Raw genomic sequence first — 142,845 nt, 5'->3', positions numbered from 1 at the left:
TAAAAGCTCTCGCTGTGCAGAGAAAGCTGGGATAATTTGAGAGTCCTTCTGTGTTTCGGTGGGGTCTCCTGAAACATCCATAGACAGCGAGGCCTGTGCAAAGAAACAGGGAGCGATTCTTGAGAGAAGTTGCAGAGCTCTTTCTTCTCCAGCCACATGGGCGGGGCACTGCCAAAGAACTGAGCAATCACAGCACAACCAGGGCCCTCCTGGCACAGGGCAACACAAAATAAGCAGTGCTGAACAGGATTAGGGCACATGTGAGCAGGGAGCAGGGAGACCCCGTGCCCAGGCCATGCCTCTACCCCAGGGTCCCCTCTCCCATGACCTCATGGCAGGGGGGAGGAACCCCAACACTTCCGTAGGTGCAGTCTCTCTCCTCCTCCTTGCAGCTGGCTCATGGGCCCACATTCAGGGCCCCCACCTCGGGAGAAAATTCTCCCAATGTGCTCTGATGTTGAAAGAGTCAAGAAGAGAAGAAGGGAAAAAAAACCCCCGAAGTCCCAGGAAAACAAAGTTCAACTCTCCATCTCCCCCCAGAGAAAAGGAGCTGAAAACTGGCTAAAAAGAAACAAAGTTGCTTCCCTCTGCTCTTGCTGCAAGCAGGATGCAGAGGAGTGTGTATGTGTGTCCTTGAACAAACGCTCTGAGAAGTTTGTCTGGCTTTTTTTTCCTCTCCCCCCTCTCAGGCTCAGTTGAAAGGCACAGAAATGCACAAAGTTCACTTCTGGGCATAGAGCAGCAATAGGGGATACACACAATAAAGTCACCCCAAGACACAGGGACAGAGAATTCAGTGGAAAGACTCCGAGAATTCTGCTCCCAGAGATCATTCCTGCTCACACTGACCCTTGTAGAAAGGGGACATCGTTCCAGGCAGCCTGTACTGAGCATGTGGCTCCTGAGTGGGGTTTGTTGTTTAGGAAACCTGCTCCGGCTTTTCCATTCTTTCCTTGCAAACAGGAAAACTTCTCCTGGGGCTGTGTGCAGGCAGAGCCCTGAGGAGAGCAGGTGGCACATGGTGCGCTGGGCTGGGACAGCCAGCTGCAGAGCTCAAGGGAAGAAGCCCAAAGTGTCACAATGGCTCCTTGCCTTCCCATGCAACACCTGGGTCACAATGGTCTCCTTGATTCCATGAGGCCCCACTGTGTCACAATGGCTCCTTGGTTCCATCAGGTTCCGCAGTGTCACCATGGTCTCCTTTGATCCGCACTGTCATCATGGACAATTGGTTCCATGAGGCCCCGCAGTGTCACAATGGTCCCTTGGTTGCATAGCTTTTACGTTGTAACAATGGACTCCTTGCTTCTATGAGCTAGCCTGCTTTTTGCAGAGGTGTCTTTGGTTCCAACAAGGCCCCACTGTGTCTCAGTGCACCCTGGCTTCCATGTGGATGTGGAGTATCACAAAGGCTCCTTGGTTCCACCAGGTCCTGCTGTGTCACAATGGGTCCTGTGGTCCCTGAGGCCCTCCAAAGTCATCATGGATGCTTGCTTCCATGAGGTTCCATTATGTGCCAGTGGTCATCTTGGTTCCAGGAGTTTCCTTAGTGTCACAATGCTCTCCATGTTTCCATGATTCCCCACAATGTCACAATGCTCTCCAGGCTTCCATTAGGCCCTGCTTTGCCACAATGGTCCCCTTGTTTCCATGCGGCCTTGCTGTGTCACAATGGACGTACGGTTCCATGATGTTGCGTGGTGTCACCGTGCTCTTCTTGAATCCGCCGTGTAACCATGGACCATTGGTTCCATGCAGCCGTGTCACAATGGGCTCCTTGATTCCATGATTCCCCACGGTGTCACAATGGAGCCTTGTTTCTAGGAGGTTCTGTACTGTCACAATTGCCTCCTTGATGCCATCAGCCCCTGCAGTGTCACAATGGCTCCTTGGTTCCATGAGGAACACAATAGCTTGGCATAAGCATTGAGCAACAGCTGCTGAACACACCTGGCAACATCTGCTTGCATCAAAAGAGGGCTTCAAGCTGACAATGGCACCAGCAGCTTCCATCTGCAACAGAGACCCAGGAAAGGACAGGCTGTGCCGGTTTGGACAAATGTGGAGGAAAATATCCTCTGATAGAAGGCAGGTTACACCCAGCCCTCCCCCACCAGCTTCGGGAAAAAAGAATTTTCCTGGGAAGAAAGTGAAAGAGATAAAAACTACTTTTTTAACAAACACACAGGAAAAGGATAACAATGCTAAATATTAAAACCTCTCGCTGTGCAGAGAAAGCTGGGATAATTTGAGAGTCCTTCCGTGTTTCGGTGGGGTCTCCTGAAACATCCATAGACAGCGAGGCCCGTGCAAAGAAACAGGGAGCGATTCTTGAGAGAAGTTTCAGAGCTCTTTCTTCTCCAGCCACATGGGCGGGGCACTGCCAAAGAACTGAGCAATCACGGCACAACCAGGGCCCTCCTGGCACAGGGCAACACAAAATAAGCAGTGCTGAACAGGATTAGGGCACATGTGAGCAGGGAGCAGGGAGACCCCGTGCCCAGGCCATGCCTCTACCCCAGGGTCCCCTCTCCCATGACCTCATGGCAGGGGGGAGGAACCCCAACACTTCCGGAGGTGTAGTCTCTCTCCTCCTCCTTGCAGCTGGCTCATGGGCCCACATTCAGGGCCCCCACCTCGGGAGAAAATTCTCCCAATGTGCTCTGATGTTGAAAGAGTCAAGAAGAGAAGAAGGGAAAAAAAACCCCCGAAGTCCCAGGAAAACAAAGTTCAACTCTCCATCTCCCTCCAGAGAAAAGGAGCTGAAAACTGGCTAAAAAGAAACAAAGTTGCTTCCTCTGCTCTTGCTGCAAGCAGGATGCAGAGGAGTGTGTATGTGTGTCCTTGAACAAACGCTCTGAGAAGTTTGTCCGGTTTTTTTTCCTCTCCCCCCTCTCAGGCTCAGTTGAAAGGCACAGAAATGCACAAAGTTCACTTCTGGGCATAGAGCAGCAATAGGGGATACACATGATAAAGTCACCCCAAGACACAGGGAGAGAGAATTCAGTGGAAAGACTCCGAGAATTCTGCTCCCAGAGATCATTCCTGCTCACACTGACCCTTGTAGAAAGGGGACATCGTTCCAGGCAGCCTGTACTGAGCATGTGGCTCCTGAGTGGGGTTTGTTGTTTAGGAAACCTGCTCCGGCTTTTCCATTCTTTCCTTGCAAACAGGAAAACTTCTCCTGGGGCTGTGTGCAGGCAGAGCCCTGAGGAGAGCAGGTGGCACATGGTGCGCTGGGCTGGGACAGCCAGCTGCAGAGCTCAAGGGAAGAAGCCCAAAGTGTCACAATGGCTCCTTGCCTTCCCATGCAACACCTGGGTCACAATGGTCTCCTTGATTCCATGAGGCCCCACTGTGTCACAATGGCTCCTTGGTTCCATCAGGTTCCGCAGTGTCACCATGGTCTCCTTTGATCCGCACTGTCATCATGGACAATTGGTTCCATGAGGCCCCGCAGTGTCACAATGGTCCCTTGGTTGCATAGCTTTTACGTTGTAACAATGGACTCCTTGCTTCTATGAGCTAGCCTGCTTTTTGCAGAGGTGTCTTTGGTTCCAACAAGGCCCCACTGTGTCTCAGTGCACCCTGGCTTCCATGTGGATCTGGAGTATCACAAAGGCTCCTTGGTTCCACCAGGTCCTGCTGTGTCACAATGGGTCCTGTGGTCCCTGAGGCCCTCCAAAGTCATCATGGATGCTTGCTTCCATGAGGTTCCATTATGTGCCAGTGGTCATCTTGGTTCCAGGAGTTTCCTTAGTGTCACAATGCTCTCCATGTTTCCATGATTCCCCACAATGTCACAATGCTCTCCAGGCTTCCATTAGGCCCTGCTTTGCCACAATGGTCCCCTTGTTTCCATGCGGCCTTGCTGTGTCACAATGGACGTACGGTTCCATGATGTTGCGTGGTGTCACCGTGCTCTTCTTGAATCCGCCGTGTAACCATGGACCATTGGTTCCATGCAGCCGTGTCACAATGGGCTCCTTGATTCCATGATTCCCCACGGTGTCACAATGGAGCCTTGTTTCTAGGAGGTTCTGTACTGTCACAATTGCCTCCTTGATGCCATCAGCCCCTGCAGTGTCACAATGGCTCCTTGGTTCCATGAGGAACACAATAGCTTGGCATAAGCATTGAGCAACAGCTGCTGAACACACCTGGCAACATCTGCTTGCATCAAAAGAGGGCTTCAAGCTGACAATGGCACCAGCAGCTTCCATCTGCAACAGACACCCAGGGAAAGGACAGGCTGTGCCGGTTTGGACAAATGTGGAGGAAAATATCCTCTGATAGAAGGCAGGTTACACCCAGCCCTCCCCCACCAGCTTCGGGAAAAAAGAATTTTCCTGGGAAGAAAGTGAAAGAGATAAAAACTACTTTTTTAACAAACACACAGGAAAAGGATAACAATGCTAAATATTAAAAGCTCTCGCTGTGCAGAGAAAGCTGGGATAATTTGAGAGTCCTTCCGTGTTTCGGTGGGGTCTCCTGAAACATCCATAGACAGCGAGGCCCGTGCAAAGAAACAGGGAGCGATTCTTGAGAGAAGTTGCAGAGCTCTTTCTTCTCCAGCCACATGGGCGGGGCACTGCCAAAGAACTGAGCAATCACGGCACAACCAGGGCCCTCCTGGCACAGGGCAACACAAAATAAGCAGTGCTGAACAGGGTTAGGGCACATGTGAGCAGGGAGCAGGGAGACCCCGTGCCCAGGCCATGCCTCTACCCCAGGGTACCCTCTCCCATGACCTCATGGCAGGGGGGAGGAACCCCAACACTTCCGTAGGTGTAGTCTCTCTCCTCCTCCTTGCAGCTGGCTCATGGGCCCACATTCAGGGCCCCCACCTCGGGAGAAAATTCTCCCAATGTGCTCTGATGTTGAAAGAGTCAAGAAGAGAAGAAGGGAAAAAAAACCCCCGAAGTCCCAGGAAAACAAAGTTCAACTCTCCATCTCCCTCCAGAGAAAAGGAGCTGAAAACTGGCTAAAAAGAAACAAAGTTGCTTCCTCTGCTCTTGCTGCAAGCAGGATGCAGAGGAGTGTGTATGTGTGTCCTTGAACAAACGCTCTGAGAAGTTTGTCTGGCTTTTTTTTCCTCTCCCCCCTCTCAGGCTCAGTTGAAAGGCACAGAAATGCACAAAGTTCACTTCTGGGCATAGAGCAGCAATAGGGGGATACACATGATAAAGTCACCCCAAGACACAGGGACAGAGAATTCAGTGGAAAGACTCCGAGAATTCTGCTCCCAGAGATCATTCATTCCTGCTCACACTGACCCTTGTAGAAAGGGGACATCGTTCCCGGCAGCCTGTACTGAGCATGTGGCTCCTGAGTGGGGTTTGTTGTTTAGGAAACCTGCTCCGGCTTTTCCATTCTTTCCTTGCAAACAGGAAAACTTCTCCTGGGGCTGTGTGCAGGCAGAGCCCTGAGGAGAGCAGGTGGCACATGGTGCGCTGGGCTGGGACAGCCAGCTGCAGAGCTCAAGGGAAGAAGCCCAAAGTGTCACAATGGCTCCTTGCCTTCCCATGCAACACCTGGGTCACAATGGTCTCCTTGATTCCATGAGGCCCCACTGTGTCACAATGGCTCCTTGGTTCCATCAGGTTCCGCAGTGTCACCATGGTCTCCTTTGATCCGCACTGTCATCATGGACAATTGGTTCCATGAGGCCCCGCAGTGTCACAATGGTCCCTTGGTTGCATAGCTTTTACGTTGTAACAATGGACTCCTTGCTTCTATGAGCTAGCCTGCTTTTTGCAGAGGTGTCTTTGGTTCCAACAAGGCCCCACTGTGTCTCAGTGCACCCTGGCTTCCATGTGGATCTGGAGTATCACAAAGGCTCCTTGGTTCCACCAGGTCCTGCTGTGTCACAATGGGTCCTGTGGTCCCTGAGGCCCTCCAAAGTCATCATGGATGCTTGCTTCCATGAGGTTCCATTATGTGCCAGTGGTCATCTTGGTTCCAGGAGTTTCCTTAGTGTCACAATGCTCTCCATGTTTCCATGATTCCCCACAATGTCACAATGCTCTCCAGGCTTCCATTAGGCCCTGCTTTGCCACAATGGTCCCCTTGTTTCCATGCGGCCTTGCTGTGTCACAATGGACGTACGGTTCCATGATGTTGCGTGGTGTCACCGTGCTCTTCTTGAATCCGCCGTGTAACCATGGACCATTGGTTCCATGCAGCCGTGTCACAATGGGCTCCTTGATTCCATGATTCCCCACGGTGTCACAATGGAGCCTTGTTTCTAGGAGGTTCTGTACTGTCACAATTGCCTCCTTGATGCCATCAGCCCCTGCAGTGTCACAATGGCTCCTTGGTTCCATGAGGAACACAAGAGCTTGGCATAAGCATTGAGCAACAGCTGCTGAACACACCTGGCAACATCTGCTTGCATCAAAAGAGGGCTTCAAGCTGACAATGGCACCAGCAGCTTCCATCTGCAACAGACACCCAGGGAAAGGACAGGCTGTGCCGGTTTGGACAAATGTGGAGGAAAATATCCTCTGATAGAAGGCAGGTTACACCCAGCCCTCCCCCACCAGCTTCGGGAAAAAAGAATTTTCCTGGGAAGAAAGTGAAAGAGATAAAAACTACTTTTTTAACAAACACACAGGAAAAGGATAACAATGCTAAATATTAAAAGCTCTCGCTGTGCAGAGAAAGCTGGGATAATTTGAGAGTCCTTCCGTGTTTCGGTGGGGTCTCCTGAAACATCCATAGACAGCGAGGCCCGTGCAAAGAAACAGGGAGCGATTCTTGAGAGAAGTTGCAGAGCTCTTTCTTCTCCAGCCACATGGGCGGGGCACTGCCAAAGAACTGAGCAATCACGGCACAACCAGGGCCCTCCTGGCACAGGGCAACACAAAATAAGCAGTGCTGAACAGGGTTAGGGCACATGTGAGCAGGGAGCAGGGAGACCCCGTGCCCAGGCCATGCCTCTACCCCAGGGTACCCTCTCCCATGACCTCATGGCAGGGGGGAGGAACCCCAACACTTCCGTAGGTGTAGTCTCTCTCCTCCTCCTTGCAGCTGGCTCATGGGCCCACATTCAGGGCCCCCACCTCGGGAGAAAATTCTCCCAATGTGCTCTGATGTTGAAAGAGTCAAGAAGAGAAGAAGGGAAAAAAAACCCCCGAAGTCCCAGGAAAACAAAGTTCAACTCTCCATCTCCCTCCAGAGAAAAGGAGCTGAAAACTGGCTAAAAAGAAACAAAGTTGCTTCCTCTGCTCTTGCTGCAAGCAGGATGCAGAGGAGTGTGTATGTGTGTCCTTGAACAAACGCTCTGAGAAGTTTGTCTGGCTTTTTTTTCCTCTCCCCCCTCTCAGGCTCAGTTGAAAGGCACAGAAATGCACAAAGTTCACTTCTGGGCATAGAGCAGCAATAGGGGGATACACATGATAAAGTCACCCCAAGACACAGGGACAGAGAATTCAGTGGAAAGACTCCGAGAATTCTGCTCCCAGAGATCATTCCTGCTCACACTGACCCTTGTAGAAAGGGGACATCGTTCCCGGCAGCCTGTACTGAGCATGTGGCTCCTGAGTGGGGTTTGTTGTTTAGGAAACCTGCTCCGGCTTTTCCATTCTTTCCTTGCAAACAGGAAAACTTCTCCTGGGGCTGTGTGCAGGCAGAGCCCTGAGGAGAGCAGGTGGCACATGGTGCGCTGGGCTGGGACAGCCAGCTGCAGAGCTCAAGGGAAGAAGCCCAAAGTGTCACAATGGCTCCTTGCCTTCCCATGCAACACCTGGGTCACAATGGTCTCCTTGATTCCATGAGGCCCCACTGTGTCACAATGGCTCCTTGGTTCCATCAGGTTCCGCAGTGTCACCATGGTCTCCTTTGATCCGCACTGTCATCATGGACAATTGGTTCCATGAGGCCCCGCAGTGTCACAATGGTCCCTTGGTTGCATAGCTTTTACGTTGTAACAATGGACTCCTTGCTTCTATGAGCTAGCCTGCTTTTTGCAGAGGTGTCTTTGGTTCCAACAAGGCCCCACTGTGTCTCAGTGCACCCTGGCTTCCATGTGGATCTGGAGTATCACAAAGGCTCCTTGGTTCCACCAGGTCCTGCTGTGTCACAATGGGTCCTGTGGTCCCTGAGGCCCTCCAAAGTCATCATGGATGCTTGCTTCCATGAGGTTCCATTATGTGCCAGTGGTCATCTTGGTTCCAGGAGTTTCCTTAGTGTCACAATGCTCTCCATGTTTCCATGATTCCCCACAATGTCACAATGCTCTCCAGGCTTCCATTAGGCCCTGCTTTGCCACAATGGTCCCCTTGTTTCCATGCGGCCTTGCTGTGTCACAATGGACGTACGGTTCCATGATGTTGCGTGGTGTCACCGTGCTCTTCTTGAATCCGCCGTGTAACCATGGACCATTGGTTCCATGCAGCCGTGTCACAATGGGCTCCTTGATTCCATGATTCCCCACGGTGTCACAATGGAGCCTTGTTTCTAGGAGGTTCTGTACTGTCACAATTGCCTCCTTGATGCCATCAGCCCCTGCAGTGTCACAATGGCTCCTTGGTTCCATGAGGAACACAATAGCTTGGCATAAGCATTGAGCAACAGCTGCTGAACACACCTGGCAACATCTGCTTGCATCAAAAGAGTGCTTCAAGCTGACAATGGCACCAGCAGCTTCCATCTGCAACAGAGACCCAGGAAAGGACAGGCTGTGCCGGTTTGGACAAATGTGGAGGAAAATATCCTCTTATAGAAGGCAGGTTACACCCAGCCCTCCCCCACCAGGTTTTTGGAAAAAAGAACTTTCCTGGGAAGAAAGTGAAAGAGATAAAACCTATTTTTTTAACAAACACACAGGAAAAGGATAACAATGCTAAATATTAAAACCTCTTGCTGTGCAGAGAAAGCTGGGATAATTTGAGAGTCCTTCTGTGTTTCGGTGGGGTCTCCTGAAACATCCATAGACAGCGAGGCCCGTGCAAAGAAACAGGGAGCAATTCTTGAGAGAAGTTTCAGAGCTCTTTCTTCTCCAGCCACATGGGCGGGGCACTGCCAAAGAACTGAGCAATCACAGCACAACCAGGGCCCTCCTCGCACAGGGCAACACAAAATAAGCAGTGCTGAACAGGATTAGGGCACATGTCAGCAGGGAGCAGGGAGACCCCGTGCCCAGGCCATGCCTCTACCCCAGGGTCCCCTCTCCCATGACCTCATGGCAGGGGGGAGGAACCCCAACACTTCCGTAGGTGCAGTCTCTCTCCTCCTCCTTGCAGCTGGCTCATGGGCCCACATTCAGGGCCCCCACCTCGGGAGAAAATTCTCCCAATGTGCTCTGATGTTGAAAGAGTCAAGAAGAGAAGAAGGGAAAAAAAACCCCCGAAGTCCCAGGAAAACAAAGTTCAACTCTCCATCTCCCCCCAGAGAAAAGGAGCTGAAAACTGGCTAAAAAGAAACAAAGTTGCTTCCCTCTGCTCTTGCTGCAAGCAGGATGCAGAGGAGTGTGTATGTGTGTCATTGAACAAACGCTCTGAGAAGTTTGTCCGGTTTTTTTTCCTCTCCCCCCTCTCAGGCTCAGTTGAAAGGCACAGAAATGCACAAAGTTCACTTCTGGGCATAGAGCAGCAATAGGGGATACACATGATAAAGTCACCCCAAGACACAGGGAGAGAGAATTCAGTGGAAAGACTCCGAGAATTCTGCTCCCAGAGATCATTCCTGCTCACACTGACCCTTGTAGAAAGGGGACATCGTTCCAGGCAGCCTGTACTGAGCATGTGGCTCCTGAGTGGGGTTTGTTGTTTAGGAAACCTGCTCCGGCTTTTCCATTCTTTCCTTGCAAACAGGAAAACTTCTCCTGGGGCTGTGTGCAGGCAGAGCCCTGAGGAGAGCAGGTGGCACATGGTGCGCTGGGCTGGGACAGCCAGCTGCAGAGCTCAAGGGAAGAAGCCCAAAGTGTCACAATGGCTCCTTGCCTTCCCATGCAACACCTGGGTCACAATGGTCTCCTTGATTCCATGAGGCCCCACTGTGTCACAATGGCTCCTTGGTTCCATCAGGTTCCGCAGTGTCACCATGGTCTCCTTTGATCCGCACTGTCATCATGGACAATTGGTTCCATGAGGCCCCGCAGTGTCACAATGGTCCCTTGGTTGCATAGCTTTTACGTTGTAACAATGGACTCCTTGCTTCTATGAGCTAGCCTGCTTTTTGCAGAGGTGTCTTTGGTTCCAACAAGGCCCCACTGTGTCTCAGTGCACCCTGGCTTCCATGTGGATCTGGAGTATCACAAAGGCTCCTTGGTTCCACCAGGTCCTGCTGTGTCACAATGGGTCCTGTGGTCCCTGAGGCCCTCCAAAGTCATCATGGATGCTTGCTTCCATGAGGTTCCATTATGTGCCAGTGGTCATCTTGGTTCCAGGAGTTTCCTTAGTGTCACAATGCTCTCCATGTTTCCATGATTCCCCACAATGTCACAATGCTCTCCAGGCTTCCATTAGGCCCTGCTTTGCCACAATGGTCCCCTTGTTTCCATGCGGCCTTGCTGTGTCACAATGGACGTACGGTTCCATGATGTTGCGTGGTGTCACCGTGCTCTTCTTGAATCCGCCGTGTAACCATGGACCATTGGTTCCATGCAGCCGTGTCACAATGGGCTCCTTGATTCCATAATTCCCCACGGTGTCACAATGGAGCCTTGTTTCTAGGAGGTTCTGTACTGTCACAATTGCCTCCTTGATGCCATCAGCCCCTGCAGTGTCACAATGGCTCCTTGGTTCCATGAGGAACACAATAGCTTGGCATAAGCATTGAGCAACAGCTGCTGAACACACCTGGCAACATCTGCTTGCATCAAAAGAGGGCTTCAAGCTGACAATGGCACCAGCAGCTTCCATCTGCAACAGACACCCAGGGAAAGGACAGGCTGTGCCGGTTTGGACAAATGTGGAGGAAAATATCCTCTGATAGAAGGCAGGTTACACCCAGCCCTCCCCCACCAGCTTCGGGAAAAAAGAATTTTCCTGGGAAGAAAGTGAAAGAGATAAAAACTACTTTTTTAACAAACACACAGGAAAAGGATAACAATGCTAAATATTAAAAGCTCTCGCTGTGCAGAGAAAGCTGGGATAATTTGAGAGTCCTTCCGTGTTTCGGTGGGGTCTCCTGAAACATCCATAGACAGCGAGGCCCGTGCAAAGAAACAGGGAGCGATTCTTGAGAGAAGTTTCAGAGCTCTTTCTTCTCCAGCCACATGGGCGGGGCACTGCCAAAGAACTGAGCAATCACGGCACAACCAGGGCCCTCCTGGCACAGGGCAACACAAAATAAGCAGTGCTGAACAGGGTTAGGGCACATGTGAGCAGGGAGCAGGGAGACCCCGTGCCCAGGCCATGCCTCTACCCCAGGGTACCCTCTCCCATGACCTCATGGCAGGGGGGAGGAACCCCAACACTTCCGTAGGTGTAGTCTCTCTCCTCCTCCTTGCAGCTGGCTCATGGGCCCACATTCAGGGCCCCCACCTCGGGAGAAAATTCTCCCAATGTGCTCTGATGTTGAAAGAGTCAAGAAGAGAAGAAGGGAAAAAAAACCCCCGAAGTCCCAGGAAAACAAAGTTCAACTCTCCATCTCCCTCCAGAGAAAAGGAGCTGAAAACTGGCTAAAAAGAAACAAAGTTGCTTCCTCTGCTCTTGCTGCAAGCAGGATGCAGAGGAGTGTGTATGTGTGTCCTTGAACAAACGCTCTGAGAAGTTTGTCTGGCTTTTTTTTCCTCTCCCCCCTCTCAGGCTCAGTTGAAAGGCACAGAAATGCACAAAGTTCACTTCTGGGCATAGAGCAGCAATAGGGGGATACACATGATAAAGTCACCCCAAGACACAGGGAGAGAGAATTCAGTGGAAAGACTCCGAGAATTCTGCTCCCAGAGATCATTCCTGCTCACACTGACCCTTGTAGAAAGGGGACATCGTTCCCGGCAGCCTGTACTGAGCATGTGGCTCCTGAGTGGGGTTTGTTGTTTAGGAAACCTGCTCCGGCTTTTCCATTCTTTCCTTGCAAACAGGAAAACTTCTCCTGGGGCTGTGTGCAGGCAGAGCCCTGAGGAGAGCAGGTGGCACATGGTGCGCTGGGCTGGGACAGCCAGCTGCAGAGCTCAAGGGAAGAAGCCCAAAGTGTCACAATGGCTCCTTGCCTTCCCATGCAACACCTGGGTCACAATGGTCTCCTTGATTCCATGAGGCCCCACTGTGTCACAATGGCTCCTTGGTTCCATCAGGTTCCGCAGTGTCACCATGGTCTCCTTTGATCCGCACTGTCATCATGGACAATTGGTTCCATGAGGCCCCGCAGTGTCACAATGGTCCCTTGCTTCCATAGGTTTGATGTTGTAACAATGGACTCCTTGCTTCTATGAGCTAGCCTGCTTTTTGCAGAGGTGTCTTTGGTTCCAACAAGGCCCCGCTGTGTCTCAGTGCACCCTGGCTTCCATGTGGATCTGGAGTATCACAAAGGCTCCTTGGTTCCACCAGGTCCTGCTGTGTCACAATGGGTCCTGTGGTCCCTGAGGCCCTCCAAAACCATCGTGGAGGCTTGCTTCCATGAGGTTCCATTATGTGCCAGTGGTCATCTTGGTTCCAGGAGTTTCCTTAGTGTCACAATGCTCTCCATGCTTCCATTAGGCCCTGCTTTGCCACAATGGTCCCCTTGTTTCCATGAGGCCCCGCTGTGTCACAATGGACCTATGGTTCCGTGATGTTGCGTGGTGTCACCGTGCTCTTCTTGAATCCGCCGTGTAACCATGGACCATTGGTTCCATGCAGCCGTGTCACAATGGGCTCCTTGATTCCATGATTCCCCACGGTGTCACAATGGAGCCTTGTTTCTAGGAGGTTCTGTACTGTCACAATTGCCTCCTTGATGCCATCAGCCCCTGCAGTGTCACAATGGCTCCTTGGTTCCATGAGGAACACAATAGCTTGGCATAAGCATTGAGCAACAGCTGCTGAACACACCTGGCAACATCTGCTTGCATCAAAAGAGGGCTTCAAGCTGACAATGGCACCAGCAGCTTCCATCTGCAACAGACACCCAGGGAAAGGACAGGCTGTGCCGGTTTGGACAAATGTGGAGGAAAATATCCTCTGATAGAAGGCAGGTTACACCCAGCCCTCCCCCACCAGCTTCGGGAAAAAAGAATTTTCCTGGGAAGAAAGTGAAAGAGATAAAAACTACTTTTTTAACAAACACACAGGAAAAGGATAACAATGCTAAATATTAAAACCTCTCGCTGTGCAGAGAAAGCTGGGATAATTTGAGAGTCCTTCTGTGTTTCGGTGGGGTCTCCTGAAACATCCATAGACAGCGAGGCCTGTGCAAAGAAACAGGGAGCGATTCTTGAGAGAAGTTGCAGAGCTCTTTCTTCTCCAGCCACATGGGCGGGGCACTGCCAAAGAACTGAGCAATCACAGCACAACCAGGGCCCTCCTCGCACAGGGCAACACAAAATAAGCAGTGCTGAACAGGATTAGGGCACATGTGAGCAGGGAGCAGGGAGACCCCGTGCCCAGGCCATGCCTCTACCCCAGGGTCCCCTCTCCCATGACCTCATGGCAGGGGGGAGGAACCCCAACACTTCCGTAGGTGCAGTCTCTCTCCTCCTCCTTGCAGCTGGCTCATGGGCCCACATTCAGGGCCCCCACCTCGGGAGAAAATTCTCCCAATGTGCTCTGATGTTGAAAGAGTCAAGAAGAGAAGAAGGGAAAAAAAACCCCCGAAGTCCCAGGAAAACAAAGTTCAACTCTCCATCTCCCTCCAGAGAAAAGGAGCTGAAAACTGGCTAAAAAGAAACAAAGTTGCTTCCTCTGCTCTTGCTGCAAGCAGGATGCAGAGGAGTGTGTATGTGTGTCCTTGAACAAACGCTCTGAGAAGTTTGTCCGGTTTTTTTTCCTCTCCCCCCTCTCAGGCTCAGTTGAAAGGCACAGAAATGCACAAAGTTCACTTCTGGGCATAGAGCAGCAATAGGGGATACACATGATAAAGTCACCCCAAGACACAGGGAGAGAGAATTCAGTGGAAAGACTCCGAGAATTCTGCTCCCAGAGATCATTCCTGCTCACACTGACCCTTGTAGAAAGGGGACATCGTTCCAGGCAGCCTGTACTGAGCATGTGGCTCCTGAGTGGGGTTTGTTGTTTAGGAAACCTGCTCCGGCTTTTCCATTCTTTCCTTGCAAACAGGAAAACTTCTCCTGGGGCTGTGTGCAGGCAGAGCCCTGAGGAGAGCAGGTGGCACATGGTGCGCTGGGCTGGGACAGCCAGCTGCAGAGCTCAAGGGAAGAAGCCCAAAGTGTCACAATGGCTCCTTGCCTTCCCATGCAACACCTGGGTCACAATGGTCTCCTTGATTCCATGAGGCCCCACTGTGTCACAATGGCTCCTTGGTTCCATCAGGTTCCGCAGTGTCACCATGGTCTCCTTTGATCCGCACTGTCATCATGGACAATTGGTTCCATGAGGCCCCGCAGTGTCACAATGGTCCCTTGGTTGCATAGCTTTTACGTTGTAACAATGGACTCCTTGCTTCTATGAGCTAGCCTGCTTTTTGCAGAGGTGTCTTTGGTTCCAACAAGGCCCCACTGTGTCTCAGTGCACCCTGGCTTCCATGTGGATCTGGAGTATCACAAAGGCTCCTTGGTTCCACCAGGTCCTGCTGTGTCACAATGGGTCCTGTGGTCCCTGAGGCCCTCCAAAGTCATCATGGATGCTTGCTTCCATGAGGTTCCATTATGTGCCAGTGGTCATCTTGGTTCCAGGAGTTTCCTTAGTGTCACAATGCTCTCCATGTTTCCATGATTCCCCACAATGTCACAATGCTCTCCAGGCTTCCATTAGGCCCTGCTTTGCCACAATGGTCCCCTTGTTTCCATGCGGCCTTGCTGTGTCACAATGGACGTACGGTTCCATGATGTTGCGTGGTGTCACCGTGCTCTTCTTGAATCCGCCGTGTAACCATGGACCATTGGTTCCATGCAGCCGTGTCACAATGGGCTCCTTGATTCCATGATTCCCCACGGTGTCACAATGGAGCCTTGTTTCTAGGAGGTTCTGTACTGTCACAATTGCCTCCTTGATGCCATCAGCCCCTGCAGTGTCACAATGGCTCCTTGGTTCCATGAGGAACACAATAGCTTGGCATAAGCATTGAGCAACAGCTGCTGAACACACCTGGCAACATCTGCTTGCATCAAAAGAGGGCTTCAAGCTGACAATGGCACCAGCAGCTTCCATCTGCAACAGACACCCAGGGAAAGGACAGGCTGTGCCGGTTTGGACAAATGTGGAGGAAAATATCCTCTGATAGAAGGCAGGTTACACCCAGCCCTCCCCCACCAGCTTCGGGAAAAAAGAATTTTCCTGGGAAGAAAGTGAAAGAGATAAAAACTACTTTTTTAACAAACACACAGGAAAAGGATAACAATGCTAAATATTAAAAGCTCTCGCTGTGCAGAGAAAGCTGGGATAATTTGAGAGTCCTTCCGTGTTTCGGTGGGGTCTCCTGAAACATCCATAGACAGCGAGGCCCGTGCAAAGAAACAGGGAGCGATTCTTGAGAGAAGTTGCAGAGCTCTTTCTTCTCCAGCCACATGGGCGGGGCACTGCCAAAGAACTGAGCAATCACGGCACAACCAGGGCCCTCCTGGCACAGGGCAACACAAAATAAGCAGTGCTGAACAGGATTAGGGCACATGTCAGCAGGGAGCAGGGAGACCCCGTGCCCAGGCCATGCCTCTACCCCAGGGTCCCCTCTCCCATGACCTCATGGCAGGGGGGAGGAACCCCAACACTTCCGTAGGTGCAGTCTCTCTCCTCCTCCTTGCAGCTGGCTCATGGGCCCACATTCAGGGCCCCCACCTCGGGAGAAAATTCTCCCAATGTGCTCTGATGTTGAAAGAGTCAAGAAGAGAAGAAGGGAAAAAAAACCCCCGAAGTACCAGGAAAACAAAGTTCAACTCTCCATCTCCCCCCAGAGAAAAGGAGCTGAAAACTGGCTAAAAAGAAACAAAGTTGCTTCCCTCTGCTCTTGCTGCAAGCAGGATGCAGAGGAGTGTGTATGTGTGTCATTGAACAAACGCTCTGAGAAGTTTGTCTGGCTTTTTTTTCCTCTCCCCCCTCTCAGGCTCAGTTGAAAGGCACAGAAATGCACAAAGTTCACTTCTGGGCATAGAGCAGCAATAGGGGGATACACATGATAAAGTCACCCCAAGACACAGGGACAGAGAATTCAGTGGAAAGACTCCGAGAATTCTGCTCCCAGAGATCATTCATTCCTGCTCACACTGACCCTTGTAGAAAGGGGACATCGTTCCCGGCAGCCTGTACTGAGCATGTGGCTCCTGAGTGGGGTTTGTTGTTTAGGAAACCTGCTCCGGCTTTTCCATTCTTTCCTTGCAAACAGGAAAACTTCTCCTGGGGCTGTGTGCAGGCAGAGCCCTGAGGAGAGCAGGTGGCACATGGTGCGCTGGGCTGGGACAGCCAGCTGCAGAGCTCAAGGGAAGAAGCCCAAAGTGTCACAATGGCTCCTTGCCTTCCCATGCAACACCTGGGTCACAATGGTCTCCTTGATTCCATGAGGCCCCACTGTGTCACAATGGCTCCTTGGTTCCATCAGGTTCCGCAGTGTCACCATGGTCTCCTTTGATCCGCACTGTCATCATGGACAATTGGTTCCATGAGGCCCCGCAGTGTCACAATGGTCCCTTGCTTCCATAGGTTTGATGTTGTAACAATGGACTCCTTGCTTCTATGAGCTAGCCTGCTTTTTGCAGAGGTGTCTTTGGTTCCAACAAGGCCCCGCTGTGTCTCAGTGCACCCTGGCTTCCATGTGGATCTGGAGTATCACAAAGGCTCCTTGGTTCCACCAGGTCCTGCTGTGTCACAATGGGTCCTGTGGTCCCTGAGGCCCTCCAAAACCATCGTGGAGGCTTGCTTCCATGAGGTTCCATTATGTGCCAGTGGTCATCTTGGTTCCAGGAGTTTCCTTAGTGTCACAATGCTCTCCATGCTTCCATTAGGCCCTGCTTTGCCACAATGGTCCCCTTGTTTCCATGAGGCCCCGCTGTGTCACAATGGACCTATGGTTCCGTGATGTTGCGTGGTGTCACCGTGCTCTTCTTGAATCCGCCGTGTAACCATGGACCATTGGTTCCATGCAGCCGTGTCACAATGGGCTCCTTGATTCCATGATTCCCCACGGTGTCACAATGGAGCCTTGTTTCTAGGAGGTTCTGTACTGTCACAATTGCCTCCTTGATGCCATCAGCCCCTGCAGTGTCACAATGGCTCCTTGGTTCCATGAGGAACACAATAGCTTGGCATAAGCATTGAGCAACAGCTGCTGAACACACCTGGCAACATCTGCTTGCATCAAAAGAGGGCTTCAAGCTGACAATGGCACCAGCAGCTTCCATCTGCAACAGACACCCAGGGAAAGGACAGGCTGTGCCGGTTTGGACAAATGTGGAGGAAAATATCCTCTGATAGAAGGCAGGTTACACCCAGCCCTCCCCCACCAGCTTCGGGAAAAAAGAATTTTCCTGGGAAGAAAGTGAAAGAGATAAAAACTACTTTTTTAACAAACACACAGGAAAAGGATAACAATGCTAAATATTAAAACCTCTCGCTGTGCAGAGAAAGCTGGGATAATTTGAGAGTCCTTCTGTGTTTCGGTGGGGTCTCCTGAAACATCCATAGACAGCGAGGCCTGTGCAAAGAAACAGGGAGCGATTCTTGAGAGAAGTTGCAGAGCTCTTTCTTCTCCAGCCACATGGGCGGGGCACTGCCAAAGAACTGAGCAATCACAGCACAACCAGGGCCCTCCTCGCACAGGGCAACACAAAATAAGCAGTGCTGAACAGGATTAGGGCACATGTGAGCAGGGAGCAGGGAGACCCCGTGCCCAGGCCATGCCTCTACCCCAGGGTCCCCTCTCCCATGACCTCATGGCAGGGGGGAGGAACCCCAACACTTCCGTAGGTGCAGTCTCTCTCCTCCTCCTTGCAGCTGGCTCATGGGCCCACATTCAGGGCCCCCACCTCGGGAGAAAATTCTCCCAATGTGCTCTGATGTTGAAAGAGTCAAGAAGAGAAGAAGGGAAAAAAAACCCCCGAAGTCCCAGGAAAACAAAGTTCAACTCTCCATCTCCCTCCAGAGAAAAGGAGCTGAAAACTGGCTAAAAAGAAACAAAGTTGCTTCCTCTGCTCTTGCTGCAAGCAGGATGCAGAGGAGTGTGTATGTGTGTCCTTGAACAAACGCTCTGAGAAGTTTGTCCGGTTTTTTTTCCTCTCCCCCCTCTCAGGCTCAGTTGAAAGGCACAGAAATGCACAAAGTTCACTTCTGGGCATAGAGCAGCAATAGGGGATACACATGATAAAGTCACCCCAAGACACAGGGAGAGAGAATTCAGTGGAAAGACTCCGAGAATTCTGCTCCCAGAGATCATTCCTGCTCACACTGACCCTTGTAGAAAGGGGACATCGTTCCAGGCAGCCTGTACTGAGCATGTGGCTCCTGAGTGGGGTTTGTTGTTTAGGAAACCTGCTCCGGCTTTTCCATTCTTTCCTTGCAAACAGGAAAACTTCTCCTGGGGCTGTGTGCAGGCAGAGCCCTGAGGAGAGCAGGTGGCACATGGTGCGCTGGGCTGGGACAGCCAGCTGCAGAGCTCAAGGGAAGAAGCCCAAAGTGTCACAATGGCTCCTTGCCTTCCCATGCAACACCTGGGTCACAATGGTCTCCTTGATTCCATGAGGCCCCACTGTGTCACAATGGCTCCTTGGTTCCATCAGGTTCCGCAGTGTCACCATGGTCTCCTTTGATCCGCACTGTCATCATGGACAATTGGTTCCATGAGGCCCCGCAGTGTCACAATGGTCCCTTGGTTGCATAGCTTTTACGTTGTAACAATGGACTCCTTGCTTCTATGAGCTAGCCTGCTTTTTGCAGAGGTGTCTTTGGTTCCAACAAGGCCCCACTGTGTCTCAGTGCACCCTGGCTTCCATGTGGATCTGGAGTATCACAAAGGCTCCTTGGTTCCACCAGGTCCTGCTGTGTCACAATGGGTCCTGTGGTCCCTGAGGCCCTCCAAAGTCATCATGGATGCTTGCTTCCATGAGGTTCCATTATGTGCCAGTGGTCATCTTGGTTCCAGGAGTTTCCTTAGTGTCACAATGCTCTCCATGTTTCCATGATTCCCCACAATGTCACAATGCTCTCCAGGCTTCCATTAGGCCCTGCTTTGCCACAATGGTCCCCTTGTTTCCATGCGGCCTTGCTGTGTCACAATGGACGTACGGTTCCATGATGTTGCGTGGTGTCACCGTGCTCTTCTTGAATCCGCCGTGTAACCATGGACCATTGGTTCCATGCAGCCGTGTCACAATGGGCTCCTTGATTCCATGATTCCCCACGGTGTCACAATGGAGCCTTGTTTCTAGGAGGTTCTGTACTGTCACAATTGCCTCCTTGATGCCATCAGCCCCTGCAGTGTCACAATGGCTCCTTGGTTCCATGAGGAACACAATAGCTTGGCATAAGCATTGAGCAACAGCTGCTGAACACACCTGGCAACATCTGCTTGCATCAAAAGAGGGCTTCAAGCTGACAATGGCACCAGCAGCTTCCATCTGCAACAGACACCCAGGGAAAGGACAGGCTGTGCCGGTTTGGACAAATGTGGAGGAAAATATCCTCTGATAGAAGGCAGGTTACACCCAGCCCTCCCCCACCAGCTTCGGGAAAAAAGAATTTTCCTGGGAAGAAAGTGAAAGAGATAAAAACTACTTTTTTAACAAACACACAGGAAAAGGATAACAATGCTAAATATTAAAACCTCTCGCTGTGCAGAGAAAGCTGGGATAATTTGAGAGTCCTTCCGTGTTTCGGTGGGGTCTCCTGAAACATCCATAGACAGCGAGGCCCGTGCAAAGAAACAGGGAGCGATTCTTGAGAGAAGTTGCAGAGCTCTTTCTTCTCCAGCCACATGGGCGGGGCACTGCCAAAGAACTGAGCAATCACGGCACAACCAGGGCCCTCCTGGCACAGGGCAACACAAAATAAGCAGTGCTGAACAGGATTAGGGCACATGTGAGCAGGGAGCAGGGAGACCCCGTGCCCAGGCCATGCCTCTACCCCAGGGTCCCCTCTCCCATGACCTCATGGCAGGGGGGAGGAACCCCAACACTTCCGTAGGTGTAGTCTCTCTCCTCCTCCTTGCAGCTGGCTCATGGGCCCACATTCAGGGCCCCCACCTCGGGAGAAAATTCTCCCAATGTGCTCTGATGTTGAAAGAGTCAAGAAGAGAAGAAGGGAAAAAAACCCCCCGAAGTCCCAGGAAAACAAAGTTCAACTCTCCATCTCCCTCCAGAGAAAAGGAGCTGAAAACTGGCTAAAAAGAAACAAAGTTGCTTCCTCTGCTCTTGCTGCAAGCAGGATGCAGAGGAGTGTGTATGTGTGTCCTTGAACAAACGCTCTGAGAAGTTTGTCTGGCTTTTTTTTCCTCTCCCCCCTCTCAGGCTCAGTTGAAAGGCACAGAAATGCACAAAGTTCACTTCTGGGCATAGAGCAGCAATAGGGGGATACACATGATAAAGTCACCCCAAGACACAGGGACAGAGAATTCAGTGGAAAGACTCCGAGAATTCTGCTCCCAGAGATCATTCATTCCTGCTCACACTGACCCTTGTAGAAAGGGGACATCGTTCCAGGCAGCCTGTACTGAGCATGTGGCTCCTGAGTGGGGTTTGTTGTTTAGGAAACCTGCTCCGGCTTTTCCATTCTTTCCTTGCAAACAGGAAAACTTCTCCTGGGGCTGTGTGCAGGCAGAGCCCTGAGGAGAGCAGGTGGCACATGGTGCGCTGGGCTGGGACAGCCAGCTGCAGAGCTCAAGGGAAGAAGCCCAAAGTGTCACAATGGCTCCTTGCCTTCCCATGCAACACCTGGGTCACAATGGTCTCCTTGATTCCATGAGGCCCCACTGTGTCACAATGGCTCCTTGGTTCCATCAGGTTCCGCAGTGTCACCATGGTCTCCTTTGATCCGCACTGTCATCATGGACAATTGGTTCCATGAGGCCCCGCAGTGTCACAATGGTCCCTTGGTTGCATAGCTTTTACGTTGTAACAATGGACTCCTTGCTTCTATGAGCTAGCCTGCTTTTTGCAGAGGTGTCTTTGGTTCCAACAAGGCCCCACTGTGTCTCAGTGCACCCTGGCTTCCATGTGGATCTGGAGTATCACAAAGGCTCCTTGGTTCCACCAGGTCCTGCTGTGTCACAATGGGTCCTGTGGTCCCTGAGGCCCTCCAAAGTCATCATGGATGCTTGCTTCCATGAGGTTCCATTATGTGCCAGTGGTCATCTTGGTTCCAGGAGTTTCCTTAGTGTCACAATGCTCTCCATGTTTCCATGATTCCCCACAATGTCACAATGCTCTCCAGGCTTCCATTAGGCCCTGCTTTGCCACAATGGTCCCCTTGTTTCCATGAGGCCCCGCTGTGTCACAATGGACCTATGGTTCCGTGATGTTGCGTGGTGTCACCGTGCTCTTCTTGAATCCGCCGTGTAACCATGGACCATTGGTTCCATGCAGCCGTGTCACAATGGGCTCCTTGATTCCATGATTCCCCACGGTGTCACAATGGAGCCTTGTTTCTAGGAGGTTCTGTACTGTCACAATTGCCTCCTTGATGCCATCAGCCCCTGCAGTGTCACAATGGCTCCTTGGTTCCATGAGGAACACAATAGCTTGGCATAAGCATTGAGCAACAGCTGCTGAACACACCTGGCAACATCTGCTTGCATCAAAAGAGGGCTTCAAGCTGACAATGGCACCAGCAGCTTCCATCTGCAACAGAGACCCAGGAAAGGACAGGCTGTGCCGGTTTGGACAAATGTGGAGGAAAATATCCTCTTATAGAAGGCAGGTTACACCCAGCCCTCCCCCACCAGGTTTTTGGAAAAAAGAACTTTCCTGGGAAGAAAGTGAAAGAGATAAAACCTATTTTTTTAACAAACACACAGGAAAAGGATAACAATGCTAAATATTAAAACCTCTCGCTGTGCAGAGAAAGCTGGGATAATTTGAGAGTCCTTCTGTGTTTCGGTGGGGTCTCCTGAAACATCCATAGACAGCGAGGCCCGTGCAAAGAAACAGGGAGCAATTCTTGAGAGAAGTTTCAGAGCTCTTTCTTCTCCAGCCACATGGGCGGGGCACTGCCAAAGAACTGAGCAATCACAGCACAACCAGGGCCCTCCTGGCACAGGGCAACACAAAATAAGCAGTGCTGAACAGGATTAGGGCACATGTCAGCAGGGAGCAGGGAGACCCCGTGCCCAGGCCATGCCTCTACCCCAGGGTCCCCTCTCCCATGACCTCATGGCAGGGGGGAGGAACCCCAACACTTCCGTAGGTGCAGTCTCTCTCCTCCTCCTTGCAGCTGGCTCATGGGCCCACATTCAGGGCCCCCACCTCGGGAGAAAATTCTCCCAATGTGCTCTGATGTTGAAAGAGTCAAGAAGAGAAGAAGGGAAAAAAAACCCCCGAAGTACCAGGAAAACAAAGTTCAACTCTCCATCTCCCCCCAGAGAAAAGGAGCTGAAAACTGGCTAAAAAGAAACAAAGTTGCTTCCCTCTGCTCTTGCTGCAAGCAGGATGCAGAGGAGTGTGTATGTGTGTCATTGAACAAACGCTCTGAGAAGTTTGTCCGGTTTTTTTTCCTCTCCCCCCTCTCAGGCTCAGTTGAAAGGCACAGAAATGCACAAAGTTCACTTCTGGGCATAGAGCAGCAATAGGGGATACACATGATAAAGTCACCCCAAGACACAGGGAGAGAGAATTCAGTGGAAAGACTCCGAGAATTCTGCTCCCAGAGATCATTCCTGCTCACACTGACCCTTGTAGAAAGGGGACATCGTTCCAGGCAGCCTGTACTGAGCATGTGGCTCCTGAGTGGGGTTTGTTGTTTAGGAAACCTGCTCCGGCTTTTCCATTCTTTCCTTGCAAACAGGAAAACTTCTCCTGGGGCTGTGTGCAGGCAGAGCCCTGAGGAGAGCAGGTGGCACATGGTGCGCTGGGCTGGGACAGCCAGCTGCAGAGCTCAAGGGAAGAAGCCCAAAGTGTCACAATGGCTCCTTGCCTTCCCATGCAACACCTGGGTCACAATGGTCTCCTTGATTCCATGAGGCCCCACTGTGTCACAATGGCTCCTTGGTTCCATCAGGTTCCGCAGTGTCACCATGGTCTCCTTTGATCCGCACTGTCATCATGGACAATTGGTTCCATGAGGCCCCGCAGTGTCACAATGGTCCCTTGGTTGCATAGCTTTTACGTTGTAACAATGGACTCCTTGCTTCTATGAGCTAGCCTGCTTTTTGCAGAGGTGTCTTTGGTTCCAACAAGGCCCCACTGTGTCTCAGTGCACCCTGGCTTCCATGTGGATCTGGAGTATCACAAAGGCTCCTTGGTTCCACCAGGTCCTGCTGTGTCACAATGGGTCCTGTGGTCCCTGAGGCCCTCCAAAGTCATCATGGATGCTTGCTTCCATGAGGTTCCATTATGTGCCAGTGGTCATCTTGGTTCCAGGAGTTTCCTTAGTGTCACAATGCTCTCCATGTTTCCATGATTCCCCACAATGTCACAATGCTCTCCAGGCTTCCATTAGGCCCTGCTTTGCCACAATGGTCCCCTTGTTTCCATGCGGCCTTGCTGTGTCACAATGGACGTACGGTTCCATGATGTTGCGTGGTGTCACCGTGCTCTTCTTGAATCCGCCGTGTAACCATGGACCATTGGTTCCATGCAGCCGTGTCACAATGGGCTCCTTGATTCCATGATTCCCCACGGTGTCACAATGGAGCCTTGTTCCTAGGAGGTTCTGTACTGTCACAATTGCCTCCTTGATGCCATCAGCCCCTGCAGTGTCACAATGGCTCCTTGGTTCCATGAGGAACACAAGAGCTTGGCATAAGCATTGAGCAACAGCTGCTGAACACACCTGGCAACATCTGCTTGCATCAAAAGAGGGCTTCAAGCTGACAATGGCACCAGCAGCTTCCATCTGCAACAGAGACCCAGGGAAAGGACAGGCTGTGCCGGTTTGGACAAATGTGGAGGAAAATATCCTCTGATAGAAGGCAGGTTACACCCAGCCCTCCCCCACCAGCTTCGGGAAAAAAGAATTTTCCTGGGAAGAAAGTGAAAGAGATAAAAACTACTTTTTTAACAAACACACAGGAAAAGGATAACAATGCTAAATATTAAAAGCTCTCGCTGTGCAGAGAAAGCTGGGATAATTTGAGAGTCCTTCCGTGTTTCGGTGGGGTCTCCTGAAACATCCATAGACAGCGAGGCCCGTGCAAAGAAACAGGGAGCGATTCTTGAGAGAAGTTGCAGAGCTCTTTCTTCTCCAGCCACATGGGCGGGGCACTGCCAAAGAACTGAGCAATCACGGCACAACCAGGGCCCTCCTGGCACAGGGCAACACAAAATAAGCAGTGCTGAACAGGATTAGGGCACATGTGAGCAGGGAGCAGGGAGACCCCGTGCCCAGGCCATGCCTCTACCCCAGGGTACCCTCTCCCATGACCTCATGGCAGGGGGGAGGAACCCCAACACTTCCGTAGGTGTAGTCTCTCTCCTCCTCCTTGCAGCTGGCTCATGGGCCCACATTCAGGGCCCCCACCTCGGGAGAAAATTCTCCCAATGTGCTCTGATGTTGAAAGAGTCAAGAAGAGAAGAAGGGAAAAAAAACCCCCGAAGTCCCAGGAAAACAAAGTTCAACTCTCCATCTCCCTCCAGAGAAAAGGAGCTGAAAACTGGCTAAAAAGAAACAAAGTTGCTTCCTCTGCTCTTGCTGCAAGCAGGATGCAGAGGAGTGTGTATGTGTGTCCTTGAACAAACGCTCTGAGAAGTTTGTCTGGCTTTTTTTTCCTCTCCCCCCTCTCAGGCTCAGTTGAAAGGCACAGAAATGCACAAAGTTCACTTCTGGGCATAGAGCAGCAATAGGGGGATACACATGATAAAGTCACCCCAAGACACAGGGACAGAGAATTCAGTGGAAAGACTCCGAGAATTCTGCTCCCAGAGATCATTCCTGCTCACACTGACCCTTGTAGAAAGGGGACATCGTTCCCGGCAGCCTGTACTGAGCATGTGGCTCCTGAGTGGGGTTTGTTGTTTAGGAAACCTGCTCCGGCTTTTCCATTCTTTCCTTGCAAACAGGAAAACTTCTCCTGGGGCTGTGTGCAGGCAGAGCCCTGAGGAGAGCAGGTGGCACATGGTGCGCTGGGCTGGGACAGCCAGCTGCAGAGCTCAAGGGAAGAAGCCCAAAGTGTCACAATGGCTCCTTGCCTTCCCATGCAACACCTGGGTCACAATGGTCTCCTTGATTCCATGAGGCCCCACTGTGTCACAATGGCTCCTTGGTTCCATCAGGTTCCGCAGTGTCACCATGGTCTCCTTTGATCCGCACTGTCATCATGGACAATTGGTTCCATGAGGCCCCGCAGTGTCACAATGGTCCCTTGGTTGCATAGCTTTTACGTTGTAACAATGGACTCCTTGCTTCTATGAGCTAGCCTGCTTTTTGCAGAGGTGTCTTTGGTTCCAACAAGGCCCCACTGTGTCTCAGTGCACCCTGGCTTCCATGTGGATCTGGAGTATCACAAAGGCTCCTTGGTTCCACCAGGTCCTGCTGTGTCACAATGGGTCCTGTGGTCCCTGAGGCCCTCCAAAGTCATCATGGATGCTTGCTTCCATGAGGTTCCATTATGTGCCAGTGGTCATCTTGGTTCCAGGAGTTTCCTTAGTGTCACAATGCTCTCCATGTTTCCATGATTCCCCACAATGTCACAATGCTCTCCAGGCTTCCATTAGGCCCTGCTTTGCCACAATGGTCCCCTTGTTTCCATGCGGCCTTGCTGTGTCACAATGGACGTACGGTTCCATGATGTTGCGTGGTGTCACCGTGCTCTTCTTGAATCCGCCGTGTAACCATGGACCATTGGTTCCATGCAGCCGTGTCACAATGGGCTCCTTGATTCCATGATTCCCCACGGTGTCACAATGGAGCCTTGTTTCTAGGAGGTTCTGTACTGTCACAATTGCCTCCTTGATGCCATCAGCCCCTGCAGTGTCACAATGGCTCCTTGGTTCCATGAGGAACACAATAGCTTGGCATAAGCATTGAGCAACAGCTGCTGAACACACCTGGCAACATCTGCTTGCATCAAAAGAGTGCTTCAAGCTGACAATGGCACCAGCAGCTTCCATCTGCAACAGAGACCCAGGAAAGGACAGGCTGTGCCGGTTTGGACAAATGTGGAGGAAAATATCCTCTTATAGAAGGCAGGTTACACCCAGCCCTCCCCCACCAGGTTTTTGGAAAAAAGAACTTTCCTGGGAAGAAAGTGAAAGAGATAAAACCTATTTTTTTAACAAACACACAGGAAAAGGATAACAATGCTAAATATTAAAACCTCTTGCTGTGCAGAGAAAGCTGGGATAATTTGAGAGTCCTTCTGTGTTTCGGTGGGGTCTCCTGAAACATCCATAGACAGCGAGGCCCGTGCAAAGAAACAGGGAGCAATTCTTGAGAGAAGTTTCAGAGCTCTTTCTTCTCCAGCCACATGGGCGGGGCACTGCCAAAGAACTGAGCAATCACAGCACAACCAGGGCCCTCCTCGCACAGGGCAACACAAAATAAGCAGTGCTGAACAGGATTAGGGCACATGTCAGCAGGGAGCAGGGAGACCCCGTGCCCAGGCCATGCCTCTACCCCAGGGTCCCCTCTCCCATGACCTCATGGCAGGGGGGAGGAACCCCAACACTTCCGTAGGTGCAGTCTCTCTCCTCCTCCTTGCAGCTGGCTCATGGGCCCACATTCAGGGCCCCCACCTCGGGAGAAAATTCTCCCAATGTGCTCTGATGTTGAAAGAGTCAAGAAGAGAAGAAGGGAAAAAAAACCCCCGAAGTCCCAGGAAAACAAAGTTCAACTCTCCATCTCCCCCCAGAGAAAAGGAGCTGAAAACTGGCTAAAAAGAAACAAAGTTGCTTCCCTCTGCTCTTGCTGCAAGCAGGATGCAGAGGAGTGTGTATGTGTGTCATTGAACAAACGCTCTGAGAAGTTTGTCCGGTTTTTTTTCCTCTCCCCCCTCTCAGGCTCAGTTGAAAGGCACAGAAATGCACAAAGTTCACTTCTGGGCATAGAGCAGCAATAGGGGATACACATGATAAAGTCACCCCAAGACACAGGGAGAGAGAATTCAGTGGAAAGACTCCGAGAATTCTGCTCCCAGAGATCATTCCTGCTCACACTGACCCTTGTAGAAAGGGGACATCGTTCCAGGCAGCCTGTACTGAGCATGTGGCTCCTGAGTGGGGTTTGTTGTTTAGGAAACCTGCTCCGGCTTTTCCATTCTTTCCTTGCAAACAGGAAAACTTCTCCTGGGGCTGTGTGCAGGCAGAGCCCTGAGGAGAGCAGGTGGCACATGGTGCGCTGGGCTGGGACAGCCAGCTGCAGAGCTCAAGGGAAGAAGCCCAAAGTGTCACAATGGCTCCTTGCCTTCCCATGCAACACCTGGGTCACAATGGTCTCCTTGATTCCATGAGGCCCCACTGTGTCACAATGGCTCCTTGGTTCCATCAGGTTCCGCAGTGTCACCATGGTCTCCTTTGATCCGCACTGTCATCATGGACAATTGGTTCCATGAGGCCCCGCAGTGTCACAATGGTCCCTTGGTTCCATAGCTTTTACGTTGTAACAATGGACTCCTTGCTTCTATGAGCTAGCCTGCTTTTTGCAGAGGTGTCTTTGGTTCCAACAAGGCCCCACTGTGTCTCAGTGCACCCTGGCTTCCATGTGGATCTGGAGTATCACAAAGGCTCCTTGGTTCCACCAGGTCCTGCTGTGTCACAATGGGTCCTGTGGTCCCTGAGGCCCTCCAAAGTCATCATGGATGCTTGCTTCCATGAGGTTCCATTATGTGCCAGTGGTCATCTTGGTTCCAGGAGTTTCCTTAGTGTCACAATGCTCTCCATGTTTCCATGATTCCCCACAATGTCACAATGCTCTCCAGGCTTCCATTAGGCCCTGCTTTGCCACAATGGTCCCCTTGTTTCCATGCGGCCTTGCTGTGTCACAATGGACGTACGGTTCCATGATGTTGCGTGGTGTCACCGTGCTCTTCTTGAATCCGCCGTGTAACCATGGACCATTGGTTCCATGCAGCCGTGTCACAATGGGCTCCTTGATTCCATAATTCCCCACGGTGTCACAATGGAGCCTTGTTTCTAGGAGGTTCTGTACTGTCACAATTGCCTCCTTGATGCCATCAGCCCCTGCAGTGTCACAATGGCTCCTTGGTTCCATGAGGAACACAATAGCTTGGCATAAGCATTGAGCAACAGCTGCTGAACACACCTGGCAACATCTGCTTGCATCAAAAGAGGGCTTCAAGCTGACAATGGCACCAGCAGCTTCCATCTGCAACAGACACCCAGGGAAAGGACAGGCTGTGCCGGTTTGGACAAATGTGGAGGAAAATATCCTCTGATAGAAGGCAGGTTACACCCAGCCCTCCCCCACCAGCTTCGGGAAAAAAGAATTTTCCTGGGAAGAAAGTGAAAGAGATAAAAACTACTTTTTTAACAAACACACAGGAAAAGGATAACAATGCTAAATATTAAAAGCTCTCGCTGTGCAGAGAAAGCTGGGATAATTTGAGAGTCCTTCCGTGTTTCGGTGGGGTCTCCTGAAACATCCATAGACAGCGAGGCCCGTGCAAAGAAACAGGGAGCGATTCTTGAGAGAAGTTGCAGAGCTCTTTCTTCTCCAGCCACATGGGCGGGGCACTGCCAAAGAACTGAGCAATCACGGCACAACCAGGGCCCTCCTGGCACAGGGCAACACAAAATAAGCAGTGCTGAACAGGGTTAGGGCACATGTGAGCAGGGAGCAGGGAGACCCCGTGCCCAGGCCATGCCTCTACCCCAGGGTACCCTCTCCCATGACCTCATGGCAGGGGGGAGGAACCCCAACACTTCCGTAGGTGTAGTCTCTCTCCTCCTCCTTGCAGCTGGCTCATGGGCCCACATTCAGGGCCCCCACCTCGGGAGAAAATTCTCCCAATGTGCTCTGATGTTGAAAGAGTCAAGAAGAGAAGAAGGGAAAAAAAACCCCCGAAGTCCCAGGAAAACAAAGTTCAACTCTCCATCTCCCTCCAGAGAAAAGGAGCTGAAAACTGGCTAAAAAGAAACAAAGTTGCTTCCTCTGCTCTTGCTGCAAGCAGGATGCAGAGGAGTGTGTATGTGTGTCCTTGAACAAACGCTCTGAGAAGTTTGTCTGGCTTTTTTTTCCTCTCCCCCCTCTCAGGCTCAGTTGAAAGGCACAGAAATGCACAAAGTTCACTTCTGGGCATAGAGCAGCAATAGGGGGATACACATGATAAAGTCACCCCAAGACACAGGGACAGAGAATTCAGTGGAAAGACTCCGAGAATTCTGCTCCCAGAGATCATTCCTGCTCACACTGACCCTTGTAGAAAGGGGACATCGTTCCCGGCAGCCTGTACTGAGCATGTGGCTCCTGAGTGGGGTTTGTTGTTTAGGAAACCTGCTCCGGCTTTTCCATTCTTTCCTTGCAAACAGGAAAACTTCTCCTGGGGCTGTGTGCAGGCAGAGCCCTGAGGAGAGCAGGTGGCACATGGTGCGCTGGGCTGGGACAGCCAGCTGCAGAGCTCAAGGGAAGAAGCCCAAAGTGTCACAATGGCTCCTTGCCTTCCCATGCAACACCTGGGTCACAATGGTCTCCTTGATTCCATGAGGCCCCACTGTGTCACAATGGCTCCTTGGTTCCATCAGGTTCCGCAGTGTCACCATGGTCTCCTTTGATCCGCACTGTCATCATGGACAATTGGTTCCATGAGGCCCCGCAGTGTCACAATGGTCCCTTGCTTCCATAGGTTTGATGTTGTAACAATGGACTCCTTGCTTCTATGAGCTAGCCTGCTTTTTGCAGAGGTGTCTTTGGTTCCAACAAGGCCCCGCTGTGTCTCAGTGCACCCTGGCTTCCATGTGGATCTGGAGTATCACAAAGGCTCCTTGGTTCCACCAGGTCCTGCTGTGTCACAATGGGTCCTGTGGTCCCTGAGGCCCTCCAAAACCATCGTGGAGGCTTGCTTCCATGAGGTTCCATTATGTGCCAGTGGTCATCTTGGTTCCAGGAGTTTCCTTAGTGTCACAATGCTCTCCATGCTTCCATTAGGCCCTGCTTTGCCACAATGGTCCCCTTGTTTCCATGAGGCCCCGCTGTGTCACAATGGACCTATGGTTCCGTGATGTTGCGTGGTGTCACCGTGCTCTTCTTGAATCCGCCGTGTAACCATGGACCATTGGTTCCATGCAGCCGTGTCACAATGGGCTCCTTGATTCCATGATTCCCCACGGTGTCACAATGGAGCCTTGTTTCTAGGAGGTTCTGTACTGTCACAATTGCCTCCTTGATGCCATCAGCCCCTGCAGTGTCACAATGGCTCCTTGGTTCCATGAGGAACACAATAGCTTGGCATAAGCATTGAGCAACAGCTGCTGAACACACCTGGCAACATCTGCTTGCATCAAAAGAGGGTTTCAAGCTGACAATGGCACCAGCAGCTTCCATCTGCAACAGAGACCCAGGAAAGGACAGGCTGTGCCGGTTTGGACAAATGTGGAGGAAAATATCCTCTGATAGAAGGCAGGTTACACCCAGCCCTCCCCCACCAGGTTTTTGGAAAAAAGAACTTTCCTGGGAAGAAAGTGAAAGAGATAAAAACTATTTTTTTAACAAACACACAGGAAAAGGATAACAATGCTAAATATTAAAAGCTCTCGCTGTGCAGAGAAAGCTGGGATAATTTGAGAGTCCTTCTGTGTTTCGGTGGGGTCTCCTGAAACATCCATAGACAGCGAGGCCTGTGCAAAGAAACAGGGAGCGATTCTTGAGAGAAGTTGCAGAGCTCTTTCTTCTCCAGCCACATGGGCGGGGCACTGCCAAAGAACTGAGCAATCACAGCACAACCAGGGCCCTCCTCGCACAGGGCAACACAAAATAAGCAGTGCTGAACAGGATTAGGGCACATGTGAGCAGGGAGCAGGGAGACCCCGTGCCCAGGCCATGCCTCTACCCCAGGGTCCCCTCTCCCATGACCTCATGGCAGGGGGGAGGAACCCCAACACTTCCGTAGGTGCAGTCTCTCTCCTCCTCCTTGCAGCTGGCTCATGGGCCCACATTCAGGGCCCCCACCTCGGGAGAAAATTCTCCCAATGTGCTCTGATGTTGAAAGAGTCAAGAAGAGAAGAAGGGAAAAAAAACCCCCGAAGTACCAGGAAAACAAAGTTCAACTCTCCATCTCCCTCCAGAGAAAAGGAGCTGAAAACTGGCTAAAAAGAAACAAAGTTGCTTCCTCTGCTCTTGCTGCAAGCAGGATGCAGAGGAGTGTGTATGTGTGTCCTTGAACAAACGCTCTGAGAAGTTTGTCCGGTTTTTTTTCCTCTCCCCCCTCTCAGGCTCAGTTGAAAGGCACAGAAATGCACAAAGTTCACTTCTGGGCATAGAGCAGCAATAGGGGATACACATGATAAAGTCACCCCAAGACACAGGGAGAGAGAATTCAGTGGAAAGACTCCGAGAATTCTGCTCCCAGAGATCATTCCTGCTCACACTGACCCTTGTAGAAAGGGGACATCGTTCCAGGCAGCCTGTACTGAGCATGTGGCTCCTGAGTGGGGTTTGTTGTTTAGGAAACCTGCTCCGGCTTTTCCATTCTTTCCTTGCAAACAGGAAAACTTCTCCTGGGGCTGTGTGCAGGCAGAGCCCTGAGGAGAGCAGGTGGCACATGGTGCGCTGGGCTGGGACAGCCAGCTGCAGAGCTCAAGGGAAGAAGCCCAAAGTGTCACAATGGCTCCTTGCCTTCCCATGCAACACCTGGGTCACAATGGTCTCCTTGATTCCATGAGGCCCCACTGTGTCACAATGGCTCCTTGGTTCCATCAGGTTCCGCAGTGTCACCATGGTCTCCTTTGATCCGCACTGTCATCATGGACAATTGGTTCCATGAGGCCCCGCAGTGTCACAATGGTCCCTTGGTTGCATAGCTTTTACGTTGTAACAATGGACTCCTTGCTTCTATGAGCTAGCCTGCTTTTTGCAGAGGTGTCTTTGGTTCCAACAAGGCCCCACTGTGTCTCAGTGCACCCTGGCTTCCATGTGGATCTGGAGTATCACAAAGGCTCCTTGGTTCCACCAGGTCCTGCTGTGTCACAATGGGTCCTGTGGTCCCTGAGGCCCTCCAAAGTCATCATGGATGCTTGCTTCCATGAGGTTCCATTATGTGCCAGTGGTCATCTTGGTTCCAGGAGTTTCCTTAGTGTCACAATGCTCTCCATGTTTCCATGATTCCCCACAATGTCACAATGCTCTCCAGGCTTCCATTAGGCCCTGCTTTGCCACAATGGTCCCCTTGTTTCCATGCGGCCTTGCTGTGTCACAATGGACGTACGGTTCCATGATGTTGCGTGGTGTCACCGTGCTCTTCTTGAATCCGCCGTGTAACCATGGACCATTGGTTCCATGCAGCCGTGTCACAATGGGCTCCTTGATTCCATGATTCCCCACGGTGTCACAATGGAGCCTTGTTTCTAGGAGGTTCTGTACTGTCACAATTGCCTCCTTGATGCCATCAGCCCCTGCAGTGTCACAATGGCTCCTTGGTTCCATGAGGAACACAAGAGCTTGGCATAAGCATTGAGCAACAGCTGCTGAACACACCTGGCAACATCTGCTTGCATCAAAAGAGGGCTTCAAGCTGACAATGGCACCAGCAGCTTCCATCTGCAACAGACACCCAGGGAAAGGACAGGCTGTGCCGGTTTGGACAAATGTGGAGGAAAATATCCTCTGATAGAAGGCAGGTTACACCCAGCCCTCCCCCACCAGCTTCGGGAAAAAAGAATTTTCCTGGGAAGAAAGTGAAAGAGATAAAAACTACTTTTTTAACAAACACACAGGAAAAGGATAACAATGCTAAATATTAAAACCTCTCGCTGTGCAGAGAAAGCTGGGATAATTTGAGAGTCCTTCCGTGTTTCGGTGGGGTCTCCTGAAACATCCATAGACAGCGAGGCCCGTGCAAAGAAACAGGGAGCGATTCTTGAGAGAAGTTGCAGAGCTCTTTCTTCTCCAGCCACATGGGCGGGGCACTGCCAAAGAACTGAGCAATCACGGCACAACCAGGGCCCTCCTGGCACAGGGCAACACAAAATAAGCAGTGCTGAACAGGATTAGGGCACATGTGAGCAGGGAGCAGGGAGACCCCGTGCCCAGGCCATGCCTCTACCCCAGGGTCCCCTCTCCCATGACCTCATGGCAGGGGGGAGGAACCCCAACACTTCCGTAGGTGTAGTCTCTCTCCTCCTCCTTGCAGCTGGCTCATGGGCCCACATTCAGGGCCCCCACCTCGGGAGAAAATTCTCCCAATGTGCTCTGATGTTGAAAGAGTCAAGAAGAGAAGAAGGGAAAAAAACCCCCCGAAGTCCCAGGAAAACAAAGTTCAACTCTCCATCTCCCTCCAGAGAAAAGGAGCTGAAAACTGGCTAAAAAGAAACAAAGTTGCTTCCTCTGCTCTTGCTGCAAGCAGGATGCAGAGGAGTGTGTATGTGTGTCCTTGAACAAACGCTCTGAGAAGTTTGTCTGGCTTTTTTTTCCTCTCCCCCCTCTCAGGCTCAGTTGAAAGGCACAGAAATGCACAAAGTTCACTTCTGGGCATAGAGCAGCAATAGGGGGATACACATGATAAAGTCACCCCAAGACACAGGGACAGAGAATTCAGTGGAAAGACTCCGAGAATTCTGCTCCCAGAGATCATTCATTCCTGCTCACACTGACCCTTGTAGAAAGGGGACATCGTTCCAGGCAGCCTGTACTGAGCATGTGGCTCCTGAGTGGGGTTTGTTGTTTAGGAAACCTGCTCCGGCTTTTCCATTCTTTCCTTGCAAACAGGAAAACTTCTCCTGGGGCTGTGTGCAGGCAGAGCCCTGAGGAGAGCAGGTGGCACATGGTGCGCTGGGCTGGGACAGCCAGCTGCAGAGCTCAAGGGAAGAAGCCCAAAGTGTCACAATGGCTCCTTGCCTTCCCATGCAACACCTGGGTCACAATGGTCTCCTTGATTCCATGAGGCCCCACTGTGTCACAATGGCTCCTTGGTTCCATCAGGTTCCGCAGTGTCACCATGGTCTCCTTTGATCCGCACTGTCATCATGGACAATTGGTTCCATGAGGCCCCGCAGTGTCACAATGGTCCCTTGGTTGCATAGCTTTTACGTTGTAACAATGGACTCCTTGCTTCTATGAGCTAGCCTGCTTTTTGCAGAGGTGTCTTTGGTTCCAACAAGGCCCCACTGTGTCTCAGTGCACCCTGGCTTCCATGTGGATCTGGAGTATCACAAAGGCTCCTTGGTTCCACCAGGTCCTGCTGTGTCACAATGGGTCCTGTGGTCCCTGAGGCCCTCCAAAGTCATCATGGATGCTTGCTTCCATGAGGTTCCATTATGTGCCAGTGGTCATCTTGGTTCCAGGAGTTTCCTTAGTGTCACAATGCTCTCCATGTTTCCATGATTCCCCACAATGTCACAATGCTCTCCAGGCTTCCATTAGGCCCTGCTTTGCCACAATGGTCCCCTTGTTTCCATGAGGCCCCGCTGTGTCACAATGGACCTATGGTTCCGTGATGTTGCGTGGTGTCACCGTGCTCTTCTTGAATCCGCCGTGTAACCATGGACCATTGGTTCCATGCAGCCGTGTCACAATGGGCTCCTTGATTCCATGATTCCCCACGGTGTCACAATGGAGCCTTGTTTCTAGGAGGTTCTGTACTGTCACAATTGCCTCCTTGATGCCATCAGCCCCTGCAGTGTCACAATGGCTCCTTGGTTCCATGAGGAACACAATAGCTTGGCATAAGCATTGAGCAACAGCTGCTGAACACACCTGGCAACATCTGCTTGCATCAAAAGAGTGCTTCAAGCTGACAATGGCACCAGCAGCTTCCATCTGCAACAGAGACCCAGGAAAGGACAGGCTGTGCCGGTTTGGACAAATTTGGAGGAAAATATCCTCTTATAGAAGGCAGGTTACACCCAGCCCTCCCCCACCAGGTTTTTGGAAAAAAGAACTTTCCTGGGAAGAAAGTGAAAGAGATAAAACCTATTTTTTTAACAAACACACAGGAAAAGGATAACAATGCTAAATATTAAAAGCTCTCGCTGTGCAGAGAAAGCTGGGATAATTTGAGAGTCCTTCTGTGTTTCGGTGGGGTCTCCTGAAACATCCATAGACAGCGAGGCCCGTGCAAAGAAACAGGGAGCAATTCTTGAGAGAAGTTTTCAGAGCTCTTTCTTCTCCAGCCACATGGGCGGGGCACTGCCAAAGAACTGAGCAATCACAGCACAACCAGGGCCCTCCTGGCACAGGGCAACACAAAATAAGCAGTGCTGAACAGGATTAGGGCACATGTCAGCAGGGAGCAGGGAGACCCCGTGCCCAGGCCATGCCTCTACCCCAGGGTCCCCTCTCCCATGACCTCATGGCAGGGGGGAGGAACCCCAACACTTCCGTAGGTGCAGTCTCTCTCCTCCTCCTTGCAGCTGGCTCATGGGCCCACATTCAGGGCCCCCACCTCGGGAGAAAATTCTCCCAATGTGCTCTGATGTTGAAAGAGTCAAGAAGAGAAGAAGGGAAAAAAAACCCCCGAAGTCCCAGGAAAACAAAGTTCAACTCTCCATCTCCCCCCAGAGAAAAGGAGCTGAAAACTGGCTAAAAAGAAACAAAGTTGCTTCCCTCTGCTCTTGCTGCAAGCAGGATGCAGAGGAGTGTGTATGTGTGTCATTGAACAAACGCTCTGAGAAGTTTGTCTGGCTTTTTTTCCTCTCCCCCCTCTCAGGCTCAGTTGAAAGGCACAGAAATGCACAAAGTTCACTTCTGGGCATAGAGCAGCAATAGGGGATACACATGATAAAGTCACCCCAAGACACAGGGAGAGAGAATTCAGTGGAAAGACTCCGAGAATTCTGCTCCCAGAGATCATTCCTGCTCACACTGACCCTTGTAGAAAGGGGACATCGTTCCAGGCAGCCTGTACTGAGCATGTGGCTCCTGAGTGGGGTTTGTTGTTTAGGAAACCTGCTCCGGCTTTTCCATTCTTTCCTTGCAAACAGGAAAACTTCTCCTGGGGCTGTGTGCAGGCAGAGCCCTGAGGAGAGCAGGTGGCACATGGTGCGCTGGGCTGGGACAGCCAGCTGCAGAGCTCAAGGGAAGAAGCCCAAAGTGTCACAATGGCTCCTTGCCTTCCCATGCAACACCTGGGTCACAATGGTCTCCTTGATTCCATGAGGCCCCACTGTGTCACAATGGCTCCTTGGTTCCATCAGGTTCCGCAGTGTCACCATGGTCTCCTTTGATCCGCACTGTCATCATGGACAATTGGTTCCATGAGGCCCCGCAGTGTCACAATGGTCCCTTGGTTGCATAGCTTTTACGTTGTAACAATGGACTCCTTGCTTCTATGAGCTAGCCTGCTTTTTGCAGAGGTGTCTTTGGTTCCAACAAGGCCCCACTGTGTCTCAGTGCACCCTGGCTTCCATGTGGATCTGGAGTATCACAAAGGCTCCTTGGTTCCACCAGGTCCTGCTGTGTCACAATGGGTCCTGTGGTCCCTGAGGCCCTCCAAAGTCATCATGGATGCTTGCTTCCATGAGGTTCCATTATGTGCCAGTGGTCATCTTGGTTCCAGGAGTTTCCTTAGTGTCACAATGCTCTCCATGTTTCCATGATTCCCCACAATGTCACAATGCTCTCCAGGCTTCCATTAGGCCCTGCTTTGCCACAATGGTCCCCTTGTTTCCATGCGGCCTTGCTGTGTCACAATGGACCTATGGTTCCATGATGTTGCGTGGTGTCACCGTGCTCTTCTTGAATCCGCCGTGTAACCATGGACCATTGGTTCCATGCAGCCGTGTCACAATGGGCTCCTTGATTCCATGATTCCCCACGGTGTCACAATGGAGCCTTGTTCCTAGGAGGTTCTGTACTGTCACAATTGCCTCCTTGATGCCATCAGCCCCTGCAGTGTCACAATGGCTCCTTGGTTCCATGAGGAACACAAGAGCTTGGCATAAGCATTGAGCAACAGCTGCTGAACACACCTGGCAACATCTGCTTGCATCAAAAGAGGGCTTCAAGCTGACAATGGCACCAGCAGCTTCCATCTGCAACAGACACCCAGGGAAAGGACAGGCTGTGCCGGTTTGGACAAATGTGGAGGAAAATATCCTCTGATAGAAGGCAGGTTACACCCAGCCCTCCCCCACCAGCTTCGGGAAAAAAGAATTTTCCTGGGAAGAAAGTGAAAGAGATAAAAACTACTTTTTTAACAAACACACAGGAAAAGGATAACAATGCTAAATATTAAAACCTCTCGCTGTGCAGAGAAAGCTGGGATAATTTGAGAGTCCTTCCGTGTTTCGGTGGGGTCTCCTGAAACATCCATAGACAGCGAGGCCCGTGCAAAGAAACAGGGAGCGATTCTTGAGAGAAGTTGCAGAGCTCTTTCTTCTCCAGCCACATGGGCGGGGCACTGCCAAAGAACTGAGCAATCACGGCACAACCAGGGCCCTCCTGGCACAGGGCAACACAAAATAAGCAGTGCTGAACAGGATTAGGGCACATGTGAGCAGGGAGCAGGGAGACCCCGTGCCCAGGCCATGCCTCTACCCCAGGGTCCCCTCTCCCATGACCTCATGGCAGGGGGGAGGAACCCCAACACTTCCGTAGGTGTAGTCTCTCTCCTCCTCCTTGCAGCTGGCTCATGGGCCCACATTCAGGGCCCCCACCTCGGGAGAAAATTCTCCCAATGTGCTCTGATGTTGAAAGAGTCAAGAAGAGAAGAAGGGAAAAAAAACCCCCAAAGTCCCAGGAAAACAAAGTTCAACTCTCCATCTCCCTCCAGAGAAAAGGAGCTGAAAACTGGCTAAAAAGAAACAAAGTTGCTTCCTCTGCTCTTGCTGCAAGCAGGATGCAGAGGAGTGTGTATGTGTGTCCTTGAACAAACGCTCTGAGAAGTTTGTCTGGCTTTTTTTTCCTCTCCCCCCTCTCAGGCTCAGTTGAAAGGCACAGAAATGCACAAAGTTCACTTCTGGGCATAGAGCAGCAATAGGGGATACACATGATAAAGTCACCCCAAGACACAGGGACAGAGAATTCAGTGGAAAGACTCCGAGAATTCTGCTCCCAGAGATCATTCATTCCTGCTCACACTGACCCTTGTAGAAAGGGGACATCGTTCCCGGCAGCCTGTACTGAGCATGTGGCTCCTGAGTGGGGTTTGTTGTTTAGGAAACCTGCTCCGGCTTTTCCATTCTTTCCTTGCAAACAGGAAAACTTCTCCTGGGGCTGTGTGCAGGCAGAGCCCTGAGGAGAGCAGGTGGTACATGGTGCGCTGGGCTGGGACAGCCAGCTGCAGAGCTCAAGGGAAGAAGCCCAAAGTGTCACAATGGCTCCTTGCCTTCCCATGCAACACCTGGGTCACAATGGTCTCCTTGATTCCATGAGGCCCCACTGTGTCACAATGGCTCCTTGGTTCCATCAGGTTCCGCAGTGTCACCATGGTCTCCTTTGATCCGCACTGTCATCATGGACAATTGGTTCCATGAGGCCCCGCAGTGTCACAATGGTCCCTTGCTTCCATAGGTTTGATGTTGTAACAATGGACTCCTTGCTTCTATGAGCTAGCCTGCTTTTTGCAGAGGTGTCTTTGGTTCCAACAAGGCCCCGCTGTGTCTCAGTGCACCCTGGCTTCCATGTGGATCTGGAGTATCACAAAGGCTCCTTGGTTCCACCAGGTCCTGCTGTGTCACAATGGGTCCTGTGGTCCCTGAGGCCCTCCAAAACCATCGTGGAGGCTTGCTTCCATGAGGTTCCATTATGTGCCAGTGGTCATCTTGGTTCCAGGAGTTTCCTTAGTGTCACAATGCTCTCCATGCTTCCATTAGGCCCTGCTTTGCCACAATGGTCCCCTTGTTTCCATGAGGCCCCGCTGTGTCACAATGGACCTATGGTTCCGTGATGTTGCGTGGTGTCACCGTGCTCTTCTTGAATCCGCCGTGTAACCATGGACCATTGGTTCCATGCAGCCGTGTCACAATGGGCTCCTTGATTCCATGATTCCCCACGGTGTCACAATGGAGCCTTGTTTCTAGGAGGTTCTGTACTGTCACAATTGCCTCATTGATGCCATCAGCCCCTGCAGCGTCACAATGGCTCCTTGGTTCCATGAGGAACACAAGAGCTTGGCATAAGCATTGAGCAACAGCTGCTGAACACACCTGGCAACATCTGCTTGCATCAAAAGAGTGCTTCAAGCTGACAATGGCACCAGCAGCTTCCATCTGCAACAGAGACCCAGGAAAGGACAGCCTGTGCCGGTTTGGACAAATGTGGAGGAAAATATCCTCTGATAGAAGGCAGGTTACACCCAGCCCTCCCCCACCAGGTTTTTGGAAAAAAGAACTTTCCTGGGAAGAAAGTGAAAGAGATAAAACCTATTTTTTTAACAAACACACAGGAAAAGGATAACAATGCTAAATATTAAAACCTCTCGCTGTGCAGAGAAAGCTGGGATAATTTGAGAGTCCTTCTGTGTTTCGGTGGGGTCTCCTGAAACATCCATAGACAGCGAGGCCCGTGCAAAGAAACAGGGAGCGATTCTTGAGAGAAGTTGCAGAGCTCTTTCTTCTCCAGCCACATGGGCGGGGCACTGCCAAAGAACTGAGCAATCACGGCACAACCAGGGCCCTCCTGGCACAGGGCAACACAAAATAAGCAGTGCTGAACAGGGTTAGGGCACATGTGAGCAGGGAGCAGGGAGACCCCCCGTGCCCAGGCCATGCCTCTACCCCAGGGTCCCCTCTCCCATGACCGCATGGCAGGGGGGAGGAACCCCAACACTTCCGTAGGTGTAGTCTCTCTCCTCCTCCTTGCAGCTGGCTCATGGGCCCACATTCAGGGCCCCCACCTCGGGAGAAAATTCTCCCAATGTGCTCTGATGTTGAAAGAGTCAAGAAGAGAAGAAGGGAAAAAAAACCCCCGAAGTCCCAGGAAAACAAAGTTCAACTCTCCATCTCCCCCCAGAGAAAAGGAGCTGAAAACTGGCTAAAAAGAAACAAAGTTGCTTCCCTCTGCTCTTGCTGCAAGCAGGATGCAGAGGAGTGTGTATGTGTGTCCTTGAACAAACGCTCTGAGAAGTTTGTCCGGTTTTTTTCCTCTCCCCCCTCTCAGGCTCAGTTGAAAGGCACAGAAATGCACAAAGTTCACTTCTGGGCATAGAGCAGCAATAGGGGATACACATGATAAAGTCACCCCAAGACACAGGGAGAGAGAATTCAGTGGAAAGACTCCGAGAATTCTGCTCCCAGAGATCATTCCTGCTCACACTGACCCTTGTAGAAAGGGGACATCGTTCCAGGCAGCCTGTACTGAGCATGTGGCTCCTGAGTGGGGTTTGTTGTTTAGGAAACCTGCTCCGGCTTTTCCATTCTTTCCTTGCAAACAGGAAAACTTCTCCTGGGGCTGTGTGCAGGCAGAGCCCTGAGGAGAGCAGGTGGCACATGGTGCGCTGGGCTGGGACAGCCAGCTGCAGAGCTCAAGGGAAGAAGCCCAAAGTGTCACAATGGCTCCTTGCCTTCCCATGCAACACCTGGGTCACAATGGTCTCCTTGATTCCATGAGGCCCCACTGTGTCACAATGGCTCCTTGGTTCCATCAGGTTCCGCAGTGTCACCATGGTCTCCTTTGATCCGCACTGTCATCATGGACAATTGGTTCCATGAGGCCCCGCAGTGTCACAATGGTCCCTTGGTTGCATAGCTTTTACGTTGTAACAATGGACTCCTTGCTTCTATGAGCTAGCCTGCTTTTTGCAGAGGTGTCTTTGGTTCCAACAAGGCCCCACTGTGTCTCAGTGCACCCTGGCTTCCATGTGGATCTGGAGTATCACAAAGGCTCCTTGGTTCCACCAGGTCCTGCTGTGTCACAATGGGTCCTGTGGTCCCTGAGGCCCTCCAAAGTCATCATGGATGCTTGCTTCCATGAGGTTCCATTATGTGCCAGTGGTCATCTTGGTTCCAGGAGTTTCCTTAGTGTCACAATGCTCTCCATGTTTCCATGATTCCCCACAATGTCACAATGCTCTCCAGGCTTCCATTAGGCCCTGCTTTGCCACAATGGTCCCCTTGTTTCCATGCGGCCTTGCTGTGTCACAATGGACGTACGGTTCCATGATGTTGCGTGGTGTCACCGTGCTCTTCTTGAATCCGCCGTGTAACCATGGACCATTGGTTCCATGCAGCCGTGTCACAATGGGCTCCTTGATTCCATGATTCCCCACGGTGTCACAATGGAGCCTTGTTTCTAGGAGGTTCTGTACTGTCACAATTGCCTCCTTGATGCCATCAGCCCCTGCAGTGTCACAATGGCTCCTTGGTTCCATGAGGAACACAAGAGCTTGGCATAAGCATTGAGCAACAGCTGCTGAACACACCTGGCAACATCTGCTTGCATCAAAAGAGTGCTTCAAGCTGACAATGGCACCAGCAGCTTCCATCTGCAACAGACACCCAGGGAAAGGACAGGCTGTGCCGGTTTGGACAAATGTGGAGGAAAATATCCTCTGATAGAAGGCAGGTTACACCCAGCCCTCCCCCACCAGCTTCGGGAAAAAAGAATTTTCCTGGGAAGAAAGTGAAAGAGATAAAAACTACTTTTTTAACAAACACACAGGAAAAGGATAACAATGCTAAATATTAAAACCTCTCGCTGTGCAGAGAAAGCTGGGATAATTTGAGAGTCCTTCCGTGTTTCGGTGGGGTCTCCTGAAACATCCATAGACAGCGAGGCCCGTGCAAAGAAACAGGGAGCGATTCTTGAGAGAAGTTGCAGAGCTCTTTCTTCTCCAGCCACATGGGCGGGGCACTGCCAAAGAACTGAGCAATCACAGCACAACCAGGGCCCTCCTCGCACAGGGCAACACAAAATAAGCAGTGCTGAACAGGATTAGGGCACATGTCAGCAGGGAGCAGGGAGACCCCGTGCCCAGGCCATGCCTCTACCCCAGGGTCCCCTCTCCCATGACCTCATGGCAGGGGGGAGGAACCCCAACACTTCCGTAGGTGTAGTCTCTCTCCTCCTCCTTGCAGCTGGCTCATGGGCCCACATTCAGGGCCCCCACCTCGGGAGAAAATTCTCCCAATGTGCTCTGATGTTGAAAGAGTCAAGAAGAGAAGAAGGGAAAAAAAACCCCCGAAGTCCCAGGAAAACAAAGTTCAACTCTCCATCTCCCTCCAGAGAAAAGGAGCTGAAAACTGGCTAAAAAGAAACAAAGTTGCTTCCTCTGCTCTTGCTGCAAGCAGGATGCAGAGGAGTGTGTATGTGTGTCCTTGAACAAACGCTCTGAGAAGTTTGTCTGGCTTTTTTTTCCTCTCCCCCCTCTCAGGCTCAGTTGAAAGGCACAGAAATGCACAACGTTCACTTCTGGGCATAGAGCAACAATAGGGGGATACACATGATAAAGTCACCCCAAGACACAGGGACAGAGAATTCAGTGGAAAGACTCCGAGAATTCTGCTCCCAGAGATCATTCATTCCTGCTCACACTGACCCTTGTAGAAAGGGGACATCGTTCCCGGCAGCCTGTACTGAGAATGTGGCTCCTGAGTGGGGTTTGTTGTTTAGGAAACCTGCTCCGGCTTTTCCATTCTTTCCTTGCAAACAGGAAAACTTCTCCTGGGGCTGTGTGCAGGCAGAGCCCTGAGGAGAGCAGGTGGCACATGGTGCGCTGGGCTGGGACAGCCAGCTGCAGAGCTCAAGGGAAGAAGCCCAAAGTGTCACAATGGCTCCTTGCCTTCCCATGCAACACCTGGGTCACAATGGTCTCCTTGATTCCATGAGGCCCCACTGTGTCACAATGGCTCCTTGGTTCCATCAGGTTCCGCAGTGTCACCATGGTCTCTTTTGATCCACACTGTCATCATGGACAATTGGTTCCATGAGGCCCCGCAGTGTCACAATGGTCCCTTGCTTCCATAGGTTTGATGTTGTAACAATGGACTCCTTGCTTCTATGAGCTAGCCTGCTTTTTGCAGAGGTGTCTTTGGTTCCAACAAGGCCCCGCTGTGTCTCAGTGCACCCTGGCTTCCATGTGGATCTGGAGTATCACAAAGGCTCCTTGGTTCCACCAGGTCCTGCTGTGTCACAATGGGTCCTGTGGTCCCTGAGGCCCTCCAAAACCATCGTGGAGGCTTGCTTCCATGAGGTTCCATTATGTGCCAGTGGTCATCTTGGTTCCAGGAGTTTCCTTAGTGTCACAATGCTCTCCATGCTTCCATTAGGCCCTGCTTTGCCACAATGGTCCCCTTGTTTCCATGAGGCCCCGCTGTGTCACAATGGACCTATGGTTCCGTGATGTTGCGTGGTGTCACCGTGCTCTTCTTGAATCCGCCGTGTAACCATGGACCATTGGTTCCATGCAGCCGTGTCACAATGGGCTCCTTGATTCCATGATTCCCCACGGTGTCACAATGGAGCCTTGTTTCTAGGAGGTTCTGTACTGTCACAATTGCCTCCTTGATGCCATCAGCCCCTGCAGTGTCACAATGGCTCCTTGGTTCCATGAGGAACACAATAGCTTGGCATAAGCATTGAGCAACAGCTGCTGAACACACCTGGCAACATCTGCTTGCATCAAAAGAGTGCTTCAAGCTGACAATGGCACCAGCAGCTTCCATCTGCAACAGAGACCCAGGAAAGGACAGGCTGTGCCGGTTTGGACAAATGTGGAGGAAAATATCCTCTTATAGAAGGCAGGTTACACCCAGCCCTCCCCCACCAGGTTTTTGGAAAAAAGAACTTTCCTGGGAAGAAAGTGAAAGAGATAAAAACTATTTTTTTAACAAACACACAGGAAAAGGATAACAATGCTAAATATTAAAAGCTCTCGCTGTGCAGAGAAAGCTGGGATAATTTGAGAGTCCTTCTGTGTTTCGGTGGGGTCTCCTGAAACATCCATAGACAGCGAGGCCCGTGCAAAGAAACAGGGAGCAATTCTTGAGAGAAGTTTCAGAGCTCTTTCTTCTCCAGCCACATGGGCGGGGCACTGCCAAAGAACTGAGCAATCACGGCACAACCAGGGCCCTCCTGGCACAGGGCAACACAAAATAAGCAGTGCTGAACAGGATTAGGGCACATGTCAGCAGGGAGCAGGGAGACCCCGTGCCCAGGCCATGCCTCTACCCCAGGGTCCCCTCTCCCATGACCTCATGGCAGGGGGGAGGAACCCCAACACTTCCGTAGGTGTAGTCTCTCTCCTCCTCCTTGCAGCTGGCTCATGGGCCCACATTCAGGGCCCCCACCTCGGGAGAAAATTCTCCCAATGTGCTCTGATGTTGAAAGAGTCAAGAAGAGAAGAAGGGAAAAAAACCCCCGAAGTCCCAGGAAAACAAAGTTCAACTCTCCATCTCCCCCCAGAGAAAAGGAGCTGAAAACTGGCTAAAAAGAAACAAAGTTGCTTCCTCTGCTCTTGCTGCAAGCAGGATGCAGAGGAGTGTGTATGTGTGTCCTTGAACAAACGCTCTGAGAAGTTTGTCCGGTTTTTTTTCCTCTCCCCCCTCTCAGGCTCAGTTGAAAGGCACAGAAATGCACAAAGTTCACTTCTGGGCATAGAGCAGCAATAGGGGATACACATGATAAAGTCACCCCAAGACACAGGGACAGAGAATTCAGTGGAAAGACTCCGAGAATTCTGCTCCCAGAGATCATTCATTCCTGCTCACACTGACCCTTGTAGAAAGGGGACATCGTTCCCGGCAGCCTGTACTGAGCATGTGGCTCCTGAGTGGGGTTTGTTGTTTAGGAAACCTGCTCCGGCTTTTCCATTCTTTCCTTGCAAACAGGAAAACTTCTCCTGGGGCTGTGTGCAGGCAGAGCCCTGAGGAGAGCAGGTGGTACATGGTGCGCTGGGCTGGGACAGCCAGCTGCAGAGCTCAAGGGAAGAAGCCCAAAGTGTCACAATGGCTCCTTGCCTTCCCATGCAACACCTGGGTCACAATGGTCTCCTTGATTCCATGAGGCCCCACTGTGTCACAATGGCTCCTTGGTTCCATCAGGTTCCGCAGTGTCACCATGGTCTCCTTTGATCCGCACTGTCATCATGGACAATTGGTTCCATGAGGCCCCGCAGTGTCACAATGGTCCCTTGCTTCCATAGGTTTGATGTTGTAACAATGGACTCCTTGCTTCTATGAGCTAGCCTGCTTTTTGCAGAGGTGTCTTTGGTTCCAACAAGGCCCCGCTGTGTCTCAGTGCACCCTGGCTTCCATGTGGATCTGGAGTATCACAAAGGCTCCTTGGTTCCACCAGGTCCTGCTGTGTCACAATGGGTCCTGTGGTCCCTGAGGCCCTCCAAAACCATCGTGGAGGCTTGCTTCCATGAGGTTCCATTATGTGCCAGTGGTCATCTTGGTTCCAGGAGTTTCCTTAGTGTCACAATGCTCTCCATGCTTCCATTAGGCCCTGCTTTGCCACAATGGTCCCCTTGTTTCCATGAGGCCCCGCTGTGTCACAATGGACCTATGGTTCCGTGATGTTGCGTGGTGTCACCGTGCTCTTCTTGAATCCGCCGTGTAACCATGGACCATTGGTTCCATGCAGCTGTGTCACAATGGGCTCCTTGATTCCATGATTCCCCACGGTGTCACAATGGAGCCTTGTTTCTAGGAGGTTCTGTACTGTCACAATTGCCTCATTGATGCCATCAGCCCCTGCAGCGTCACAATGGCTCCTTGGTTCCATGAGGAACACAAGAGCTTGGCATAAGCATTGAGCAACAGCTGCTGAACACACCTGGCAACATCTGCTTGCATCAAAAGAGTGCTTCAAGCTGACAATGGCACCAGCAGCTTCCATCTGCAACAGAGACCCAGGAAAGGACAGCCTGTGCCGGTTTGGACAAATGTGGAGGAAAATATCCTCTGATAGAAGGCAGGTTACACCCAGCCCTCCCCCACCAGGTTTTTGGAAAAAAGAACTTTCCTGGGAAGAAAGTGAAAGAGATAAAAACTATTTTTTTAACAAACACACAGGAAAAGGATAACAATGCTAAATATTAAAACCTCTCGCTGTGCAGAGAAAGCTGGGATAATTTGAGAGTCCTTCTGTGTTTCGGTGGGGTCTCCTGAAACATCCATAGACAGCGAGGCCCGTGCAAAGAAACAGGGAGCGATTCTTGAGAGAAGTTGCAGAGCTCTTTCTTCTCCAGCCACATGGGCGGGGCACTGCCAAAGAACTGAGCAATCACGGCACAACCAGGGCCCTCCTGGCACAGGGCAACACAAAATAAGCAGTGCTGAACAGGGTTAGGGCACATGTGAGCAGGGAGCAGGGAGACCCCCCGTGCCCAGGCCATGCCTCTACCCCAGGGTCCCCTCTCCCATGACCGCATGGCAGGAGGGAGGAACCCCAACACTTCCGTAGGTGCAGTCTCTCTCCTCCTCCTTGCAGCTGGCTCATGGGCCCACATTCAGGGCCCCCACCTCGGGAGAAAATTCTCCCAATGTGCTCTGATGTTGAAAGAGTCAAGAAGAGAAGAAGGGAAAAAAAACCCCCGAAGTCCCAGGAAAACAAAGTTCAACTCTCCATCTCCCCCCAGAGAAAAGGAGCTGAAAACTGGCTAAAAAGAAACAAAGTTGCTTCCCTCTGCTCTTGCTGCAAGCAGGATGCAGAGGAGTGTGTATGTGTGTCCTTGAACAAACGCTCTGAGAAGTTTGTCCGGTTTTTTTCCTCTCCCCCCTCTCAGGCTCAGTTGAAAGGCACAGAAATGCACAAAGTTCACTTCTGGGCATAGAGCAGCAATAGGGGATACACATGATAAAGTCACCCCAAGACACAGGGAGAGAGAATTCAGTGGAAAGACTCCGAGAATTCTGCTCCCAGAGATCATTCCTGCTCACACTGACCCTTGTAGAAAGGGGACATCGTTCCAGGCAGCCTGTACTGAGCATGTGGCTCCTGAGTGGGGTTTGTTGTTTAGGAAACCTGCTCCGGCTTTTCCATTCTTTCCTTGCAAACAGGAAAACTTCTCCTGGGGCTGTGTGCAGGCAGAGCCCTGAGGAGAGCAGGTGGCACATGGTGCGCTGGGCTGGGACAGCCAGCTGCAGAGCTCAAGGGAAGAAGCCCAAAGTGTCACAATGGCTCCTTGCCTTCCCATGCAACACCTGGGTCACAATGGTCTCCTTGATTCCATGAGGCCCCACTGTGTCACAATGGCTCCTTGGTTCCATCAGGTTCCGCAGTGTCACCATGGTCTCCTTTGATCCGCACTGTCATCATGGACAATTGGTTCCATGAGGCCCCGCAGTGTCACAATGGTCCCTTGGTTGCATAGCTTTTACGTTGTAACAATGGACTCCTTGCTTCTATGAGCTAGCCTGCTTTTTGCAGAGGTGTCTTTGGTTCCAACAAGGCCCCACTGTGTCTCAGTGCACCCTGGCTTCCATGTGGATCTGGAGTATCACAAAGGCTCCTTGGTTCCACCAGGTCCTGCTGTGTCACAATGGGTCCTGTGGTCCCTGAGGCCCTCCAAAGTCATCATGGATGCTTGCTTCCATGAGGTTCCATTATGTGCCAGTGGTCATCTTGGTTCCAGGAGTTTCCTTAGTGTCACAATGCTCTCCATGTTTCCATGATTCCCCACAATGTCACAATGCTCTCCAGGCTTCCATTAGGCCCTGCTTTGCCACAATGGTCCCCTTGTTTCCATGCGGCCTTGCTGTGTCACAATGGACGTACGGTTCCATGATGTTGCGTGGTGTCACCGTGCTCTTCTTGAATCCGCCGTGTAACCATGGACCATTGGTTCCATGCAGCCGTGTCACAATGGGCTCCTTGATTCCATGATTCCCCACGGTGTCACAATGGAGCCTTGTTTCTAGGAGGTTCTGTACTGTCACAATTGCCTCCTTGATGCCATCAGCCCCTGCAGTGTCACAATGGCTCCTTGGTTCCATGAGGAACACAAGAGCTTGGCATAAGCATTGAGCAACAGCTGCTGAACACACCTGGCAACATCTGCTTGCATCAAAAGAGTGCTTCAAGCTGACAATGGCACCAGCAGCTTCCATCTGCAACAGACACCCAGGGAAAGGACAGGCTGTGCCGGTTTGGACAAATGTGGAGGAAAATATCCTCTGATAGAAGGCAGGTTACACCCAGCCCTCCCCCACCAGCTTCGGGAAAAAAGAATTTTCCTGGGAAGAAAGTGAAAGAGATAAAAACTACTTTTTTAACAAACACACAGGAAAAGGATAACAATGCTAAATATTAAAACCTCTCGCTGTGCAGAGAAAGCTGGGATAATTTGAGAGTCCTTCCGTGTTTCGGTGGGGTCTCCTGAAACATCCATAGACAGCGAGGCCCGTGCAAAGAAACAGGGAGCGATTCTTGAGAGAAGTTGCAGAGCTCTTTCTTCTCCAGCCACATGGGCGGGGCACTGCCAAAGAACTGAGCAATCACGGCACAACCAGGGCCCTCCTGGCACAGGGCAACACAAAATAAGCAGTGCTGAACAGGATTAGGGCACATGTCAGCAGGGAGCAGGGAGACCCCGTGCCCAGGCCATGCCTCTACCCCAGGGTCCCCTCTCCCATGACCTCATGGCAGGGGGGAGGAACCCCAACACTTCCGTAGGTGTAGTCTCTCTCCTCCTCCTTGCAGCTGGCTCATGGGCCCACATTCAGGGCCCCCACCTCGGGAGAAAATTCTCCCAATGTGCTCTGATGTTGAAAGAGTCAAGAAGAGAAGAAGGGAAAAAAAACCCCCGAAGTCCCAGGAAAACAAAGTTCAACTCTCCATCTCCCTCCAGAGAAAAGGAGCTGAAAACTGGCTAAAAAGAAACAAAGTTGCTTCCTCTGCTCTTGCTGCAAGCAGGATGCAGAGGAGTGTGTATGTGTGTCCTTGAACAAACGCTCTGAGAAGTTTGTCTGGCTTTTTTTTCCTCTCCCCCCTCTCAGGCTCAGTTGAAAGGCACAGAAATGCACAAAGTTCACTTCTGGGCATAGAGCAGCAATAGGGGGATACACATGATAAAGTCACCCCAAGACACAGGGACAGAGAATTCAGTGGAAAGACTCCGAGAATTCTGCTCCCAGAGATCATTCATTCCTGCTCACACTGACCCTTGTAGAAAGGGGACATCGTTCCCGGCAGCCTGTACTGAGCATGTGGCTCCTGAGTGGGGTTTGTTGTTTAGGAAACCTGCTCCGGCTTTTCCATTCTTTCCTTGCAAACAGGAAAACTTCTCCTGGGGCTGTGTGCAGGCAGAGCCCTGAGGAGAGCAGGTGGCACATGGTGCGCTGGGCTGGGACAGCCAGCTGCAGAGCTCAAGGGAAGAAGCCCAAAGTGTCACAATGGCTCCTTGCCTTCCCATGCAACACCTGGGTCACAATGGTCTCCTTGATTCCATGAGGCCCCACTGTGTCACAATGGCTCCTTGGTTCCATCAGGTTCCGCAGTGTCACCATGGTCTCCTTTGATCCGCACTGTCATCATGGACAATTGGTTCCATGAGGCCCCGCAGTGTCACAATGGTCCCTTGGTTGCATAGCTTTTACGTTGTAACAATGGACTCCTTGCTTCTATGAGCTAGCCTGCTTTTTGCAGAGGTGTCTTTGGTTCCAACAAGGCCCCACTGTGTCTCAGTGCACCCTGGCTTCCATGTGGATCTGGAGTATCACAAAGGCTCCTTGGTTCCACCAGGTCCTGCTGTGTCACAATGGGTCCTGTGGTCCCTGAGGCCCTCCAAAGTCATCATGGATGCTTGCTTCCATGAGGTTCCATTATGTGCCAGTGGTCATCTTGGTTCCAGGAGTTTCCTTAGTGTCACAATGCTCTCCATGTTTCCATGATTCCCCACAATGTCACAATGCTCTCCAGGCTTCCATTAGGCCCTGCTTTGCCACAATGGTCCCCTTGTTTCCATGCGGCCTTGCTGTGTCACAATGGACGTACGGTTCCATGATGTTGCGTGGTGTCACCGTGCTCTTCTTGAATCCGCCGTGTAACCATGGACCATTGGTTCCATGCAGCCGTGTCACAATGGGCTCCTTGATTCCATGATTCCCCACGGTGTCACAATGGAGCCTTGTTTCTAGGAGGTTCTGTACTGTCACAATTGCCTCCTTGATGCCATCAGCCCCTGCAGTGTCACAATGGCTCCTTGGTTCCATGAGGAACACAATAGCTTGGCATAAGCATTGAGCAACAGCTGCTGAACACACCTGGCAACATCTGCTTGCATCAAAAGAGTGCTTCAAGCTGACAATGGCACCAGCAGCTTCCATCTGCAACAGAGACCCAGGAAAGGACAGGCTGTGCCGGTTTGGACAAATGTGGAGGAAAATATCCTCTTATAGAAGGCAGGTTACACCCAGCCCTCCCCCACCAGGTTTTTGGAAAAAAGAACTTTCCTGGGAAGAAAGTGAAAGAGATAAAAACTATTTTTTTAACAAACACACAGGAAAAGGATAACAATGCTAAATATTAAAAGCTCTCGCTGTGCAGAGAAAGCTGGGATAATTTGAGAGTCCTTCTGTGTTTCGGTGGGGTCTCCTGAAACATCCATAGACAGCGAGGCCCGTGCAAAGAAACAGGGAGCAATTCTTGAGAGAAGTTTCAGAGCTCTTTCTTCTCCAGCCACATGGGCGGGGCACTGCCAAAGAACTGAGCAATCACGGCACAACCAGGGCCCTCCTGGCACAGGGCAACACAAAATAAGCAGTGCTGAACAGGATTAGGGCACATGTCAGCAGGGAGCAGGGAGACCCCGTGCCCAGGCCATGCCTCTACCCCAGGGTCCCCTCTCCCATGACCTCATGGCAGGGGGGAGGAACCCCAACACTTCCGTAGGTGTAGTCTCTCTCCTCCTCCTTGCAGCTGGCTCATGGGCCCACATTCAGGGCCCCCACCTCGGGAGAAAATTCTCCCAATGTGCTCTGATGTTGAAAGAGTCAAGAAGAGAAGAAGGGAAAAAAACCCCCGAAGTCCCAGGAAAACAAAGTTCAACTCTCCATCTCCCCCCAGAGAAAAGGAGCTGAAAACTGGCTAAAAAGAAACAAAGTTGCTTCCTCTGCTCTTGCTGCAAGCAGGATGCAGAGGAGTGTGTATGTGTGTCCTTGAACAAACGCTCTGAGAAGTTTGTCTGGCTTTTTTTTCCTCTCCCCCCTCTCAGGCTCAGTTGAAAGGCACAGAAATGCACAAAGTTCACTTCTGGGCATAGAGCAGCAATAGGGGATACACATGATAAAGTCACCCCAAGACACAGGGACAGAGAATTCAGTGGAAAGACTCCGAGAATTCTGCTCCCAGAGATCATTCATTCCTGCTCACACTGACCCTTGTAGAAAGGGGACATCGTTCCCGGCAGCCTGTACTGAGCATGTGGCTCCTGAGTGGGGTTTGTTGTTTAGGAAACCTGCTCCGGCTTTTCCATTCTTTCCTTCCAAACAGGAAAACTTCTCCTGGGGCTGTGTGCAGGCAGAGCCCTGAGGAGAGCAGGTGGTACATGGTGCGCTGGGCTGGGACAGCCAGCTGCAGAGCTCAAGGGAAGAAGCCCAAAGTGTCACAATGGCTCCTTGCCTTCCCATGCAACACCTGGGTCACAATGGTCTCCTTGATTCCATGAGGCCCCACTGTGTCACAATGGCTCCTTGGTTCCATCAGGTTCCGCAGTGTCACCATGGTCTCCTTTGATCCGCACTGTCATCATGGACAATTGGTTCCATGAGGCCCCGCAGTGTCACAATGGTCCCTTGCTTCCATAGGTTTGATGTTGTAACAATGGACTCCTTGCTTCTATGAGCTAGCCTGCTTTTTGCAGAGGTGTCTTTGGTTCCAACAAGGCCCCGCTGTGTCTCAGTGCACCCTGGCTTCCATGTGGATCTGGAGTATCACAAAGGCTCCTTGGTTCCACCAGGTCCTGCTGTGTCACAATGGGTCCTGTGGTCCCTGAGGCCCTCCAAAACCATCGTGGAGGCTTGCTTCCATGAGGTTCCATTATGTGCCAGTGGTCATCTTGGTTCCAGGAGTTTCCTTAGTGTCACAATGCTCTCCATGCTTCCATTAGGCCCTGCTTTGCCACAATGGTCCCCTTGTTTCCATGAGGCCCCGCTGTGTCACAATGGACCTATGGTTCCGTGATGTTGCGTGGTGTCACCGTGCTCTTCTTGAATCCGCCGTGTAACCATGGACCATTGGTTCCATGCAGCTGTGTCACAATGGGCTCCTTGATTCCATGATTCCCCACGGTGTCACAATGGAGCCTTGTTTCTAGGAGGTTCTGTACTGTCACAATTGCCTCATTGATGCCATCAGCCCCTGCAGCGTCACAATGGCTCCTTGGTTCCATGAGGAACACAAGAGCTTGGCATAAGCATTGAGCAACAGCTGCTGAACACACCTGGCAACATCTGCTTGCATCAAAAGAGTGCTTCAAGCTGACAATGGCACCAGCAGCTTCCATCTGCAACAGAGACCCAGGAAAGGACAGCCTGTGCCGGTTTGGACAAATGTGGAGGAAAATATCCTCTGATAGAAGGCAGGTTACACCCAGCCCTCCCCCACCAGGTTTTTGGAAAAAAGAACTTTCCTGGGAAGAAAGTGAAAGAGATAAAAACTATTTTTTTAACAAACACACAGGAAAAGGATAACAATGCTAAATATTAAAACCTCTCGCTGTGCAGAGAAAGCTGGGATAATTTGAGAGTCCTTCTGTGTTTCGGTGGGGTCTCCTGAAACATCCATAGACAGCGAGGCCCGTGCAAAGAAACAGGGAGCGATTCTTGAGAGAAGTTGCAGAGCTCTTTCTTCTCCAGCCACATGGGCGGGGCACTGCCAAAGAACTGAGCAATCACGGCACAACCAGGGCCCTCCTGGCACAGGGCAACACAAAATAAGCAGTGCTGAACAGGGTTAGGGCACATGTGAGCAGGGAGCAGGGAGACCCCCCGTGCCCAGGCCATGCCTCTACCCCAGGGTCCCCTCTCCCATGACCGCATGGCAGGAGGGAGGAACCCCAACACTTCCGTAGGTGTAGTCTCTCTCCTCCTCCTTGCAGCTGGCTCATGGGCCCACATTCAGGGCCCCCACCTCGGGAGAAAATTCTCCCAATGTGCTCTGATGTTGAAAGAGTCAAGAAGAGAAGAAGGGAAAAAAAACCCCCGAAGTCCCAGGAAAACAAAGTTCAACTCTCCATCTCCCCCCAGAGAAAAGGAGCTGAAAACTGGCTAAAAAGAAACAAAGTTGCTTCCCTCTGCTCTTGCTGCAAGCAGGATGCAGAGGAGTGTGTATGTGTGTCCTTGAACAAACGCTCTGAGAAGTTTGTCCGGTTTTTTTCCTCTCCCCCCTCTCAGGCTCAGTTGAAAGGCACAGAAATGCACAAAGTTCACTTCTGGGCATAGAGCAGCAATAGGGGATACACATGATAAAGTCACCCCAAGACACAGGGAGAGAGAATTCAGTGGAAAGACTCCGAGAATTCTGCTCCCAGAGATCATTCCTGCTCACACTGACCCTTGTAGAAAGGGGACATCGTTCCAGGCAGCCTGTACTGAGCATGTGGCTCCTGAGTGGGGTTTGTTGTTTAGGAAACCTGCTCCGGCTTTTCCATTCTTTCCTTGCAAACAGGAAAACTTCTCCTGGGGCTGTGTGCAGGCAGAGCCCTGAGGAGAGCAGGTGGCACATGGTGCGCTGGGCTGGGACAGCCAGCTGCAGAGCTCAAGGGAAGAAGCCCAAAGTGTCACAATGGCTCCTTGCCTTCCCATGCAACACCTGGGTCACAATGGTCTCCTTGATTCCATGAGGCCCCACTGTGTCACAATGGCTCCTTGGTTCCATCAGGTTCCGCAGTGTCACCATGGTCTCCTTTGATCCGCACTGTCATCATGGACAATTGGTTCCATGAGGCCCCGCAGTGTCACAATGGTCCCTTGGTTGCATAGCTTTTACGTTGTAACAATGGACTCCTTGCTTCTATGAGCTAGCCTGCTTTTTGCAGAGGTGTCTTTGGTTCCAACAAGGCCCCACTGTGTCTCAGTGCACCCTGGCTTCCATGTGGATCTGGAGTATCACAAAGGCTCCTTGGTTCCACCAGGTCCTGCTGTGTCACAATGGGTCCTGTGGTCCCTGAGGCCCTCCAAAGTCATCATGGATGCTTGCTTCCATGAGGTTCCATTATGTGCCAGTGGTCATCTTGGTTCCAGGAGTTTCCTTAGTGTCACAATGCTCTCCATGTTTCCATGATTCCCCACAATGTCACAATGCTCTCCAGGCTTCCATTAGGCCCTGCTTTGCCACAATGGTCCCCTTGTTTCCATGCGGCCTTGCTGTGTCACAATGGACGTACGGTTCCGTGATGTTGCGTGGTGTCACCGTGCTCTTCTTGAATCCGCCGTGTAACCATGGACCATTGGTTCCATGCAGCCGTGTCACAATGGGCTCCTTGATTCCATGATTCCCCACGGTGTCACAATGGAGCCTTGTTTCTAGGAGGTTCTGTACTGTCACAATTGCCTCCTTGATGCCATCAGCCCCTGCAGTGTCACAATGGCTCCTTGGTTCCATGAGGAACACAAGAGCTTGGCATAAGCATTGAGCAACAGCTGCTGAACACACCTGGCAACATCTGCTTGCATCAAAAGAGTGCTTCAAGCTGACAATGGCACCAGCAGCTTCCATCTGCAACAGACACCCAGGGAAAGGACAGGCTGTGCCGGTTTGGACAAATGTGGAGGAAAATATCCTCTGATAGAAGGCAGGTTACACCCAGCCCTCCCCCACCAGCTTCGGGAAAAAAGAATTTTCCTGGGAAGAAAGTGAAAGAGATAAAAACTACTTTTTTAACAAACACACAGGAAAAGGATAACAATGCTAAATATTAAAACCTCTCGCTGTGCAGAGAAAGCTGGGATAATTTGAGAGTCCTTCCGTGTTTCGGTGGGGTCTCCTGAAACATCCATAGACAGCGAGGCCCGTGCAAAGAAACAGGGAGCGATTCTTGAGAGAAGTTGCAGAGCTCTTTCTTCTCCAGCCACATGGGCGGGGCACTGCCAAAGAACTGAGCAATCACGGCACAACCAGGGCCCTCCTGGCACAGGGCAACACAAAATAAGCAGTGCTGAACAGGATTAGGGCACATGTCAGCAGGGAGCAGGGAGACCCCGTGCCCAGGCCATGCCTCTACCCCAGGGTCCCCTCTCCCATGACCTCATGGCAGGGGGGAGGAACCCCAACACTTCCGTAGGTGTAGTCTCTCTCCTCCTCCTTGCAGCTGGCTCATGGGCCCACATTCAGGGCCCCCACCTCGGGAGAAAATTCTCCCAATGTGCTCTGATGTTGAAAGAGTCAAGAAGAGAAGAAGGGAAAAAAAACCCCCGAAGTCCCAGGAAAACAAAGTTCAACTCTCCATCTCCCTCCAGAGAAAAGGAGCTGAAAACTGGCTAAAAAGAAACAAAGTTGCTTCCTCTGCTCTTGCTGCAAGCAGGATGCAGAGGAGTGTGTATGTGTGTCCTTGAACAAACGCTCTGAGAAGTTTGTCTGGCTTTTTTTTCCTCTCCCCCCTCTCAGGCTCAGTTGAAAGGCACAGAAATGCACAACGTTCACTTCTGGGCATAGAGCAACAATAGGGGGATACACATGATAAAGTCACCCCAAGACACAGGGACAGAGAATTCAGTGGAAAGACTCCGAGAATTCTGCTCCCAGAGATCATTCATTCCTGCTCACACTGACCCTTGTAGAAAGGGGACATCGTTCCCGGCAGCCTGTACTGAGAATGTGGCTCCTGAGTGGGGTTTGTTGTTTAGGAAACCTGCTCCGGCTTTTCCATTCTTTCCTTGCAAACAGGAAAACTTCTCCTGGGGCTGTGTGCAGGCAGAGCCCTGAGGAGAGCAGGTGGCACATGGTGCGCTGGGCTGGGACAGCCAGCTGCAGAGCTCAAGGGAAGAAGCCCAAAGTGTCACAATGGCTCCTTGCCTTCCCATGCAACACCTGGGTCACAATGGTCTCCTTGATTCCATGAGGCCCCACTGTGTCACAATGGCTCCTTGGTTCCATCAGGTTCCGCAGTGTCACCATGGTCTCTTTTGATCCACACTGTCATCATGGACAATTGGTTCCATGAGGCCCCGCAGTGTCACAATGGTCCCTTGCTTCCATAGGTTTGATGTTGTAACAATGGACTCCTTGCTTCTATGAGCTAGCCTGCTTTTTGCAGAGGTGTCTTTGGTTCCAACAAGGCCCCGCTGTGTCTCAGTGCACCCTGGCTTCCATGTGGATCTGGAGTATCACAAAGGCTCCTTGGTTCCACCAGGTCCTGCTGTGTCACAATGGGTCCTGTGGTCCCTGAGGCCCTCCAAAACCATCGTGGAGGCTTGCTTCCATGAGGTTCCATTATGTGCCAGTGGTCATCTTGGTTCCAGGAGTTTCCTTAGTGTCACAATGCTCTCCATGCTTCCATTAGGCCCTGCTTTGCCACAATGGTCCCCTTGTTTCCATGAGGCCCCGCTGTGTCACAATGGACCTATGGTTCCGTGATGTTGCGTGGTGTCACCGTGCTCTTCTTGAATCCGCCGTGTAACCATGGACCATTGGTTCCATGCAGCCGTGTCACAATGGGCTCCTTGATTCCATGATTCCCCACGGTGTCACAATGGAGCCTTGTTTCTAGGAGGTTCTGTACTGTCACAATTGCCTCCTTGATGCCATCAGCCCCTGCAGTGTCACAATGGCTCCTTGGTTCCATGAGGAACACAATAGCTTGGCATAAGCATTGAGCAACAGCTGCTGAACACACCTGGCAACATCTGCTTGCATCAAAAGAGGGTTTCAAGCTGACAATGGCACCAGCAGCTTCCATCTGCAACAGAGACCCAGGAAAGGACAGGCTGTGCCGGTTTGGACAAATGTGGAGGAAAATATCCTCTGATAGAAGGCAGGTTACACCCAGCCCTCCCCCACCAGGTTTTTGGAAAAAAGAACTTTCCTGGGAAGAAAGTGAAAGAGATAAAAACTATTTTTTTAACAAACACACAGGAAAAGGATAACAATGCTAAATATTAAAACCTCTCGCTGTGCAGAGAAAGCTGGGATAATTTGAGAGTCCTTCCGTGTTTCGGTGGGGTCTCCTGAAACATCCATAGACAGCGAGGCCCGTGCAAAGAAACAGGGAGCGATTCTTGAGAGAAGTTGCAGAGCTCTTTCTTCTCCAGCCACATGGGCGGGGCACTGCCAAAGAACTGAGCAATCACGGCACAACCAGGGCCCTCCTGGCACAGGGCAACACAAAATAAGCAGTGCTGAACAGGGTTAGGGCACATGTGAGCAGGGAGCAGGGAGACCCCCCGTGCCCAGGCCATGCCTCTACCCCAGGGTCCCCTCTCCCATGACCGCATGGCAGGAGGGAGGAACCCCAACACTTCCGTAGGTGCAGTCTCTCTCCTCCTCCTTGCAGCTGGCTCATGGGCCCACATTCAGGGCCCCCACCTCGGGAGAAAATTCTCCCAATGTGCTCTGATGTTGAAAGAGTCAAGAAGAGAAGAAGGGAAAAAAAACCCCCGAAGTCCCAGGAAAACAAAGTTCAACTCTCCATCTCCCCCCAGAGAAAAGGAGCTGAAAACTGGCTAAAAAGAAACAAAGTTGCTTCCCTCTGCTCTTGCTGCAAGCAGGATGCAGAGGAGTGTGTATGTGTGTCCTTGAACAAACGCTCTGAGAAGTTTGTCCGGTTTTTTTCCTCTCCCCCCTCTCAGGCTCAGTTGAAAGGCACAGAAATGCACAAAGTTCACTTCTGGGCATAGAGCAGCAATAGGGGATACACATGATAAAGTCACCCCAAGACACAGGGAGAGAGAATTCAGTGGAAAGACTCCGAGAATTCTGCTCCCAGAGATCATTCCTGCTCACACTGACCCTTGTAGAAAGGGGACATCGTTCCAGGCAGCCTGTACTGAGCATGTGGCTCCTGAGTGGGGTTTGTTGTTTAGGAAACCTGCTCCGGCTTTTCCATTCTTTCCTTGCAAACAGGAAAACTTCTCCTGGGGCTGTGTGCAGGCAGAGCCCTGAGGAGAGCAGGTGGCACATGGTGCGCTGGGCTGGGACAGCCAGCTGCAGAGCTCAAGGGAAGAAGCCCAAAGTGTCACAATGGCTCCTTGCCTTCCCATGCAACACCTGGGTCACAATGGTCTCCTTGATTCCATGAGGCCCCACTGTGTCACAATGGCTCCTTGGTTCCATCAGGTTCCGCAGTGTCACCATGGTCTCCTTTGATCCGCACTGTCATCATGGACAATTGGTTCCATGAGGCCCCGCAGTGTCACAATGGTCCCTTGGTTGCATAGCTTTTACGTTGTAACAATGGACTCCTTGCTTCTATGAGCTAGCCTGCTTTTTGCAGAGGTGTCTTTGGTTCCAACAAGGCCCCACTGTGTCTCAGTGCACCCTGGCTTCCATGTGGATCTGGAGTATCACAAAGGCTCCTTGGTTCCACCAGGTCCTGCTGTGTCACAATGGGTCCTGTGGTCCCTGAGGCCCTCCAAAGTCATCATGGATGCTTGCTTCCATGAGGTTCCATTATGTGCCAGTGGTCATCTTGGTTCCAGGAGTTTCCTTAGTGTCACAATGCTCTCCATGTTTCCATGATTCCCCACAATGTCACAATGCTCTCCAGGCTTCCATTAGGCCCTGCTTTGCCACAATGGTCCCCTTGTTTCCATGCGGCCTTGCTGTGTCACAATGGACGTACGGTTCCATGATGTTGCGTGGTGTCACCGTGCTCTTCTTGAATCCGCCGTGTAACCATGGACCATTGGTTCCATGCAGCCGTGTCACAATGGGCTCCTTGATTCCATGATTCCCCACGGTGTCACAATGGAGCCTTGTTTCTAGGAGGTTCTGTACTGTCACAATTGCCTCCTTGATGCCATCAGCCCCTGCAGTGTCACAATGGCTCCTTGGTTCCATGAGGAACACAAGAGCTTGGCATAAGCATTGAGCAACAGCTGCTGAACACACCTGGCAACATCTGCTTGCATCAAAAGAGTGCTTCAAGCTGACAATGGCACCAGCAGCTTCCATCTGCAACAGACACCCAGGGAAAGGACAGGCTGTGCCGGTTTGGACAAATGTGGAGGAAAATATCCTCTGATAGAAGGCAGGTTACACCCAGCCCTCCCCCACCAGCTTCGGGAAAAAAGAATTTTCCTGGGAAGAAAGTGAAAGAGATAAAAACTACTTTTTTAACAAACACACAGGAAAAGGATAACAATGCTAAATATTAAAACCTCTCGCTGTGCAGAGAAAGCTGGGATAATTTGAGAGTCCTTCCGTGTTTCGGTGGGGTCTCCTGAAACATCCATAGACAGCGAGGCCCGTGCAAAGAAACAGGGAGCGATTCTTGAGAGAAGTTGCAGAGCTCTTTCTTCTCCAGCCACATGGGCGGGGCACTGCCAAAGAACTGAGCAATCACAGCACAACCAGGGCCCTCCTCGCACAGGGCAACACAAAATAAGCAGTGCTGAACAGGATTAGGGCACATGTCAGCAGGGAGCAGGGAGACCCCGTGCCCAGGCCATGCCTCTACCCCAGGGTCCCCTCTCCCATGACCTCATGGCAGGGGGGAGGAACCCCAACACTTCCGTAGGTGTAGTCTCTCTCCTCCTCCTTGCAGCTGGCTCATGGGCCCACATTCAGGGCCCCCACCTCGGGAGAAAATTCTCCCAATGTGCTCTGATGTTGAAAGAGTCAAGAAGAGAAGAAGGGAAAAAAAACCCCCGAAGTCCCAGGAAAACAAAGTTCAACTCTCCATCTCCCTCCAGAGAAAAGGAGCTGAAAACTGGCTAAAAAGAAACAAAGTTGCTTCCTCTGCTCTTGCTGCAAGCAGGATGCAGAGGAGTGTGTATGTGTGTCCTTGAACAAACGCTCTGAGAAGTTTGTCTGGCTTTTTTTTCCTCTCCCCCCTCTCAGGCTCAGTTGAAAGGCACAGAAATGCACAACGTTCACTTCTGGGCATAGAGCAACAATAGGGGGATACACATGATAAAGTTACCCCAAGACACAGGGACAGAGAATTCAGTGGAAAGACTCCGAGAATTCTGCTCCCAGAGATCATTCATTCCTGCTCACACTGACCCTTGTAGAAAGGGGACATCGTTCCCGGCAGCCTGTACTGAGAATGTGGCTCCTGAGTGGGGTTTGTTGTTTAGGAAACCTGCTCCGGCTTTTCCATTCTTTCCTTGCAAACAGGAAAACTTCTCCTGGGGCTGTGTGCAGGCAGAGCCCTGAGGAGAGCAGGTGGCACATGGTGCGCTGGGCTGGGACAGCCAGCTGCAGAGCTCAAGGGAAGAAGCCCAAAGTGTCACAATGGCTCCTTGCCTTCACATGCAACACCTGGGTCACAATGGTCTCCTTGATTCCATGAGGCCCCACTGTGTCACAATGGCTCCTTGGTTCCATCAGGTTCCGCAGTGTCACCATGGTCTCTTTTGATCCACACTGTCATCATGGACAATTGGTTCCATGAGGCCCCGCAGTGTCACAATGGTCCCTTGCTTCCATAGGTTTGATGTTGTAACAATGGACTCCTTGCTTCTATGAGCTAGCCTGCTTTTTGCAGAGGTGTCTTTGGTTCCAACAAGGCCCCGCTGTGTCTCAGTGCACCCTGGCTTCCATGTGGATCTGGAGTATCACAAAGGCTCCTTGGTTCCACCAGGTCCTGCTGTGTCACAATGGGTCCTGTGGTCCCTGAGGCCCTCCAAAACCATCGTGGAGGCTTGCTTCCATGAGGTTCCATTATGTGCCAGTGGTCATCTTGGTTCCAGGAGTTTCCTTAGTGTCACAATGCTCTCCATGCTTCCATTAGGCCCTGCTTTGCCACAATGGTCCCCTTGTTTCCATGAGGCCCCGCTGTGTCACAATGGACCTATGGTTCCGTGATGTTGCGTGGTGTCACCGTGCTCTTCTTGAATCCGCCGTGTAACCATGGACCATTGGTTCCATGCAGCCGTGTCACAATGGGCTCCTTGATTCCATGATTCCCCACGGTGTCACAATGGAGCCTTGTTTCTAGGAGGTTCTGTACTGTCACAATTGCCTCCTTGATGCCATCAGCCCCTGCAGTGTCACAATGGCTCCTTGGTTCCATGAGGAACACAATAGCTTGGCATAAGCATTGAGCAACAGCTGCTGAACACACCTGGCAACATCTGCTTGCATCAAAAGAGGGTTTCAAGCTGACAATGGCACCAGCAGCTTCCATCTGCAACAGAGACCCAGGAAAGGACAGGCTGTGCCGGTTTGGACAAATGTGGAGGAAAATATCCTCTGATAGAAGGCAGGTTACACCCAGCCCTCCCCCACCAGGTTTTTGGAAAAAAGAATTTTCCTGGGAAGAAAGTGAAAGAGATAAAAACTATTTTTTTAACAAACACACAGGAAAAGGATAACAATGCTAAATATTAAAAGCTCTCGCTGTGCAGAGAAAGCTGGGATAATTTGAGAGTCCTTCTGTGTTTCGGTGGGGTCTCCTGAAACATCCATAGACAGCGAGGCCCGTGCAAAGAAACAGGGAGCGATTCTTGAGAGAAGTTGCAGAGCTCTTTCTTCTCCAGCCACATGGGCGGGGCACTGCCAAAGAACTGAGCAATCACGGCACAACCAGGGCCCTCCTGGCACAGGGCAACACAAAATAAGCAGTGCTGAACAGGATTAGGGCACATGTGAGCAGGGAGCAGGGAGACCCCCCGTGCCCAGGCCATGCCTCTACCCCAGGGTCCCCTCTCCCATGACCGCATGGCAGGGGGGAGGAACCCCAACACTTCCGTAGGTGCAGTCTCTCTCCTCCTCCTTGCAGCTGGCTCATGGGCCCACATTCAGGGCCCCCACCTCGGGAGAAAATTCTCCCAATGTGCTCTGATGTTGAAAGAGTCAAGAAGAGAAGAAGGGAAAAAAAACCCCCGAAGTCCCAGGAAAACAAAGTTCAACTCTCCATCTCCCCCCAGAGAAAAGGAGCTGAAAACTGGCTAAAAAGAAACAAAGTTGCTTCCCTCTGCTCTTGCTGCAAGCAGGATGCAGAGGAGTGTGTATGTGTGTCCTTGAACAAACGCTCTGAGAAGTTTGTCCGGTTTTTTTTCCTCTCCCCCCTCTCAGGCTCAGTTGAAAGGCACAGAAATGCACAAAGTTCACTTCTGGGCATAGAGCAGCAATAGGGGATACACATGATAAAGTCACCCCAAGACACAGGGAGAGAGAATTCAGTGGAAAGACTCCGAGAATTCTGCTCCCAGAGATCATTCCTGCTCACACTGACCCTTGTAGAAAGGGGACATCGTTCCAGGCAGCCTGTACTGAGCATGTGGCTCCTGAGTGGGGTTTGTTGTTTAGGAAACCTGCTCCGGCTTTTCCATTCTTTCCTTGCAAACAGGAAAACTTCTCCTGGGGCTGTGTGCAGGCAGAGCCCTGAGGAGAGCAGGTGGCACATGGTGCGCTGGGCTGGGACAGCCAGCTGCAGAGCTCAAGGGAAGAAGCCCAAAGTGTCACAATGGCTCCTTGCCTTCCCATGCAACACCTGGGTCACAATGGTCTCCTTGATTCCATGAGGCCCCACTGTGTCACAATGGCTCCTTGGTTCCATCAGGTTCCGCAGTGTCACCATGGTCTCCTTTGATCCGCACTGTCATCATGGACAATTGGTTCCATGAGGCCCCGCAGTGTCACAATGGTCCCTTGGTTGCATAGCTTTTACGTTGTAACAATGGACTCCTTGCTTCTATGAGCTAGCCTGCTTTTTGCAGAGGTGTCTTTGGTTCCAACAAGGCCCCACTGTGTCTCAGTGCACCCTGGCTTCCATGTGGATCTGGAGTATCACAAAGGCTCCTTGGTTCCACCAGGTCCTGCTGTGTCACAATGGGTCCTGTGGTCCCTGAGGCCCTCCAAAGTCATCATGGATGCTTGCTTCCATGAGGTTCCATTATGTGCCAGTGGTCATCTTGGTTCCAGGAGTTTCCTTAGTGTCACAATGCTCTCCATGTTTCCATGATTCCCCACAATGTCACAATGCTCTCCAGGCTTCCATTAGGCCCTGCTTTGCCACAATGGTCCCCTTGTTTCCATGCGGCCTTGCTGTGTCACAATGGACGTACGGTTCCATGATGTTGCGTGGTGTCACCGTGCTCTTCTTGAATCCGCCGTGTAACCATGGACCATTGGTTCCATGCAGCCGTGTCACAATGGGCTCCTTGATTCCATGATTCCCCACGGTGTCACAATGGAGCCTTGTTTCTAGGAGGTTCTGTACTGTCACAATTGCCTCCTTGATGCCATCAGCCCCTGCAGTGTCACAATGGCTCCTTGGTTCCATGAGGAACACAAGAGCTTGGCATAAGCATTGAGCAACAGCTGCTGAACACACCTGGCAACATCTGCTTGCATCAAAAGAGTGCTTCAAGCTGACAATGGCACCAGCAGCTTCCATCTGCAACAGACACCCAGGGAAAGGACAGGCTGTGCCGGTTTGGACAAATGTGGAGGAAAATATCCTCTGATAGAAGGCAGGTTACACCCAGCCCTCCCCCACCAGCTTCGGGAAAAAAGAATTTTCCTGGGAAGAAAGTGAAAGAGATAAAAACTACTTTTTTAACAAACACACAGGAAAAGGATAACAATGCTAAATATTAAAACCTCTCGCTGTGCAGAGAAAGCTGGGATAATTTGAGAGTCCTTCCGTGTTTCGGTGGGGTCTCCTGAAACATCCATAGACAGCGAGGCCCGTGCAAAGAAACAGGGAGCGATTCTTGAGAGAAGTTTCAGAGCTCTTTCTTCTCCAGCCACATGGGCGGGGCACTGCCAAAGAACTGAGCAATCACAGCACAACCAGGGCCCTCCTCGCACAGGGCAACACAAAATAAGCAGTGCTGAACAGGATTAGGGCACATGTCAGCAGGGAGCAGGGAGACCCCGTGCCCAGGCCATGCCTCTACCCCAGGGTCCCCTCTCCCATGACCTCATGGCAGGGGGGAGGAACCCCAACACTTCCGTAGGTGTAGTCTCTCTCCTCCTCCTTGCAGCTGGCTCATGGGCCCACATTCAGGGCCCCCACCTCGGGAGAAAATTCTCCCAATGTGCTCTGATGTTGAAAGAGTCAAGAAGAGAAGAAGGGAAAAAAAACCCCCGAAGTCCCAGGAAAACAAAGTTCAACTCTCCATCTCCCTCCAGAGAAAAGGAGCTGAAAACTGGCTAAAAAGAAACAAAGTTGCTTCCTCTGCTCTTGCTGCAAGCAGGATGCAGAGGAGTGTGTATGTGTGTCCTTGAACAAACGCTCTGAGAAGTTTGTCTGGCTTTTTTTTCCTCTCCCCCCTCTCAGGCTCAGTTGAAAGGCACAGAAATGCACAAAGTTCACTTCTGGGCATAGAGCAACAATAGGGGGATACACATGATAAAGTCACCCCAAGACACAGGGACAGAGAATTCAGTGGAAAGACTCCGAGAATTCTGCTCCCAGAGATCATTCATTCCTGCTCACACTGACCCTTGTAGAAAGGGGACATCGTTCCCGGCAGCCTGTACTGAGAATGTGGCTCCTGAGTGGGGTTTGTTGTTTAGGAAACCTGCTCCGGCTTTTCCATTCTTTCCTTGCAAACAGGAAAACTTCTCCTGGGGCTGTGTGCAGGCAGAGCCCTGAGGAGAGCAGGTGGCACATGGTGCGCTGGGCTGGGACAGCCAGCTGCAGAGCTCAAGGGAAGAAGCCCAAAGTGTCACAATGGCTCCTTGCCTTCCCATGCAACACCTGGGTCACAATGGTCTCCTTGATTCCATGAGGCCCCACTGTGTCACAATGGCTCCTTGGTTCCATCAGGTTCCGCAGTGTCACCATGGTCTCTTTTGATCCACACTGTCATCATGGACAATTGGTTCCATGAGGCCCCGCAGTGTCACAATGGTCCCTTGCTTCCATAGGTTTGATGTTGTAACAATGGACTCCTTGCTTCTATGAGCTAGCCTGCTTTTTGCAGAGGTGTCTTTGGTTCCAACAAGGCCCCGCTGTGTCTCAGTGCACCCTGGCTTCCATGTGGATCTGGAGTATCACAAAGGCTCCTTGGTTCCACCAGGTCCTGCTGTGTCACAATGGGTCCTGTGGTCCCTGAGGCCCTCCAAAACCATCGTGGAGGCTTGCTTCCATGAGGTTCCATTATGTGCCAGTGGTCATCTTGGTTCCAGGAGTTTCCTTAGTGTCACAATGCTCTCCATGCTTCCATTAGGCCCTGCTTTGCCACAATGGTCCCCTTGTTTCCATGAGGCCCCGCTGTGTCACAATGGACCTATGGTTCCGTGATGTTGCGTGGTGTCACCGTGCTCTTCTTGAATCCGCCGTGTAACCATGGACCATTGGTTCCATGCAGCCGTGTCACAATGGGCTCCTTGATTCCATGATTCCCCACGGTGTCACAATGGAGCCTTGTTTCTAGGAGGTTCTGTACTGTCACAATTGCCTCCTTGATGCCATCAGCCCCTGCAGTGTCACAATGGCTCCTTGGTTCCATGAGGAACACAATAGCTTGGCATAAGCATTGAGCAACAGCTGCTGAACACACCTGGCAACATCTGCTTGCATCAAAAGAGGGTTTCAAGCTGACAATGGCACCAGCAGCTTCCATCTGCAACAGAGACCCAGGAAAGGACAGGCTGTGCCGGTTTGGACAAATGTGGAGGAAAATATCCTCTGATAGAAGGCAGGTTACACCCAGCCCTCCCCCACCAGGTTTTTGGAAAAAAGAATTTTCCTGGGAAGAAAGTGAAAGAGATAAAAACTATTTTTTTAACAAACACACAGGAAAAGGATAACAATGCTAAATATTAAAAGCTCTCGCTGTGCAGAGAAAGCTGGGATAATTTGAGAGTCCTTCTGTGTTTCGGTGGGGTCTCCTGAAACATCCATAGACAGCGAGGCCCGTGCAAAGAAACAGGGAGCGATTCTTGAGAGAAGTTGCAGAGCTCTTTCTTCTCCAGCCACATGGGCGGGGCACTGCCAAAGAACTGAGCAATCACAGCACAACCAGGGCCCTCCTCGCACAGGGCAACACAAAATAAGCAGTGCTGAACAGGATTAGGGCACATGTGAGCAGGGAGCAGGGAGACCCCGTGCCCAGGCCATGCCTCTACCCCAGGGTCCCCTCTCCCATGACCTCATGGCAGGGGGGAGGAACCCCAACACTTCCGTAGGTGCAGTCTCTCTCCTCCTCCTTGCAGCTGGCTCATGGGCCCACATTCAGGGCCCCCACCTCGGGAGAAAATTCTCCCAATGTGCTCTGATGTTGAAAGAGTCAAGAAGAGAAGAAGGGAAAAAAAACCCCCGAAGTCCCAGGAAAACAAAGTTCAACTCTCCATCTCCCTCCAGAGAAAAGGAGCTGAAAACTGGCTAAAAAGAAACAAAGTTGCTTCCTCTGCTCTTGCTGCAAGCAGGATGCAGAGGAGTGTGTATGTGTGTCCTTGAACAAACGCTCTGAGAAGTTTGTCCGGTTTTTTTTCCTCTCCCCCCTCTCAGGCTCAGTTGAAAGGCACAGAAATGCACAAAGTTCACTTCTGGGCATAGAGCAGCAATAGGGGATACACATGATAAAGTCACCCCAAGACACAGGGAGAGAGAATTCAGTGGAAAGACTCCGAGAATTCTGCTCCCAGAGATCATTCCTGCTCACACTGACCCTTGTAGAAAGGGGACATCGTTCCAGGCAGCCTGTACTGAGCATGTGGCTCCTGAGTGGGGTTTGTTGTTTAGGAAACCTGCTCCGGCTTTTCCATTCTTTCCTTGCAAACAGGAAAACTTCTCCTGGGGCTGTGTGCAGGCAGAGCCCTGAGGAGAGCAGGTGGCACATGGTGCGCTGGGCTGGGACAGCCAGCTGCAGAGCTCAAGGGAAGAAGCCCAAAGTGTCACAATGGCTCCTTGCCTTCCCATGCAACACCTGGGTCACAATGGTCTCCTTGATTCCATGAGGCCCCACTGTGTCACAATGGCTCCTTGGTTCCATCAGGTTCCGCAGTGTCACCATGGTCTCTTTTGATCCACACTGTCATCATGGACAATTGGTTCCATGAGGCCCCGCAGTGTCACAATGGTCCCTTGCTTCCATAGGTTTGATGTTGTAACAATGGACTCCTTGCTTCTATGAGCTAGCCTGCTTTTTGCAGAGGTGTCTTTGGTTCCAACAAGGCCCCGCTGTGTCTCAGTGCACCCTGGCTTCCATGTGGATCTGGAGTATCACAAAGGCTCCTTGGTTCCACCAGGTCCTGCTGTGTCACAATGGGTCCTGTGGTCCCTGAGGCCCTCCAAAACCATCGTGGAGGCTTGCTTCCATGAGGTTCCATTATGTGCCAGTGGTCATCTTGGTTCCAGGAGTTTCCTTAGTGTCACAATGCTCTCCATGCTTCCATTAGGCCCTGCTTTGCCACAATGGTCCCCTTGTTTCCATGAGGCCCCGCTGTGTCACAATGGACCTATGGTTCCGTGATGTTGCGTGGTGTCACCGTGCTCTTCTTGAATCCGCCGTGTAACCATGGACCATTGGTTCCATGCAGCCGTGTCACAATGGGCTCCTTGATTCCATGATTCCCCACGGTGTCACAATGGAGCCTTGTTTCTAGGAGGTTCTGTACTGTCACAATTGCCTCCTTGATGCCATCAGCCCCTGCAGTGTCACAATGGCTCCTTGGTTCCATGAGGAACACAATAGCTTGGCATAAGCATTGAGCAACAGCTGCTGAACACACCTGGCAACATCTGCTTGCATCAAAAGAGGGTTTCAAGCTGACAATGGCACCAGCAGCTTCCATCTGCAACAGAGACCCAGGAAAGGACAGGCTGTGCCGGTTTGGACAAATGTGGAGGAAAATATCCTCTGATAGAAGGCAGGTTACACCCAGCCCTCCCCCACCAGGTTTTTGGAAAAAAGAATTTTCCTGGGAAGAAAGTGAAAGAGATAAAAACTATTTTTTTAACAAACACACAGGAAAAGGATAACAATGCTAAATATTAAAAGCTCTCGCTGTGCAGAGAAAGCTGGGATAATTTGAGAGTCCTTCTGTGTTTCGGTGGGGTCTCCTGAAACATCCATAGACAGCGAGGCCCGTGCAAAGAAACAGGGAGCGATTCTTGAGAGAAGTTGCAGAGCTCTTTCTTCTCCAGCCACATGGGCGGGGCACTGCCAAAGAACTGAGCAATCACAGCACAACCAGGGCCCTCCTCGCACAGGGCAACACAAAATAAGCAGTGCTGAACAGGATTAGGGCACATGTGAGCAGGGAGCAGGGAGACCCCGTGCCCAGGCCATGCCTCTACCCCAGGGTCCCCTCTCCCATGACCTCATGGCAGGGGGGAGGAACCCCAACACTTCCGTAGGTGCAGTCTCTCTCCTCCTCCTTGCAGCTGGCTCATGGGCCCACATTCAGGGCCCCCACCTCGGGAGAAAATTCTCCCAATGTGCTCTGATGTTGAAAGAGTCAAGAAGAGAAGAAGGGAAAAAAAACCCCCGAAGTCCCAGGAAAACAAAGTTCAACTCTCCATCTCCCTCCAGAGAAAAGGAGCTGAAAACTGGCTAAAAAGAAACAAAGTTGCTTCCTCTGCTCTTGCTGCAAGCAGGATGCAGAGGAGTGTGTATGTGTGTCCTTGAACAAACGCTCTGAGAAGTTTGTCCGGTTTTTTTTCCTCTCCCCCCTCTCAGGCTCAGTTGAAAGGCACAGAAATGCACAAAGTTCACTTCTGGGCATAGAGCAGCAATAGGGGATACACATGATAAAGTCACCCCAAGACACAGGGAGAGAGAATTCAGTGGAAAGACTCCGAGAATTCTGCTCCCAGAGATCATTCCTGCTCACACTGACCCTTGTAGAAAGGGGACATCGTTCCAGGCAGCCTGTACTGAGCATGTGGCTCCTGAGTGGGGTTTGTTGTTTAGGAAACCTGCTCCGGCTTTTCCATTCTTTCCTTGCAAACAGGAAAACTTCTCCTGGGGCTGTGTGCAGGCAGAGCCCTGAGGAGAGCAGGTGGCACATGGTGCGCTGGGCTGGGACAGCCAGCTGCAGAGCTCAAGGGAAGAAGCCCAAAGTGTCACAATGGCTCCTTGCCTTCCCATGCAACACCTGGGTCACAATGGTCTCCTTGATTCCATGAGGCCCCACTGTGTCACAATGGCTCCTTGGTTCCATCAGGTTCCGCAGTGTCACCATGGTCTCCTTTGATCCGCACTGTCATCATGGACAATTGGTTCCATGAGGCCCCGCAGTGTCACAATGGTCCCTTGGTTGCATAGCTTTTACGTTGTAACAATGGACTCCTTGCTTCTATGAGCTAGCCTGCTTTTTGCAGAGGTGTCTTTGGTTCCAACAAGGCCCCACTGTGTCTCAGTGCACCCTGGCTTCCATGTGGATCTGGAGTATCACAAAGGCTCCTTGGTTCCACCAGGTCCTGCTGTGTCACAATGGGTCCTGTGGTCCCTGAGGCCCTCCAAAGTCATCATGGATGCTTGCTTCCATGAGGTTCCATTATGTGCCAGTGGTCATCTTGGTTCCAGGAGTTTCCTTAGTGTCACAATGCTCTCCATGTTTCCATGATTCCCCACAATGTCACAATGCTCTCCAGGCTTCCATTAGGCCCTGCTTTGCCACAATGGTCCCCTTGTTTCCATGCGGCCTTGCTGTGTCACAATGGACGTACGGTTCCATGATGTTGCGTGGTGTCACCGTGCTCTTCTTGAATCCGCCGTGTAACCATGGACCATTGGTTCCATGCAGCCGTGTCACAATGGGCTCCTTGATTCCATGATTCCCCACGGTGTCACAATGGAGCCTTGTTTCTAGGAGGTTCTGTACTGTCACAATTGCCTCCTTGATGCCATCAGCCCCTGCAGTGTCACAATGGCTCCTTGGTTCCATGAGGAACACAATAGCTTGGCATAAGCATTGAGCAACAGCTGCTGAACACACCTGGCAACATCTGCTTGCATCAAAAGAGTGCTTCAAGCTGACAATGGCACCAGCAGCTTCCATCTGCAACAGAGACCCAGGAAAGGACAGGCTGTGCCGGTTTGGACAAATGTGGAGGAAAATATCCTCTTATAGAAGGCAGGTTACACCCAGCCCTCCCCCACCAGGTTTTTGGAAAAAAGAACTTTCCTGGGAAGAAAGTGAAAGAGATAAAACCTATTTTTTTAACAAACACACAGGAAAAGGATAACAATGCTAAATATTAAAAGCTCTCGCTGTGCAGAGAAAGCTGGGATAATTTGAGAGTCCTTCTGTGTTTCGGTGGGGTCTCCTGAAACATCCATAGACAGCGAGGCCCGTGCAAAGAAACAGGGAGCAATTCTTGAGAGAAGTTTCAGAGCTCTTTCTTCTCCAGCCACATGGGCGGGGCACTGCCAAAGAACTGAGCAATCACAGCACAACCAGGGCCCTCCTCGCACAGGGCAACACAAAATAAGCAGTGCTGAACAGGATTAGGGCACATGTCAGCAGGGAGCAGGGAGACCCCGTGCCCAGGCCATGCCTCTACCCCAGGGTCCCCTCTCCCATGACCTCATGGCAGGGGGGAGGAACCCCAACACTTCCGTAGGTGCAGTCTCTCTCCTCCTCCTTGCAGCTGGCTCATGGGCCCACATTCAGGGCCCCCACCTCGGGAGAAAATTCTCCCAATGTGCTCTGATGTTGAAAGAGTCAAGAAGAGAAGAAGGGAAAAAAAACCCCCGAAGTCCCAGGAAAACAAAGTTCAACTCTCCATCTCCCCCCAGAGAAAAGGAGCTGAAAACTGGCTAAAAAGAAACAAAGTTGCTTCCCTCTGCTCTTGCTGCAAGCAGGATGCAGAGGAGTGTGTATGTGTGTCATTGAACAAACGCTCTGAGAAGTTTGTCCGGTTTTTTTTCCTCTCCCCCCTCTCAGGCTCAGTTGAAAGGCACAGAAATGCACAAAGTTCACTTCTGGGCATAGAGCAGCAATAGGGGATACACATGATAAAGTCACCCCAAGACACAGGGAGAGAGAATTCAGTGGAAAGACTCCGAGAATTCTGCTCCCAGAGATCATTCCTGCTCACACTGACCCTTGTAGAAAGGGGACATCGTTCCAGGCAGCCTGTACTGAGCATGTGGCTCCTGAGTGGGGTTTGTTGTTTAGGAAACCTGCTCCGGCTTTTCCATTCTTTCCTTGCAAACAGGAAAACTTCTCCTGGGGCTGTGTGCAGGCAGAGCCCTGAGGAGAGCAGGTGGCACATGGTGCACTGGGCTGGGACAGCCAGCTGCAGAGCTCAAGGGAAGAAGCCCAAAGTGTCACAATGGCTCCTTGCCTTCCCATGCAACACCTGGGTCACAATGGTCTCCTTGATTCCATGAGGCCCCACTGTGTCACAATGGCTCCTTGGTTCCATCAGGTTCCGCAGTGTCACCATGGTCTCCTTTGATCCGCACTGTCATCATGGACAATTGGTTCCATGAGGCCCCGCAGTGTCACAATGGTCCCTTGGTTGCATAGCTTTTACGTTGTAACAATGGACTCCTTGCTTCTATGAGCTAGCCTGCTTTTTGCAGAGGTGTCTTTGGTTCCAACAAGGCCCCACTGTGTCTCAGTGCACCCTGGCTTCCATGTGGATCTGGAGTATCACAAAGGCTCCTTGGTTCCACCAGGTCCTGCTGTGTCACAATGGGTCCTGTGGTCCCTGAGGCCCTCCAAAGTCATCATGGATGCTTGCTTCCATGAGGTTCCATTATGTGCCAGTGGTCATCTTGGTTCCAGGAGTTTCCTTAGTGTCACAATGCTCTCCATGTTTCCATGATTCCCCACAATGTCACAATGCTCTCCAGGCTTCCATTAGGCCCTGCTTTGCCACAATGGTCCCCTTGTTTCCATGCGGCCTTGCTGTGTCACAATGGACGTACGGTTCCATGATGTTGCGTGGTGTCACCGTGCTCTTCTTGAATCCGCCGTGTAACCATGGACCATTGGTTCCATGCAGCCGTGTCACAATGGGCTCCTTGATTCCATGATTCCCCACGGTGTCACAATGGAGCCTTGTTTCTAGGAGGTTCTGTACTGTCACAATTGCCTCCTTGATGCCATCAGCCCCTGCAGTGTCACAATGGCTCCTTGGTTCCATGAGGAACACAATAGCTTGGCATAAGCATTGAGCAACAGCTGCTGAACACACCTGGCAACATCTGCTTGCATCAAAAGAGGGCTTCAAGCTGACAATGGCACCAGCAGCTTCCATCTGCAACAGACACCCAGGGAAAGGACAGGCTGTGCCGGTTTGGACAAATGTGGAGGAAAATATCCTCTGATAGAAGGCAGGTTACACCCAGCCCTCCCCCACCAGCTTCGGGAAAAAAGAATTTTCCTGGGAAGAAAGTGAAAGAGATAAAAACTACTTTTTTAACAAACACACAGGAAAAGGATAACAATGCTAAATATTAAAAGCTCTCGCTGTGCAGAGAAAGCTGGGATAATTTGAGAGTCCTTCCGTGTTTCGGTGGGGTCTCCTGAAACATCCATAGACAGCGAGGCCCGTGCAAAGAAACAGGGAGCGATTCTTGAGAGAAGTTGCAGAGCTCTTTCTTCTCCAGCCACATGGGCGGGGCACTGCCAAAGAACTGAGCAATCACGGCACAACCAGGGCCCTCCTGGCACAGGGCAACACAAAATAAGCAGTGCTGAACAGGGTTAGGGCACATGTGAGCAGGGAGCAGGGAGACCCCGTGCCCAGGCCATGCCTCTACCCCAGGGTACCCTCTCCCATGACCTCATGGCAGGGGGGAGGAACCCCAACACTTCCGTAGGTGTAGTCTCTCTCCTCCTCCTTGCAGCTGGCTCATGGGCCCACATTCAGGGCCCCCACCTCGGGAGAAAATTCTCCCAATGTGCTCTGATGTTGAAAGAGTCAAGAAGAGAAGAAGGGAAAAAAAACCCCCGAAGTCCCAGGAAAACAAAGTTCAACTCTCCATCTCCCTCCAGAGAAAAGGAGCTGAAAACTGGCTAAAAAGAAACAAAGTTGCTTCCTCTGCTCTTGCTGCAAGCAGGATGCAGAGGAGTGTGTATGTGTGTCCTTGAACAAACGCTCTGAGAAGTTTGTCTGGCTTTTTTTTCCTCTCCCCCCTCTCAGGCTCAGTTGAAAGGCACAGAAATGCACAAAGTTCACTTCTGGGCATAGAGCAGCAATAGGGGGATACACATGATAAAGTCACCCCAAGACACAGGGACAGAGAATTCAGTGGAAAGACTCCGAGAATTCTGCTCCCAGAGATCATTCCTGCTCACACTGACCCTTGTAGAAAGGGGACATCGTTCCCGGCAGCCTGTACTGAGCATGTGGCTCCTGAGTGGGGTTTGTTGTTTAGGAAACCTGCTCCGGCTTTTCCATTCTTTCCTTGCAAACAGGAAAACTTCTCCTGGGGCTGTGTGCAGGCAGAGCCCTGAGGAGAGCAGGTGGCACATGGTGCGCTGGGCTGGGACAGCCAGCTGCAGAGCTCAAGGGAAGAAGCCCAAAGTGTCACAATGGCTCCTTGCCTTCCCATGCAACACCTGGGTCACAATGGTCTCCTTGATTCCATGAGGCCCCACTGTGTCACAATGGCTCCTTGGTTCCATCAGGTTCCGCAGTGTCACCATGGTCTCCTTTGATCCGCACTGTCATCATGGACAATTGGTTCCATGAGGCCCCGCAGTGTCACAATGGTCCCTTGGTTGCATAGCTTTTACGTTGTAACAAAGGACTCCTTGCTTCTATGAGCTAGCCTGCTTTTTGCAGAGGTGTCTTTGGTTCCAACAAGGCCCCACTGTGTCTCAGTGCACCCTGGCTTCCATGTGGATCTGGAGTATCACAAAGGCTCCTTGGTTCCACCAGGTCCTGCTGTGTCACAATGGGTCCTGTGGTCCCTGAGGCCCTCCAAAACCATCGTGGAGGCTTGCTTCCATGAGGTTCCATTATGTGCCAGTGGTCATCTTGGTTCCAGGAGTTTCCTTAGTGTCACAATGCTCTCCATGCTTCCATTAGGCCCTGCTTTGCCACAATGGTCCCCTTGTTTCCATGAGGCCCCGCTGTGTCACAATGGACCTATGGTTCCGTGATGTTGCGTGGTGTCACCGTGCTCTTCTTGAATCCGCCGTGTAACCATGGACCATTGGTTCCATGCAGCCGTGTCACAATGGGCTCCTTGATTCCATGATTCCCCACGGTGTCACAATGGAGCCTTGTTTCTAGGAGGTTCTGTACTGTCACAATTGCCTCCTTGATGCCATCAGCCCCTGCAGTGTCACAATGGCTCCTTGGTTCCATGAGGAACACAATAGCTTGGCATAAGCATTGAGCAACAGCTGCTGAACACACCTGGCAACATCTGCTTGCATCAAAAGAGGGTTTCAAGCTGACAATGGCACCAGCAGCTTCCATCTGCAACAGAGACCCAGGAAAGGACAGGCTGTGCCGGTTTGGACAAATGTGGAGGAAAATATCCTCTGATAGAAGGCAGGTTACACCCAGCCCTCCCCCACCAGGTTTTTGGAAAAAAGAACTTTCCTGGGAAGAAAGTGAAAGAGATAAAAACTATTTTTTTAACAAACACACAGGAAAAGGATAACAATGCTAAATATTAAAAGCTCTCGCTGTGCAGAGAAAGCTGGGATAATTTGAGAGTCCTTCTGTGTTTCGGTGGGGTCTCCTGAAACATCCATAGACAGCGAGGCCTGTGCAAAGAAACAGGGAGCGATTCTTGAGAGAAGTTGCAGAGCTCTTTCTTCTCCAGCCACATGGGCGGGGCACTGCCAAAGAACTGAGCAATCACAGCACAACCAGGGCCCTCCTGGCACAGGGCAACACAAAATAAGCAGTGCTGAACAGGATTAGGGCACATGTGAGCAGGGAGCAGGGAGACCCCGTGCCCAGGCCATGCCTCTACCCCAGGGTCCCCTCTCCCATGACCTCATGGCAGGGGGGAGGAACCCCAACACTTCCGTAGGTGCAGTCTCTCTCCTCCTCCTTGCAGCTGGCTCATGGGCCCACATTCAGGGCCCCCACCTCGGGAGAAAATTCTCCCAATGTGCTCTGATGTTGAAAGAGTCAAGAAGAGAAGAAGGGAAAAAAAACCCCCGAAGTCCCAGGAAAACAAAGTTCAACTCTCCATCTCCCTCCAGAGAAAAGGAGCTGAAAACTGGCTAAAAAGAAACAAAGTTGCTTCCTCTGCTCTTGCTGCAAGCAGGATGCAGAGGAGTGTGTATGTGTGTCCTTGAACAAACGCTCTGAGAAGTTTGTCCGGTTTTTTTTCCTCTCCCCCCTCTCAGGCTCAGTTGAAAGGCACAGAAATGCACAAAGTTCACTTCTGGGCATAGAGCAGCAATAGGGGATACACATGATAAAGTCACCCCAAGACACAGGGAGAGAGAATTCAGTGGAAAGACTCCGAGAATTCTGCTCCCAGAGATCATTCCTGCTCACACTGACCCTTGTAGAAAGGGGACATCGTTCCAGGCAGCCTGTACTGAGCATGTGGCTCCTGAGTGGGGTTTGTTGTTTAGGAAACCTGCTCCGGCTTTTCCATTCTTTCCTTGCAAACAGGAAAACTTCTCCTGGGGCTGTGTGCAGGCAGAGCCCTGAGGAGAGCAGGTGGCACATGGTGCGCTGGGCTGGGACAGCCAGCTGCAGAGCTCAAGGGAAGAAGCCCAAAGTGTCACAATGGCTCCTTGCCTTCCCATGCAACACCTGGGTCACAATGGTCTCCTTGATTCCATGAGGCCCCACTGTGTCACAATGGCTCCTTGGTTCCATCAGGTTCCGCAGTGTCACCATGGTCTCCTTTGATCCGCACTGTCATCATGGACAATTGGTTCCATGAGGCCCCGCAGTGTCACAATGGTCCCTTGGTTGCATAGCTTTTACGTTGTAACAATGGACTCCTTGCTTCTATGAGCTAGCCTGCTTTTTGCAGAGGTGTCTTTGGTTCCAACAAGGCCCCACTGTGTCTCAGTGCACCCTGGCTTCCATGTGGATCTGGAGTATCACAAAGGCTCCTTGGTTCCACCAGGTCCTGCTGTGTCACAATGGGTCCTGTGGTCCCTGAGGCCCTCCAAAGTCATCATGGATGCTTGCTTCCATGAGGTTCCATTATGTGCCAGTGGTCATCTTGGTTCCAGGAGTTTCCTTAGTGTCACAATGCTCTCCATGTTTCCATGATTCCCCACAATGTCACAATGCTCTCCAGGCTTCCATTAGGCCCTGCTTTGCCACAATGGTCCCCTTGTTTCCATGCGGCCTTGCTGTGTCACAATGGACGTACGGTTCCATGATGTTGCGTGGTGTCACCGTGCTCTTCTTGAATCCGCCGTGTAACCATGGACCATTGGTTCCATGCAGCCGTGTCACAATGGGCTCCTTGATTCCATGATTCCCCACGGTGTCACAATGGAGCCTTGTTTCTAGGAGGTTCTGTACTGTCACAATTGCCTCCTTGATGCCATCAGCCCCTGCAGTGTCACAATGGCTCCTTGGTTCCATGAGGAACACAATAGCTTGGCATAAGCATTGAGCAACAGCTGCTGAACACACCTGGCAACATCTGCTTGCATCAAAAGAGGGCTTCAAGCTGACAATGGCACCAGCAGCTTCCATCTGCAACAGACACCCAGGGAAAGGACAGGCTGTGCCGGTTTGGACAAATGTGGAGGAAAATATCCTCTGATAGAAGGCAGGTTACACCCAGCCCTCCCCCACCAGCTTCGGGAAAAAAGAATTTTCCTGGGAAGAAAGTGAAAGAGATAAAAACTACTTTTTTAACAAACACACAGGAAAAGGATAACAATGCTAAATATTAAAAGCTCTCGCTGTGCAGAGAAAGCTGGGATAATTTGAGAGTCCTTCCGTGTTTCGGTGGGGTCTCCTGAAACATCCATAGACAGCGAGGCCCGTGCAAAGAAACAGGGAGCGATTCTTGAGAGAAGTTGCAGAGCTCTTTCTTCTCCAGCCACATGGGCGGGGCACTGCCAAAGAACTGAGCAATCACGGCACAACCAGGGCCCTCCTGGCACAGGGCAACACAAAATAAGCAGTGCTGAACAGGGTTAGGGCACATGTGAGCAGGGAGCAGGGAGACCCCGTGCCCAGGCCATGCCTCTACCCCAGGGTACCCTCTCCCATGACCTCATGGCAGGGGGGAGGAACCCCAACACTTCCGTAGGTGTAGTCTCTCTCCTCCTCCTTGCAGCTGGCTCATGGGCCCACATTCAGGGCCCCCACCTCGGGAGAAAATTCTCCCAATGTGCTCTGATGTTGAAAGAGTCAAGAAGAGAAGAAGGGAAAAAAAACCCCCGAAGTCCCAGGAAAACAAAGTTCAACTCTCCATCTCCCTCCAGAGAAAAGGAGCTGAAAACTGGCTAAAAAGAAACAAAGTTGCTTCCTCTGCTCTTGCTGCAAGCAGGATGCAGAGGAGTGTGTATGTGTGTCCTTGAACAAACGCTCTGAGAAGTTTGTCTGGCTTTTTTTTCCTCTCCCCCCTCTCAGGCTCAGTTGAAAGGCACAGAAATGCACAAAGTTCACTTCTGGGCATAGAGCAGCAATAGGGGGATACACATGATAAAGTCACCCCAAGACACAGGGACAGAGAATTCAGTGGAAAGACTCCGAGAATTCTGCTCCCAGAGATCATTCCTGCTCACACTGACCCTTGTAGAAAGGGGACATCGTTCCCGGCAGCCTGTACTGAGCATGTGGCTCCTGAGTGGGGTTTGTTGTTTAGGAAACCTGCTCCGGCTTTTCCATTCTTTCCTTGCAAACAGGAAAACTTCTCCTGGGGCTGTGTGCAGGCAGAGCCCTGAGGAGAGCAGGTGGCACATGGTGCGCTGGGCTGGGACAGCCAGCTGCAGAGCTCAAGGGAAGAAGCCCAAAGTGTCACAATGGCTCCTTGCCTTCCCATGCAACACCTGGGTCACAATGGTCTCCTTGATTCCATGAGGCCCCACTGTGTCACAATGGCTCCTTGGTTCCATCAGGTTCCGCAGTGTCACCATGGTCTCCTTTGATCCGCACTGTCATCATGGACAATTGGTTCCATGAGGCCCCGCAGTGTCACAATGGTCCCTTGGTTGCATAGCTTTTACGTTGTAACAAAGGACTCCTTGCTTCTATGAGCTAGCCTGCTTTTTGCAGAGGTGTCTTTGGTTCCAACAAGGCCCCACTGTGTCTCAGTGCACCCTGGCTTCCATGTGGATCTGGAGTATCACAAAGGCTCCTTGGTTCCACCAGGTCCTGCTGTGTCACAATGGGTCCTGTGGTCCCTGAGGCCCTCCAAAACCATCGTGGAGGCTTGCTTCCATGAGGTTCCATTATGTGCCAGTGGTCATCTTGGTTCCAGGAGTTTCCTTAGTGTCACAATGCTCTCCATGCTTCCATTAGGCCCTGCTTTGCCACAATGGTCCCCTTGTTTCCATGAGGCCCCGCTGTGTCACAATGGACCTATGGTTCCGTGATGTTGCGTGGTGTCACCGTGCTCTTCTTGAATCCGCCGTGTAACCATGGACCATTGGTTCCATGCAGCCGTGTCACAATGGGCTCCTTGATTCCATGATTCCCCACGGTGTCACAATGGAGCCTTGTTTCTAGGAGGTTCTGTACTGTCACAATTGCCTCCTTGATGCCATCAGCCCCTGCAGTGTCACAATGGCTCCTTGGTTCCATGAGGAACACAATAGCTTGGCATAAGCATTGAGCAACAGCTGCTGAACACACCTGGCAACATCTGCTTGCATCAAAAGAGGGTTTCAAGCTGACAATGGCACCAGCAGCTTCCATCTGCAACAGAGACCCAGGAAAGGACAGGCTGTGCCGGTTTGGACAAATGTGGAGGAAAATATCCTCTGATAGAAGGCAGGTTACACCCAGCCCTCCCCCACCAGGTTTTTGGAAAAAAGAACTTTCCTGGGAAGAAAGTGAAAGAGATAAAAACTATTTTTTTAACAAACACACAGGAAAAGGATAACAATGCTAAATATTAAAAGCTCTCGCTGTGCAGAGAAAGCTGGGATAATTTGAGAGTCCTTCTGTGTTTCGGTGGGGTCTCCTGAAACATCCATAGACAGCGAGGCCTGTGCAAAGAAACAGGGAGCGATTCTTGAGAGAAGTTTCAGAGCTCTTTCTTCTCCAGCCACATGGGCGGGGCACTGCCAAAGAACTGAGCAATCACAGCACAACCAGGGCCCTCCTCGCACAGGGCAACACAAAATAAGCAGTGCTGAACAGGATTAGGGCACATGTGAGCAGGGAGCAGGGAGACCCCGTGCCCAGGCCATGCCTCTACCCCAGGGTCCCCTCTCCCATGACCTCATGGCAGGGGGGAGGAACCCCAACACTTCCGTAGGTGCAGTCTCTCTCCTCCTCCTTGCAGCTGGCTCATGGGCCCACATTCAGGGCCCCCACCTCGGGAGAAAATTCTCCCAATGTGCTCTGATGTTGAAAGAGTCAAGAAGAGAAGAAGGGAAAAAAAACCCCCGAAGTCCCAGGAAAACAAAGTTCAACTCTCCATCTCCCTCCAGAGAAAAGGAGCTGAAAACTGGCTAAAAAGAAACAAAGTTGCTTCCTCTGCTCTTGCTGCAAGCAGGATGCAGAGGAGTGTGTATGTGTGTCCTTGAACAAACGCTCTGAGAAGTTTGTCCGGTTTTTTTTCCTCTCCCCCCTCTCAGGCTCAGTTGAAAGGCACAGAAATGCACAAAGTTCACTTCTGGGCATAGAGCAGCAATAGGGGATACACATGATAAAGTCACCCCAAGACACAGGGAGAGAGAATTCAGTGGAAAGACTCCGAGAATTCTGCTCCCAGAGATCATTCCTGCTCACACTGACCCTTGTAGAAAGGGGACATCGTTCCAGGCAGCCTGTACTGAGCATGTGGCTCCTGAGTGGGGTTTGTTGTTTAGGAAACCTGCTCCGGCTTTTCCATTCTTTCCTTGCAAACAGGAAAACTTCTCCTGGGGCTGTGTGCAGGCAGAGCCCTGAGGAGAGCAGGTGGCACATGGTGCGCTGGGCTGGGACAGCCAGCTGCAGAGCTCAAGGGAAGAAGCCCAAAGTGTCACAATGGCTCCTTGCCTTCCCATGCAACACCTGGGTCACAATGGTCTCCTTGATTCCATGAGGCCCCACTGTGTCACAATGGCTCCTTGGTTCCATCAGGTTCCGCAGTGTCACCATGGTCTCCTTTGATCCGCACTGTCATCATGGACAATTGGTTCCATGAGGCCCCGCAGTGTCACAATGGTCCCTTGGTTGCATAGCTTTTACGTTGTAACAATGGACTCCTTGCTTCTATGAGCTAGCCTGCTTTTTGCAGAGGTGTCTTTGGTTCCAACAAGGCCCCACTGTGTCTCAGTGCACCCTGGCTTCCATGTGGATCTGGAGTATCACAAAGGCTCCTTGGTTCCACCAGGTCCTGCTGTGTCACAATGGGTCCTGTGGTCCCTGAGGCCCTCCAAAGTCATCATGGATGCTTGCTTCCATGAGGTTCCATTATGTGCCAGTGGTCATCTTGGTTCCAGGAGTTTCCTTAGTGTCACAATGCTCTCCATGTTTCCATGATTCCCCACAATGTCACAATGCTCTCCAGGCTTCCATTAGGCCCTGCTTTGCCACAATGGTCCCCTTGTTTCCATGCGGCCTTGCTGTGTCACAATGGACGTACGGTTCCATGATGTTGCGTGGTGTCACCGTGCTCTTCTTGAATCCGCCGTGTAACCATGGACCATTGGTTCCATGCAGCCGTGTCACAATGGGCTCCTTGATTCCATGATTCCCCACGGTGTCACAATGGAGCCTTGTTTCTAGGAGGTTCTGTACTGTCACAATTGCCTCCTTGATGCCATCAGCCCCTGCAGTGTCACAATGGCTCCTTGGTTCCATGAGGAACACAATAGCTTGGCATAAGCATTGAGCAACAGCTGCTGAACACACCTGGCAACATCTGCTTGCATCAAAAGAGGGCTTCAAGCTGACAATGGCACCAGCAGCTTCCATCTGCAACAGACACCCAGGGAAAGGACAGGCTGTGCCGGTTTGGACAAATGTGGAGGAAAATATCCTCTGATAGAAGGCAGGTTACACCCAGCCCTCCCCCACCAGCTTCGGGAAAAAAGAATTTTCCTGGGAAGAAAGTGAAAGAGATAAAAACTACTTTTATAACAAACACACAGGAAAAGGATAACAATGCTAAATATTAAAAGCTCTCGCTGTGCAGAGAAAGCTGGGATAATTTGAGAGTCCTTCCGTGTTTCGGTGGGGTCTCCTGAAACATCCATAGACAGCGAGGCCCGTGCAAAGAAACAGGGAGCGATTCTTGAGAGAAGTTGCAGAGCTCTTTCTTCTCCAGCCACATGGGCGGGGCACTGCCAAAGAACTGAGCAATCACGGCACAACCAGGGCCCTCCTGGCACAGGGCAACACAAAATAAGCAGTGCTGAACAGGGTTAGGGCACATGTGAGCAGGGAGCAGGGAGACCCCGTGCCCAGGCCATGCCTCTACCCCAGGGTACCCTCTCCCATGACCTCATGGCAGGGGGGAGGAACCCCAACACTTCCGTAGGTGTAGTCTCTCTCCTCCTCCTTGCAGCTGGCTCATGGGCCCACATTCAGGGCCCCCACCTCGGGAGAAAATTCTCCCAATGTGCTCTGATGTTGAAAGAGTCAAGAAGAGAAGAAGGGAAAAAAAACCCCCGAAGTCCCAGGAAAACAAAGTTCAACTCTCCATCTCCCTCCAGAGAAAAGGAGCTGAAAACTGGCTAAAAAGAAACAAAGTTGCTTCCTCTGCTCTTGCTGCAAGCAGGATGCAGAGGAGTGTGTATGTGTGTCCTTGAACAAACGCTCTGAGAAGTTTGTCTGGCTTTTTTTTCCTCTCCCCCCTCTCAGGCTCAGTTGAAAGGCACAGAAATGCACAAAGTTCACTTCTGGGCATAGAGCAGCAATAGGGGGATACACATGATAAAGTCACCCCAAGACACAGGGACAGAGAATTCAGTGGAAAGACTCCGAGAATTCTGCTCCCAGAGATCATTCCTGCTCACACTGACCCTTGTAGAAAGGGGACATCGTTCCCGGCAGCCTGTACTGAGCATGTGGCTCCTGAGTGGGGTTTGTTGTTTAGGAAACCTGCTCCGGCTTTTCCATTCTTTCCTTGCAAACAGGAAAACTTCTCCTGGGGCTGTGTGCAGGCAGAGCCCTGAGGAGAGCAGGTGGCACATGGTGCGCTGGGCTGGGACAGCCAGCTGCAGAGCTCAAGGGAAGAAGCCCAAAGTGTCACAATGGCTCCTTGCCTTCCCATGCAACACCTGGGTCACAATGGTCTCCTTGATTCCATGAGGCCCCACTGTGTCACAATGGCTCCTTGGTTCCATCAGGTTCCGCAGTGTCACCATGGTCTCCTTTGATCCGCACTGTCATCATGGACAATTGGTTCCATGAGGCCCCGCAGTGTCACAATGGTCCCTTGGTTGCATAGCTTTTACGTTGTAACAAAGGACTCCTTGCTTCTATGAGCTAGCCTGCTTTTTGCAGAGGTGTCTTTGGTTCCAACAAGGCCCCACTGTGTCTCAGTGCACCCTGGCTTCCATGTGGATCTGGAGTATCACAAAGGCTCCTTGGTTCCACCAGGTCCTGCTGTGTCACAATGGGTCCTGTGGTCCCTGAGGCCCTCCAAAACCATCGTGGAGGCTTGCTTCCATGAGGTTCCATTATGTGCCAGTGGTCATCTTGGTTCCAGGAGTTTCCTTAGTGTCACAATGCTCTCCATGCTTCCATTAGGCCCTGCTTTGCCACAATGGTCCCCTTGTTTCCATGAGGCCCCGCTGTGTCACAATGGACCTATGGTTCCGTGATGTTGCGTGGTGTCACCGTGCTCTTCTTGAATCCGCCGTGTAACCATGGACCATTGGTTCCATGCAGCCGTGTCACAATGGGCTCCTTGATTCCATGATTCCCCACGGTGTCACAATGGAGCCTTGTTTCTAGGAGGTTCTGTACTGTCACAATTGCCTCCTTGATGCCATCAGCCCCTGCAGTGTCACAATGGCTCCTTGGTTCCATGAGGAACACAATAGCTTGGCATAAGCATTGAGCAACAGCTGCTGAACACACCTGGCAACATCTGCTTGCATCAAAAGAGGGTTTCAAGCTGACAATGGCACCAGCAGCTTCCATCTGCAACAGAGACCCAGGAAAGGACAGGCTGTGCCGGTTTGGACAAATGTGGAGGAAAATATCCTCTGATAGAAGGCAGGTTACACCCAGCCCTCCCCCACCAGGTTTTTGGAAAAAAGAACTTTCCTGGGAAGAAAGTGAAAGAGATAAAAACTATTTTTTTAACAAACACACAGGAAAAGGATAACAATGCTAAATATTAAAAGCTCTCGCTGTGCAGAGAAAGCTGGGATAATTTGAGAGTCCTTCTGTGTTTCGGTGGGGTCTCCTGAAACATCCATAGACAGCGAGGCCTGTGCAAAGAAACAGGGAGCGATTCTTGAGAGAAGTTGCAGAGCTCTTTCTTCTCCAGCCACATGGGCGGGGCACTGCCAAAGAACTGAGCAATCACAGCACAACCAGGGCCCTCCTGGCACAGGGCAACACAAAATAAGCAGTGCTGAACAGGATTAGGGCACATGTGAGCAGGGAGCAGGGAGACCCCGTGCCCAGGCCATGCCTCTACCCCAGGGTCCCCTCTCCCATGACCTCATGGCAGGGGGGAGGAACCCCAACACTTCCGTAGGTGCAGTCTCTCTCCTCCTCCTTGCAGCTGGCTCATGGGCCCACATTCAGGGCCCCCACCTCGGGAGAAAATTCTCCCAATGTGCTCTGATGTTGAAAGAGTCAAGAAGAGAAGAAGGGAAAAAAAACCCCCGAAGTCCCAGGAAAACAAAGTTCAACTCTCCATCTCCCTCCAGAGAAAAGGAGCTGAAAACTGGCTAAAAAGAAACAAAGTTGCTTCCTCTGCTCTTGCTGCAAGCAGGATGCAGAGGAGTGTGTATGTGTGTCCTTGAACAAACGCTCTGAGAAGTTTGTCCGGTTTTTTTTCCTCTCCCCCCTCTCAGGCTCAGTTGAAAGGCACAGAAATGCACAAAGTTCACTTCTGGGCATAGAGCAGCAATAGGGGATACACATGATAAAGTCACCCCAAGACACAGGGAGAGAGAATTCAGTGGAAAGACTCCGAGAATTCTGCTCCCAGAGATCATTCCTGCTCACACTGACCCTTGTAGAAAGGGGACATCGTTCCAGGCAGCCTGTACTGAGCATGTGGCTCCTGAGTGGGGTTTGTTGTTTAGGAAACCTGCTCCGGCTTTTCCATTCTTTCCTTGCAAACAGGAAAACTTCTCCTGGGGCTGTGTGCAGGCAGAGCCCTGAGGAGAGCAGGTGGCACATGGTGCGCTGGGCTGGGACAGCCAGCTGCAGAGCTCAAGGGAAGAAGCCCAAAGTGTCACAATGGCTCCTTGCCTTCCCATGCAACACCTGGGTCACAATGGTCTCCTTGATTCCATGAGGCCCCACTGTGTCACAATGGCTCCTTGGTTCCATCAGGTTCCGCAGTGTCACCATGGTCTCCTTTGATCCGCACTGTCATCATGGACAATTGGTTCCATGAGGCCCCGCAGTGTCACAATGGTCCCTTGGTTGCATAGCTTTTACGTTGTAACAATGGACTCCTTGCTTCTATGAGCTAGCCTGCTTTTTGCAGAGGTGTCTTTGGTTCCAACAAGGCCCCACTGTGTCTCAGTGCACCCTGGCTTCCATGTGGATCTGGAGTATCACAAAGGCTCCTTGGTTCCACCAGGTCCTGCTGTGTCACAATGGGTCCTGTGGTCCCTGAGGCCCTCCAAAGTCATCATGGATGCTTGCTTCCATGAGGTTCCATTATGTGCCAGTGGTCATCTTGGTTCCAGGAGTTTCCTTAGTGTCACAATGCTCTCCATGTTTCCATGATTCCCCACAATGTCACAATGCTCTCCAGGCTTCCATTAGGCCCTGCTTTGCCACAATGGTCCCCTTGTTTCCATGCGGCCTTGCTGTGTCACAATGGACGTACGGTTCCATGATGTTGCGTGGTGTCACCGTGCTCTTCTTGAATCCGCCGTGTAACCATGGACCATTGGTTCCATGCAGCCGTGTCACAATGGGCTCCTTGATTCCATGATTCCCCACGGTGTCACAATGGAGCCTTGTTTCTAGGAGGTTCTGTACTGTCACAATTGCCTCCTTGATGCCATCAGCCCCTGCAGTGTCACAATGGCTCCTTGGTTCCATGAGGAACACAATAGCTTGGCATAAGCATTGAGCAACAGCTGCTGAACACACCTGGCAACATCTGCTTGCATCAAAAGAGGGCTTCAAGCTGACAATGGCACCAGCAGCTTCCATCTGCAACAGACACCCAGGGAAAGGACAGGCTGTGCCGGTTTGGACAAATGTGGAGGAAAATATCCTCTGATAGAAGGCAGGTTACACCCAGCCCTCCCCCACCAGCTTCGGGAAAAAAGAATTTTCCTGGGAAGAAAGTGAAAGAGATAAAAACTACTTTTTTAACAAACACACAGGAAAAGGATAACAATGCTAAATATTAAAAGCTCTCGCTGTGCAGAGAAAGCTGGGATAATTTGAGAGTCCTTCCGTGTTTCGGTGGGGTCTCCTGAAACATCCATAGACAGCGAGGCCCGTGCAAAGAAACAGGGAGCGATTCTTGAGAGAAGTTGCAGAGCTCTTTCTTCTCCAGCCACATGGGCGGGGCACTGCCAAAGAACTGAGCAATCACGGCACAACCAGGGCCCTCCTGGCACAGGGCAACACAAAATAAGCAGTGCTGAACAGGGTTAGGGCACATGTGAGCAGGGAGCAGGGAGACCCCGTGCCCAGGCCATGCCTCTACCCCAGGGTACCCTCTCCCATGACCTCATGGCAGGGGGGAGGAACCCCAACACTTCCGTAGGTGTAGTCTCTCTCCTCCTCCTTGCAGCTGGCTCATGGGCCCACATTCAGGGCCCCCACCTCGGGAGAAAATTCTCCCAATGTGCTCTGATGTTGAAAGAGTCAAGAAGAGAAGAAGGGAAAAAAAACCCCCGAAGTCCCAGGAAAACAAAGTTCAACTCTCCATCTCCCTCCAGAGAAAAGGAGCTGAAAACTGGCTAAAAAGAAACAAAGTTGCTTCCTCTGCTCTTGCTGCAAGCAGGATGCAGAGGAGTGTGTATGTGTGTCCTTGAACAAACGCTCTGAGAAGTTTGTCTGGCTTTTTTTTCCTCTCCCCCCTCTCAGGCTCAGTTGAAAGGCACAGAAATGCACAAAGTTCACTTCTGGGCATAGAGCAGCAATAGGGGGATACACATGATAAAGTCACCCCAAGACACAGGGACAGAGAATTCAGTGGAAAGACTCCGAGAATTCTGCTCCCAGAGATCATTCCTGCTCACACTGACCCTTGTAGAAAGGGGACATCGTTCCCGGCAGCCTGTACTGAGCATGTGGCTCCTGAGTGGGGTTTGTTGTTTAGGAAACCTGCTCCGGCTTTTCCATTCTTTCCTTGCAAACAGGAAAACTTCTCCTGGGGCTGTGTGCAGGCAGAGCCCTGAGGAGAGCAGGTGGCACATGGTGCGCTGGGCTGGGACAGCCAGCTGCAGAGCTCAAGGGAAGAAGCCCAAAGTGTCACAATGGCTCCTTGCCTTCCCATGCAACACCTGGGTCACAATGGTCTCCTTGATTCCATGAGGCCCCACTGTGTCACAATGGCTCCTTGGTTCCATCAGGTTCCGCAGTGTCACCATGGTCTCCTTTGATCCGCACTGTCATCATGGACAATTGGTTCCATGAGGCCCCGCAGTGTCACAATGGTCCCTTGGTTGCATAGCTTTTACGTTGTAACAAAGGACTCCTTGCTTCTATGAGCTAGCCTGCTTTTTGCAGAGGTGTCTTTGGTTCCAACAAGGCCCCACTGTGTCTCAGTGCACCCTGGCTTCCATGTGGATCTGGAGTATCACAAAGGCTCCTTGGTTCCACCAGGTCCTGCTGTGTCACAATGGGTCCTGTGGTCCCTGAGGCCCTCCAAAACCATCGTGGAGGCTTGCTTCCATGAGGTTCCATTATGTGCCAGTGGTCATCTTGGTTCCAGGAGTTTCCTTAGTGTCACAATGCTCTCCATGCTTCCATTAGGCCCTGCTTTGCCACAATGGTCCCCTTGTTTCCATGAGGCCCCGCTGTGTCACAATGGACCTATGGTTCCGTGATGTTGCGTGGTGTCACCGTGCTCTTCTTGAATCCGCCGTGTAACCATGGACCATTGGTTCCATGCAGCCGTGTCACAATGGGCTCCTTGATTCCATGATTCCCCACGGTGTCACAATGGAGCCTTGTTTCTAGGAGGTTCTGTACTGTCACAATTGCCTCCTTGATGCCATCAGCCCCTGCAGTGTCACAATGGCTCCTTGGTTCCATGAGGAACACAATAGCTTGGCATAAGCATTGAGCAACAGCTGCTGAACACACCTGGCAACATCTGCTTGCATCAAAAGAGGGTTTCAAGCTGACAATGGCACCAGCAGCTTCCATCTGCAACAGAGACCCAGGAAAGGACAGGCTGTGCCGGTTTGGACAAATGTGGAGGAAAATATCCTCTGATAGAAGGCAGGTTACACCCAGCCCTCCCCCACCAGGTTTTTGGAAAAAAGAACTTTCCTGGGAAGAAAGTGAAAGAGATAAAAACTATTTTTTTAACAAACACACAGGAAAAGGATAACAATGCTAAATATTAAAAGCTCTCGCTGTGCAGAGAAAGCTGGGATAATTTGAGAGTCCTTCTGTGTTTCGGTGGGGTCTCCTGAAACATCCATAGACAGCGAGGCCTGTGCAAAGAAACAGGGAGCGATTCTTGAGAGAAGTTGCAGAGCTCTTTCTTCTCCAGCCACATGGGCGGGGCACTGCCAAAGAACTGAGCAATCACAGCACAACCAGGGCCCTCCTGGCACAGGGCAACACAAAATAAGCAGTGCTGAACAGGATTAGGGCACATGTGAGCAGGGAGCAGGGAGACCCCGTGCCCAGGCCATGCCTCTACCCCAGGGTCCCCTCTCCCATGACCTCATGGCAGGGGGGAGGAACCCCAACACTTCCGTAGGTGCAGTCTCTCTCCTCCTCCTTGCAGCTGGCTCATGGGCCCACATTCAGGGCCCCCACCTCGGGAGAAAATTCTCCCAATGTGCTCTGATGTTGAAAGAGTCAAGAAGAGAAGAAGGGAAAAAAAACCCCCGAAGTCCCAGGAAAACAAAGTTCAACTCTCCATCTCCCTCCAGAGAAAAGGAGCTGAAAACTGGCTAAAAAGAAACAAAGTTGCTTCCTCTGCTCTTGCTGCAAGCAGGATGCAGAGGAGTGTGTATGTGTGTCCTTGAACAAACGCTCTGAGAAGTTTGTCCGGTTTTTTTTCCTCTCCCCCCTCTCAGGCTCAGTTGAAAGGCACAGAAATGCACAAAGTTCACTTCTGGGCATAGAGCAGCAATAGGGGATACACATGATAAAGTCACCCCAAGACACAGGGAGAGAGAATTCAGTGGAAAGACTCCGAGAATTCTGCTCCCAGAGATCATTCCTGCTCACACTGACCCTTGTAGAAAGGGGACATCGTTCCAGGCAGCCTGTACTGAGCATGTGGCTCCTGAGTGGGGTTTGTTGTTTAGGAAACCTGCTCCGGCTTTTCCATTCTTTCCTTGCAAACAGGAAAACTTCTCCTGGGGCTGTGTGCAGGCAGAGCCCTGAGGAGAGCAGGTGGCACATGGTGCGCTGGGCTGGGACAGCCAGCTGCAGAGCTCAAGGGAAGAAGCCCAAAGTGTCACAATGGCTCCTTGCCTTCCCATGCAACACCTGGGTCACAATGGTCTCCTTGATTCCATGAGGCCCCACTGTGTCACAATGGCTCCTTGGTTCCATCAGGTTCCGCAGTGTCACCATGGTCTCCTTTGATCCGCACTGTCATCATGGACAATTGGTTCCATGAGGCCCCGCAGTGTCACAATGGTCCCTTGGTTGCATAGCTTTTACGTTGTAACAATGGACTCCTTGCTTCTATGAGCTAGCCTGCTTTTTGCAGAGGTGTCTTTGGTTCCAACAAGGCCCCACTGTGTCTCAGTGCACCCTGGCTTCCATGTGGATCTGGAGTATCACAAAGGCTCCTTGGTTCCACCAGGTCCTGCTGTGTCACAATGGGTCCTGTGGTCCCTGAGGCCCTCCAAAGTCATCATGGATGCTTGCTTCCATGAGGTTCCATTATGTGCCAGTGGTCATCTTGGTTCCAGGAGTTTCCTTAGTGTCACAATGCTCTCCATGTTTCCATGATTCCCCACAATGTCACAATGCTCTCCAGGCTTCCATTAGGCCCTGCTTTGCCACAATGGTCCCCTTGTTTCCATGCGGCCTTGCTGTGTCACAATGGACGTACGGTTCCATGATGTTGCGTGGTGTCACCGTGCTCTTCTTGAATCCGCCGTGTAACCATGGACCATTGGTTCCATGCAGCCGTGTCACAATGGGCTCCTTGATTCCATGATTCCCCACGGTGTCACAATGGAGCCTTGTTTCTAGGAGGTTCTGTACTGTCACAATTGCCTCCTTGATGCCATCAGCCCCTGCAGTGTCACAATGGCTCCTTGGTTCCATGAGGAACACAATAGCTTGGCATAAGCATTGAGCAACAGCTGCTGAACACACCTGGCAACATCTGCTTGCATCAAAAGAGGGCTTCAAGCTGACAATGGCACCAGCAGCTTCCATCTGCAACAGACACCCAGGGAAAGGACAGGCTGTGCCGGTTTGGACAAATGTGGAGGAAAATATCCTCTGATAGAAGGCAGGTTACACCCAGCCCTCCCCCACCAGCTTCGGGAAAAAAGAATTTTCCTGGGAAGAAAGTGAAAGAGATAAAAACTACTTTTATAACAAACACACAGGAAAAGGATAACAATGCTAAATATTAAAAGCTCTCGCTGTGCAGAGAAAGCTGGGATAATTTGAGAGTCCTTCCGTGTTTCGGTGGGGTCTCCTGAAACATCCATAGACAGCGAGGCCCGTGCAAAGAAACAGGGAGCGATTCTTGAGAGAAGTTTCAGAGCTCTTTCTTCTCCAGCCACATGGGCGGGGCACTGCCAAAGAACTGAGCAATCACGGCACAACCAGGGCCCTCCTGGCACAGGGCAACACAAAATAAGCAGTGCTGAACAGGATTAGGGCACATGTGAGCAGGGAGCAGGGAGACCCCGTGCCCAGGCCATGCCTCTACCCCAGGGTCCCCTCTCCCATGACCTCATGGCAGGGGGGAGGAACCCCAACACTTCCGTAGGTGTAGTCTCTCTCCTCCTCCTTGCAGCTGGCTCATGGGCCCACATTCAGGGCCCCCACCTCGGGAGAAAATTCTCCCAATGTGCTCTGATGTTGAAAGAGTCAAGAAGAGAAGAAGGGAAAAAAAACCCCCGAAGTCCCAGGAAAACAAAGTTCAACTCTCCATCTCCCTCCAGAGAAAAGGAGCTGAAAACTGGCTAAAAAGAAACAAAGTTGCTTCCTCTGCTCTTGCTGCAAGCAGGATGCAGAGGAGTGTGTATGTGTGTCCTTGAACAAACGCTCTGAGAAGTTTGTCTGGCTTTTTTTTCCTCTCCCCCCTCTCAGGCTCAGTTGAAAGGCACAGAAATGCACAAAGTTCACTTCTGGGCATAGAGCAGCAATAGGGGGATACACATGATAAAGTCACCCCAAGACACAGGGACAGAGAATTCAGTGGAAAGACTCCGAGAATTCTGCTCCCAGAGATCATTCATTCCTGCTCACACTGACCCTTGTAGAAAGGGGACATCGTTCCAGGCAGCCTGTACTGAGCATGTGGCTCCTGAGTGGGGTTTGTTGTTTAGGAAACCTGCTCCGGCTTTTCCATTCTTTCCTTGCAAACAGGAAAACTTCTCCTGGGGCTGTGTGCAGGCAGAGCCCTGAGGAGAGCAGGTGGCACATGGTGCGCTGGGCTGGGACAGCCAGCTGCAGAGCTCAAGGGAAGAAGCCCAAAGTGTCACAATGGCTCCTTGCCTTCCCATGCAACACCTGGGTCACAATGGTCTCCTTGATTCCATGAGGCCCCACTGTGTCACAATGGCTCCTTGGTTCCATCAGGTTCCGCAGTGTCACCATGGTCTCCTTTGATCCGCACTGTCATCATGGACAATTGGTTCCATGAGGCCCCGCAGTGTCACAATGGTCCCTTGGTTGCATAGCTTTTACGTTGTAACAATGGACTCCTTGCTTCTATGAGCTAGCCTGCTTTTTGCAGAGGTGTCTTTGGTTCCAACAAGGCCCCACTGTGTCTCAGTGCACCCTGGCTTCCATGTGGATCTGGAGTATCACAAAGGCTCCTTGGTTCCACCAGGTCCTGCTGTGTCACAATGGGTCCTGTGGTCCCTGAGGCCCTCCAAAGTCATCATGGATGCTTGCTTCCATGAGGTTCCATTATGTGCCAGTGGTCATCTTGGTTCCAGGAGTTTCCTTAGTGTCACAATGCTCTCCATGTTTCCATGATTCCCCACAATGTCACAATGCTCTCCAGGCTTCCATTAGGCCCTGCTTTGCCACAATGGTCCCCTTGTTTCCATGAGGCCCCGCTGTGTCACAATGGACCTATGGTTCCGTGATGTTGCGTGGTGTCACCGTGCTCTTCTTGAATCCGCCGTGTAACCATGGACCATTGGTTCCATGCAGCCGTGTCACAATGGGCTCCTTGATTCCATGATTCCCCACGGTGTCACAATGGAGCCTTGTTTCTAGGAGGTTCTGTACTGTCACAATTGCCTCCTTGATGCCATCAGCCCCTGCAGTGTCACAATGGCTCCTTGGTTCCATGAGGAACACAATAGCTTGGCATAAGCATTGAGCAACAGCTGCTGAACACACCTGGCAACATCTGCTTGCATCAAAAGAGTGCTTCAAGCTGACAATGGCACCAGCAGCTTCCATCTGCAACAGAGACCCAGGAAAGGACAGGCTGTGCCGGTTTGGACAAATGTGGAGGAAAATATCCTCTTATAGAAGGCAGGTTACACCCAGCCCTCCCCCACCAGGTTTTTGGAAAAAAGAACTTTCCTGGGAAGAAAGTGAAAGAGATAAAACCTATTTTTTTAACAAACACACAGGAAAAGGATAACAATGCTAAATATTAAAACCTCTCGCTGTGCAGAGAAAGCTGGGATAATTTGAGAGTCCTTCTGTGTTTCGGTGGGGTCTCCTGAAACATCCATAGACAGCGAGGCCCGTGCAAAGAAACAGGGAGCAATTCTTGAGAGAAGTTTCAGAGCTCTTTCTTCTCCAGCCACATGGGCGGGGCACTGCCAAAGAACTGAGCAATCACAGCACAACCAGGGCCCTCCTCGCACAGGGCAACACAAAATAAGCAGTGCTGAACAGGATTAGGGCACATGTGAGCAGGGAGCAGGGAGACCCCGTGCCCAGGCCATGCCTCTACCCCAGGGTCCCCTCTCCCATGACCTCATGGCAGGGGGGAGGAACCCCAACACTTCCGTAGGTGCAGTCTCTCTCCTCCTCCTTGCAGCTGGCTCATGGGCCCACATTCAGGGCCCCCACCTCGGGAGAAAATTCTCCCAATGTGCTCTGATGTTGAAAGAGTCAAGAAGAGAAGAAGGGAAAAAAAACCCCCGAAGTCCCAGGAAAACAAAGTTCAACTCTCCATCTCCCCCCAGAGAAAAGGAGCTGAAAACTGGCTAAAAAGAAACAAAGTTGCTTCCCTCTGCTCTTGCTGCAAGCAGGATGCAGAGGAGTGTGTATGTGTGTCATTGAACAAACGCTCTGAGAAGTTTGTCCGGTTTTTTTTCCTCTCCCCCCTCTCAGGCTCAGTTGAAAGGCACAGAAATGCACAAAGTTCACTTCTGGGCATAGAGCAGCAATAGGGGATACACATGATAAAGTCACCCCAAGACACAGGGAGAGAGAATTCAGTGGAAAGACTCCGAGAATTCTGCTCCCAGAGATCATTCCTGCTCACACTGACCCTTGTAGAAAGGGGACATCGTTCCAGGCAGCCTGTACTGAGCATGTGGCTCCTGAGTGGGGTTTGTTGTTTAGGAAACCTGCTCCGGCTTTTCCATTCTTTCCTTGCAAACAGGAAAACTTCTCCTGGGGCTGTGTGCAGGCAGAGCCCTGAGGAGAGCAGGTGGCACATGGTGCGCTGGGCTGGGACAGCCAGCTGCAGAGCTCAAGGGAAGAAGCCCAAAGTGTCACAATGGCTCCTTGCCTTCCCATGCAACACCTGGGTCACAATGGTCTCCTTGATTCCATGAGGCCCCACTGTGTCACAATGGCTCCTTGGTTCCATCAGGTTCCGCAGTGTCACCATGGTCTCCTTTGATCCGCACTGTCATCATGGACAATTGGTTCCATGAGGCCCCGCAGTGTCACAATGGTCCCTTGGTTGCATAGCTTTTACGTTGTAACAATGGACTCCTTGCTTCTATGAGCTAGCCTGCTTTTTGCAGAGGTGTCTTTGGTTCCAACAAGGCCCCACTGTGTCTCAGTGCACCCTGGCTTCCATGTGGATCTGGAGTATCACAAAGGCTCCTTGGTTCCACCAGGTCCTGCTGTGTCACAATGGGTCCTGTGGTCCCTGAGGCCCTCCAAAGTCATCATGGATGCTTGCTTCCATGAGGTTCCATTATGTGCCAGTGGTCATCTTGGTTCCAGGAGTTTCCTTAGTGTCACAATGCTCTCCAGGCTTCCATTAGGCCCTGCTTTGCCACAATGGTCCCCTTGTTTCCATGCGGCCTTGCTGTGTCACAATGGACGTACGGTTCCATGATGTTGCGTGGTGTCACCGTGCTCTTCTTGAATCCGCCGTGTAACCATGGACCATTGGTTCCATGCAGCCGTGTCACAATGGGCTCCTTGATTCCATGATTCCCCACGGTGTCACAATGGAGCCTTGTTTCTAGGAGGTTCTGTACTGTCACAATTGCCTCCTTGATGCCATCAGGCCCTGCAGTGTCACAATGGCTCCTTGGTTCCATGAGGAACACAATAGCTTGGCATAAGCATTGAGCAACAGCTGCTGAACACACCTGGCAACATCTGCTTGCATCAAAAGAGTGCTTCAAGCTGACAATGGCACCAGCAGCTTCCATCTGCAACAGAGACCCAGGAAAGGACAGGCTGTGCCGGTTTGGACAAATGTGGAGGAAAATATCCTCTTATAGAAGGCAGGTTACACCCAGCCCTCCCCCACCAGGTTTTTGGAAAAAAGAACTTTCCTGGGAAGAAAGTGAAAGAGATAAAACCTATTTTTTTAACAAACACACAGGAAAAGGATAACAATGCTAAATATTAAAAGCTCTCGCTGTGCAGAGAAAGCTGGGATAATTTGAGAGTCCTTCTGTGTTTCGGTGGGGTCTCCTGAAACATCCATAGACAGCGAGGCCCGTGCAAAGAAACAGGGAGCAATTCTTGAGAGAAGTTTCAGAGCTCTTTCTTCTCCAGCCACATGGGCGGGGCACTGCCAAAGAACTGAGCAATCACAGCACAACCAGGGCCCTCCTCGCACAGGGCAACACAAAATAAGCAGTGCTGAACAGGATTAGGGCACATGTCAGCAGGGAGCAGGGAGACCCCGTGCCCAGGCCATGCCTCTACCCCAGGGTCCCCTCTCCCATGACCTCATGGCAGGGGGGAGGAACCCCAACACTTCCGTAGGTGCAGTCTCTCTCCTCCTCCTTGCAGCTGGCTCATGGGCCCACATTCAGGGCCCCCACCTCGGGAGAAAATTCTCCCAATGTGCTCTGATGTTGAAAGAGTCAAGAAGAGAAGAAGGGAAAAAAAACCCCCGAAGTCCCAGGAAAACAAAGTTCAACTCTCCATCTCCCCCCAGAGAAAAGGAGCTGAAAACTGGCTAAAAAGAAACAAAGTTGCTTCCCTCTGCTCTTGCTGCAAGCAGGATGCAGAGGAGTGTGTATGTGTGTCATTGAACAAACGCTCTGAGAAGTTTGTCCGGTTTTTTTTCCTCTCCCCCCTCTCAGGCTCAGTTGAAAGGCACAGAAATGCACAAAGTTCACTTCTGGGCATAGAGCAGCAATAGGGGATACACATGATAAAGTCACCCCAAGACACAGGGAGAGAGAATTCAGTGGAAAGACTCCGAGAATTCTGCTCCCAGAGATCATTCCTGCTCACACTGACCCTTGTAGAAAGGGGACATCGTTCCAGGCAGCCTGTACTGAGCATGTGGCTCCTGAGTGGGGTTTGTTGTTTAGGAAACCTGCTCCGGCTTTTCCATTCTTTCCTTGCAAACAGGAAAACTTCTCCTGGGGCTGTGTGCAGGCAGAGCCCTGAGGAGAGCAGGTGGCACATGGTGCGCTGGGCTGGGACAGCCAGCTGCAGAGCTCAAGGGAAGAAGCCCAAAGTGTCACAATGGCTCCTTGCCTTCCCATGCAACACCTGGGTCACAATGGTCTCCTTGATTCCATGAGGCCCCACTGTGTCACAATGGCTCCTTGGTTCCATCAGGTTCCGCAGTGTCACCATGGTCTCCTTTGATCCGCACTGTCATCATGGACAATTGGTTCCATGAGGCCCCGCAGTGTCACAATGGTCCCTTGGTTGCATAGCTTTTACGTTGTAACAATGGACTCCTTGCTTCTATGAGCTAGCCTGCTTTTTGCAGAGGTGTCTTTGGTTCCAACAAGGCCCCACTGTGTCTCAGTGCACCCTGGCTTCCATGTGGATCTGGAGTATCACAAAGGCTCCTTGGTTCCACCAGGTCCTGCTGTGTCACAATGGGTCCTGTGGTCCCTGAGGCCCTCCAAAGTCATCATGGATGCTTGCTTCCATGAGGTTCCATTATGTGCCAGTGGTCATCTTGGTTCCAGGAGTTTCCTTAGTGTCACAATGCTCTCCATGTTTCCATGATTCCCCACAATGTCACAATGCTCTCCAGGCTTCCATTAGGCCCTGCTTTGCCACAATGGTCCCCTTGTTTCCATGAGGCCTTGCTGTGTCACAATGGACGTACGGTTCCATGATGTTGCGTGGTGTCACCGTGCTCTTCTTGAATCCGCCGTGTAACCATGGACCATTGGTTCCATGCAGCCGTGTCACAATGGGCTCCTTGATTCCATGATTCCCCACGGTGTCACAATGGAGCCTTGTTTCTAGGAGGTTCTGTACTGTCACAATTGCCTCCTTGATGCCATCAGCCCCTGCAGTGTCACAATGGCTCCTTGGTTCCATGAGGAACACAATAGCTTGGCATAAGCATTGAGCAACAGCTGCTGAACACACCTGGCAACATCTGCTTGCATCAAAAGAGGGCTTCAAGCTGACAATGGCACCAGCAGCTTCCATCTGCAACAGACACCCAGGGAAAGGACAGGCTGTGCCGGTTTGGACAAATGTGGAGGAAAATATCCTCTGATAGAAGGCAGGTTACACCCAGCCCTCCCCCACCAGCTTCGGGAAAAAAGAATTTTCCTGGGAAGAAAGTGAAAGAGATAAAAACTACTTTTTTAACAAACACACAGGAAAAGGATAACAATGCTAAATATTAAAAGCTCTCGCTGTGCAGAGAAAGCTGGGATAATTTGAGAGTCCTTCCGTGTTTCGGTGGGGTCTCCTGAAACATCCATAGACAGCGAGGCCCGTGCAAAGAAACAGGGAGCGATTCTTGAGAGAAGTTGCAGAGCTCTTTCTTCTCCAGCCACATGGGCGGGGCACTGCCAAAGAACTGAGCAATCACGGCACAACCAGGGCCCTCCTGGCACAGGGCAACACAAAATAAGCAGTGCTGAACAGGGTTAGGGCACATGTGAGCAGGGAGCAGGGAGACCCCGTGCCCAGGCCATGCCTCTACCCCAGGGTACCCTCTCCCATGACCTCATGGCAGGGGGGAGGAACCCCAACACTTCCGTAGGTGTAGTCTCTCTCCTCCTCCTTGCAGCTGGCTCATGGGCCCACATTCAGGGCCCCCACCTCGGGAGAAAATTCTCCCAATGTGCTCTGATGTTGAAAGAGTCAAGAAGAGAAGAAGGGAAAAAAAACCCCCGAAGTCCCAGGAAAACAAAGTTCAACTCTCCATCTCCCTCCAGAGAAAAGGAGCTGAAAACTGGCTAAAAAGAAACAAAGTTGCTTCCTCTGCTCTTGCTGCAAGCAGGATGCAGAGGAGTGTGTATGTGTGTCCTTGAACAAACGCTCTGAGAAGTTTGTCTGGCTTTTTTTTCCTCTCCCCCCTCTCAGGCTCAGTTGAAAGGCACAGAAATGCACAAAGTTCACTTCTGGGCATAGAGCAGCAATAGGGGGATACACATGATAAAGTCACCCCAAGACACAGGGACAGAGAATTCAGTGGAAAGACTCCGAGAATTCTGCTCCCAGAGATCATTCCTGCTCACACTGACCCTTGTAGAAAGGGGACATCGTTCCCGGCAGCCTGTACTGAGCATGTGGCTCCTGAGTGGGGTTTGTTGTTTAGGAAACCTGCTCCGGCTTTTCCATTCTTTCCTTGCAAACAGGAAAACTTCTCCTGGGGCTGTGTGCAGGCAGAGCCCTGAGGAGAGCAGGTGGCACATGGTGCGCTGGGCTGGGACAGCCAGCTGCAGAGCTCAAGGGAAGAAGCCCAAAGTGTCACAATGGCTCCTTGCCTTCCCATGCAACACCTGGGTCACAATGGTCTCCTTGATTCCATGAGGCCCCACTGTGTCACAATGGCTCCTTGGTTCCATCAGGTTCCGCAGTGTCACCATGGTCTCCTTTGATCCGCACTGTCATCATGGACAATTGGTTCCATGAGGCCCCGCAGTGTCACAATGGTCCCTTGGTTGCATAGCTTTTACGTTGTAACAAAGGACTCCTTGCTTCTATGAGCTAGCCTGCTTTTTGCAGAGGTGTCTTTGGTTCCAACAAGGCCCCACTGTGTCTCAGTGCACCCTGGCTTCCATGTGGATCTGGAGTATCACAAAGGCTCCTTGGTTCCACCAGGTCCTGCTGTGTCACAATGGGTCCTGTGGTCCCTGAGGCCCTCCAAAACCATCGTGGAGGCTTGCTTCCATGAGGTTCCATTATGTGCCAGTGGTCATCTTGGTTCCAGGAGTTTCCTTAGTGTCACAATGCTCTCCATGCTTCCATTAGGCCCTGCTTTGCCACAATGGTCCCCTTGTTTCCATGAGGCCCCGCTGTGTCACAATGGACCTATGGTTCCGTGATGTTGCGTGGTGTCACCGTGCTCTTCTTGAATCCGCCGTGTAACCATGGACCATTGGTTCCATGCAGCCGTGTCACAATGGGCTCCTTGATTCCATGATTCCCCACGGTGTCACAATGGAGCCTTGTTTCTAGGAGGTTCTGTACTGTCACAATTGCCTCCTTGATGCCATCAGCCCCTGCAGTGTCACAATGGCTCCTTGGTTCCATGAGGAACACAATAGCTTGGCATAAGCATTGAGCAACAGCTGCTGAACACACCTGGCAACATCTGCTTGCATCAAAAGAGGGTTTCAAGCTGACAATGGCACCAGCAGCTTCCATCTGCAACAGAGACCCAGGAAAGGACAGGCTGTGCCGGTTTGGACAAATGTGGAGGAAAATATCCTCTGATAGAAGGCAGGTTACACCCAGCCCTCCCCCACCAGGTTTTTGGAAAAAAGAACTTTCCTGGGAAGAAAGTGAAAGAGATAAAAACTATTTTTTTAACAAACACACAGGAAAAGGATAACAATGCTAAATATTAAAAGCTCTCGCTGTGCAGAGAAAGCTGGGATAATTTGAGAGTCCTTCTGTGTTTCGGTGGGGTCTCCTGAAACATCCATAGACAGCGAGGCCTGTGCAAAGAAACAGGGAGCGATTCTTGAGAGAAGTTGCAGAGCTCTTTCTTCTCCAGCCACATGGGCGGGGCACTGCCAAAGAACTGAGCAATCACAGCACAACCAGGGCCCTCCTGGCACAGGGCAACACAAAATAAGCAGTGCTGAACAGGATTAGGGCACATGTGAGCAGGGAGCAGGGAGACCCCGTGCCCAGGCCATGCCTCTACCCCAGGGTCCCCTCTCCCATGACCTCATGGCAGGGGGGAGGAACCCCAACACTTCCGTAGGTGCAGTCTCTCTCCTCCTCCTTGCAGCTGGCTCATGGGCCCACATTCAGGGCCCCCACCTCGGGAGAAAATTCTCCCAATGTGCTCTGATGTTGAAAGAGTCAAGAAGAGAAGAAGGGAAAAAAAACCCCCGAAGTCCCAGGAAAACAAAGTTCAACTCTCCATCTCCCTCCAGAGAAAAGGAGCTGAAAACTGGCTAAAAAGAAACAAAGTTGCTTCCTCTGCTCTTGCTGCAAGCAGGATGCAGAGGAGTGTGTATGTGTGTCCTTGAACAAACGCTCTGAGAAGTTTGTCCGGTTTTTTTTCCTCTCCCCCCTCTCAGGCTCAGTTGAAAGGCACAGAAATGCACAAAGTTCACTTCTGGGCATAGAGCAGCAATAGGGGATACACATGATAAAGTCACCCCAAGACACAGGGAGAGAGAATTCAGTGGAAAGACTCCGAGAATTCTGCTCCCAGAGATCATTCATTCCTGCTCACACTGACCCTTGTAGAAAGGGGACATCGTTCCAGGCAGCCTGTACTGAGCATGTGGCTCCTGAGTGGGGTTTGTTGTTTAGGAAACCTGCTCCGGCTTTTCCATTCTTTCCTTGCAAACAGGAAAACTTCTCCTGGGGCTGTGTGCAGGCAGAGCCCTGAGGAGAGCAGGTGGCACATGGTGCGCTGGGCTGGGACAGCCAGCTGCAGAGCTCAAGGGAAGAAGCCCAAAGTGTCACAATGGCTCCTTGCCTTCCCATGCAACACCTGGGTCACAATGGTCTCCTTGATTCCATGAGGCCCCACTGTGTCACAATGGCTCCTTGGTTCCATCAGGTTCCGCAGTGTCACCATGGTCTCCTTTGATCCGCACTGTCATCATGGACAATTGGTTCCATGAGGCCCCGCAGTGTCACAATGGTCCCTTGGTTGCATAGCTTTTACGTTGTAACAATGGACTCCTTGCTTCTATGAGCTAGCCTGCTTTTTGCAGAGGTGTCTTTGGTTCCAACAAGGCCCCACTGTGTCTCAGTGCACCCTGGCTTCCATGTGGATCTGGAGTATCACAAAGGCTCCTTGGTTCCACCAGGTCCTGCTGTGTCACAATGGGTCCTGTGGTCCCTGAGGCCCTCCAAAGTCATCATGGATGCTTGCTTCCATGAGGTTCCATTATGTGCCAGTGGTCATCTTGGTTCCAGGAGTTTCCTTAGTGTCACAATGCTCTCCATGTTTCCATGATTCCCCACAATGTCACAATGCTCTCCAGGCTTCCATTAGGCCCTGCTTTGCCACAATGGTCCCCTTGTTTCCATGCGGCCTTGCTGTGTCACAATGGACGTACGGTTCCATGATGTTGCGTGGTGTCACCGTGCTCTTCTTGAATCCGCCGTGTAACCATGGACCATTGGTTCCATGCAGCCGTGTCACAATGGGCTCCTTGATTCCATGATTCCCCACGGTGTCACAATGGAGCCTTGTTTCTAGGAGGTTCTGTACTGTCACAATTGCCTCCTTGATGCCATCAGCCCCTGCAGTGTCACAATGGCTCCTTGGTTCCATGAGGAACACAATAGCTTGGCATAAGCATTGAGCAACAGCTGCTGAACACACCTGGCAACATCTGCTTGCATCAAAAGAGTGCTTCAAGCTGACAATGGCACCAGCAGCTTCCATCTGCAACAGACACCCAGGGAAAGGACAGGCTGTGCCGGTTTGGACAAATGTGGAGGAAAATATCCTCTGATAGAAGGCAGGTTACACCCAGCCCTCCCCCACCAGCTTCGGGAAAAAAGAATTTTCCTGGGAAGAAAGTGAAAGAGATAAAAACTACTTTTTTAACAAACACACAGGAAAAGGATAACAATGCTAAATATTAAAAGCTCTCGCTGTGCAGAGAAAGCTGGGATAATTTGAGAGTCCTTCCGTGTTTCGGTGGGGTCTCCTGAAACATCCATAGACAGCGAGGCCCGTGCAAAGAAACAGGGAGCGATTCTTGAGAGAAGTTGCAGAGCTCTTTCTTCTCCAGCCACATGGGCGGGGCACTGCCAAAGAACTGAGCAATCACGGCACAACCAGGGCCCTCCTGGCACAGGGCAACACAAAATAAGCAGTGCTGAACAGGGTTAGGGCACATGTGAGCAGGGAGCAGGGAGACCCCGTGCCCAGGCCATGCCTCTACCCCAGGGTACCCTCTCCCATGACCTCATGGCAGGGGGGAGGAACCCCAACACTTCCGTAGGTGTAGTCTCTCTCCTCCTCCTTGCAGCTGGCTCATGGGCCCACATTCAGGGCCCCCACCTCAGGAGAAAATTCTCCCAATGTGCTCTGATGTTGAAAGAGTCAAGAAGAGAAGAAGGGAAAAAAAACCCCCGAAGTCCCAGGAAAACAAAGTTCAACTCTCCATCTCCCTCCAGAGAAAAGGAGCTGAAAACTGGCTAAAAAGAAACAAAGTTGCTTCCTCTGCTCTTGCTGCAAGCAGGATGCAGAGGAGTGTGTATGTGTGTCCTTGAACAAACGCTCTGAGAAGTTTGTCTGGCTTTTTTTTCCTCTCCCCCCTCTCAGGCTCAGTTGAAAGGCACAGAAATGCACAAAGTTCACTTCTGGGCATAGAGCAGCAATAGGGGGATACACATGATAAAGTCACCCCAAGACACAGGGACAGAGAATTCAGTGGAAAGACTCCGAGAATTCTGCTCCCAGAGATCATTCCTGCTCACACTGACCCTTGTAGAAAGGGGACATCGTTCCCGGCAGCCTGTACTGAGCATGTGGCTCCTGAGTGGGGTTTGTTGTTTAGGAAACCTGCTCCGGCTTTTCCATTCTTTCCTTGCAAACAGGAAAACTTCTCCTGGGGCTGTGTGCAGGCAGAGCCCTGAGGAGAGCAGGTGGCACATGGTGCGCTGGGCTGGGACAGCCAGCTGCAGAGCTCAAGGGAAGAAGCCCAAAGTGTCACAATGGCTCCTTGCCTTCCCATGCAACACCTGGGTCACAATGGTCTCCTTGATTCCATGAGGCCCCACTGTGTCACAATGGCTCCTTGGTTCCATCAGGTTCCGCAGTGTCACCATGGTCTCCTTTGATCCACACTGTCATCATGGACAATTGGTTCCATGAGGCCCCGCAGTGTCACAATGGTCCCTTGGTTGCATAGCTTTTACGTTGTAACAAAGGACTCCTTGCTTCTATGAGCTAGCCTGCTTTTTGCAGAGGTGTCTTTGGTTCCAACAAGGCCCCACTGTGTCTCAGTGCACCCTGGCTTCCATGTGGATCTGGAGTATCACAAAGGCTCCTTGGTTCCACCAGGTCCTGCTGTGTCACAATGGGTCCTGTGGTCCCTGAGGCCCTCCAAAACCATCGTGGAGGCTTGCTTCCATGAGGTTCCATTATGTGCCAGTGGTCATCTTGGTTCCAGGAGTTTCCTTAGTGTCACAATGCTCTCCATGCTTCCATTAGGCCCTGCTTTGCCACAATGGTCCCCTTGTTTCCATGAGGCCCCGCTGTGTCACAATGGACCTATGGTTCCGTGATGTTGCGTGGTGTCACCGTGCTCTTCTTGAATCCGCCGTGTAACCATGGACCATTGGTTCCATGCAGCCGTGTCACAATGGGCTCCTTGATTCCATGATTCCCCACGGTGTCACAATGGAGCCTTGTTTCTAGGAGGTTCTGTACTGTCACAATTGCCTCCTTGATGCCATCAGCCCCTGCAGTGTCACAATGGCTCCTTGGTTCCATGAGGAACACAATAGCTTGGCATAAGCATTGAGCAACAGCTGCTGAACACACCTGGCAACATCTGCTTGCATCAAAAGAGGGTTTCAAGCTGACAATGGCACCAGCAGCTTCCATCTGCAACAGAGACCCAGGAAAGGACAGGCTGTGCCGGTTTGGACAAATGTGGAGGAAAATATCCTCTGATAGAAGGCAGGTTACACCCAGCCCTCCCCCACCAGGTTTTTGGAAAAAAGAACTTTCCTGGGAAGAAAGTGAAAGAGATAAAAACTATTTTTTTAACAAACACACAGGAAAAGGATAACAATGCTAAATATTAAAAGCTCTCGCTGTGCAGAGAAAGCTGGGATAATTTGAGAGTCCTTCTGTGTTTCGGTGGGGTCTCCTGAAACATCCATAGACAGCGAGGCCTGTGCAAAGAAACAGGGAGCGATTCTTGAGAGAAGTTGCAGAGCTCTTTCTTCTCCAGCCACATGGGCGGGGCACTGCCAAAGAACTGAGCAATCACGGCACAACCAGGGCCCTCCTGGCACAGGGCAACACAAAATAAGCAGTGCTGAACAGGGTTAGGGCACATGTGAGCAGGGAGCAGGGAGACCCCGTGCCCAGGCCATGCCTCTACCCCAGGGTCCCCTCTCCCATGACCTCATGGCAGGGGGGAGGAACCCCAACACTTCCGTAGGTGCAGTCTCTCTCCTCCTCCTTGCAGCTGGCTCATGGGCCCACATTCAGGGCCCCCACCTCGGGAGAAAATTCTCCCAATGTGCTCTGATGTTGAAAGAGTCAAGAAGAGAAGAAGGGAAAAAAAACCCCCGAAGTCCCAGGAAAACAAAGTTCAACTCTCCATCTCCCTCCAGAGAAAAGGAGCTGAAAACTGGCTAAAAAGAAACAAAGTTGCTTCCTCTGCTCTTGCTGCAAGCAGGATGCAGAGGAGTGTGTATGTGTGTCCTTGAACAAACGCTCTGAGAAGTTTGTCCGGTTTTTTTTCCTCTCCCCCCTCTCAGGCTCAGTTGAAAGGCACAGAAATGCACAAAGTTCACTTCTGGGCATAGAGCAGCAATAGGGGATACACATGATAAAGTCACCCCAAGACACAGGGAGAGAGAATTCAGTGGAAAGACTCCGAGAATTCTGCTCCCAGAGATCATTCCTGCTCACACTGACCCTTGTAGAAAGGGGACATCGTTCCAGGCAGCCTGTACTGAGCATGTGGCTCCTGAGTGGGGTTTGTTGTTTAGGAAACCTGCTCCGGCTTTTCCATTCTTTCCTTGCAAACAGGAAAACTTCTCCTGGGGCTGTGTGCAGGCAGAGCCCTGAGGAGAGCAGGTGGCACATGGTGCGCTGGGCTGGGACAGCCAGCTGCAGAGCTCAAGGGAAGAAGCCCAAAGTGTCACAATGGCTCCTTGCCTTCCCATGCAACACCTGGGTCACAATGGTCTCCTTGATTCCATGAGGCCCCACTGTGTCACAATGGCTCCTTGGTTCCATCAGGTTCCGCAGTGTCACCATGGTCTCCTTTGATCCGCACTGTCATCATGGACAATTGGTTCCATGAGGCCCCGCAGTGTCACAATGGTCCCTTGGTTGCATAGCTTTTACGTTGTAACAATGGACTCCTTGCTTCTATGAGCTAGCCTGCTTTTTGCAGAGGTGTCTTTGGTTCCAACAAGGCCCCACTGTGTCTCAGTGCACCCTGGCTTCCATGTGGATCTGGAGTATCACAAAGGCTCCTTGGTTCCACCAGGTCCTGCTGTGTCACAATGGGTCCTGTGGTCCCTGAGGCCCTCCAAAGTCATCATGGATGCTTGCTTCCATGAGGTTCCATTATGTGCCAGTGGTCATCTTGGTTCCAGGAGTTTCCTTAGTGTCACAATGCTCTCCATGTTTCCATGATTCCCCACAATGTCACAATGCTCTCCAGGCTTCCATTAGGCCCTGCTTTGCCACAATGGTCCCCTTGTTTCCATGCGGCCTTGCTGTGTCACAATGGACGTACGGTTCCATGATGTTGCGTGGTGTCACCGTGCTCTTCTTGAATCCGCCGTGTAACCATGGACCATTGGTTCCATGCAGCCGTGTCACAATGGGCTCCTTGATTCCATGATTCCCCACGGTGTCACAATGGAGCCTTGTTTCTAGGAGGTTCTGTACTGTCACAATTGCCTCCTTGATGCCATCAGCCCCTGCAGTGTCACAATGGCTCCTTGGTTCCATGAGGAACACAATAGCTTGGCATAAGCATTGAGCAACAGCTGCTGAACACACCTGGCAACATCTGCTTGCATCAAAAGAGTGCTTCAAGCTGACAATGGCACCAGCAGCTTCCATCTGCAACAGACACCCAGGGAAAGGACAGGCTGTGCCGGTTTGGACAAATGTGGAGGAAAATATCCTCTGATAGAAGGCAGGTTACACCCAGCCCTCCCCCACCAGCTTCGGGAAAAAAGAATTTTCCTGGGAAGAAAGTGAAAGAGATAAAAACTACTTTTATAACAAACACACAGGAAAAGGATAACAATGCTAAATATTAAAAGCTCTCGCTGTGCAGAGAAAGCTGGGATAATTTGAGAGTCCTTCCGTGTTTCGGTGGGGTCTCCTGAAACATCCATAGACAGCGAGGCCCGTGCAAAGAAACAGGGAGCGATTCTTGAGAGAAGTTGCAGAGCTCTTTCTTCTCCAGCCACATGGGCGGGGCACTGCCAAAGAACTGAGCAATCACGGCACAACCAGGGCCCTCCTCGCACAGGGCAACACAAAATAAGCAGTGCTGAACAGGATTAGGGCACATGTGAGCAGGGAGCAGGGAGACCCCGTGCCCAGGCCATGCCTCTACCCCAGGGTCCCCTCTCCCATGACCTCATGGCAGGGGGGAGGAACCCCAACACTTCCGTAGGTGTAGTCTCTCTCCTCCTCCTTGCAGCTGGCTCATGGGCCCACATTCAGGGCCCCCACCTCGGGAGAAAATTCTCCCAATGTGCTCTGATGTTGAAAGAGTCAAGAAGAGAAGAAGGGAAAAAAAACCCCCGAAGTCCCAGGAAAACAAAGTTCAACTCTCCATCTCCCTCCAGAGAAAAGGAGCTGAAAACTGGCTAAAAAGAAACAAAGTTGCTTCCTCTGCTCTTGCTGCAAGCAGGATGCAGAGGAGTGTGTATGTGTGTCCTTGAACAAACGCTCTGAGAAGTTTGTCTGGCTTTTTTTTCCTCTCCCCCCTCTCAGGCTCAGTTGAAAGGCACAGAAATGCACAAAGTTCACTTCTGGGCATAGAGCAGCAATAGGGGGATACACATGATAAAGTCACCCCAAGACACAGGGACAGAGAATTCAGTGGAAAGACTCCGAGAATTCTGCTCCCAGAGATCATTCATTCCTGCTCACACTGACCCTTGTAGAAAGGGGACATCGTTCCAGGCAGCCTGTACTGAGCATGTGGCTCCTGAGTGGGGTTTGTTGTTTAGGAAACCTGCTCCGGCTTTTCCATTCTTTCCTTGCAAACAGGAAAACTTCTCCTGGGGCTGTGTGCAGGCAGAGCCCTGAGGAGAGCAGGTGGCACATGGTGCGCTGGGCTGGGACAGCCAGCTGCAGAGCTCAAGGGAAGAAGCCCAAAGTGTCACAATGGCTCCTTGCCTTCCCATGCAACACCTGGGTCACAATGGTCTCCTTGATTCCATGAGGCCCCACTGTGTCACAATGGCTCCTTGGTTCCATCAGGTTCCGCAGTGTCACCATGGTCTCCTTTGATCCGCACTGTCATCATGGACAATTGGTTCCATGAGGCCCCGCAGTGTCACAATGGTCCCTTGGTTGCATAGCTTTTACGTTGTAACAATGGACTCCTTGCTTCTATGAGCTAGCCTGCTTTTTGCAGAGGTGTCTTTGGTTCCAACAAGGCCCCACTGTGTCTCAGTGCACCCTGGCTTCCATGTGGATCTGGAGTATCACAAAGGCTCCTTGGTTCCACCAGGTCCTGCTGTGTCACAATGGGTCCTGTGGTCCCTGAGGCCCTCCAAAGTCATCATGGATGCTTGCTTCCATGAGGTTCCATTATGTGCCAGTGGTCATCTTGGTTCCAGGAGTTTCCTTAGTGTCACAATGCTCTCCATGTTTCCATGATTCCCCACAATGTCACAATGCTCTCCAGGCTTCCATTAGGCCCTGCTTTGCCACAATGGTCCCCTTGTTTCCATGAGGCCCCGCTGTGTCACAATGGACCTATGGTTCCGTGATGTTGCGTGGTGTCACCGTGCTCTTCTTGAATCCGCCGTGTAACCATGGACCATTGGTTCCATGCAGCCGTGTCACAATGGGCTCCTTGATTCCATGATTCCCCACGGTGTCACAATGGAGCCTTGTTTCTAGGAGGTTCTGTACTGTCACAATTGCCTCCTTGATGCCATCAGCCCCTGCAGTGTCACAATGGCTCCTTGGTTCCATGAGGAACACAATAGCTTGGCATAAGCATTGAGCAACAGCTGCTGAACACACCTGGCAACATCTGCTTGCATCAAAAGAGTGCTTCAAGCTGACAATGGCACCAGCAGCTTCCATCTGCAACAGACACCCAGGAAAGGACAGGCTGTGCCGGTTTGGACAAATGTGGAGGAAAATATCCTCTTATAGAAGGCAGGTTACACCCAGCCCTCCCCCACCAGGTTTTTGGAAAAAAGAACTTTCCTGGGAAGAAAGTGAAAGAGATAAAACCTATTTTTTTAACAAACACACAGGAAAAGGATAACAATGCTAAATATTAAAACCTCTCGCTGTGCAGAGAAAGCTGGGATAATTTGAGAGTCCTTCTGTGTTTCGGTGGGGTCTCCTGAAACATCCATAGACAGCGAGGCCCGTGCAAAGAAACAGGGAGCAATTCTTGAGAGAAGTTTCAGAGCTCTTTCTTCTCCAGCCACATGGGCGGGGCACTGCCAAAGAACTGAGCAATCACAGCACAACCAGGGCCCTCCTCGCACAGGGCAACACAAAATAAGCAGTGCTGAACAGGATTAGGGCACATGTGAGCAGGGAGCAGGGAGACCCCGTGCCCAGGCCATGCCTCTACCCCAGGGTCCCCTCTCCCATGACCTCATGGCAGGGGGGAGGAACCCCAACACTTCCGTAGGTGCAGTCTCTCTCCTCCTCCTTGCAGCTGGCTCATGGGCCCACATTCAGGGCCCCCACCTCGGGAGAAAATTCTCCCAATGTGCTCTGATGTTGAAAGAGTCAAGAAGAGAAGAAGGGAAAAAAAACCCCCGAAGTCCCAGGAAAACAAAGTTCAACTCTCCATCTCCCCCCAGAGAAAAGGAGCTGAAAACTGGCTAAAAAGAAACAAAGTTGCTTCCCTCTGCTCTTGCTGCAAGCAGGATGCAGAGGAGTGTGTATGTGTGTCCTTGAACAAACGCTCTGAGAAGTTTGTCCGGTTTTTTTTCCTCTCCCCCCTCTCAGGCTCAGTTGAAAGGCACAGAAATGCACAAAGTTCACTTCTGGGCATAGAGCAGCAATAGGGGATACACATGATAAAGTCACCCCAAGACACAGGGAGAGAGAATTCAGTGGAAAGACTCCGAGAATTCTGCTCCCAGAGATCATTCCTGCTCACACTGACCCTTGTAGAAAGGGGACATCGTTCCAGGCAGCCTGTACTGAGCATGTGGCTCCTGAGTGGGGTTTGTTGTTTAGGAAACCTGCTCCGGCTTTTCCATTCTTTCCTTGCAAACAGGAAAACTTCTCCTGGGGCTGTGTGCAGGCAGAGCCCTGAGGAGAGCAGGTGGCACATGGTGCGCTGGGCTGGGACAGCCAGCTGCAGAGCTCAAGGGAAGAAGCCCAAAGTGTCACAATGGCTCCTTGCCTTCCCATGCAACACCTGGGTCACAATGGTCTCCTTGATTCCATGAGGCCCCACTGTGTCACAATGGCTCCTTGGTTCCATCAGGTTCCGCAGTGTCACCATGGTCTCCTTTGATCCGCACTGTCATCATGGACAATTGGTTCCATGAGGCCCCGCAGTGTCACAATGGTCCCTTGGTTGCATAGCTTTTACGTTGTAACAATGGACTCCTTGCTTCTATGAGCTAGCCTGCTTTTTGCAGAGGTGTCTTTGGTTCCAACAAGGCCCCACTGTGTCTCAGTGCACCCTGGCTTCCATGTGGATCTGGAGTATCACAAAGGCTCCTTGGTTCCACCAGGTCCTGCTGTGTCACAATGGGTCCTGTGGTCCCTGAGGCCCTCCAAAGTCATCATGGATGCTTGCTTCCATGAGGTTCCATTATGTGCCAGTGGTCATCTTGGTTCCAGGAGTTTCCTTAGTGTCACAATGCTCTCCATGTTTCCATGATTCCCCACAATGTCACAATGCTCTCCAGGCTTCCATTAGGCCCTGCTTTGCCACAATGGTCCCCTTGTTTCCATGCGGCCTTGCTGTGTCACAATGGACGTACGGTTCCATGATGTTGCGTGGTGTCACCGTGCTCTTCTTGAATCCGCCGTGTAACCATGGACCATTGGTTCCATGCAGCCGTGTCACAATGGGCTCCTTGATTCCATGATTCCCCACGGTGTCACAATGGAGCCTTGTTTCTAGGAGGTTCTGTACTGTCACAATTGCCTCCTTGATGCCATCAGCCCCTGCAGTGTCACAATGGCTCCTTGGTTCCATGAGGAACACAAGAGCTTGGCATAAGCATTGAGCAACAGCTGCTGAACACACCTGGCAACATCTGCTTGCATCAAAAGAGGGCTTCAAGCTGACAATGGCACCAGCAGCTTCCATCTGCAACAGACACCCAGGGAAAGGACAGGCTGTGCCGGTTTGGACAAATGTGGAGGAAAATATCCTCTGATAGAAGGCAGGTTACACCCAGCCCTCCCCCACCAGCTTCGGGAAAAAAGAATTTTCCTGGGAAGAAAGTGAAAGAGATAAAAACTACTTTTTTAACAAACACACAGGAAAAGGATAACAATGCTAAATATTAAAAGCTCTCGCTGTGCAGAGAAAGCTGGGATAATTTGAGAGTCCTTCTGTGTTTCGGTGGGGTCTCCTGAAACATCCATAGACAGCGAGGCCCGTGCAAAGAAACAGGGAGCGATTCTTGAGAGAAGTTGCAGAGCTCTTTCTTCTCCAGCCACATGGGCGGGGCACTGCCAAAGAACTGAGCAATCACGGCACAACCAGGGCCCTCCTGGCACAGGGCAACACAAAATAAGCAGTGCTGAACAGGATTAGGGCACATGTGAGCAGGGAGCAGGGAGACCCCGTGCCCAGGCCATGCCTCTACCCCAGGGTCCCCTCTCCCATGACCTCATGGCAGGGGGGAGGAACCCCAACACTTCCGTAGGTGTAGTCTCTCTCCTCCTCCTTGCAGCTGGCTCATGGGCCCACATTCAGGGCCCCCACCTCGGGAGAAAATTCTCCCAATGTGCTCTGATGTTGAAAGAGTCAAGAAGAGAAGAAGGGAAAAAAAACCCCCGAAGTCCCAGGAAAACAAAGTTCAACTCTCCATCTCCCTCCAGAGAAAAGGAGCTGAAAACTGGCTAAAAAGAAACAAAGTTGCTTCCTCTGCTCTTGCTGCAAGCAGGATGCAGAGGAGTGTGTATGTGTGTCCTTGAACAAACGCTCTGAGAAGTTTGTCTGGCTTTTTTTTCCTCTCCCCCCTCTCAGGCTCAGTTGAAAGGCACAGAAATGCACAAAGTTCACTTCTGGGCATAGAGCAGCAATAGGGGATACACATGATAAAGTCACCCCAAGACACAGGGACAGAGAATTCAGTGGAAAGACTCCGAGAATTCTGCTCCCAGAGATCATTCATTCCTGCTCACACTGACCCTTGTAGAAAGGGGACATCGTTCCCGGCAGCCTGTACTGAGCATGTGGCTCCTGAGTGGGGTTTGTTGTTTAGGAAACCTGCTCCGGCTTTTCCATTCTTTCCTTGCAAACAGGAAAACTTCTCCTGGGGCTGTGTGCAGGCGGAGCCCTGAGGAGAGCAGGTGGCACATGGTGCGCTGGGCTGGGACAGCCAGCTGCAGAGCTCAAGGGAAGAAGCCCAAAGTGTCACAATGGCTCCTTGCCTTCCCATGCAACACCTGGGTCACAATGGTCTCCTTGATTCCATGAGGCCCCACTGTGTCACAATGGCTCCTTGGTTCCATCAGGTTCCGCAGTGTCACCATGGTCTCCTTTGATCCGCACTGTCATCATGGACAATTGGTTCCATGAGGCCCCGCAGTGTCACAATGGTCCCTTGCTTCCATAGGTTTGATGTTGTAACAATGGACTCCTTGCTTCTATGAGCTAGCCTGCTTTTTGCAGAGGTGTCTTTGGTTCCAACAAGGCCCCGCTGTGTCTCAGTGCACCCTGGCTTCCATGTGGATGTGGAGTATCACAAAGGCTCCTTGGTTCCACCAGGTCCTGCTGTGTCACAATGGGTCCTGTGGTCCCTGAGGCCCTCCAAAACCATCGTGGAGGCTTGCTTCCATGAGGTTCCATTATGTGCCAGTGGTCATCTTGGTTCCAGGAGTTTCCTTAGTGTCACAATGCTCTCCATGCTTCCATTAGGCCCTGCTTTGCCACAATGGTCCCCTTGTTTCCATGAGGCCCCGCTGTGTCACAATGGACCTATGGTTCCGTGATGTTGCGTGGTGTCACCGTGCTCTTCTTGAATCCGCCGTGTAACCATGGACCATTGGTTCCATGCAGCTGTGTCACAATGGGCTCCTTGATTCCATGATTCCCCACGGTGTCACAATGGAGCCTTGTTTCTAGGAGGTTCTGTACTGTCACAATTGCCTCATTGATGCCATCAGCCCCTGCAGCGTCACAATGGCTCCTTGGTTCCATGAGGAACACAAGAGCTTGGCATAAGCATTGAGCAACAGCTGCTGAACACACCTGGCAACATCTGCTTGCATCAAAAGAGTGCTTCAAGCTGACAATGGCACCAGCAGCTTCCATCTGCAACAGAGACCCAGGAAAGGACAGCCTGTGCCGGTTTGGACAAATGTGGAGGAAAATATCCTCTGATAGAAGGCAGGTTACACCCAGCCCTCCCCCACCAGGTTTTTGGAAAAAAGAACTTTCCTGGGAAGAAAGTGAAAGAGATAAAAACTATTTTTTTAACAAACACACAGGAAAAGGATAACAATGCTAAATATTAAAACCTCTCGCTGTGCAGAGAAAGCTGGGATAATTTGAGAGTCCTTCTGTGTTTCGGTGGGGTCTCCTGAAACATCCATAGACAGCGAGGCCCGTGCAAAGAAACAGGGAGCGATTCTTGAGAGAAGTTGCAGAGCTCTTTCTTCTCCAGCCACATGGGCGGGGCACTGCCAAAGAACTGAGCAATCACGGCACAACCAGGGCCCTCCTGGCACAGGGCAACACAAAATAAGCAGTGCTGAACAGGGTTAGGGCACATGTGAGCAGGGAGCAGGGAGACCCCCCGTGCCCAGGCCATGCCTCTACCCCAGGGTCCCCTCTCCCATGACCGCATGGCAGGGGGGAGGAACCCCAACACTTCCGTAGGTGCAGTCTCTCTCCTCCTCCTTGCAGCTGGCTCATGGGCCCACATTCAGGGCCCCCACCTCGGGAGAAAATTCTCCCAATGTGCTCTGATGTTGAAAGAGTCAAGAAGAGAAGAAGGGAAAAAAAACCCCCAAAGTCCCAGGAAAACAAAGTTCAACTCTCCATCTCCCCCCAGAGAAAAGGAGCTGAAAACTGGCTAAAAAGAAACAAAGTTGCTTCCCTCTGCTCTTGCTGCAAGCAGGATGCAGAGGAGTGTGTATGTGTGTCCTTGAACAAACGCTCTGAGAAGTTTGTCCGGTTTTTTTTCCTCTCCCCCCTCTCAGGCTCAGTTGAAAGGCACAGAAATGCACAAAGTTCACTTCTGGGCATAGAGCAGCAATAGGGGATACACATGATAAAGTCACCCCAAGACACAGGGAGAGAGAATTCAGTGGAAAGACTCCGAGAATTCTGCTCCCAGAGATCATTCCTGCTCACACTGACCCTTGTAGAAAGGGGACATCGTTCCAGGCAGCCTGTACTGAGCATGTGGCTCCTGAGTGGGGTTTGTTGTTTAGGAAACCTGCTCCGGCTTTTCCATTCTTTCCTTGCAAACAGGAAAACTTCTCCTGGGGCTGTGTGCAGGCAGAGCCCTGAGGAGAGCAGGTGGCACATGGTGCGCTGGGCTGGGACAGCCAGCTGCAGAGCTCAAGGGAAGAAGCCCAAAGTGTCACAATGGCTCCTTGCCTTCCCATGCAACACCTGGGTCACAATGGTCTCCTTGATTCCATGAGGCCCCACTGTGTCACAATGGCTCCTTGGTTCCATCAGGTTCCGCAGTGTCACCATGGTCTCCTTTGATCCGCACTGTCATCATGGACAATTGGTTCCATGAGGCCCCGCAGTGTCACAATGGTCCCTTGGTTGCATAGCTTTTACGTTGTAACAATGGACTCCTTGCTTCTATGAGCTAGCCTGCTTTTTGCAGAGGTGTCTTTGGTTCCAACAAGGCCCCACTGTGTCTCAGTGCACCCTGGCTTCCATGTGGATCTGGAGTATCACAAAGGCTCCTTGGTTCCACCAGGTCCTGCTGTGTCACAATGGGTCCTGTGGTCCCTGAGGCCCTCCAAAGTCATCATGGATGCTTGCTTCCATGAGGTTCCATTATGTGCCAGTGGTCATCTTGGTTCCAGGAGTTTCCTTAGTGTCACAATGCTCTCCATGTTTCCATGATTCCCCACAATGTCACAATGCTCTCCAGGCTTCCATTAGGCCCTGCTTTGCCACAATGGTCCCCTTGTTTCCATGCGGCCTTGCTGTGTCACAATGGACGTACGGTTCCATGATGTTGCGTGGTGTCACCGTGCTCTTCTTGAATCCGCCGTGTAACCATGGACCATTGGTTCCATGCAGCCGTGTCACAATGGGCTCCTTGATTCCATGATTCCCCACGGTGTCACAATGGAGCCTTGTTTCTAGGAGGTTCTGTACTGTCACAATTGCCTCCTTGATGCCATCAGCCCCTGCAGTGTCACAATGGCTCCTTGGTTCCATGAGGAACACAAGAGCTTGGCATAAGCATTGAGCAACAGCTGCTGAACACACCTGGCAACATCTGCTTGCATCAAAAGAGGGCTTCAAGCTGACAATGGCACCAGCAGCTTCCATCTGCAACAGACACCCAGGGAAAGGACAGGCTGTGCCGGTTTGGACAAATGTGGAGGAAAATATCCTCTGATAGAAGGCAGGTTACACCCAGCCCTCCCCCACCAGCTTCGGGAAAAAAGAATTTTCCTGGGAAGAAAGTGAAAGAGATAAAAACTACTTTTTTAACAAACACACAGGAAAAGGATAACAATGCTAAATATTAAAAGCTCTCGCTGTGCAGAGAAAGCTGGGATAATTTGAGAGTCCTTCTGTGTTTCGGTGGGGTCTCCTGAAACATCCATAGACAGCGAGGCCCGTGCAAAGAAACAGGGAGCGATTCTTGAGAGAAGTTGCAGAGCTCTTTCTTCTCCAGCCACATGGGCGGGGCACTGCCAAAGAACTGAGCAATCACGGCACAACCAGGGCCCTCCTGGCACAGGGCAACACAAAATAAGCAGTGCTGAACAGGATTAGGGCACATGTGAGCAGGGAGCAGGGAGACCCCGTGCCCAGGCCATGCCTCTACCCCAGGGTCCCCTCTCCCATGACCTCATGGCAGGGGGGAGGAACCCCAACACTTCCGTAGGTGTAGTCTCTCTCCTCCTCCTTGCAGCTGGCTCATGGGCCCACATTCAGGGCCCCCACCTCGGGAGAAAATTCTCCCAATGTGCTCTGATGTTGAAAGAGTCAAGAAGAGAAGAAGGGAAAAAAAACCCCCGAAGTCCCAGGAAAACAAAGTTCAACTCTCCATCTCCCTCCAGAGAAAAGGAGCTGAAAACTGGCTAAAAAGAAACAAAGTTGCTTCCTCTGCTCTTGCTGCAAGCAGGATGCAGAGGAGTGTGTATGTGTGTCCTTGAACAAACGCTCTGAGAAGTTTGTCTGGCTTTTTTTTCCTCTCCCCCCTCTCAGGCTCAGTTGAAAGGCACAGAAATGCACAAAGTTCACTTCTGGGCATAGAGCAGCAATAGGGGATACACATGATAAAGTCACCCCAAGACACAGGGACAGAGAATTCAGTGGAAAGACTCCGAGAATTCTGCTCCCAGAGATCATTCATTCCTGCTCACACTGACCCTTGTAGAAAGGGGACATCGTTCCCGGCAGCCTGTACTGAGCATGTGGCTCCTGAGTGGGGTTTGTTGTTTAGGAAACCTGCTCCGGCTTTTCCATTCTTTCCTTGCAAACAGGAAAACTTCTCCTGGGGCTGTGTGCAGGCGGAGCCCTGAGGAGAGCAGGTGGCACATGGTGCGCTGGGCTGGGACAGCCAGCTGCAGAGCTCAAGGGAAGAAGCCCAAAGTGTCACAATGGCTCCTTGCCTTCCCATGCAACACCTGGGTCACAATGGTCTCCTTGATTCCATGAGGCCCCACTGTGTCACAATGGCTCCTTGGTTCCATCAGGTTCCGCAGTGTCACCATGGTCTCCTTTGATCCGCACTGTCATCATGGACAATTGGTTCCATGAGGCCCCGCAGTGTCACAATGGTCCCTTGCTTCCATAGGTTTGATGTTGTAACAATGGACTCCTTGCTTCTATGAGCTAGCCTGCTTTTTGCAGAGGTGTCTTTGGTTCCAACAAGGCCCCGCTGTGTCTCAGTGCACCCTGGCTTCCATGTGGATGTGGAGTATCACAAAGGCTCCTTGGTTCCACCAGGTCCTGCTGTGTCACAATGGGTCCTGTGGTCCCTGAGGCCCTCCAAAACCATCGTGGAGGCTTGCTTCCATGAGGTTCCATTATGTGCCAGTGGTCATCTTGGTTCCAGGAGTTTCCTTAGTGTCACAATGCTCTCCATGCTTCCATTAGGCCCTGCTTTGCCACAATGGTCCCCTTGTTTCCATGAGGCCCCGCTGTGTCACAATGGACCTATGGTTCCGTGATGTTGCGTGGTGTCACCGTGCTCTTCTTGAATCCGCCGTGTAACCATGGACCATTGGTTCCATGCAGCTGTGTCACAATGGGCTCCTTGATTCCATGATTCCCCACGGTGTCACAATGGAGCCTTGTTTCTAGGAGGTTCTGTACTGTCACAATTGCCTCATTGATGCCATCAGCCCCTGCAGCGTCACAATGGCTCCTTGGTTCCATGAGGAACACAAGAGCTTGGCATAAGCATTGAGCAACAGCTGCTGAACACACCTGGCAACATCTGCTTGCATCAAAAGAGTGCTTCAAGCTGACAATGGCACCAGCAGCTTCCATCTGCAACAGAGACCCAGGAAAGGACAGCCTGTGCCGGTTTGGACAAATGTGGAGGAAAATATCCTCTGATAGAAGGCAGGTTACACCCAGCCCTCCCCCACCAGGTTTTTGGAAAAAAGAACTTTCCTGGGAAGAAAGTGAAAGAGATAAAAACTATTTTTTTAACAAACACACAGGAAAAGGATAACAATGCTAAATATTAAAACCTCTCGCTGTGCAGAGAAAGCTGGGATAATTTGAGAGTCCTTCTGTGTTTCGGTGGGGTCTCCTGAAACATCCATAGACAGCGAGGCCCGTGCAAAGAAACAGGGAGCGATTCTTGAGAGAAGTTGCAGAGCTCTTTCTTCTCCAGCCACATGGGCGGGGCACTGCCAAAGAACTGAGCAATCACGGCACAACCAGGGCCCTCCTGGCACAGGGCAACACAAAATAAGCAGTGCTGAACAGGGTTAGGGCACATGTGAGCAGGGAGCAGGGAGACCCCCCGTGCCCAGGCCATGCCTCTACCCCAGGGTCCCCTCTCCCATGACCGCATGGCAGGGGGGAGGAACCCCAACACTTCCGTAGGTGCAGTCTCTCTCCTCCTCCTTGCAGCTGGCTCATGGGCCCACATTCAGGGCCCCCACCTCGGGAGAAAATTCTCCCAATGTGCTCTGATGTTGAAAGAGTCAAGAAGAGAAGAAGGGAAAAAAAACCCCCAAAGTCCCAGGAAAACAAAGTTCAACTCTCCATCTCCCCCCAGAGAAAAGGAGCTGAAAACTGGCTAAAAAGAAACAAAGTTGCTTCCCTCTGCTCTTGCTGCAAGCAGGATGCAGAGGAGTGTGTATGTGTGTCCTTGAACAAACGCTCTGAGAAGTTTGTCCGGTTTTTTTTCCTCTCCCCCCTCTCAGGCTCAGTTGAAAGGCACAGAAATGCACAAAGTTCACTTCTGGGCATAGAGCAGCAATAGGGGATACACATGATAAAGTCACCCCAAGACACAGGGAGAGAGAATTCAGTGGAAAGACTCCGAGAATTCTGCTCCCAGAGATCATTCCTGCTCACACTGACCCTTGTAGAAAGGGGACATCGTTCCAGGCAGCCTGTACTGAGCATGTGGCTCCTGAGTGGGGTTTGTTGTTTAGGAAACCTGCTCCGGCTTTTCCATTCTTTCCTTGCAAACAGGAAAACTTCTCCTGGGGCTGTGTGCAGGCAGAGCCCTGAGGAGAGCAGGTGGCACATGGTGCGCTGGGCTGGGACAGCCAGCTGCAGAGCTCAAGGGAAGAAGCCCAAAGTGTCACAATGGCTCCTTGCCTTCCCATGCAACACCTGGGTCACAATGGTCTCCTTGATTCCATGAGGCCCCACTGTGTCACAATGGCTCCTTGGTTCCATCAGGTTCCGCAGTGTCACCATGGTCTCCTTTGATCCGCACTGTCATCATGGACAATTGGTTCCATGAGGCCCCGCAGTGTCACAATGGTCCCTTGGTTGCATAGCTTTTACGTTGTAACAATGGACTCCTTGCTTCTATGAGCTAGCCTGCTTTTTGCAGAGGTGTCTTTGGTTCCAACAAGGCCCCACTGTGTCTCAGTGCACCCTGGCTTCCATGTGGATCTGGAGTATCACAAAGGCTCCTTGGTTCCACCAGGTCCTGCTGTGTCACAATGGGTCCTGTGGTCCCTGAGGCCCTCCAAAGTCATCATGGATGCTTGCTTCCATGAGGTTCCATTATGTGCCAGTGGTCATCTTGGTTCCAGGAGTTTCCTTAGTGTCACAATGCTCTCCATGTTTCCATGATTCCCCACAATGTCACAATGCTCTCCAGGCTTCCATTAGGCCCTGCTTTGCCACAATGGTCCCCTTGTTTCCATGCGGCCTTGCTGTGTCACAATGGACGTACGGTTCCATGATGTTGCGTGGTGTCACCGTGCTCTTCTTGAATCCGCCGTGTAACCATGGACCATTGGTTCCATGCAGCCGTGTCACAATGGGCTCCTTGATTCCATGATTCCCCACGGTGTCACAATGGAGCCTTGTTTCTAGGAGGTTCTGTACTGTCACAATTGCCTCCTTGATGCCATCAGCCCCTGCAGTGTCACAATGGCTCCTTGGTTCCATGAGGAACACAAGAGCTTGGCATAAGCATTGAGCAACAGCTGCTGAACACACCTGGCAACATCTGCTTGCATCAAAAGAGGGCTTCAAGCTGACAATGGCACCAGCAGCTTCCATCTGCAACAGACACCCAGGGAAAGGACAGGCTGTGCCGGTTTGGACAAATGTGGAGGAAAATATCCTCTGATAGAAGGCAGGTTACACCCAGCCCTCCCCCACCAGCTTCGGGAAAAAAGAATTTTCCTGGGAAGAAAGTGAAAGAGATAAAAACTACTTTTTTAACAAACACACAGGAAAAGGATAACAATGCTAAATATTAAAAGCTCTCGCTGTGCAGAGAAAGCTGGGATAATTTGAGAGTCCTTCCGTGTTTCGGTGGGGTCTCCTGAAACATCCATAGACAGCGAGGCCCGTGCAAAGAAACAGGGAGCGATTCTTGAGAGAAGTTGCAGAGCTCTTTCTTCTCCAGCCACATGGGCGGGGCACTGCCAAAGAACTGAGCAATCACGGCACAACCAGGGCCCTCCTGGCACAGGGCAACACAAAATAAGCAGTGCTGAACAGGATTAGGGCACATGTGAGCAGGGAGCAGGGAGACCCCGTGCCCAGGCCATGCCTCTACCCCAGGGTCCCCTCTCCCATGACCTCATGGCAGGGGGGAGGAACCCCAACACTTCCGTAGGTGTAGTCTCTCTCCTCCTCCTTGCAGCTGGCTCATGGGCCCACATTCAGGGCCCCCACCTCGGGAGAAAATTCTCCCAATGTGCTCTGATGTTGAAAGAGTCAAGAAGAGAAGAAGGGAAAAAAAACCCCCGAAGTCCCAGGAAAACAAAGTTCAACTCTCCATCTCCCTCCAGAGAAAAGGAGCTGAAAACTGGCTAAAAAGAAACAAAGTTGCTTCCTCTGCTCTTGCTGCAAGCAGGATGCAGAGGAGTGTGTATGTGTGTCCTTGAACAAACGCTCTGAGAAGTTTGTCTGGCTTTTTTTTCCTCTCCCCCCTCTCAGGCTCAGTTGAAAGGCACAGAAATGCACAAAGTTCACTTCTGGGCATAGAGCAGCAATAGGGGATACACATGATAAAGTCACCCCAAGACACAGGGACAGAGAATTCAGTGGAAAGACTCCGAGAATTCTGCTCCCAGAGATCATTCATTCCTGCTCACACTGACCCTTGTAGAAAGGGGACATCGTTCCCGGCAGCCTGTACTGAGCATGTGGCTCCTGAGTGGGGTTTGTTGTTTAGGAAACCTGCTCCGGCTTTTCCATTCTTTCCTTGCAAACAGGAAAACTTCTCCTGGGGCTGTGTGCAGGCAGAGCCCTGAGGAGAGCAGGTGGTACATGGTGCGCTGGGCTGGGACAGCCAGCTGCAGAGCTCAAGGGAAGAAGCCCAAAGTGTCACAATGGCTCCTTGCCTTCCCATGCAACACCTGGGTCACAATGGTCTCCTTGATTCCATGAGGCCCCACTGTGTCACAATGGCTCCTTGGTTCCATCAGGTTCCGCAGTGTCACCATGGTCTCCTTTGATCCGCACTGTCATCATGGACAATTGGTTCCATGAGGCCCCGCAGTGTCACAATGGTCCCTTGCTTCCATAGGTTTGATGTTGTAACAATGGACTCCTTGCTTCTATGAGCTAGCCTGCTTTTTGCAGAGGTGTCTTTGGTTCCAACAAGGCCCCGCTGTGTCTCAGTGCACCCTGGCTTCCATGTGGATGTGGAGTATCACAAAGGCTCCTTGGTTCCACCAGGTCCTGCTGTGTCACAATGGGTCCTGTGGTCCCTGAGGCCCTCCAAAACCATCGTGGAGGCTTGCTTCCATGAGGTTCCATTATGTGCCAGTGGTCATCTTGGTTCCAGGAGTTTCCTTAGTGTCACAATGCTCTCCATGCTTCCATTAGGCCCTGCTTTGCCACAATGGTCCCCTTGTTTCCATGAGGCCCCGCTGTGTCACAATGGACCTATGGTTCCGTGATGTTGCGTGGTGTCACCGTGCTCTTCTTGAATCCGCCGTGTAACCATGGACCATTGGTTCCATGCAGCTGTGTCACAATGGGCTCCTTGATTCCATGATTCCCCACGGTGTCACAATGGAGCCTTGTTTCTAGGAGGTTCTGTACTGTCACAATTGCCTCCTTGATGCCATCAGCCCCTGCAGCGTCACAATGGCTCCTTGGTTCCATGAGGAACACAAGAGCTTGGCATAAGCATTGAGCAACAGCTGCTGAACACACCTGGCAACATCTGCTTGCATCAAAAGAGTGCTTCAAGCTGAAAATGGCACCAGCAGCTTCCATCTGCAACAGAGACCCAGGAAAGGACAGCCTGTGCCGGTTTGGACAAATGTGGAGGAAAATATCCTCTGATAGAAGGCAGGTTACACCCAGCCCTCCCCCACCAGGTTTTTGGAAAAAAGAACTTTCCTGGGAAGAAAGTGAAAGAGATAAAAACTATTTTTTTAACAAACACACAGGAAAAGGATAACAATGCTAAATATTAAAAGCTCTCGCTGTGCAGAGAAAGCTGGGATAATTTGAGAGTCCTTCTGTGTTTCGGTGGGGTCTCCTGAAACATCCATAGACAGCGAGGCCCGTGCAAAGAAACGGAGCGATTCTTGAGAGAAGTTGCAGAGCTCTTTCTTCTCCAGCCACATGGGCGGGGCACTGCCAAAGAACTGAGCAATCACGGCACAACCAGGGCCCTCCTGGCACAGGGCAACACAAAATAAGCAGTGCTGAACAGGGTTAGGGCACATGTGAGCAGGGAGCAGGGAGACCCCCCGTGCCCAGGCCATGCCTCTACCCCAGGGTCCCCTCTCCCATGACCGCATGGCAGGGGGGAGGAACCCCAACACTTCCGTAGGTGCAGTCTCTCTCCTCCTCCTTGCAGCTGGCTCATGGGCCCACATTCAGGGCCCCCACTTCGGGAGAAAATTCTCCCAATGTGCTCTGATGTTGAAAGAGTCAAGAAGAGAAGAAGGGAAAAAAAACCCCCGAAGTCCCAGGAAAACAAAGTTCAACTCTCCATCTCCCCCCAGAGAAAAGGAGCTGAAAACTGGCTAAAAAGAAACAAAGTTGCTTCCCTCTGCTCTTGCTGCAAGCAGGATGCAGAGGAGTGTGTATGTGTGTCCTTGAACAAACGCTCTGAGAAGTTTGTCCGGTTTTTTTCCTCTCCCCCCTCTCAGGCTCAGTTGAAAGGCACAGAAATGCACAAAGTTCACTTCTGGGCATAGAGCAGCAATAGGGGATACACATGATAAAGTCACCCCAAGACACAGGGAGAGAGAATTCAGTGGAAAGACTCCGAGAATTCTGCTCCCAGAGATCATTCCTGCTCACACTGACCCTTGTAGAAAGGGGACATCGTTCCAGGCAGCCTGTACTGAGCATGTGGCTCCTGAGTGGGGTTTGTTGTTTAGGAAACCTGCTCCGGCTTTTCCATTCTTTCCTTGCAAACAGGAAAACTTCTCCTGGGGCTGTGTGCAGGCAGAGCCCTGAGGAGAGCAGGTGGCACATGGTGCGCTGGGCTGGGACAGCCAGCTGCAGAGCTCAAGGGAAGAAGCCCAAAGTGTCACAATGGCTCCTTGCCTTCCCATGCAACACCTGGGTCACAATGGTCTCCTTGATTCCATGAGGCCCCACTGTGTCACAATGGCTCCTTGGTTCCATCAGGTTCCGCAGTGTCACCATGGTCTCCTTTGATCCGCACTGTCATCATGGACAATTGGTTCCATGAGGCCCCGCAGTGTCACAATGGTCCCTTGGTTGCATAGCTTTTACGTTGTAACAATGGACTCCTTGCTTCTATGAGCTAGCCTGCTTTTTGCAGAGGTGTCTTTGGTTCCAACAAGGCCCCACTGTGTCTCAGTGCACCCTGGCTTCCATGTGGATCTGGAGTATCACAAAGGCTCCTTGGTTCCACCAGGTCCTGCTGTGTCACAATGGGTCCTGTGGTCCCTGAGGCCCTCCAAAGTCATCATGGATGCTTGCTTCCATGAGGTTCCATTATGTGCCAGTGGTCATCTTGGTTCCAGGAGTTTCCTTAGTGTCACAATGCTCTCCATGTTTCCATGATTCCCCACAATGTCACAATGCTCTCCAGGCTTCCATTAGGCCCTGCTTTGCCACAATGGTCCCCTTGTTTCCATGCGGCCTTGCTGTGTCACAATGGACGTACGGTTCCATGATGTTGCGTGGTGTCACCGTGCTCTTCTTGAATCCGCCGTGTAACCATGGACCATTGGTTCCATGCAGCCGTGTCACAATGGGCTCCTTGATTCCATGATTCCCCACGGTGTCACAATGGAGCCTTGTTTCTAGGAGGTTCTGTACTGTCACAATTGCCTCCTTGATGCCATCAGCCCCTGCAGTGTCACAATGGCTCCTTGGTTCCATGAGGAACACAAGAGCTTGGCATAAGCATTGAGCAACAGCTGCTGAACACACCTGGCAACATCTGCTTGCATCAAAAGAGTGCTTCAAGCTGACAGTGGCACCAGCAGCTTCCATCTGCAACAGACACCCAGGGAAAGGACAGGCTGTGCCGGTTTGGACAAATGTGGAGGAAAATATCCTCTGATAGAAGGCAGGTTACACCCAGCCCTCCCCCACCAGCTTCGGGAAAAAAGAATTTTCCTGGGAAGAAAGTGAAAGAGATAAAAACTACTTTTTTAACAAACACACAGGAAAAGGATAACAATGCTAAATATTAAAACCTCTCGCTGTGCAGAGAAAGCTGGGATAATTTGAGAGTCCTTCCGTGTTTCGGTGGGGTCTCCTGAAACATCCATAGACAGCGAGGCCCGTGCAAAGAAACAGGGAGCGATTCTTGAGAGAAGTTGCAGAGCTCTTTCTTCTCCAGCCACATGGGCGGGGCACTGCCAAAGAACTGAGCAATCACAGCACAACCAGGGCCCTCCTCGCACAGGGCAACACAAAATAAGCAGTGCTGAACAGGATTAGGGCACATGTGAGCAGGGAGCAGGGAGACCCCGTGCCCAGGCCATGCCTCTACCCCAGGGTCCCCTCTCCCATGACCTCATGGCAGGGGGGAGGAACCCCAACACTTCCGTAGGTGTAGTCTCTCTCCTCCTCCTTGCAGCTGGCTCATGGGCCCACATTCAGGGCCCCCACCTCGGGAGAAAATTCTCCCAATGTGCTCTGATGTTGAAAGAGTCAAGAAGAGAAGAAGGGAAAAAAAACCCCCGAAGTCCCAGGAAAACAAAGTTCAACTCTCCATCTCCCTCCAGAGAAAAGGAGCTGAAAACTGGCTAAAAAGAAACAAAGTTGCTTCCTCTGCTCTTGCTGCAAGCAGGATGCAGAGGAGTGTGTATGTGTGTCCTTGAACAAACGCTCTGAGAAGTTTGTCTGGCTTTTTTTTCCTCTCCCCCCTCTCAGGCTCAGTTGAAAGGCACAGAAATGCACAAAGTTCACTTCTGGGCATAGAGCAGCAATAGGGGGATACACATGATAAAGTCACCCCAAGACACAGGGACAGAGAATTCAGTGGAAAGACTCCGAGAATTCTGCTCCCAGAGATCATTCATTCCTGCTCACACTGACCCTTGTAGAAAGGGGACATCGTTCCCGGCAGCCTGTACTGAGCATGTGGCTCCTGAGTGGGGTTTGTTGTTTAGGAAACCTGCTCCGGCTTTTCCATTCTTTCCTTGCAAACAGGAAAACTTCTCCTGGGGCTGTGTGCAGGCAGAGCCCTGAGGAGAGCAGGTGGCACATGGTGCGCTGGGCTGGGACAGCCAGCTGCAGAGCTCAAGGGAAGAAGCCCAAAGTGTCACAATGGCTCCTTGCCTTCCCATGCAACACCTGGGTCACAATGGTCTCCTTGATTCCATGAGGCCCCACTGTGTCACAATGGCTCCTTGGTTCCATCAGGTTCCGCAGTGTCACCATGGTCTCTTTTGATCCACACTGTCATCATGGACAATTGGTTCCATGAGGCCCCGCAGTGTCACAATGGTCCCTTGCTTCCATAGGTTTGATGTTGTAACAAAGGACTCCTTGCTTCTATGAGCTAGCCTGCTTTTTGCAGAGGTGTCTTTGGTTCCAACAAGGCCCCGCTGTGTCTCAGTGCACCCTGGCTTCCATGTGGATGTGGAGTATCACAAAGGCTCCTTGGTTCCACCAGGTCCTGCTGTGTCACAATGGGTCCTGTGGTCCCTGAGGCCCTCCAAAACCATCGTGGAGGCTTGCTTCCATGAGGTTCCATTATGTGCCAGTGGTCATCTTGGTTCCAGGAGTTTCCTTAGTGTCACAATGCTCTCCATGCTTCCATTAGGCCCTGCTTTGCCACAATGGTCCCCTTGTTTCCATGAGGCCCCGCTGTGTCACAATGGACCTATGGTTCCGTGATGTTGCGTGGTGTCACCGTGCTCTTCTTGAATCCGCCGTGTAACCATGGACCATTGGTTCCATGCAGCCGTGTCACAATGGGCTCCTTGATTCCATGATTCCCCACGGTGTCACAATGGAGCCTTGTTTCTAGGAGGTTCTGTACTGTCACAATTGCCTCATTGATGCCATCAGCCCCTGCAGCGTCACAATGGCTCCTTGGTTCCATGAGGAACACAAGAGCTTGGCATAAGCATTGAGCAACAGCTGCTGAACACACCTGGCAACATCTGCTTGCATCAAAAGAGTGCTTCAAGCTGACAATGGCACCAGCAGCTTCCATCTGCAACAGAGACCCAGGAAAGGACAGCCTGTGCCGGTTTGGACAAATGTGGAGGAAAATATCCTCTGATAGAAGGCAGGTTACACCCAGCCCTCCCCCACCAGGTTTTTGGAAAAAAGAACTTTCCTGGGAAGAAAGTGAAAGAGATAAAAACTATTTTTTTAACAAACACACAGGAAAAGGATAACAATGCTAAATATTAAAACCTCTCGCTGTGCAGAGAAAGCTGGGATAATTTGAGAGTCCTTCTGTGTTTCGGTGGGGTCTCCTGAAACATCCATAGACAGCGAGGCCCGTGCAAAGAAACAGGGAGCGATTCTTGAGAGAAGTTGCAGAGCTCTTTCTTCTCCAGCCACATGGGCGGGGCACTGCCAAAGAACTGAGCAATCACGGCACAACCAGGGCCCTCCTGGCACAGGGCAACACAAAATAAGCAGTGCTGAACAGGGTTAGGGCACATGTGAGCAGGGAGCAGGGAGACCCCCCGTGCCCAGGCCATGCCTCTACCCCAGGGTCCCCTCTCCCATGACCGCATGGCAGGGGGGAGGAACCCCAACACTTCCGTAGGTGCAGTCTCTCTCCTCCTCCTTGCAGCTGGCTCATGGGCCCACATTCAGGGCCCCCACCTCGGGAGAAAATTCTCCCAATGTGCTCTGATGTTGAAAGAGTCAAGAAGAGAAGAAGGGAAAAAAAACCCCCAAAGTCCCAGGAAAACAAAGTTCAACTCTCCATCTCCCCCCAGAGAAAAGGAGCTGAAAACTGGCTAAAAAGAAACAAAGTTGCTTCCCTCTGCTCTTGCTGCAAGCAGGATGCAGAGGAGTGTGTATGTGTGTCCTTGAACAAACGCTCTGAGAAGTTTGTCCGGTTTTTTTTCCTCTCCCCCCTCTCAGGCTCAGTTGAAAGGCACAGAAATGCACAAAGTTCACTTCTGGGCATAGAGCAGCAATAGGGGATACACATGATAAAGTCACCCCAAGACACAGGGAGAGAGAATTCAGTGGAAAGACTCCGAGAATTCTGCTCCCAGAGATCATTCCTGCTCACACTGACCCTTGTAGAAAGGGGACATCGTTCCAGGCAGCCTGTACTGAGCATGTGGCTCCTGAGTGGGGTTTGTTGTTTAGGAAACCTGCTCCGGCTTTTCCATTCTTTCCTTGCAAACAGGAAAACTTCTCCTGGGGCTGTGTGCAGGCAGAGCCCTGAGGAGAGCAGGTGGCACATGGTGCGCTGGGCTGGGACAGCCAGCTGCAGAGCTCAAGGGAAGAAGCCCAAAGTGTCACAATGGCTCCTTGCCTTCCCATGCAACACCTGGGTCACAATGGTCTCCTTGATTCCATGAGGCCCCACTGTGTCACAATGGCTCCTTGGTTCCATCAGGTTCCGCAGTGTCACCATGGTCTCCTTTGATCCGCACTGTCATCATGGACAATTGGTTCCATGAGGCCCCGCAGTGTCACAATGGTCCCTTGGTTGCATAGCTTTTACGTTGTAACAATGGACTCCTTGCTTCTATGAGCTAGCCTGCTTTTTGCAGAGGTGTCTTTGGTTCCAACAAGGCCCCACTGTGTCTCAGTGCACCCTGGCTTCCATGTGGATCTGGAGTATCACAAAGGCTCCTTGGTTCCACCAGGTCCTGCTGTGTCACAATGGGTCCTGTGGTCCCTGAGGCCCTCCAAAGTCATCATGGATGCTTGCTTCCATGAGGTTCCATTATGTGCCAGTGGTCATCTTGGTTCCAGGAGTTTCCTTAGTGTCACAATGCTCTCCATGTTTCCATGATTCCCCACAATGTCACAATGCTCTCCAGGCTTCCATTAGGCCCTGCTTTGCCACAATGGTCCCCTTGTTTCCATGCGGCCTTGCTGTGTCACAATGGACGTACGGTTCCATGATGTTGCGTGGTGTCACCGTGCTCTTCTTGAATCCGCCGTGTAACCATGGACCATTGGTTCCATGCAGCCGTGTCACAATGGGCTCCTTGATTCCATGATTCCCCACGGTGTCACAATGGAGCCTTGTTTCTAGGAGGTTCTGTACTGTCACAATTGCCTCCTTGATGCCATCAGCCCCTGCAGTGTCACAATGGCTCCTTGGTTCCATGAGGAACACAAGAGCTTGGCATAAGCATTGAGCAACAGCTGCTGAACACACCTGGCAACATCTGCTTGCATCAAAAGAGGGCTTCAAGCTGACAATGGCACCAGCAGCTTCCATCTGCAACAGACACCCAGGGAAAGGACAGGCTGTGCCGGTTTGGACAAATGTGGAGGAAAATATCCTCTGATAGAAGGCAGGTTACACCCAGCCCTCCCCCACCAGCTTCGGGAAAAAAGAATTTTCCTGGGAAGAAAGTGAAAGAGATAAAAACTACTTTTTTAACAAACACACAGGAAAAGGATAACAATGCTAAATATTAAAAGCTCTCGCTGTGCAGAGAAAGCTGGGATAATTTGAGAGTCCTTCCGTGTTTCGGTGGGGTCTCCTGAAACATCCATAGACAGCGAGGCCCGTGCAAAGAAACAGGGAGCGATTCTTGAGAGAAGTTGCAGAGCTCTTTCTTCTCCAGCCACATGGGCGGGGCACTGCCAAAGAACTGAGCAATCACGGCACAACCAGGGCCCTCCTGGCACAGGGCAACACAAAATAAGCAGTGCTGAACAGGATTAGGGCACATGTGAGCAGGGAGCAGGGAGACCCCGTGCCCAGGCCATGCCTCTACCCCAGGGTCCCCTCTCCCATGACCTCATGGCAGGGGGGAGGAACCCCAACACTTCCGTAGGTGTAGTCTCTCTCCTCCTCCTTGCAGCTGGCTCATGGGCCCACATTCAGGGCCCCCACCTCGGGAGAAAATTCTCCCAATGTGCTCTGATGTTGAAAGAGTCAAGAAGAGAAGAAGGGAAAAAAAACCCCCGAAGTCCCAGGAAAACAAAGTTCAACTCTCCATCTCCCTCCAGAGAAAAGGAGCTGAAAACTGGCTAAAAAGAAACAAAGTTGCTTCCTCTGCTCTTGCTGCAAGCAGGATGCAGAGGAGTGTGTATGTGTGTCCTTGAACAAACGCTCTGAGAAGTTTGTCTGGCTTTTTTTTCCTCTCCCCCCTCTCAGGCTCAGTTGAAAGGCACAGAAATGCACAAAGTTCACTTCTGGGCATAGAGCAGCAATAGGGGATACACATGATAAAGTCACCCCAAGACACAGGGACAGAGAATTCAGTGGAAAGACTCCGAGAATTCTGCTCCCAGAGATCATTCATTCCTGCTCACACTGACCCTTGTAGAAAGGGGACATCGTTCCCGGCAGCCTGTACTGAGCATGTGGCTCCTGAGTGGGGTTTGTTGTTTAGGAAACCTGCTCCGGCTTTTCCATTCTTTCCTTGCAAACAGGAAAACTTCTCCTGGGGCTGTGTGCAGGCAGAGCCCTGAGGAGAGCAGGTGGTACATGGTGCGCTGGGCTGGGACAGCCAGCTGCAGAGCTCAAGGGAAGAAGCCCAAAGTGTCACAATGGCTCCTTGCCTTCCCATGCAACACCTGGGTCACAATGGTCTCCTTGATTCCATGAGGCCCCACTGTGTCACAATGGCTCCTTGGTTCCATCAGGTTCCGCAGTGTCACCATGGTCTCCTTTGATCCGCACTGTCATCATGGACAATTGGTTCCATGAGGCCCCGCAGTGTCACAATGGTCCCTTGCTTCCATAGGTTTGATGTTGTAACAATGGACTCCTTGCTTCTATGAGCTAGCCTGCTTTTTGCAGAGGTGTCTTTGGTTCCAACAAGGCCCCACTGTGTCTCAGTGCACCCTGGCTTCCATGTGGATGTGGAGTATCACAAAGGCTCCTTGGTTCCACCAGGTCCTGCTGTGTCACAATGGGTCCTGTGGTCCCTGAGGCCCTCCAAAACCATCGTGGAGGCTTGCTTCCATGAGGTTCCATTATGTGCCAGTGGTCATCTTGGTTCCAGGAGTTTCCTTAGTGTCACAATGCTCTCCATGCTTCCATTAGGCCCTGCTTTGCCACAATGGTCCCCTTGTTTCCATGAGGCCCCGCTGTGTCACAATGGACCTATGGTTCCGTGATGTTGCGTGGTGTCACCGTGCTCTTCTTGAATCCGCCGTGTAACCATGGACCATTGGTTCCATGCAGCTGTGTCACAATGGGCTCCTTGATTCCATGATTCCCCACGGTGTCACAATGGAGCCTTGTTTCTAGGAGGTTCTGTACTGTCACAATTGCCTCCTTGATGCCATCAGCCCCTGCAGCGTCACAATGGCTCCTTGGTTCCATGAGGAACACAAGAGCTTGGCATAAGCATTGAGCAACAGCTGCTGAACACACCTGGCAACATCTGCTTGCATCAAAAGAGTGCTTCAAGCTGAAAATGGCACCAGCAGCTTCCATCTGCAACAGAGACCCAGGAAAGGACAGCCTGTGCCGGTTTGGACAAATGTGGAGGAAAATATCCTCTGATAGAAGGCAGGTTACACCCAGCCCTCCCCCACCAGGTTTTTGGAAAAAAGAACTTTCCTGGGAAGAAAGTGAAAGAGATAAAAACTATTTTTTTAACAAACACACAGGAAAAGGATAACAATGCTAAATATTAAAAGCTCTCGCTGTGCAGAGAAAGCTGGGATAATTTGAGAGTCCTTCTGTGTTTCGGTGGGGTCTCCTGAAACATCCATAGACAGCGAGGCCCGTGCAAAGAAACGGAGCGATTCTTGAGAGAAGTTGCAGAGCTCTTTCTTCTCCAGCCACATGGGCGGGGCACTGCCAAAGAACTGAGCAATCACGGCACAACCAGGGCCCTCCTGGCACAGGGCAACACAAAATAAGCAGTGCTGAACAGGGTTAGGGCACATGTGAGCAGGGAGCAGGGAGACCCCCCGTGCCCAGGCCATGCCTCTACCCCAGGGTCCCCTCTCCCATGACCGCATGGCAGGGGGGAGGAACCCCAACACTTCCGTAGGTGCAGTCTCTCTCCTCCTCCTTGCAGCTGGCTCATGGGCCCACATTCAGGGCCCCCACTTCGGGAGAAAATTCTCCCAATGTGCTCTGATGTTGAAAGAGTCAAGAAGAGAAGAAGGGAAAAAAAACCCCCGAAGTCCCAGGAAAACAAAGTTCAACTCTCCATCTCCCCCCAGAGAAAAGGAGCTGAAAACTGGCTAAAAAGAAACAAAGTTGCTTCCCTCTGCTCTTGCTGCAAGCAGGATGCAGAGGAGTGTGTATGTGTGTCCTTGAACAAACGCTCTGAGAAGTTTGTCCGGTTTTTTTCCTCTCCCCCCTCTCAGGCTCAGTTGAAAGGCACAGAAATGCACAAAGTTCACTTCTGGGCATAGAGCAGCAATAGGGGATACACATGATAAAGTCACCCCAAGACACAGGGAGAGAGAATTCAGTGGAAAGACTCCGAGAATTCTGCTCCCAGAGATCATTCCTGCTCACACTGACCCTTGTAGAAAGGGGACATCGTTCCAGGCAGCCTGTACTGAGCATGTGGCTCCTGAGTGGGGTTTGTTGTTTAGGAAACCTGCTCCGGCTTTTCCATTCTTTCCTTGCAAACAGGAAAACTTCTCCTGGGGCTGTGTGCAGGCAGAGCCCTGAGGAGAGCAGGTGGCACATGGTGCGCTGGGCTGGGACAGCCAGCTGCAGAGCTCAAGGGAAGAAGCCCAAAGTGTCACAATGGCTCCTTGCCTTCCCATGCAACACCTGGGTCACAATGGTCTCCTTGATTCCATGAGGCCCCACTGTGTCACAATGGCTCCTTGGTTCCATCAGGTTCCGCAGTGTCACCATGGTCTCCTTTGATCCGCACTGTCATCATGGACAATTGGTTCCATGAGGCCCCGCAGTGTCACAATGGTCCCTTGGTTGCATAGCTTTTACGTTGTAACAATGGACTCCTTGCTTCTATGAGCTAGCCTGCTTTTTGCAGAGGTGTCTTTGGTTCCAACAAGGCCCCACTGTGTCTCAGTGCACCCTGGCTTCCATGTGGATCTGGAGTATCACAAAGGCTCCTTGGTTCCACCAGGTCCTGCTGTGTCACAATGGGTCCTGTGGTCCCTGAGGCCCTCCAAAGTCATCATGGATGCTTGCTTCCATGAGGTTCCATTATGTGCCAGTGGTCATCTTGGTTCCAGGAGTTTCCTTAGTGTCACAATGCTCTCCATGTTTCCATGATTCCCCACAATGTCACAATGCTCTCCAGGCTTCCATTAGGCCCTGCTTTGCCACAATGGTCCCCTTGTTTCCATGCGGCCTTGCTGTGTCACAATGGACGTACGGTTCCATGATGTTGCGTGGTGTCACCGTGCTCTTCTTGAATCCGCCGTGTAACCATGGACCATTGGTTCCATGCAGCCGTGTCACAATGGGCTCCTTGATTCCATGATTCCCCACGGTGTCACAATGGAGCCTTGTTTCTAGGAGGTTCTGTACTGTCACAATTGCCTCCTTGATGCCATCAGCCCCTGCAGTGTCACAATGGCTCCTTGGTTCCATGAGGAACACAAGAGCTTGGCATAAGCATTGAGCAACAGCTGCTGAACACACCTGGCAACATCTGCTTGCATCAAAAGAGTGCTTCAAGCTGACAGTGGCACCAGCAGCTTCCATCTGCAACAGACACCCAGGGAAAGGACAGGCTGTGCCGGTTTGGACAAATGTGGAGGAAAATATCCTCTGATAGAAGGCAGGTTACACCCAGCCCTCCCCCACCAGCTTCGGGAAAAAAGAATTTTCCTGGGAAGAAAGTGAAAGAGATAAAAACTACTTTTTTAACAAACACACAGGAAAAGGATAACAATGCTAAATATTAAAACCTCTCGCTGTGCAGAGAAAGCTGGGATAATTTGAGAGTCCTTCCGTGTTTCGGTGGGGTCTCCTGAAACATCCATAGACAGCGAGGCCCGTGCAAAGAAACAGGGAGCGATTCTTGAGAGAAGTTGCAGAGCTCTTTCTTCTCCAGCCACATGGGCGGGGCACTGCCAAAGAACTGAGCAATCACAGCACAACCAGGGCCCTCCTCGCACAGGGCAACACAAAATAAGCAGTGCTGAACAGGATTAGGGCACATGTGAGCAGGGAGCAGGGAGACCCCGTGCCCAGGCCATGCCTCTACCCCAGGGTCCCCTCTCCCATGACCTCATGGCAGGGGGGAGGAACCCCAACACTTCCGTAGGTGTAGTCTCTCTCCTCCTCCTTGCAGCTGGCTCATGGGCCCACATTCAGGGCCCCCACCTCGGGAGAAAATTCTCCCAATGTGCTCTGATGTTGAAAGAGTCAAGAAGAGAAGAAGGGAAAAAAAACCCCCGAAGTCCCAGGAAAACAAAGTTCAACTCTCCATCTCCCTCCAGAGAAAAGGAGCTGAAAACTGGCTAAAAAGAAACAAAGTTGCTTCCTCTGCTCTTGCTGCAAGCAGGATGCAGAGGAGTGTGTATGTGTGTCCTTGAACAAACGCTCTGAGAAGTTTGTCTGGCTTTTTTTTCCTCTCCCCCCTCTCAGGCTCAGTTGAAAGGCACAGAAATGCACAAAGTTCACTTCTGGGCATAGAGCAGCAATAGGGGGATACACATGATAAAGTCACCCCAAGACACAGGGAGAGAGAATTCAGTGGAAAGACTCCGAGAATTCTGCTCCCAGAGATCATTCATTCCTGCTCACACTGACCCTTGTAGAAAGGGGACATCGTTCCCGGCAGCCTGTACTGAGCATGTGGCTCCTGAGTGGGGTTTGTTGTTTAGGAAACCTGCTCCGGCTTTTCCATTCTTTCCTTGCAAACAGGAAAACTTCTCCTGGGGCTGTGTGCAGGCAGAGCCCTGAGGAGAGCAGGTGGCACATGGTGCGCTGGGCTGGGACAGCCAGCTGCAGAGCTCAAGGGAAGAAGCCCAAAGTGTCACAATGGCTCCTTGCCTTCCCATGCAACACCTGGGTCACAATGGTCTCCTTGATTCCATGAGGCCCCACTGTGTCACAATGGCTCCTTGGTTCCATCAGGTTCCGCAGTGTCACCATGGTCTCTTTTGATCCACACTGTCATCATGGACAATTGGTTCCATGAGGCCCCGCAGTGTCACAATGGTCCCTTGCTTCCATAGGTTTGATGTTGTAACAAAGGACTCCTTGCTTCTATGAGCTAGCCTGCTTTTTGCAGAGGTGTCTTTGGTTCCAACAAGGCCCCGCTGTGTCTCAGTGCACCCTGGCTTCCATGTGGATGTGGAGTATCACAAAGGCTCCTTGGTTCCACCAGGTCCTGCTGTGTCACAATGGGTCCTGTGGTCCCTGAGGCCCTCCAAAACCATCGTGGAGGCTTGCTTCCATGAGGTTCCATTATGTGCCAGTGGTCATCTTGGTTCCAGGAGTTTCCTTAGTGTCACAATGCTCTCCATGCTTCCATTAGGCCCTGCTTTGCCACAATGGTCCCCTTGTTTCCATGAGGCCCCGCTGTGTCACAATGGACCTATGGTTCCGTGATGTTGCGTGGTGTCACCGTGCTCTTCTTGAATCCGCCGTGTAACCATGGACCATTGGTTCCATGCAGCCGTGTCACAATGGGCTCCTTGATTCCATGATTCCCCACGGTGTCACAATGGAGCCTTGTTTCTAGGAGGTTCTGTACTGTCACAATTGCCTCCTTGATGCCATCAGCCCCTGCAGTGTCACAATGGCTCCTTGGTTCCATGAGGAACACAATAGCTTGGCATAAGCATTGAGCAACAGCTGCTGAACACACCTGGCAACATCTGCTTGCATCAAAAGAGGGCTTCAAGCTGACAATGGCACCAGCAGCTTCCATCTGCAACAGAGACCCAGGAAAGGACAGGCTGTGCCGGTTTGGACAAATGTGGAGGAAAATATCCTCTGATAGAAGGCAGGTTACACCCAGCCCTCCCCCACCAGGTTTTTGGAAAAAAGAACTTTCCTGGGAAGAAAGTGAAAGAGATAAAACCTATTTTTCTAACAAACACACAGGAAAAGGATAACAATGCTAAATATTAAAACCTCTCGCTGTGCAGAGAAAGCTGGGATAATTTGAGAGTCCTTCTGTGTTTCGGTGGGGTCTCCTGAAACATCCATAGACAGCGAGGCCCGTGCAAAGAAACAGGGAGCGATTCTTGAGAGAAGTTGCAGAGCTCTTTCTTCTCCAGCCACATGGGCGGGGCACTGCCAAAGAACTGAGCAATCACAGCACAACCAGGGCCCTCCTCGCACAGGGCAACACAAAATAAGCAGTGCTGAACAGGATTAGGGCACATGTGAGCAGGGAGCAGGGAGACCCCGTGCCCAGGCCATGCCTCTACCCCAGGGTCCCCTCTCCCATGACCTCATGGCAGGGGGGAGGAACCCCAACACTTCCGTAGGTGCAGTCTCTCTCCTCCTCCTTGCAGCTGGCTCATGGGCCCACATTCAGGGCCCCCACCTCGGGAGAAAATTCTCCCAATGTGCTCTGATGTTGAAAGAGTCAAGAAGAGAAGAAGGGAAAAAAAACCCCCGAAGTCCCAGGAAAACAAAGTTCAACTCTCCATCTCCCCCCAGAGAAAAGGAGCTGAAAACTGGCTAAAAAGAAACAAAGTTGCTTCCCTCTGCTCTTGCTGCAAGCAGGATGCAGAGGAGTGTGTATGTGTGTCCTTGAACAAACGCTCTGAGAAGTTTGTCCGGTTTTTTTTCCTCTCCCCCCTCTCAGGCTCAGTTGAAAGGCACAGAAATGCACAAAGTTCACTTCTGGGCATAGAGCAGCAATAGGGGATACACATGATAAAGTCACCCCAAGACACAGGGACAGAGAATTCAGTGGAAAGACTCCGAGAATTCTGCTCCCAGAGATCATTCCTGCTCACACTGACCCTTGTAGAAAGGGGACATCGTTCCAGGCAGCCTGTACTGAGCATGTGGCTCCTGAGTGGGGTTTGTTGTTTAGGAAACCTGCTCCGGCTTTTCCATTCTTTCCTTGCAAACAGGAAAACTTCTCCTGGGGCTGTGTGCAGGCAGAGCCCTGAGGAGAGCAGGTGGCACATGGTGCGCTGGGCTGGGACAGCCAGCTGCAGAGCTCAAGGGAAGAAGCCCAAAGTGTCACAATGGCTCCTTGCCTTCCCATGCAACACCTGGGTCACAATGGTCTCCTTGATTCCATGAGGCCCCACTGTGTCACAATGGCTCCTTGGTTCCATCAGGTTCCGCAGTGTCACCATGGTCTCCTTTGATCCGCACTGTCATCATGGACAATTGGTTCCATGAGGCCCCGCAGTGTCACAATGGTCCCTTGGTTGCATAGCTTTTACGTTGTAACAATGGACTCCTTGCTTCTATGAGCTAGCCTGCTTTTTGCAGAGGTGTCTTTGGTTCCAACAAGGCCCCACTGTGTCTCAGTGCACCCTGGCTTCCATGTGGATCTGGAGTATCACAAAGGCTCCTTGGTTCCACCAGGTCCTGCTGTGTCACAATGGGTCCTGTGGTCCCTGAGGCCCTCCAAAGTCATCATGGATGCTTGCTTCCATGAGGTTCCATTATGTGCCAGTGGTCATCTTGGTTCCAGGAGTTTCCTTAGTGTCACAATGCTCTCCATGTTTCCAAGATTCCCCACAATGTCACAATGCTCTCCAGGCTTCCATTAGGCCCTGCTTTGCCACAATGGTCCCCTTGTTTCCATGCGGCCTTGCTGTGTCACAATGGACGTACGGTTCCATGATGTTGCGTGGTGTCACCGTGCTCTTCTTGAATCCGCCGTGTAACCATGGACCATTGGTTCCATGCAGCCGTGTCACAATGGGCTCCTTGATTCCATGATTCCCCACGGTGTCACAATGGAGCCTTGTTTCTAGGAGGTTCTGTACTGTCACAATTGCCTCCTTGATGCCATCAGCCCCTGCAGTGTCACAATGGCTCCTTGGTTCCATGAGGAACACAAGAGCTTGGCATAAGCATTGAGCAACAGCTGCTGAACACACCTGGCAACATCTGCTTGCATCAAAAGAGTGCTTCAAGCTGACAGTGGCACCAGCAGCTTCCATCTGCAACAGACACCCAGGGAAAGGACAGGCTGTGCCGGTTTGGACAAATGTGGAGGAAAATATCCTCTGATAGAAGGCAGGTTACACCCAGCCCTCCCCCACCAGCTTCGGGAAAAAAGAATTTTCCTGGGAAGAAAGTGAAAGAGATAAAAACTACTTTTTTAACAAACACACAGGAAAAGGATAACAATGCTAAATATTAAAACCTCTCGCTGTGCAGAGAAAGCTGGGATAATTTGAGAGTCCTTCCGTGTTTCGGTGGGGTCTCCTGAAACATCCATAGACAGCGAGGCCCGTGCAAAGAAACAGGGAGCGATTCTTGAGAGAAGTTGCAGAGCTCTTTCTTCTCCAGCCACATGGGCGGGGCACTGCCAAAGAACTGAGCAATCACAGCACAACCAGGGCCCTCCTCGCACAGGGCAACACAAAATAAGCAGTGCTGAACAGGATTAGGGCACATGTCAGCAGGGAGCAGGGAGACCCCGTGCCCAGGCCATGCCTCTACCCCAGGGTCCCCTCTCCCATGACCTCATGGCAGGGGGGAGGAACCCCAACACTTCCGTAGGTGTAGTCTCTCTCCTCCTCCTTGCAGCTGGCTCATGGGCCCACATTCAGGGCCCCCACCTCGGGAGAAAATTCTCCCAATGTGCTCTGATGTTGAAAGAGTCAAGAAGAGAAGAAGGGAAAAAAAACCCCCGAAGTCCCAGGAAAACAAAGTTCAACTCTCCATCTCCCTCCAGAGAAAAGGAGCTGAAAACTGGCTAAAAAGAAACAAAGTTGCTTCCTCTGCTCTTGCTGCAAGCAGGATGCAGAGGAGTGTGTATGTGTGTCCTTGAACAAACGCTCTGAGAAGTTTGTCTGGCTTTTTTTTCCTCTCCCCCCTCTCAGGCTCAGTTGAAAGGCACAGAAATGCACAAAGTTCACTTCTGGGCATAGAGCAGCAATAGGGGGATACACATGATAAAGTCACCCCAAGACACAGGGAGAGAGAATTCAGTGGAAAGACTCCGAGAATTCTGCTCCCAGAGATCATTCATTCCTGCTCACACTGACCCTTGTAGAAAGGGGACATCGTTCCCGGCAGCCTGTACTGAGCATGTGGCTCCTGAGTGGGGTTTGTTGTTTAGGAAACCTGCTCCGGCTTTTCCATTCTTTCCTTGCAAACAGGAAAACTTCTCCTGGGGCTGTGTGCAGGCAGAGCCCTGAGGAGAGCAGGTGGCACATGGTGCGCTGGGCTGGGACAGCCAGCTGCAGAGCTCAAGGGAAGAAGCCCAAAGTGTCACAATGGCTCCTTGCCTTCCCATGCAACACCTGGGTCACAATGGTCTCCTTGATTCCATGAGGCCCCACTGTGTCACAATGGCTCCTTGGTTCCATCAGGTTCCGCAGTGTCACCATGGTCTCTTTTGATCCACACTGTCATCATGGACAATTGGTTCCATGAGGCCCCGCAGTGTCACAATGGTCCCTTGCTTCCATAGGTTTGATGTTGTAACAAAGGACTCCTTGCTTCTATGAGCTAGCCTGCTTTTTGCAGAGGTGTCTTTGGTTCCAACAAGGCCCCGCTGTGTCTCAGTGCACCCTGGCTTCCATGTGGATGTGGAGTATCACAAAGGCTCCTTGGTTCCACCAGGTCCTGCTGTGTCACAATGGGTCCTGTGGTCCCTGAGGCCCTCCAAAACCATCGTGGAGGCTTGCTTCCATGAGGTTCCATTATGTGCCAGTGGTCATCTTGGTTCCAGGAGTTTCCTTAGTGTCACAATGCTCTCCATGCTTCCATTAGGCCCTGCTTTGCCACAATGGTCCCCTTGTTTCCATGAGGCCCCGCTGTGTCACAATGGACCTATGGTTCCGTGATGTTGCGTGGTGTCACCGTGCTCTTCTTGAATCCGCCGTGTAACCATGGACCATTGGTTCCATGCAGCCGTGTCACAATGGGCTCCTTGATTCCATGATTCCCCACGGTGTCACAATGGAGCCTTGTTTCTAGGAGGTTCTGTACTGTCACAATTGCCTCCTTGATGCCATCAGCCCCTGCAGTGTCACAATGGCTCCTTGGTTCCATGAGGAACACAATAGCTTGGCATAAGCATTGAGCAACAGCTGCTGAACACACCTGGCAACATCTGCTTGCATCAAAAGAGGGCTTCAAGCTGACAATGGCACCAGCAGCTTCCATCTGCAACAGAGACCCAGGAAAGGACAGGCTGTGCCGGTTTGGACAAATGTGGAGGAAAATATCCTCTGATAGAAGGCAGGTTACACCCAGCCCTCCCCCACCAGGTTTTTGGAAAAAAGAACTTTCCTGGGAAGAAAGTGAAAGAGATAAAACCTATTTTTCTAACAAACACACAGGAAAAGGATAACAATGCTAAATATTAAAACCTCTCGCTGTGCAGAGAAAGCTGGGATAATTTGAGAGTCCTTCTGTGTTTCGGTGGGGTCTCCTGAAACATCCATAGACAGCGAGGCCCGTGCAAAGAAACAGGGAGCGATTCTTGAGAGAAGTTGCAGAGCTCTTTCTTCTCCAGCCACATGGGCGGGGCACTGCCAAAGAACTGAGCAATCACAGCACAACCAGGGCCCTCCTCGCACAGGGCAACACAAAATAAGCAGTGCTGAACAGGATTAGGGCACATGTGAGCAGGGAGCAGGGAGACCCCGTGCCCAGGCCATGCCTCTACCCCAGGGTCCCCTCTCCCATGACCTCATGGCAGGGGGGAGGAACCCCAACACTTCCGTAGGTGCAGTCTCTCTCCTCCTCCTTGCAGCTGGCTCATGGGCCCACATTCAGGGCCCCCACCTCGGGAGAAAATTCTCCCAATGTGCTCTGATGTTGAAAGAGTCAAGAAGAGAAGAAGGGAAAAAAAACCCCCGAAGTCCCAGGAAAACAAAGTTCAACTCTCCATCTCCCCCCAGAGAAAAGGAGCTGAAAACTGGCTAAAAAGAAACAAAGTTGCTTCCCTCTGCTCTTGCTGCAAGCAGGATGCAGAGGAGTGTGTATGTGTGTCCTTGAACAAACGCTCTGAGAAGTTTGTCCGGTTTTTTTTCCTCTCCCCCCTCTCAGGCTCAGTTGAAAGGCACAGAAATGCACAAAGTTCACTTCTGGGCATAGAGCAGCAATAGGGGATACACATGATAAAGTCACCCCAAGACACAGGGACAGAGAATTCAGTGGAAAGACTCCGAGAATTCTGCTCCCAGAGATCATTCATTCCTGCTCACACTGACCCTTGTAGAAAGGGGACATCGTTCCAGGCAGCCTGTACTGAGCATGTGGCTCCTGAGTGGGGTTTGTTGTTTAGGAAACCTGCTCCGGCTTTTCCATTCTTTCCTTGCAAACAGGAAAACTTCTCCTGGGGCTGTGTGCAGGCAGAGCCCTGAGGAGAGCAGGTGGCACATGGTGCGCTGGGCTGGGACAGCCAGCTGCAGAGCTCAAGGGAAGAAGCCCAAAGTGTCACAATGGCTCCTTGCCTTCCCATGCAACACCTGGGTCACAATGGTCTCCTTGATTCCATGAGGCCCCACTGTGTCACAATGGCTCCTTGGTTCCATCAGGTTCCGCAGTGTCACCATGGTCTCCTTTGATCCGCACTGTCATCATGGACAATTGGTTCCATGAGGCCCCGCAGTGTCACAATGGTCCCTTGGTTGCATAGCTTTTACGTTGTAACAATGGACTCCTTGCTTCTATGAGCTAGCCTGCTTTTTGCAGAGGTGTCTTTGGTTCCAACAAGGCCCCACTGTGTCTCAGTGCACCCTGGCTTCCATGTGGATCTGGAGTATCACAAAGGCTCCTTGGTTCCACCAGGTCCTGCTGTGTCACAATGGGTCCTGTGGTCCCTGAGGCCCTCCAAAGTCATCATGGATGCTTGCTTCCATGAGGTTCCATTATGTGCCAGTGGTCATCTTGGTTCCAGGAGTTTCCTTAGTGTCACAATGCTCTCCATGTTTCCAAGATTCCCCACAATGTCACAATGCTCTCCAGGCTTCCATTAGGCCCTGCTTTGCCACAATGGTCCCCTTGTTTCCATGCGGCCTTGCTGTGTCACAATGGACGTACGGTTCCATGATGTTGCGTGGTGTCACCGTGCTCTTCTTGAATCCGCCGTGTAACCATGGACCATTGGTTCCATGCAGCCGTGTCACAATGGGCTCCTTGATTCCATGATTCCCCACGGTGTCACAATGGAGCCTTGTTTCTAGGAGGTTCTGTACTGTCACAATTGCCTCCTTGATGCCATCAGCCCCTGCAGTGTCACAATGGCTCCTTGGTTCCATGAGGAACACAAGAGCTTGGCATAAGCATTGAGCAACAGCTGCTGAACACACCTGGCAACATCTGCTTGCATCAAAAGAGGGCTTCAAGCTGACAATGGCACCAGCAGCTTCCATCTGCAACAGACACCCAGGGAAAGGACAGGCTGTGCCGGTTTGGACAAATGTGGAGGAAAATATCCTCTGATAGAAGGCAGGTTACACCCAGCCCTCCCCCACCAGCTTCGGGAAAAAAGAATTTTCCTGGGAAGAAAGTGAAAGAGATAAAAACTACTTTTTTAACAAACACACAGGAAAAGGATAACAATGCTAAATATTAAAAGCTCTCGCTGTGCAGAGAAAGCTGGGATAATTTGAGAGTCCTTCTGTGTTTCGGTGGGGTCTCCTGAAACATCCATAGACAGCGAGGCCCGTGCAAAGAAACAGGGAGCGATTCTTGAGAGAAGTTGCAGAGCTCTTTCTTCTCCAGCCACATGGGCGGGGCACTGCCAAAGAACTGAGCAATCACAGCACAACCAGGGCCCTCCTCGCACAGGGCAACACAAAATAAGCAGTGCTGAACAGGATTAGGGCACATGTCAGCAGGGAGCAGGGAGACCCCGTGCCCAGGCCATGCCTCTACCCCAGGGTCCCCTCTCCCATGACCTCATGGCAGGGGGGAGGAACCCCAACACTTCCGTAGGTGTAGTCTCTCTCCTCCTCCTTGCAGCTGGCTCATGGGCCCACATTCAGGGCCCCCACCTCGGGAGAAAATTCTCCCAATGTGCTCTGATGTTGAAAGAGTCAAGAAGAGAAGAAGGGAAAAAAAACCCCCGAAGTCCCAGGAAAACAAAGTTCAACTCTCCATCTCCCTCCAGAGAAAAGGAGCTGAAAACTGGCTAAAAAGAAACAAAGTTGCTTCCTCTGCTCTTGCTGCAAGCAGGATGCAGAGGAGTGTGTATGTGTGTCCTTGAACAAACGCTCTGAGAAGTTTGTCTGGCTTTTTTTTCCTCTCCCCCCTCTCAGGCTCAGTTGAAAGGCACAGAAATGCACAAAGTTCACTTCTGGGCATAGAGCAGCAATAGGGGGATACACATGATAAAGTCACCCCAAGACACAGGGACAGAGAATTCAGTGGAAAGACTCCGAGAATTCTGCTCCCAGAGATCATTCATTCCTGCTCACACTGACCCTTGTAGAAAGGGGACATCGTTCCAGGCAGCCTGTACTGAGCATGTGGCTCCTGAGTGGGGTTTGTTGTTTAGGAAACCTGCTCCGGCTTTTCCATTCTTTCCTTGCAAACAGGAAAACTTCTCCTGGGGCTGTGTGCAGGCAGAGCCCTGAGGAGAGCAGGTGGCACATGGTGCGCTGGGCTGGGACAGCCAGCTGCAGAGCTCAAGGGAAGAAGCCCAAAGTGTCACAATGGCTCCTTGCCTTCACATGCAACACCTGGGTCACAATGGTCTCCTTGATTCCATGAGGCCCCACTGTGTCACAATGGCTCCTTGGTTCCATCAGGTTCCGCAGTGTCACCATGGTCTCCTTTGATCCGCACTGTCATCATGGACAATTGGTTCCATGAGGCCCCGCAGTGTCACAATGGTCCCTTGCTTCCATAGGTTTGATGTTGTAACAATGGACTCCTTGCTTCTATGAGCTAGCCTGCTTTTTGCAGAGGTGTCTTTGGTTCCAACAAGGCCCCGCTGTGTCTCAGTGCACCCTGGCTTCCATGTGGATCTGGAGTATCACAAAGGCTCCTTGGTTCCACCAGGTCCTGCTGTGTCACAATGGGTCCTGTGGTCCCTGAGGCCCTCCAAAACCATCGTGGAGGCTTGCTTCCATGAGGTTCCATTATGTGCCAGTGGTCATCTTGGTTCCAGGAGTTTCCTTAGTGTCACAATGCTCTCCAGGCTTCCATTAGGCCCTGCTTTGCCACAATGGTCCCCTTGTTTCCATGAGGCCCCGCTGTGTCACAATGGACCTATGGTTCCGTGATGTTGCGTGGTGTCACCGTGCTCTTCTTGAATCCGCCGTGTAACCATGGACCATTGGTTCCATGCAGCCGTGTCACAATGGGCTCCTTGATTCCATGATTCCCCACGGTGTCACAATGGAGCCTTGTTTCTAGGAGGTTCTGTACTGTCACAATTGCCTCATTGATGCCATCAGCCCCTGCAGTGTCACAATGGCTCCTTGGTTCCATGAGGAACACAAGAGCTTGGCATAAGCATTGAGCAACAGCTGCTGAACACACCTGGCAACATCTGCTTGCATCAAAAGAGTGCTTCAAGCTGACAATGGCACCAGCAGCTTCCATCTGCAACAGAGACCCAGGAAAGGACAGGCTGTGCCGGTTTGGACAAATGTGGAGGAAAATATCCTCTGATAGAAGGCAGGTTACACCCAGCCCTCCCCCACCAGGTTTTTGGAAAAAAGAACTTTCCTGGGAAGA

Source organism: Aphelocoma coerulescens, unplaced genomic scaffold, assembly GCF_041296385.1.
Source record: "Aphelocoma coerulescens isolate FSJ_1873_10779 unplaced genomic scaffold, UR_Acoe_1.0 HiC_scaffold_58, whole genome shotgun sequence".
Classification (NCBI taxonomy): Eukaryota; Metazoa; Chordata; class Aves; order Passeriformes; family Corvidae; genus Aphelocoma; species Aphelocoma coerulescens.
Note: the sequence above shows the minus strand (reverse complement) of the source record.